This window comes from Lissotriton helveticus, chromosome 10 (assembly GCF_964261635.1).
Source record: "Lissotriton helveticus chromosome 10, aLisHel1.1, whole genome shotgun sequence".
Classification (NCBI taxonomy): Eukaryota; Metazoa; Chordata; class Amphibia; order Caudata; family Salamandridae; genus Lissotriton; species Lissotriton helveticus.
Window position 1 is genome coordinate 406,737,765 of NC_136071.1, and position 144,179 is coordinate 406,881,943.

The window sequence follows — 144,179 nt, forward strand, 5'->3', positions numbered from 1 at the left end:
CTCTGTAATTTATCTTTTAATTTTTTAGCTTCACAAAAATAGTCATCCTTGAACGTACAATTGCGGCGAAGGCGGAGGAACTGCCCAAAGGGCAGTCCATCCTTCAACGCCTGAGGATGATGGCTTGTGTAGCGCAAGAGGGTATTTCTGGCTGTTTTTTTAGTGAATAGCGTTGTGTATAGATGATGTTCGGTGTCTACTTTGATGTTAATATCAAGGAATGGCATCTCATTGGTACTGTGGTCCAATGTGAACTGTAAATTGATGTTTCTAGTGTTTAGCCATAGATGAAATTCAGTAAGTAAGTCAACAGTACCGTGCCAGACCATAAACACATCATCTATATAGCGTAGCCACTTATAGATGTTGGAAATAAATGGATTAGTGGGCTGCCATATAAATTTATCTTCAAAGCAAGCTACATAGATGTTAGCTATGTCCGGGGCAAAAATTGCCCCCATTGCCACACCCTTCTGTTGTTGGTAGAAGGTGTTCTGATAGAGAAAGAAATTCTCACATAAAGGAATTCTGACACATTCCAATATGAAAGATGTTGGGACAGCATGAGGTCTTAATCGTGATTCCAGAAGTGTGTTTAGAATGTCCAATACCTCCATTTGGGGAATGTTTGTATACAAACTCTCTATGTCCATAGAGACTAGTATATCGGTTGTTGGATCAAACTGGAATTTCTCAATTTCATTGATTACAGCCGTCGTATCTCTGATATAGGTGGAACGCTCAATTGCAAAAGGCCTGATAAAATAGTCGGAATATTGAGCAAGAGGCTTTAAAATTGAGTTACACCCCGATACGATCGGACGACCTGGTGGGTTGTGCAAATCTTTATGCACTTTCGGGAGCATATAGATCACAGGAACTGTGGGTGTTTTGTTCACTAGGAATGTCGCCTCTTTTTCATTAAGCCACCCGCCTTCAAGACCTAATTTGCTTAAGGCCATGATTTCAGTGGTAAGCCTTTGGGTTGGATTGCAGGTTAGTTTTTTATAATGACTTACAACAGACAATTGTCTTGACATTTCTGCATCGTATTTGGATTTCTCCCATAGTACAATCCCGCCACCCTTGTCTGCTGGTTTGAATAGGGCTTGTGGTAGATTTTGAAGGTTTTGAAGGGCCTGTTGTTGGTCTTTAGGTAGATTAGATTTATATTTACAGGGATTCTTAAAGAGATGTTCAATCTCAATAAGGATGGCATTTTCAAAGGTGATAACATCCTTACTGACCATTGCATTCGATGGATAGAATGTTGATGGATTTCTCAAGCCTGAGAAGCCATTCTTAGGGTCAGAATCGTGATTCGCAAAGAAGTTTTTCAGACGGACTGTACGAAAAAAACGATACAGTTCGAGTTTCGTTTGAAATAAATCGTTTTTGTATGTGGGAACAAAACTCAGCCCATTGGAGAGAACTGCCACCTCTTTCTCAGAAAGATTGTATGTGGACAAGTTAAAAATGGGTATAGTGAGATCTTCATCTACCATTCGTAATAACGGTTCCGTGTATGTCTGAACCCCGGGGTGTACTGTTTGCGGAACCATCCCCGCTTCTGTTGTTGAGGTCTCCCCGGTGGTCTGGAGCCTCGTGAGTCCTGTCCTAAAAAAGATTGATGGGATGTAGATGGTTGTTGATCGTTCTGGCGGAAATTAGAGTTAAATGATCTTTCACTGCCAGAGTCAGAGCCAGAGCCTGTGTCAGAGAAAGTTGTTCGTTTCGTCTGTTGCTGATTAGGGCCTTGAGAGGTATAAAAATCCTTCCTTAAGTATGGGTAAGTTCTCTCTTTATTATATCTCTTGATGTCACTTTGGAGTTTCTCTGTTTTTTTATTACAGTTGAACTCCTCAAACTCCTTCACAGTTTGTTGGATTTTGTCCAGAAGAAGTTTACTGTTACTTATTGTGCTGTCTTCTGAGATTTTCTTCTCTAAAGACTCTATTTCTTTAGTCAAGATTTTAATTTGACGCAGGGCAGTTTCTATACTAAGGACCATCCACGTCCGTGAGCATCGATTTGCTGAAAAACTAAACCCAATTTTGAATTCTTCGTCGTCTACGAATATGATGGGGATATTTCGTATTTGTAACCCTGCCGGAATGATGTTAGCGTTAAGGCAGTCAGTTAGAAACTTCGCATGCAATTCAGTGCGTACGAGTTTCTTTTTCAATCTTTCAAGCTGATTTAAGTCTGGCTCACACGGTAGATTTGTGGCCGGGCCTTTGTTCCCTAATAAAGAGGGGCCAGAGGCAACCTTGAGAATATATTCATCTGAGTAGACTAATGTTTCAGCCTCAGACATTGATTATAAATAAAAATGTATAAAAACGACCACTGGTTAGAGCGGCTCACAACAGGCTATTGCCTGCGCAAGAGGAATAGAAAAACAGTGAGCAACCCAATAAACCCTTGAGGGCTTGGGTAATTAAATAGAAGGGTAAATATGCCGTCAAGGGAATTTGTTTGAGTAGTATTTAGTAAGTTGAAAACTGACTTGATAGGATTAACCAATATATCCAATGTGAATTTAATTCATCAACATTAATTAAACCAACAAAAAAATATATATAACACGTGAAACATGAAAGACGAACACAAAGGTGTAATGAAAAAGAAATTTATCAAGTTCAATGGTCAGAGCTATAATATACAGGTGAAATTCATTCAGAAATACTTAGGTTTTGTGGGCACAGAAACAAATTAATTGAAAAAAAGACTCAACAAAACCTAAATACACCTATCTAAAATCAATATGAAATAAAACAAGAAATAGATGAGGTGAAAGTCGACGTTTCGGTCTCTTAGATGATACTTGGTGAGACCATCTTCAGGACAGAAGTCATATGTGTACTGTATAAAAGACCAGCGTAATCTGAAAATATAAATATTTACAATTACATATCCATATTTAATATGTACATATTAATAGCACCTTTGTGGACAAACAGTTGACACTAACTAAAGACAAAACTATTACAAACATAAAAGGAATGTGCATGTTCACTGAGATACATTACACAGATGTTATTTCTAAACATTTAGACAAAGCCAACACTTGTGGTTATGTCGAGTAGTTTATAAAGAATCTACATATGACATTTTTACATATGCCTAGGAAAAACTTGCATTCAATCAAAGGTTAACATATATGTAGATCATTATTGGAAATTGCATTTCAGCATTTTTTGGAGGAAGCATTCCAGCACATGTAGTTTATGCATTTGCGCCAGAGACATTATGACAGGAAAGAATTATTGTCTCATTGACGTCTTGCGTTTAAAAACGAAGTCAGTTATACTTTTTCATGTCTATAAGTGGTACATTTCTTCAAAACGATAGAGTGAATCAATGCGGATGCCTTAGATAAGAGGTATTTTGGTTTACCTTAATCAATTAGAGAGCGTCTTGTATTCATAGAATAGCGCCTTTTGCATGGAGGGCGATTGGATCTTTACTGCTCCTAGAGGAACCATACATAGAATCACAAACATGGATATCAGAGTTCTTGGCCGTCATTACGAACTAATTGTCATATTTATTTTAGTTCAGTCTCATGGAGATCTGTGGCCTTTGCTTTCAGAGTGTATATTACCTCTGATTCCTCGGGTCCGTGACCCTCGCTGGGACCTTGGCGCAACTCCTTTCCAAAAAATAAGATTACCAGATCGCCACTACTTGTTTTGAAAATTATATTGAAAATCTATTGGACTGCTCCCTGCATTGTTACGCTAGGTACGTTTTTCTCAAGCTCTGACCCTTTAACTTCAAGCAGCTAAAGGCTACACACTAAAAATGTCCGTATGTTAATAATTCCCTCTAGACTCGAGGTGTCCGCTTTGATTCTCATGACCTGCGGACGAACTCTAATATACATAGTTGCCGGATATACCAAGGAGCTTTCTCCACATAAAAGAATAGGTATGTCGCCGCCTTCAAAATGTTCGAATCTCTGCCAATTAAGCATAAATTTGACATCCTTTCTTAAATTCATAGCGGGCCACAGATCTCCATGAGACTGAACTAAAATAAATATGACAATTAGTTCGTAATGTCGGCCAAGAACTCTGATATCAATGTTTGTGATTCTATGTATGGTTCCTCTAGGAGCGGTAAAGATCCAATCGCCCTCCTTGCAAAAGGCGCTATTCTATGAATACAAGACGTTCTCCAATTGATTAAGGTAAACCAAAATACCTCTTATCTAAGGCATCCGCATTGATTCACTCTATGGTTTTGAAGAAATGTACCACTTATAGACATGAAAAAGTATAACTGACTTCGTTTTTAAACGCAAGACGTCAATGAGACAATAATTCTTTCCTGTCATAATGTCTCTGGCGCAAATGCATGAACTACATGTGCTGGAATGCTTCCTCCAAAAAATGCTGAAATGCAATTTCCAATAATGATCTACATATATGTTAACCTTTGATTGAATGCAAGTTTTTCCTAGGCATATGTAAAAATGTCATATGTAGATTCTTTATAAACTACTCGACATAACCACAAGTGTTGGCTTTGTCTAAATGTTTAGAAATAACATCTGTGTAATGTATCTCAGTGAACATGCACATTCCTTTTATGTTTGTAATAGTTTTGTCTTTAGTTAGTGTCAACTGTTTGTCCACAAAGGTGCTATTAATATGTACATATTAAATATGGATATGTAATTGTAAATATTTATATTTTCAGATTACGCTGGTCTTTTATACAGTACACATATGACTTCTGTCCTGAAGATGGTCTCACCAAGTATCATCTAAGAGACCGAAACGTCGACTTTCACCTCATCTATTTCTTGTTTTATTTCATATTGATTTTAGATAGGTGTATTTAGGTTTTGTTGAGTCTTTTTTTCAATTAATTTGTTTCTGTGCCCACAAAACCTAAGTATTTCTGAATGAATTTCACCTGTATATTATAGCTCTGACCATTGAACTTGATAAATTTCTTTTTCATTACACCTTTGTGTTCGTCTTTCATGTTTCACGTGTTATATATATTTTTTTGTTGGTTTAATTAATGTTGATGAATTAAATTCACATTGGATATATTGGTTAATCCTATCAAGTCAGTTTTCAACTTACTAAATACTACTCAAACAAATTCCCTTGACGGCATATTTACCCTTCTATTTAATTACGCAAGCCCTCATGGGTTTATTGGGTTGCTCACTGTTTTTCTATTCCTCTTGCGCAGGCAATAGCCTGTTGTGAGCCGCTCTAACCAGTGGTCGTTTTTATACATTTGTATTTATAATCAATGTCTGAGGCTGAAACATTAGTCTACTCAGATGAATATATTCTCAAGGTTGCCTCTGGCCCCTCTTTATTAGGGAACAAAGGCCCGGCCACAAATCTACCGTGTGAGCCAGACTTAAATCAGCTTGAAAGATTGAAAAAGAAACTCGTACGCACTGAATTGCATGCGAAGTTTCTAACTGACTGCCTTAACGCTAACATCATTCCGGCAGGGTTACAAATACGAAATATCCCCATCATATTCGTAGACGACGAAGAATTCAAAATTGGGTTTAGTTTTTCAGCAAATCGATGCTCACGGACGTGGATGGTCCTTAGTATAGAAACTGCCCTGCGTCAAATTAAAATCTTGACTAAAGAAATAGAGTCTTTAGAGAAGAAAATCTCAGAAGACAGCACAATAAGTAACAGTAAACTTCTTCTGGACAAAATCCAACAAACTGTGAAGGAGTTTGAGGAGTTCAACTGCAATAAAAAAACAGAGAAACTCCAAAGTGACATCAAGAGATATAATAAAGAGAGAACTTACCCATACTTAAGGAAGGATTTTTATACCTCTCAAGGCCCTAATCAGCAACAGACGAAACGAACAACTTTCTCTGACACAGGCTCTGGCTCTGACTCTGGCAGTGAAAGATCATTTAACTCTAATTTCCGCCAGAACGATCAACAACCATCTACATCCCATCAATCTTTTTTAGGACAGGACTCACGAGGCTCCAGACCACCGGGGAGACCTCAACAACAGAAGCGGGGATGGTTCCGCAAACAGTACACCCCGGGGTTCAGACAAACACGGAACCGTTATTACGAATGGTAGATGAAGATCTCACTATACCCATTTTTAACTTGTCCACATACAATCTTTCTGAGAAAGAGGTGGCAGTTCTCTCCAATGGGCTGAGTTTTGTTCCCACATACAAAAACGATTTATTTCAAACGAAACTCGAACTGTATCGTTTTTTTCGTACAGTCCGTCTGAAAAACTTCTTTGCGAATCACGATTCTGACCCTAAGAATGGCTTCTCAGGCTTGAGAAATCCATCAACATTCTATCCATCGAATGCAATGGTCAGTAAGAATGTTATCACCTTTGAAAATGCCATCCTTATTGAGATTGAACATCTCTTTAAGAATCCCTGTAAATATAAATCTAATCTACCTAAAGACCAACAACAGGCCCTTCAAAACCTTCAAAATCTACCACAAGCCCTATTCAAACCAGCAGACAAGGGTGGCGGGATTGTACTATGGGAGAAATCCAAATACGATGCAGAAATGTCAAGACAATTGTCTGTTGTAAGTCATTATAAAAAACTAACCTGCAATCCAACCCAAAGGCTTACCACTGAAATCATGGCCTTAAGCAAATTAGGTCTTGAAGGCGGGTGGCTTAATGAAAAAGAGGCGACATTCCTAGTGAACAAAACACCCACAGTTCCTGTGATCTATATGCTCCCGAAAGTGCATAAAGATTTGCACAACCCACCAGGTCGTCCGATCGTATCGGGGTGTAACTCAATTTTAAAGCCTCTTGCTCAATATTCCGACTATTTTATCAGGCCTTTTGCAATTGAGCGTTCCACCTATATCAGAGATACGACGGCTGTAATCAATGAAATTGAGAAATTCCAGTTTGATCCAACAACCGATATACTAGTCTCTATGGACATAGAGAGTTTGTATACAAACATTCCCCAAATGGAGGTATTGGACATTCTAAACACACTTCTGGAATCACGATTAAGACCTCATGCTGTCCCAACATCTTTCATATTGGAATGTGTCAGAATTCCTTTATGTGAGAATTTCTTTCTCTATCAGAACACCTTCTACCAACAACAGAAGGGTGTGGCAATGGGGGCAATTTTTGCCCCGGACATAGCTAACATCTAAGTAGCTTGCTTTGAAGATAAATTTATATGGCAGCCCACTAATCCATTTATTTCCAACATCTATAAGTGGCTACGCTATATAGATGATGTGTTTATGGTCTGGCACGGTACTGTTGACTTACTTACTGAATTTCATCTATGGCTAAACACTAGAAACATCAATTTACAGTTCACATTGGACCACAGTACCAATGAGATGCCATTCCTTGATATTAACATCAAAGTAGACACCGAACATCATCTATACACAACGCTATTCACTAAAAAAACAGCCAGAAATACCCTCTTGCGCTACACAAGCCATCATCCTCAGGCGTTGAAGGATGGACTGCCCTTTGGGCAGTTCCTCCGCCTTCGCCGCAATTGTACGTTCAAGGATGACTATTTTTGTGAAGCTAAAAAATTAAAAGATAAATTACAGAGTCGAGGCTATCCATCTAGACTCCTTAGAAAATCAATGAAGAGGGCCTGGTACAATGACCGTGAGGCTCTACTAACCAATAAAGAACGAAAGAGCAAACCAAATATTGTATGTGTATCCACTTTTGGTACTCAGTCCAATGCAATTAAACAAATCATATCTAGACAATGGAAACTATTGCAAGCTATCCCAGAATTTGTGCAAAAACCAATGTTTGCTTTTAAAAGGGGCACAAACCTGCAGGACAGGCTGATTCATGCCTACCAAGACACCTCCCCTGAGAATATGGTTGATAATATGAGACAAATAGTTCCACTAATAGGCCACCACAAATGTAACAACTGTGCAGCCTGTGCGACTACAAAGACTGTAAAAACCTGTAGGATTAACGATATCACGTTTACAGCTAAGACCTTTTCAAATTGCAACACTTCAAACGTCGTGTATTGTATCCAATGCCCATGCCTGTTACACTACTTGGGCAAAACGATTCAACCCATTAAGAAACGTATCCTACAACACCAATCGCGTATCAGGTGTAAAAAAGAGAATGCACCCCTGGTTGAACACTATATCCGACTAGGCCATAAAGAGACTGAGATGGTATGGTGGGTCCTTGAGGTCATCAAACCGAATAAATGCCAAAATAACATTGATAAAGTCCTCTCACTCAGGGAGGGTAAACTGATTTGTCTCACTAACACTGTTAAATCTGGCCTTAATTCGGCGAGTGAATGGCATGCCCTTGCATGCCTAACCTAAATTGCCCCAATAGTATCTGCAGCTCTATTGAGGATGAGTATGATTATATTTGCATAAAATATCTGCTAACCATCTGTCATGTTTATTTAATGTCTGAACAACCCTATTTTTGTTCATATATACATATGTTTATAATTGTGATTCTATTTTTTGTAAATGGACTGAATCAATTGCGAATGGCAGATAAAGTTGTTTTGACTCTGTTTTATAAAAAACCCCTGTCCAAGATGGCGGCCCCATGTTGACGAAACTATGACCCATTTAGGCTTTTACCAACCCGTTGCAAGATGGCGGTACCCTAGTGGATTAAACAAAAAGCCATTTAGGTCCCGTTTAAATAAATGCTCGTTTTGTACACAGTCATGAGTCGTGATTTGGCTCTTGCCTAGAATAAATCTCTTTGTAACATGATTCATTCGACTGCTTCTGCAATTTGACCTATATGGTCGAGATGGGTTATAAATTCCCCTCAAACATGGCGGGTGGACGTTAGTCCGTCTTTGCGTTTCAAATCGGCTTTAAATTGAACGAATCCGGCGGGCTCCTGCTCGTTGCATTCGACTTCCCGTTCTATGACCGCTCTGCATAGAGACGCCAGGTAAGCTGATGAGAGTCTAGTGCTCCGAGGTTATTTTCTCGGGCAGTTAGATCGTTTCAACTGATAACAGATTCCTTTTGTGTTTTTGCTTTCAGAGTGTATATTACCTCTGATTCCTCGGGTCCGTGACCCTCGCTGGGACCTTGGCGCAACTCCTTTCCAAAAAATAAGATTACCAGATCGCCACTACTTGTTTTGAAAATTATATTGAAAATCTATTGGACTGCTCCCTGCATTGTTACGCTAGGTACGTTTTTCTCAAGCTCTGACCCTTTAACTTCAAGCAGCTAAAGGCTACACACTAAAAATGTCCGTATGTTAATAATTCCCTCTAGACTCGAGGTGTCCGCTTTGATTCTCATGACCTGCGGACGAACTCTAATATACATAGTTGCCGGATATTCTGAGGAGCTTTCTCCACATAAAAGAATAGGTATGTCGCCGCCTTCAAAATGTCCGAATCTCTGCCAATTAAGCATAAATTTGACTTCCTTTCTTAAATTCATAGCGGGCCACAGATCTCCATGAGACTGAACTAAAATAAATATGACAATTAGTTCGTAATGACGGCCAAGAACTCTGATATCCATGTTTGTGATTCTATGTATGGTTCCTCTAGGAGCGGTAAAGATCCAATCGCCCTCCTTGCAAAAGGCGCCATTCTATGAATACAAGACGTTCTCCAATTGATTAAGGTAAACCAAAATACCTCTTATCTAAGGCATCCGCATTGATTCACTCTATGGTTTTGAAGAAATGTACCACTTATAGACATGAAAAAGTATAACTGACTTCGTTTTTAAACGCAAGACGTCAATAAGACAATAATTCTTTCCTGTCATAATGTCTCTGGCGCAAATGCATAAACTACATGTGCTGGAATGCTTCCTCCAAAAATGCTGAAATGCAATTTCCAATAATGATCTACATTTATGTTAACCTTTGATTGAATGCAAGTTTTTCCTAGGCATATGTAAAAATGTCATATGTAGATTCTTTATAAACTACTCGACATAACCACAAGTGTTGGCTTTGTCTAAATGTTTAGAAATAACATCTGTGTAATGTATCTCAGTGAACATGCACATTCCTTTTATGTTTGGAATAGTTTTGTCTTTAGTTAGTGTCAACTGTTTGTCCACAAAGGTGCTATTAATATGTACATATTAAATATGGATATGTAATTGTAAATATTTATATTTTCAGATTACGCTGGTCTTTTATACAGTACACATATGACTTCTGTCCTGAAGATGGTCTCACCAAGTATCATCTAAGAGACCGAAACGTTGACTTTCACCTCATCTATTTCTTGTTTTATTTCATATTGATTTTAGATAGGTGTATTTAGGTTTTGTTGAGTCTTTTTTTCAGTTAATTTGTTTCTGTGCCCACAAAACCTAAGTATTTCTGAATGAATTTCACCTGTATATTATAGCTCTGACCATTGAACTTGATAAATTTCTTTTTCATTACACCTTTGTGTTCGTCTTTCATGTTTCACGTGTTATATATATTTTTTTGTTGGTTTAATTAATGTTGATGAATTAAATTCACATTGGATATATTGGTTAATCCTATCAAGTCAGTTTTCAACTTACTAAATACTACTCAAACAAATTCCCTTGACGGCATATTTACCCTTCTATTTAATTACCCAAGCCCTCAAGGGTTTATTGGGTTGCTCACTGTTTTTCTATTACAAATAACAATCTGGCAGCCATATTCTGGACTACCTGAAGTTTTTTAAGCAGATATCCAGGGTACCCAGCAAAGAGAGCATTGGCATAATCCAGACGGGAAAGGATCAGAGCACAGGTGACGGTTTCTCTAGCCGCTTGAGGGAGAAGCGGGAAAAAGGTCAGCAGGGTCTTAAGGAGGCCAAAACAGCAACCAGCCAGTTTCTTAATATGAGCAGAAAAGGAGAGACTCTCATCAAACCATACTCCCAGGTTTTTTGCAGGCTGTCCCGACACAGGGGGGAGCGGGGAGTCAGGGGGTCATAGCTGCTCACGAAAATCAGTGGGGAACCTGCCGAACAATAAGAACTCAGATTTTTGTTCATTGCATTTCAGCTGTGCATCAGCCAGCCATTTAAAGATGGAGACTCGGCACTGTTGGGCTGCTGAGACTGAGCTGGAGGTCTTATCCCAGGTGAACAGCAGCTGTGTGTCATCAGCATAGGCCATCACCTTGGCCCCAAGCTCCTCTGCCAGATATAAAAGAGGCGTAACATAAATGTTAAAAAGGAGCGGGCTAAGGGAAGAGCCCTGAGGAACTCCAGTGGTGACCACTGCTCAACCCGTTCTTCCAGAAAGGACCTAAGCCAGCCCCAAGCCGCTCCACATACCCCAATCTCAGCCAGTCGGGCAAGAAGGAGGGCATGAGGGACCATGTCGAACGCGGCCGAGAGGTCAAGCAAAATTAATGCTGCCCTCCCGCCCGCGTCCAGACACTCCCGAATAGCCTCCACCACCTCCACTAAGACAGTCTCAGTGCTGTGAGAGGAGCGAAAACCTGATTGTGCAGGATGCAGGAGTCTCTCAGTCTCCACATACTCTGTGAGTTGGTTGTTAACAAACAACCTTCTCACAGACCTTAGCAATGGCTGGGAGAAGGGAGATGGGAAGATAGTTCCCTGGAGTAAGGGGATCTAAAGAGGCTTTCTTAAGAAGCGGCAGTATCATCACCTGCTTCCACCTCAGAGGAACCACAGCAGTCTGAAGGGACAAATTGACAATACAGTTAACCTCAGTGTTCAAGCTCTCAGCCACTGACGCCAGGAGCCTGGCCGGGCAGGAGTCGGAAGGGGAGCCCGACTTAATGCCCCTGAGGATTTTAAGAAATTCCAGGGGGACCACTGCTCTAAAAGCTGAAAGAGAGCAGGCAGGGGCGGCAGGTTGGACAGCCAAAAGACCCAAGCAACTGCCATTGCCCGAAGAAAAGGAAGCCTGAATGGCCTGAATTTTCTCTCTAAAACAGCGGGAGAGTGTATTACACCAGGCGAGAGAAGAACGAATGACACTCGCCTGGGCCCGAAGAGACGTAAAATTCTGCACTATGGAGAAAATGTATTTTGCATTGTTTCTAGCTGAATCAATGCGGGCAGCAAAGAATTGCCCTTTAGCCACAGTGATGGCCTCATAGTAAATTTTTTGCATAGCTCTCAATTTCCTCTTAGCTATAGGGCAATATCCGCTCTGGCGCCAGGCACGCTCCAAAACCTTGCAATCATGCTTGGCACTTTTGAGATACAAAAGGGGATGATGGACGGAGCGCCTGAACAAATCAAACACTCACCCCCAGTCAACTGATCTGGGTTTAATCCATCACCATTCTTTAGTTCACTCAGCCACCCCAGTTCAGACATGGCTATATGCAAATCAGTCTGACCCTGTGCCTCATGGGAACAGTGCAGCCCGAACTGCCAAGCCATGTCTTCCCTGGACCGGAAACAAGCATCCTGGGACCGGTTTCAGATTCATAATCCTCATCAGCCAGGCTATCTTGAATCCAGTGGCCAAGTGAACAAGGGACTCACGTCTGAGCATACCCTGCCACACTTAGGGCGAACAAAGCGATACAAAAGGGGATGATGGACGGAGCGCCTGAACAAATCAAACACTCACCCCCAGTCAACTGATCTGGGTTTAATACATCACCATTCTTTAGTTCACTCAGCCACCCCAGTTCAGACATGGGGCACAGGGTCAAGACTGATTTGCATATAGCTGGGTTCAAACTGGAAAGGGATGGTGAGCAAAAAAATGATGCATTTAGGCCCAGATCTTTGTACTGGGGTGAATGTATGACATTGTTCTGCATTCTGTCCATCACCTGTTGTTTTGCATTTGGCACTTTTGAGAGTCGCATTAAACCACGGTTTAGACGGGGAATCTCGGACAGGTGTAAAAGGCCGAGAAGGGGCAGCGGAGGCCGCCGCCTTGGCGACCTACGTGGTGAACCCTGACAGACACTCTTCCAGATCTCCAGACAGAACAGGTCTGGATTGGTCAAGAGCCCGCTTAAATTTCAGAGGATCAATCCTACCAGGAGCAGGATTCTGGTAGGGAAGGGTCCGTGGGGCAGCACTAGATAGCACCCAGGAAAAATGAGATAAAAAATGATCAGACCAAGGCACAGGACAGGGATCTCCTATGAGGAGGGGGAAATTAGAGCAGATATGGTCTAAAAGATGGCCCGCCTGATGGGTAGGAAGACGGACATGCTGGACAAGTTGAGTCAGATGGAAAATATTCAGCAAGTCAGCCGCTTCCCTAGAATCAGGGCAATCCAAGTGAATGTTAAGGTCCCCCAAGATCAAATAATGCGTGAATCCAACCGCCCTAGAGGCAATAGCAACCCCGCAGCTCAGAAGAAATGGTCCCGCAGGGCCAGGAGGTCTATAGATCAAGGAGGCCCCCAGAGTAAAGTGTGCTGAGAAGCGCACACTAAAGTCAAGTACCTCGCAGTTAGCCCAAGCAGAAAAATCCCCTAGACGGAGTTCCCAAATGTCTTTAATGTTATTCCAAGTGGCATGTACCTGTTATTGGTATGACCCTATCCGCTCTGGGTTCGCTTGTTTGTGACTTCTTATGTGGACATGATTTATTATCCTGAATAATTATAAATTGGGAGCTAAAATTGTCTCAGAGGTCATCGATGTTACATTTCAGAGTAGAGAGGATAAGTTTGCCATTGGCAGGGATGTTAGCAATATGAAATTTAAATGCTGGAATGTGCCACATAGCAAGCAGTAGGACTCTTAATGTTGTGGTGTTTGCAAAATAATGTGTTGTAGGTGTATCTAAGGTGTACTTTTGTGTTGTCATCTGGAACTATTTGTTACTGTGTCAGTCGTTCTTAGTCTTTAGTTGTCTCTTTGGATTATTGACCAGCTAATATGCATATATATAGCTACTACATAGCCAAAGAGAAAATAAAGAATTTTCTTATTTACACCCAAAAAAGTGTCAAAACAATAGACACAGGGAGATTAGCGCAGCAGCGTTTGCACTCAATAATCTAGTTAATCTTTTACTCAATTATTCTGTTCGGCATTCAATAGTTTAACCGCGGCGTGCATCGGTTACAGGGGTTCTGCTAGGACCCTTATTCTAGAAGTATAGTGGAATTCTAATTCTCTGGATGAGTGATTAGAGCAGTGCATCAGTGTCCTGGACAGTGTCCAGGAATTCCACTATACTTCTAGAATAAGGGTCCTAGCAGAACCCCTGTAACCGATGCACGCCGCGGTTAAACTATTGAATGCCGAACAGAATAATTGAGTAAAAGATTAACTAGATTATTGAGTGCAAACGCTGCTGCGCTAATCTCCCTGTTTCACGTTCACTGCCTAGCAGACAGCAACTGCACCACTTTGTTCACAGTTTAAATATGGCCACTTTCGATGACATTTTACACTTGACAGAAAATAAAGCACAAACTAAAGTATACTCAGCGGAAGAAGCGACAGACATATATGGTCTCATTAAAGAGGTCAGGAAATTCGATGTCACAGCAGGTCCAGTACAACAACAAATAAAACAACTAGAATACCTCATGAGACGCGAAGTCAACCAACGCCTGCACGCCACCACACTAATCCAATATCACCGAGCCAGCCGCATCCCTAGGGGATTACGCCTGGCTATCAAACCTATGTTGTTCAAGATGAATAAGAAATTCATGGATAAATGGTACGCCATTTTGAACAAGTGTTCACTCGACCTAATCCTTTTAATTGTAGAGGAGTTATCTCAAGTACTAGTAGGGCTAGAGACAGAAATCAAAGATTTACAAAATGTACTCACACAACGCATGGAAAGTGATGTGTGGACAACCACGTTAGAAGAGATCAACAATAGACTAGATGGCTATGCTAAAGACATCCATGAACGTAAGGTATGAAAGTTCCGCCGGGACACTATTGATTATAAGCTGGACGAGGTCTACTCGTGGGCTGAAGTATACGCACAAAAGCGAACTTGGAGTCAACCAGGAAAAACTTCCTCTGAGGAAAGTGTAGTATCCGACACTGACACTCGCACTACGCGTCCACCACCTAAAGTAGGAGTTAGCATAGAAAAAGACCCCCCTACCACCTCGACCACTGCTCAACCGGCTTTTTTGGCGAAAAGCCCAGCCTCAAACGAACCACCTCAAGGGTTAAACACCAAACAAGGAGAGGCGGCAGGTTCAGGAAAACCAAGCAGGAAAAAGAATCGCTAGTAGTCAATATATCGTCCAAACCGCTTACACCACTTCAAACACAGGTGTTAAACAAAGGTTGCTCTTTTGTACCTACCAACCAAGCGAATAGTCTTGAGGCACAAATTGATGTGTTTAAATTCACTAGAAAATTAAGATTAAGACACTTTTTCTCTACTATTGATAGCACTAAATCCACTGAAAAAGAGACAGAATACCAAGAATTTAGACCGAAAAGTACATTTATTTCGCCTATCTCGCACAAGACCATTGACCTATTTGAGACTCTTGTTAAACAAGACATCTCCAAACTACCAAAACAGACAAAATCTACGCCTAACATGAGTTTTGGCGAAAAGTCAGCTCTACGTTCTCTGCAGACTAATCAAACTTTACACTTTACTAAGGCAGATAAAGGTGGAGCTCTGGTTATCATGGATAAAGACAAATACGAAACCAAGGTCACAACTATGATATCTGACACTAACACTTATTTACCTCTACCAAAAGATCCGACCCATGAATTTCAGGCAGTCTTGAACACCATCTTTGATAATGCTCTAGAAATGAAATGGATAAGCCCAAAAACTAAAGAGTACTTGCACACTACTTTTCCACGTAGACCTAGGCTTTATATGGTGCCAAAAATCCATAAATCTTTGCAAAACCCCCCCCTAAGACCAATAGTCTCAGGGTGCGGCTCCATACATGACCCGTTGGGACGTTACCTGGACACGTTTTTACAACCTATTGTTCAAGCAGGAGACACGTACATACAAGATACCACCCACTTTTTGAACATTCTAGGTAACATCAATCTACCCAACAATAAAGAAATTCTATTGTGCACAATCGACGTTGTCGCACTGTACACCTCCATCCCTCACAATGAGGGACTGGAGGCTGTAGAATGGGCACTTCTGAGAGCAGACACTGCGAAAGCAAACCAAGTTTTCTTGATGGAAATTTTACAGTTTTGCTTGTTCCACAGCTACTTTACTTGGAAGGACTGTTATTTCCTCCAATCCAATGGGACCTCCATGGGTTTTTCTGGAGCTCCCAGCTACGCGAACATCTTTATGATGAAATATGAACAAGATCACATCCTCTCTCAGCCCCGATGGAACACTCGATTGCTCACATATAAACGCTATATCGATGATATTTTCATCATGTGGCAGGGAACGAAGCATGAGTTGGAACAAAACATTTCGCAGCTCAACAACATCAATCCCCGGATACAGTTTACTCATCACATTTCCAATGAGCAAATAGCATTTTTGGATGTGCTTGTTAAACTATCAGATTCAAGCATAACCACTTCCATTTACACCAAGCCCACTGACAGGAATAATGCTTTACTGTACCACAGTTTTCACCCTTGGCCTTTGAAAAAACACCTTCCGTACTCTCAGTTTCTTCGCATTAAAAGAATTCATTCAGAGCATAGTGAAGGCCTGCAGATGGTTGAAGTCGCCAGAAACAAATACAGACAGAGAGGTTACCCTGACCCTGTCTTGGACCAAGCTACAAACAGAATTTCGCAAGTGACCCGTGAGTCACTACTTGAGAAGAAACAAATGACTACAACTTCCAGTAGAGAAGTTTTTGTGTCAACATATTCAACTCAATCACGACACGTAAAATCCATCATTCTCAATCGATGGACCCTCATGCAATCAGAACCTGATTTCGCTGGCATGTTCAATGCTCCCCCACTATTTGCATACAAGAGGGCGAGTAATTTAAAGGAGATTCTCAATAAGAAACAACCTAAACCCAAGGCCATACCCAAAGGTTTCAGTAAATGTTTCAATTGCTCTAATTGTAATAATGCAGTCACTGGGAAAACGATGAACCACCCGAGATCGGGCAAAACCATCACCTTTTCACACGCAACAAATTGCAACAGTGACTTTGTTGTTTATTACATTAAATGTCCTTGTGACCTTTATTATGTTGGGAAGACAGAACGCAGTGTGCGTACAAGGATCACAGAGCACAAGAGTCGAATACGTACACAGAATACGACTTCCCCTTTGGCAACACATTGGGTTTCATTGAAACACAACATATCACAATTGAGATTCGGGGTTCTCCAAGCCATTGAACCCAATACTGAACATGATCGCGCTAAGATTCTGTCTCAACGTGAGTCACACTGGATCTGGTATTTACAAACACTGATACCGACAGGGCTTAATGATAAGTTCGAACTGGCATGTTTCATGTGAATGAAAATTGTATTTAATTCAGTCAAACAGATTGTGCACACCTACAGTGGCAGATTTAACTTAAAAGTCCCTGTAACAACTCTGGTACGATTGGTGTTTTTTAAAGTTCCACTTCTCACAAACTGAAACATTCTGTTTAATAGTGTCTCTGAATCTAGATTGTTACGCTATTTTTAGCGAGAATTGTCATTCTGCTGTGACATAGTTACTTTCTTTAATTTCCATCATTTACATTTTGTCCTACCCCGTGCTAACATGGCGCGTTAAACTCACAGTCCCCTATTTTTATGTATGTGTCCCATTGCGTTAAGAATTAGATCTGGTTTGTTATAGAAGAGTGTGCACACTTACAGTGGCAGATTTTAATGAACAGCCCTCACAATTATTGCGCCTGACTTATTTAATGCATTCTGCACAGTATTGCCTCCAATTTCAGTCCCCATTCACATTTTCCCCATTCCAACATGGCGCGCCTAACAGATAGTCCTACACTTATGTTTGCTATTCCACTCGCGTTTATCATCTCCCTCGAGCGAGTCATTTCCGGCTAGTTCCTTACCACACCGGCACTGTTGAGTACTTGCATGAACACACGCGTCTACGAATAACGGTAAGAACACCTTCTCGATTTTGCATTTAGTCGCCTCCGTTTTTATTGACAAATGACAAATAACAGCCCCGCACTCTTTGTTTTCAACAGAGAGACACTCAAGGAAGTCAACGCGGTAATAGTGCATTTCAATCTTTTAACACGGGTGTACATTAACAACCACACCGACTATAACTGTTTGGGTTAATTCATCCCCCGCAGGTTCTCGATTTCGGAAAGGTATCGTCCGACACCCTGAACGTTTCTTGCGCACTAAGAAAGTTTCTTGCGCATGTAAGTTTATTTCACGCATGCCCCTCATAGACTTTTTCACCCGCTGGACATTATTCCCGTTTTTGTTTTTTAAAGGTCACGCATGGCATGATGAAAACACTTAGTATCACTCACGCACACAGAATGCATGGTCTGAAACTGCACGATATAAGTATAGTTTACCACAGGCGAGGCAATCCCTCTCAAGGGTTCAAGCACGGGACATTTTTCCCTGTTGTTCTTCCACACGTCCAAGCATGTGATATTGCGCACTCAGAACGTGATGTTTAATTGTTTATGTTCTCTGGGTTTTTAGTTTGTACATGTAACAAGGTCATGCTCTACCAATCCTGACCCCTCTCTATTGTAACCCTGTATACTCTGCCGCTATGAGAGATTTAATACCATGTTGTATTGTCCTGCAGATTCCCCTGACGAAGGGCACAACACTTTGCCCGAAATGCATTGGGATGCGCTGTATAACAATGCTGCTCAATATTGATGCTTGTGAACTGTCAACAACATCATATAATGTTTTTTCTAGAAAATGTGCAAAGGAACCATAAATTGAATAAAATAAGAATGTTTTGAAATGTCTATTCATGCATGATTACAATGTTTAAAGTTATGAATTTGAGTTGAACAGACTGCAAACTATTTGAACTTTTGATTTACACTCTGGATGAGTGATTAGAGCAGTGCATCAGTGTCCAAAACAATAGACACAGCAATCAACAAACAAAACCTATGAGGTTGTTCTGATGTTTTACCTGATTCACCGAAGCAATAGGCTTACAAGAGGTAGCTCTACATCTTTCCTTACTTTTCTGGGAGAGGCCTTTCTCAATGATTTTTGCTTTTTCGCGCTCTGAAAAAACAAAACATATAGGGCTGGGATATGTTTAAAACTGCATACAGCCTTGAAAGTTGGGAATGTTACATGCACTTTTTTACACTTCCGAGACCACTTGTGCCTAATACATGCCTTTGGTGCCTCGGTGGGCTCTGCGATTGCATTCGCAATTAAAATGTCACACATAAGCAATCTTAAAAACTTGACTGCAATGCCGCAGGTATATGTGCACATTATTTCAAGTGTTGTTGGCTAATGCAGCCGGCTTGCTAGTGTGTGGCATGCAGATAATTCACCAGTCTATTTCTCTTGTCTTTCGCAAGATACTACGTTATATCTTGTGTACTTCTTATGTATACTGTCGGTTGAAGTTTTTATTGAATTGCAGGTTTGGGTTTGTCTTTCAAATTTTCACATTACTGTCCATTAATGTCAATTCTAATTCAAACCCTTCATTGTTATTCTTCAGCCATAGGCAGTTCCTGAGACAATGGATTGCTTCTTGGCATGGTTCTGATTGGTGCCTCAGTTAAATAATCCGCTTTTGACAGTATTGTTACAAATGGCATAGCTTATGTGTTAAGATGGTTTCCCACTTTCTCATTAGCATTCAGAAAGGCAATATAGAGGCATTTCATTTAAATGTTGGAGGTTTCAAATAAAAATATGCCAGATTTTTGGGATGGCAGTGCAAAGTGGTAGGTGGTGGGCTGGGCCGCCGGGGGGCCCCCTCAAGTTTTGTTACACCTGGGACCCGCAGAGTAAAGTCTGGAAAAAGGGTGACTTTGCTGTAAACTATGGCCAGCAGTGGGACGAACTTGCCAATTGAAGAATGAAATCCCTGTCACAAAAGTTGAAGACTCTTGCCTAAAGAGGTTGGGCGGTGCGCCAGGTCTGGCTTTTCCCCCCTGCACTCAGTGTGCACTTTCAATGGAAAAATGTTGGATAGTCCCTTCGGCTGAAGGCGTTTCAGGATTAAGTTCTCGACAAAGAGGTCTACTGTGGTGCCCTTTGGCCCGCTCTGTCACCCCTAAAATGCGGATAATATTGCGCTGCATGCGTCCTTCATAGTCATCGAGTTGCAGTACCATTGCTTCCTGGGTGGTTTGGAGATCAGCGACCTGGCACTTGAGAAGGTCAGTATCTGTTGACAGGTCCTTGATCGTGATTTCAACTTTGTGCATGCGTTCCGCCATTTTCCTCATGTCTGTTCTCATCAACAAGACCTCCGAGGCGATGGGATCAATACGGCCTTCCAGGGAGGTGCGCACCGACGTTTTAGCTGTTAAAATATCCTGTAACGTGGAGTCTGGTTGCTCCCCGCTAGATTTGGGGTTAGATTGCTTCTCATCCTGGCCTTTCTGTCACGCATATTTTTCTGGCTTAGTTTGAAGTGTGCCACGTCTGCTGGTGTTGCTCGTCATGATGTTGCCCGAGGGTGTGGTGTATCTAAGATGGGGGCCGGGCCATACAAGCTACTCGCTGCCGCCTGCTTGTGAGACTAGCCCACAATGGCCCTTCTGTTTCCGCCAGTCAGTACCAGACCCAAGGTTGCCGCAGTTCCAGTGGAGACCCACACCAGCGAGTGAAGGGGGCGGACGTACAGCTAACTCACTAAGGGCAGCTCCTGCTGGTCAAACGTGTGACAATACATCCAATATGAACTGTTATAAGAATGGTGGCCCGAGTTTAGGAGCAATGGGGTCCAACTCCCCTCCTCTTGCAGAGAGTTCATATGTCCACTGCCAAACAGCCAGAGTAGTGGAGTCCGGTCAGATCCGATCATGTCCGTTGCTCCCAACGCCAGTAGTGTCAAGTGGCTCGGGCCTCTTAGGCGTCGCCCAAAACCAAGGTTCTTAATTCAGTGCAGACTAGGGTCTGCCCCACGCTGTTGCATCATTACCCCCCAGCACCGAAGCTCCCAAAATGGCCTCAGGGTCCACACATAGAGCCCAGTTGGATCAATGGTTCTCGAGCTGCTCAGTAGGGCGCACTCGAGTGCACCGCAGCGGCGATGCACAGTGCCTCACTATTGGGGCCTGGAGGGGCCGAGAGAGCAGAGCGCATCACGGCGGTGCTGATCGTCTGGCTCTCTGGGTGTGCCCTGGTGTCTTGGTGAGTCCGGGCTGGTCCGCAGGACAGGAGGGTGCTGCACACGTCTTCATGGCCCACACATATAAGCTCAAGCCAATGGCCTGGGATTTAATGGCAGATATGGGCCTCCAGCGGCCCAAGGGGCACACTGGCAATCAGGCTGGCCTTTGTGGGGCTGGCGGGGGGGCAGCGCACTCACCGGTGAAACCTCTGATTGTGGTGATCGCTGTATGGCCCTTCTGGCACCTGCATGGGCCTTGGATCTTCGATGCAGCCACTTCGTTAATTAGGTGCTTGCCGTCGGAGTGTGATGCGGCACGCCCAACATCGTCCAGCTCCGTGGCACAGCTCTGCTATCGTTCAGCCACTCAGCAGGGGCATAACACAGGCCTTCGCAGCCCACGTGGTACAGGGGGCCCGAAGCTCCAGGCGGCCCCCTCGGCACTCCACTCTGTCCAGAGAGCTCCTAATTGAGCCCGGTGGGGGCCTCTCTACATCCCCTGTAGGGAGGCCCCCTCAGTTTTCGTTATCCCAGTGCTACCCAGGTGCCACAGATCGGAGCAGTCTTTGGTCCAGCAGACAGGCATGGTACCTGGGCCAGGTGAGCTCCTCAGCTAGCAAATTTGGCCGGGGCAAGTCGTGATTTTCAGGATTTACCAGGAGTGGTGCGACAAAGCAAAGCTACAGTGCGGCCATTTCTCTCAGCTGTCGGCCATGCCCCCCTGTTTTCTTCCCTTCTTGATTCACTTCTTACAAAGCCATTTTGTTTTAAACCAGAAAAGGAAATGATTTTCTAAGTAGAGATTTAGCTGAAAAGGGACAGAATATTTGTAAGAACTAGTAGTTTTTCAGAATTGTGGGCCTTCTCCCTGGGCTATGACATCTCATTACAATTGCTTGTGAGAACAGATCTTCCATTTGGGCACGTGCTAATGTAACTGCTCTCATCTGTCTTGAATAAGTGCATGTAAAGAGTATCCTGAAGTCACTGATTACTTCTTTTTTGTGCTGCTTGGCCAGGCCACCTAACCGTCCTATGAAAAACATCAGCTCTACATGGTGACGGTTTGAGAGTGCCTTTAGGGGCTAATTCACCAGTAAAATGGTCTGCTACACAGGTGTAATGTTATTGCTATGTACTTATACACTTGACTAATATTAGCAATACATTAGATAAACAGTTCATTACTTATCCTATCACAAATACAATAATTTTGTATAACTTAATATGAAATACAAAATCAGTGCCAGTTATCCCAGAACACGGGTCATATCTGAAGTATTTTGGAAATGGTTAATCACCCATCTGTCTGGATTCCTTGTTATGACGCTACATCATTGTCAAGTGCTTTGAAGTGACCAAAAGAAAACATTTGGGGGTCAGATGTACGCAGAGCACAAGTCGTAAAAAAAAAATGTGGGGGGACGCTGTCACCAGAAGTGACGTCACGACAGGAAGTGACGTCACGAAAGGTGCCGAGCTCCTCGTCCCAGAGTGGCCAAAGAGTGAAGTCCAGCTGTTTGGCAGGGGGGGATGGCGTCCCCCCTGGTAAAATAAGTGGGGGGACGTCGTCCACCCGCGTGGTACCCCGACTCGAGCCCTGGATGTACGTATGATACACGTTGCGATTCCCAAATAGCTATTCCATCCAAAACACTATTAGGAAATCACTAATACTAATGTACGAAAGTTCACCTTCCACAATTTGTGTAACGGTAAGAGTCGCAGTCGATATTTTGTGCTTTTCTAATAGGTATTAGGAAATCGCAAATAGGAAAAGTCTATTTTTGGGAACAGAATGATTACATCACTACCAGAAAGTGTTCAAATGAATGCTCTATTACTTACCGGTAATCTTCATTACTCAGGGTCCTCGTCCCATTCATAACTATGTGGAGATTACCATCTCCCGACAGAAAAAAATATCAGAAGAATGCTAGGACACTATCCCTGCCCCTCCCACCGGGAGTACCTAAGGGGTACTTACCCAGCATTCCACCTGAACAACCAAGCCCCCAACAGGAAGGCCGGCTGTCAGGGAGGGAGGGCGGGTCGTATGAATGGGACGAGGACAACGGGACCCGGAGTAATGAAGATTACCGGTAAGTAATAGAGCATTACCCCCAGGTCCCTCCTGTCCTCGTCCCATTCATAACTATGTGGAGAATACCAAAGAAGAAAAAGCCGGCCTTCCCAAACCAAACAGAAGCCAACCCAGGAAACCAACCAAAGGCAGCAACCGCAGGAAGCACAAGGCAGCACCAGCAAAACACCAGGCAGAGCCCCCGACAAGAGGGACCCCCACCAAACCAGCATGCACCCAGCAAAACAAAGTGAGCACAGCCAGAAGCCAACACAGGCAAGAGTAAAACAACAACAAGGAGGCCACCCAAAGAGAAAGGCCAAGACCCACCAGGCCAGTAAGCCAGAACCAGGCCAAAGAAGCCAAAACCAGGCACCGAAAACCCCAGCCAACCAGACCCGGGCCCCGGAAAGAAAGAAACATCCAGGGGAAAAGAACGCCAGAGAAACGCAAAGACACAACCAAAGCCAAACCAGGGACAAAGGGCCCAGGAGCCCAACAAGGGCAGGACCTAACCAGAAGAGAAAGGAAGCAAACGACCCGACTCCAGAGCGAACAGAGAAAAAAAACCCGGATCCATACAAAAGAGCAGCAGGCCAGAAGAGAAAGGGACCAGCAGCAGACGACAGACCACCAGCACCCAGACCGAAAGGCGAGACAGAGCCCACGGACAGAGAAAGAGGGAACCAAGGCACTGGGGAACGAAGAACAATCCCCGGAAGCCAAACCACCAGACCGAAATACGAGGAAACAAGGTACCAAAGGGAACCAGCACCCCCAGGAAACCGAAGCAGCAAGAACCAACAAGGTATCCAACCAGGACAAAGAGACCCGGAAAAAAGAGGCACACCACCATGCCAAACCGGAGGAAGAACGGAGCAGGAAGCAACAGCCCGAAGAAGGCACCCCCTGAACACCAGAGAAGGAGCGCAACCGGACAGACAAAGGACCCGGAGAACCCCAAACAAAAGCAAGGGAACTCGGTGGGAGCCAACAACAACCACAGCCAAGCCCAAGCAGAGACAGGCCAGGCAGAGATGATCCCAAACAGCCAAGCAGAAGGCCGGGTCAAAACACAGAGGCCAGCAACCCAGAGGGACCCCACAGAAGCAACAGAAGCCAGGGAGTTAAGCACAAGCAAACCAAATCCCACAGCCCGGCACGACCCAAGAAGGGCAAGCGGCACAGCTGGGAAGCCAAAGCAACCCCCAGGACCAGAAGGACCCGAAGGCCCAAAACCAAACCAGAGGAAGGCAAAAGAGGCGAAGACCCCAGCAGAGCAAAGGGCAGAGAGCAAACAGCCCCAGCAACGCCCAAACCAAACTCAAGACAAGGTAAGACGGGAAACAGGAGGGGGAGGAGCCACAAAGGCAGGAAAACACCACACCCGCCAGGGACCGGAATCCGCAACACAGTCCCATCAGACAGGCCAGGACAGGTGCAAGAGCACAACCAGGCAACCCCGAGCAGGTCGCACTAAACAGGAATCAGCAGCCCAGCCAAGAACAGGAGCCAACAGGGAGGAAGGTGGAAGGACAAGCAGAAGCAACATCAAGACCGCAGACCAGGAGCCACCAAAACGCAGCCCCCTAGAACAACAGGAGCACAGGGAAAGCTGAAGCACCATGACGGCAAAAAGAACCACCAGAAAGGCAGGGACAACAGCCCCCTCCACAGCCAACCAAGCCGGAGAAGAACACCGCAGGCCAGAAGAGACCCAACGGAGGCCAACAGAACCTGAGGAAACATCCAAGCACCAAAGAACGACCACCCAGCAGCACCACCGAGACCAGACCAGACCAGACGAAGCAGGCAGGAAAGGCCCAGCCAGCAGCCAAGGGGCCAAACAGAAGACAACCCAGGGGAAGCCAAAAGCCACCAAGGCACCACAGCCGACGAGGAGACCAGAACACCATGCAGCACGGAGGAACAAAGAGGAAGGAACAGAGCAACCCAAGCACACTTGCAAGGGAAACAGACTCCGAAAGGAGGCCATACAGGGACCACAGAGCTCGCCAAGAACCAGCAGTCCGGGGGCCCGAAAAAGAGGGAACAAACCTCGACCAATGGGAGACCCCACACAGGAGAAAATCCAACCCCAGAGAGGAAAGGGCCCAGGCAAAAAACCCGGAAGCCAGGGCCACAACAACCATGTCCAGGACACAGCCAAGATTCACGCAGAAGTGCAGGAAAAGGCAACATGGAAAGGGACCACGAGAGGCAGAGCAGCAGCAGGAAGACAGAGGCAACAACTGGCCCTGCAGCCAACGGCACACCATCCAGTGGAAGCCACAGGCCCAGCCCTCCAGAAGCACAGGACCCCAGAGCACCAACCCAGAGACACAGGGAAGGTCCAAGCCCAGGCGAGGCCGAGAAAACCCAGACTGGAGGCCGAGCCCCACCAGCAACAAGGCCCCCTCCCCAACAGACAGCCCAAGGCAGCCACGAAGGCAAAGCCAGAGCCGAGAAGACAGAGCCAGGCCCGAAAGACAACAGGAAACACAAGAGCCACCGCGCCCTAGCCAAAAGGCACCAAGGGGGTAGACACAGGACCCGAGAAGAGCTCAACAACAGGCCCAGGCCCCGAGAAGTCCAAAAAAAAGAACACGCGGAAAAGCGCAGCAGCCCAAGGGACAAGAAGCAAAAACACAGTTTGTCCAAGGCAGTCGGAGCAAAGGCACGAGCGCAAGCTCAAGGACGCCAACCACGGGCAAGCACACACAGCAGGGAGCACACAAACACAGCACACCCCAAACTGCAGAAACAAGGAAAAGCAAGGGATACACCCAGAATCCCATGATTCCTAAGGAAGAGCACCGTCACTCACAATAAAGAAGCCCCCGGAAAAACTGTGACCAAAAAGCAGCACAGGAGGCAGAAAAAGACCAGCCACGTGGAAAGTCCCATCCAACAAGGTGCAAAAGAAGAGACACAGCCCCTCGCAGCAAGAAGAGGAGGGTAGAAAATGGGAACAAAGCACAGATGCAGAGCCCATGGTCAACAGGGACGAGACCATCGGGTCCAAACTGCGACAAATCCAGGAGCCCCCGAAGAGGTACGTGCAAAAGGAAAGCACACGGACAACGAGGCGCCGAACAACAGATGTGGAGAAGCACCCACAATGACACACCTCAACAACCTCAGAAGGATGAAAGGCTGAGCGGACCACCGGGATCCGAGCCATGTTACCATAAGGGGAAACAGAGGCCCGCACAGTGGATGCAGAAGCCCACCGAGCGACCAGACCCATACACAACGCGGCGAACAGCAGAAGCGGGAGTGAAAAAGGAGAAACCATGGCAGCACCAGACTCAGCGCCCTCCGAAAAAAAGGGGGACAGCACACAAGCAGGAGACATGCATACACATGACACCGGGCGTGTAGCAAGGACGCCTTCAACCGTCCGTCATCCCACACATGGCACCACGCTCCCCAGTGTCCGTGAAGAATAGCCACCATGCACCCCAGCGTCCATTTCCTGCAAAAGAACAGCAGCAAAGCACAGCAAAGGCAGGAAAACATGTGAAATTACCAACACGGGGGAAACTTCGACATGAATGGCAGGACACAAAAACCAACCCTGCAGCGGTAGTGACACCAGAGGCACAAGCCTGGCAGAGGAGAAGCGCTGAAGCCCATGGCAGGAAGAGCCCGCAGCACCGCACTCCATATACACACCCTGTAGGAGGAAGCAGCCCAGGACACGGCAGTGCAGTGTCAAAAGGTAAGACACGGAGACCTGAGTGACCCCATACAAACGCAAACACAGTAGCGCCACCTTACAGGGTACTGGCAGCGAAGCGCAGCTTACGTAGACCCGCCCATGGTTCATGGGAAGATTTATGCGCACAGTACAGCAGAAACTACAGTGCACCACAGTGAGCGACATTACCGAGACTCGAACCCGGCTCCTCCGGGTCCGAGGCCGAGCACCCCAGCCGCTAGGCCAACTCCTCTCCCAGAAGCAGGGACTTGTGAAGGCCAGCGGAAGAGCCCTTGCCACGCAGAAATGAGGCCCGGGACTCAACCCTGACAGCACATGGAGCCATTCGATGCACAATGCGGCGCAAACCAGAAGCCCAACCTGCCATCGAGCAGGAGAAAAAGAGGAGCAATCCCCGGCATCCCCAGCTCCTCCGACATGCTCCAGCCCATACAATGACCGGGCAGGCTGGGAAGCGGAAAGCAGCGTGCCCGTAAATAAGGCGGAATGCAAGTGCAGGGAGTCAACGAGTCACAATGAAGGACACAAAAACTCCGCTATGCGGGACTCACCCGGAGTGTGGGCCGGCACAGGAACAAGGCCCCCACTCCTACACCCAGCTCCGAACATCCAACGGAACACCAGACGCATCGCATCTTCACCCGGCCAGTCCAAGGAAAGACTCTCCCAGCGACCCGGAAGCAACCGGGAGGCGGCGCACCAGCCGCAAAGGGCCGGCAACCCCGATATCCAGCCAGGAACAGCCCTGCCTCCCAGCAAGCCCGGCAGGCCGGGAGGCAGAGCAACAAAAATCCCTCGCCCACGAAGCCAGGCAGCCGGGCGGGGGGAGAAGAGAAGAAGTGCATGCCGCCCCAGCCCAGCAGGAGCAGCACCAACATCCAAGTCTAATCTGTCGAAAGACAGAAAAAAAGAACAGGTGTAATGCTGGGTAAGCACCCCTTATGTATTCCCGATGGGAGGGGCAGGGATAGTGTCCCAGCATTCTTCTGATCTTTTTTTCTGTCGGGAGATGGTAATCTCCACATAATTATGAATGGGACGAGGACAGGAGGGACCTGGGTGTAATGCCCCTCCTGGTGCGCTGTAACACGGAGGAAGTGGGTGCTGTTGCAGGAGAAGTTACTCTGTTTGCCCTTGTGGGAATCTTTGGCTGCAAACCAGTACACATATGCCGAGAGAAGAGGCAGATAAAGATCTTGCTATTAGAAAGCGCAAGCTCAAGTTTTTTTAGAATAAGCTGGAGGTCCTCACCAAGGAGTGTGTTGCTCTTATTGAGGAGCTGTTTTGTAAGAGCTTTTTCACTGTGCCAGAAGCTACACCCTAATAAATCGGGAATGACATCTTGGAGAAATACTGTTCCCTTGTAGTGATGCACCGTACCATTCCAGAAATCTGGAAAAGATGGTAAGATTGAATTCGGAAGAGAAGGTAGCAAGTAGCTTGGTGGAAGTACGTGGGACAAGGGAAGGACCATCTCAGTAGCCACCATCAACACCCATGGAAATCATGGGAAACGGCCTTTACAACGAAGCCGTTTCCCCGAAATCTGTAACCACGCATGCAGTACAACGCATGCGTGGTTACCACTAATGCCTTTACCACGCATACCTTTACTACGATGTTTGTAGTAAAGGCATATGTGGTAAAGGTAAAAAGAAAAAAAGGGGGGCTTGGGGGGGTCTCCCCCCCAAATAAAACAACTCACCATAAGTCACGTCGGCGTCAGCGTCGTTTGAGAGAAATCGGAAAAAAATGCCGTTTTCTCTTAACGACGTATGACGTCACCACGCAATTATTCGAGGAAAAGTTTATCCGTGGTAAACGAATTCCGTTGTAACGCATGCGTGGTAAAGGCATGCGTTGCAACGGAATTCGTTGTATCATCATATATTCGGAAATCATAATTGAGGCAACAATTCAGTCGGGGAGTGTTGTTGGTGTGCCCATTACCTCAAATCAATCATCTACATTATAAGGTACGATTTCATAAGATTTTTCATTAAATCATGATAGTATAAGAAATACAGATCTTATGTTAATGTATATCAGAAAAGTCATTCCTTTTAATGGTTGTTTTGACTTTTCAAAGCATTATGGGAGTTGTAGTAACAATAATCATTAATTTATCATATGTAGAAAACACATGTAAAATAGTTTGCTCTCAAAAATATTGTCATTAAATTTATCCAATAATGAGAGAAGTGAATTTAGAGTTACAAAGTATCTTTAATTTTTAAGAACAAAATCTGTGTACTAAAGTACATCTATATATGTTTCTCAGTTGTATCACAGCAGATACAGCATGACACAGACCAAGATGGCACGGATGAAAATCCTTGTGAAATTGAGCAATTCACAGACAGAGCAAGTTACAACCAGAAGAAGAGCTACAGTTTCACCACTCCCTCACTTCCCAAATATAGGAGATGAGCCAACCCCAGCCAGGGAAAGCAATGCAACATATTTGTGATACAAACAGATGTGTCGGACATTTTTGCAGCAGCATCATCATGCCACAGCTTTTCGTAATGCTGGTCTCCTTGCTGCAGAAAATGTCTGTTGGGTTAGAGGCCTCTATGCTGTTGGTGCAGTGGCTGCAAGCAAACAATATTAAAAATGTAAATCCCAAAGCTAATGTGTACTAATGTCAAAATATCACAATAGCTCGATGGGCAAGAAACTTTTAGAAAAACAGTGGAGGATGGTCAAACCATAATGAAGAACAACTTTGAGAGACTTACTGAATCTATAGTATGTGTACCATCAACACATCCAATTACATTAGCAAAATGTGCCATATGATAAAATAGCAGTTTGGTATGTCGTAAGTCCTGCTGTCACAATTAGGAAATGCTTCATACATGCAAATTGTGGCTCACAATTTGAAAATCCCAATTTGTGATTCCCTATTTGGAGTTGCAAAACTAGTGATTTCCAAAAGGAAGGAATCGCAATTGGTACATGCAAATTGACTTCTGTACATACTGAACGGGGCTTTTCAATTCACAAACAGCTCAAAATAGTTATTTGAACATTTTGCGACTGCAAAAACTTTTCGTACACCTGGCCCTTAGGGCTTGATGTATGAAAGTGTCTGTTTGTGATTTCCAAATAGGGATTTCGTGGAAATCGATATATGGAAATCACATAATGGTATGTACGAAGTTAAGTATTCCACTATTAGCGACTCTGTCAAATTCACGCTCACAATTAGGACATTTCCGATTTGGAAATTGCAATTTGGAAAAGTCGCATTTTGGATGCAAATTGATGATGTAAGAACCAGGAAGTTTAGAAATCAAGGGGCAGATTTACAAGCCCCTTGCACTACTTTTGTATCAATTTTTCCATGTTACAAATGACGCAAAAGTGACGCAAGGGGCTTGTAAATCTTCCCCTTAGGGTGTGGCCAATACTCAGAAGCCTAGGAAGATGCTTGAAGGAAGGTGTGCTCCTGTGTGATTACTGGCAGTGACATTTACAATTGCCTACAACATGACGTCTAAAGAAGAACGCGATAAGGACCTAGGCTTGGCAGAACTTGACATTTTGGGATAAAGAGCTGGAGCTGTTGACTGAGGAATGTATGGCACATACAAACCAACTGTTTGGCAAATCATCTTTTTCTGTACCTGAGGCCCAAAAAACAAAAATATGTTAGAGCATCTTTGAAAACATGAACTTGCTTGTTGTCACCCTGACAACTATACCAGAAATAAGGAAACACTGGTATGAACAAAGACCCTGTACCGTGAACAAGTCGCATATTCTAATGTGTACAAGAAGCGACAAAACACGTGTTGGCTTGCCTTGAAAATACATCGACACCCGAACTCCGGGATGTCGGATTAAATGAGAAAGAAGAGAAAAGAACAAGACTCATCGCGTTTTTTTGCATCGACTTTGTCTGAATTAGACTGTATTAACTTTACTTGTGCTAGGGTACCTGAAATGTGCTTTGTTCTGTTGGTTTTCCAATCAGAGGTTTTGGGAGTCAGGTGGTTCTTCTCTACCTTTTAGCACCGTCAATAAATAGTATCAGAACACAAGAATAACGATTAGTGTACTGCCCTTCAGCGCCTATTAACCTATCAAAAATACCACCCTTTTTCGCCACAATTAAAATTGTCTGGATCTGGTTATCAACTGCAAACACTGCCCTGATTAAACAATAAACTAACAGCCAAAAGACTGGGATGAAAATGTATAAAAGGCTTGTAAGCTGCAGAGTGAAGCAGCAGCCTCCTCTGTCTTCTCTCTGACTACCTTGGGACTCTGTTCCATAGCCTGGGCTATTGAATAAATCTGGGTTCCTCCTGCAGACAAAGGCTCCTGTGTCTCCTTTTACTAAGTATGGAAGGTATGGAAGACATGGGCGGTTCCCCCGCCGCCGAGACCCAGTAAGTGGGTTTAACCGGTTCTTCATGTCCTCGGGTGTCTGTGTGTCTTCCGGGTCGCTGCCTCCCTCTGGAACCTCTGTCCACTCCTGGGGCACTCCTAGCTGCCCCCACCTGCAGGGTGGCCATGCCGGCCAGCAGCCTGCGCAGCTCCTGCTCCTTGTCCTCCCGCACCGGCTGGCTGCGCCCCAGGTCGCCCCGGAGGGCTTCAAGGTCCGTGTTGAGCCGCAGCCTGATAAAAAGGCTGGATAAAAAGGCTGGTAATAAGCTCCGTGGTCACCCGCTCCCTCTCCATGAAGAGATCACTGCCGCTGTCCCCCTGCTCGTGAAAGGGCCCCTCGCTGTCCGCGGCCTCCGTGGCTCGGAGCTCCCCCTTCCTCCGCTCCTTCCACCGGTGGTTCAGCTCCTCTGGTATCTCCACGTTCATCTGCTCCACGAGCTGCTCCAGGCGGGCCAGCTCCTCCTGCAACCCCAGCACCTCGTCGTACTGCCGGGCAGTCAAATTGCAGTTACCTTTTAGTTCAAAAAGGCTTTACTTAGATGGTGCAGCAGGTGTAGTGACATTGCGGCCCAAAGCTCTAGGAGCCCCTCTAACCGCCAGCTATTGCAATATTTTACTACTAAACAGGCAGTCACAAGTGCTCTACAACATAGCTTAAACACATTAACAAAGCGAATAGCTCTGCAAAAGACTTTTTTAGTATGTGTCTCATGTCTTTTTTCCATTCCACGAGAACATTTGCAGTGTGGAATGAAAGATTAATAAACTCTGCCTATTTGGGAGCTATCGTTTCCATAGCAAGGTCTTACATTTTGACCATATACGGGTCTAAGGGAGATTTGCGTTTTACATTTATAGCAGAACTATGTCCACCTCCACCAATCCGGGGGAACATTTTAATATTTTGTTAGGCAGGATTTACTTGAATTTGCATTAGTTTGATCTTGTTTGCTGAAATAAACTATAAATGGTCCTAGTTTTATCATAGAAATCTGTTACCAAGGAATCACATGATTCTGATGCCGTAGCTATTGAGATGGAACAACAGTTGATATTACGCAGTTTATTTGCAATTATTTTCAAAACCTCAAGGCTTATTATTTGCCTATAGTGTTCTGTTTGGACGCCCTTGTTTCCTTTACTAGATTTGTATATTTAGTGAATGATTCAGCTTAATTTGCTTTTTCAGGGCACATACTCCGGCATTCTTGATCTTAGCAAGTCACTGTACCATGTTGCGGAAGGATATTTTCTAAAAGACCTTTGTACTTTTAAATTGCTGGGTTTCTCAGTACAGCGATTAGATTTTTTTTTCCTGCCAAATCTACATCATCAGTAATAATGGGTACTGCTCCTACAGCTAATTTATGAGGAATGGTTTCTTTTGTCTCTTTTGATAATGCTATAAATGTCATAATTTTATGGCGATGTTTGGGCCTAACTATAGGCACCTTTAGACATAACTCAGCTAGAATTAAATAGTGGTGATTCCTGACCCTCGGAACTGCATTAACAATTTTGAAGGAATCAAAGTGAACAGAAATGTGATCTAAAGAGTACCCAGGCCCTGGTGTAGGTTACTCAATTAACTGAGTTAGCCCTGGTATTGTTACAGAATCGATGACCTCTTTAGCTATGCTTGAGTCATTTTGGCTAGTCTGCGGTAGCAACCATGCCCATACCTAACAGGTGGTGTGGCCGATCCTGCGGCGTGGCCCTGTAATCCACTTGGCAGCCTGACTCTCCCAGGACTCTGTCCCAGATCAATGAGTGGGCACGGACAAGGAAGGCAAGGAGCGAGTGGGCCGCCCTAGGGCATTAGGCACCACTGTGTCTGGATGCTCCCTGCCGCATAGTGTTCTGCAGGGACTCCAGGCTCCGATCCAATCCACACCGATGGTGACCTGTACCCATCCGGCTCCCAAAGTATTTGGGGCCTAGCGTGATTACGATAGGCTGGAAGGCCCAAAGACTAGCAGGAGCTGGTGATATTCTTGTTCACTCCCCATAGTCCTGACGCTGGGACGGACTGCTGCCTAAAGCCTACTGCCCTCAATGTGACCCTGGCCCTGACCCTCCATCAGACTCCTCCCTCTGGCACTTACACTGCCATAAATTGGCATCAGAGACTAACCTCTCAACGGCTTGCGGTAACAGATTATTGCTGGATGTTAAACCCTCCCTTACTAGAGGGCTGGCTCGCCAGTCGCTTGATGGCCGTGCAGGATTTGCATACCGTAATGACTCATATATAAGCCTCACTGACCAACGCCATTCCCCACGCCTCTTGGGGCCCTCGAATTTTGGCAAGTTTTCCTCATAAATTCTGATAGCTAGGATGCTCCTTTGTTTGTGGTGGACTCCATGGGGGTGCTGGTGTACTGGGCGCAAAGCACGCTCTGGCTTAAGCTACCAGGAACATTGCCTCCTAATGTGTTGAGGACCTCCTCCACTCAATGTTGTTCACCTTGCCCTCCTGCAGCTAGTTGGGGTGACATGGCTGCTCATCACAACATTAACAAGCATTTGCAATGCTGTTGAACTGTATTTTAAAATGACCGACATGACTCCATTTTGTGTTGCCATGCTCTCAGCAACCCGGTGAAGAATTGCTTTCCACGTCCCTGTTGAAACTTGGACAACCCTCCCCGCTCTATTGTGGTCGAGCCGATTCCAAGAAGCTGCCTGTGTGCCTCACCCCCCCAGTTGTGCCAGAGACTCAGCCACATCCTGTCCATTGTTGGCAACTCAGCCTGTCACAAGGCTGTGCCCAGTGACCACACCAACTGATAGAGGAAGCACGAGGCTGTGCACTGTGACCACATCAACTGATAGAGGTAGCACAAGGCTGTGCCCCATGACCACACCAGTTGGGCAAGGAAGCACAGGGCTGCGTACATTGTGCAATCAGAGACAGGTGTCACCTGGCCACGATTGCACCACACAAGACTGATGAGGAACTTGTCAGATGAGGAACTTATCTGAATAAGGAACTTGTACTGTGCAAATGGGCATTGCTAGTGCTATAAATATGTGTAGGCTGCGGAGGAAAGTAGCAGTCTCCGTAGAATTGTATTTGTACCATTCTGGGACCCTGTCCTTAGCTCGCGCTAATAAATAACTTACTTTCCTCCACGGCTAGTTGTCCTGGTCTCTTTGGTAATGTATGATTTAAGCAAGAAGAACCCGTAGATTCTAGGTGCCCCCTGTACTGCTGGCTTTGACTCTCCTAGTGGGGAAGGGACTCCAAAAAGCCGGTTCTACAATGCAATAGGTCTCGCATTTATGCGAGTTTACGCTCTTTGCATTGTAAATGACAATGCCTTTTATTTATGTTTTTGAAACTAAAACATAAATAAAAGGCATTGTCATTTACAATGTCAATAGCTCAAACTCAAGTAAATGCGAGACCTATTGCATTGCAAATGCTTGTTTTAGATGTGGTCTTCATTCTTAGCTTTAAAAAAAAATTATGTGAACTCTGTGTGTTGTGCTCAACTTTCTACTGCACGTATACCTTCCTGCTGAATCTATACTGGTGATAGTTTGTCATCTGAGTCTAATTCTGGCTCCATGATGAGCTTGTCAAGACACTTCCTCATGGGTATTTTGTTAAAAATAGCATATGAGGCAATGATATTGCAAAAGGCACTGGGCTGGAGAGTAGCTCCCCACCAGTCTTAAGTAGACATCCAAATTGTGATTTCAGTGTTCTAAAAGTCAGTTCAATTATTGACTGTGCTGTTTTATGAGCCCTCTACCTTTCACTTCTGGTTCTCTGATTCAAGTATGGGGTCAGTATCCAAGGGTGCAAGGCATATGCACTGTCCCCTTAAATAGTATGAGAAGAAGAAATAATTAGATTATTTTACAAACATGCTTTTGACCACTGTATGAACTGAGTTTGTAATCCTCTTTCCAAATAAAGAAACTGCCAAAATCACCCTAAGGAGTACAGTTATGTATTCCACTGTGGTGAAACATAAAGGAGTCAAGTGTTCTGACTAGGAATCGGGATACAAGGTCAGTTATGATGCACGAGGCATCACACACTACCTGAACATTCAGTGAATGGGTGTATTTTCAGTTTCTATACATGAATTTATTTGCAGAGGGGGGGGGGACATACGGCAACATGCGCACCATCAATACAACCAATAACATTGGGTTCTGCGCTACCCAATAAAACATTAGTTTTGTCTGTTGTATATCTTGGGGAGTGTTTGAAAAAAACTAAAAGGTGCAATTTGTCCACCATGACGTCCGAAAAACTATGAAATACCCTAGAAACTGCACTTTGTGACACTCGCCCTGCCACTGCTATACCTACCTGGTAACTACCAGAAGCTAAAAGGTGTAGACAATACAATACCTGCATATGTGTTAGAATTTCATTTCTTCTGACTGGTGTGATTTGTAGCTGAGGATGTAACACAACAATTAGATCAAAAATTACCTCACAGGTCTGTCTAAACTTCTCATAAATCTTTTATTTATGTATTTATTTACTTATTATTTTAATTATTGGCACATTACATACAGTTACATAATTTGTCTGGATTTGTAGACATTTGTACATAATACTTGTGAGAGGAGCATAAACTGACCCAAATACCATGACTCCTTGGGCAGTCCCCCAAGCCAATGTCAACCACAGAAAAAAACGGCACAGTATGAATTCAGGAGTTTCCCCAGCAATGCATAAAAAAGCTCAAAACCAATACTCTTCCCATTCTTGCAGATATAGCAAATAATGAGCAGAGTCAAATTTCTAACACATCCTCACTCTCCCCCTCCGCCTCTACTGTCTCCTTACCCACCAAGTACCTTTGATAGAGGCCCAAAAGCCATTGAGGCGATTTAGCAGGGGAGGAGTAGTTTGCTGTAAATGTCAGATTGTGTGTTGCAAGGGGCGATATAGGGGGGGGGAGTAGTTCGCTGTAAATATTGGATTGTCTGTTGCAATATACCATGTCTGTGTGGCAGCCGTCCAGAGATAGAGACAGGCCCCAAGCCTACAGCATAGCCACCCTGTGTTTCATCAAAAGCAGTCCCACACTCTTATCCACCTCCTTATCAAAACCCAATAGAGCAATTAGTGGATCAGGTTCTAGAGAAAAGCTGGTTAGAGACGCTAATTCTTGAAAAATCCCATTCCCAAAACTCTAGCACACCATGCAGTGTGTATAAATCCAGCATCTTGTTTATGACAACCCTGGCATTCTGCATTGTCACATAACCCTTATTGATGCAGTCTCTCAAGTGTATAGTACACACGGTTGACATATTTGAAGTGCATTGGTTGTTAGCCAGCCCAAGCTAACTTAACCATCAGTAAACGTGAAGTGGCAAAGACCGACTGTGGTAAAATAATTGGAATATTCTGGAACAGGAACAAAAATCTGGGTAGGACGTTCATTTTCATCCAAGCAATACACCCTATTAGGACAATGGTTGCTTAATCCAGCGATCAACATCATCTTCGAGCTTTTGATTCACTTTCCCATAATTATCAAACATAACTATTGCTGGGTCAGTGTGGATTTGTATGCCAAGGTAGAGCACAGAATCTGTTTTCCATTGTTGAGGGAATTCCATTGTAGGGAGAGAGAAGGCGGGAGTCAAAGGGAAAATAATGGATTTATCACAATTTACTCGGTGTCCCGAAAGGCCTCCGAACCGAACCACTTCCCTAAGTGTAGGGGAGAGGTTTCTCTCAGGGTTGCGAACATACAGCAGCGTATCGTCTGCATATGCCGAGATTATAAAATGGTAACCAGGAAAGCTCAGTCCCCTGTAACAATTCTCTTAGGGTGCAGGCCAAGGGCTTGGCAACTAACACATATAATAAAGGCAACAATGGGCAGCCCTGTAAGGTGCCCCTAGTAATCTTAAAGGGTCGGTGACGGAATTACCCATGTGAACCCTGGCCTCAGGAACTGTGTATAACATTGTAACCAAGCGCAGAAACAGTTCACCTACACCCATCCGACGCATAACTGGCCTCATAAATTCCCACTCTACGGAGTCAAAGACCTTTTTGGTTTCCAAAAAGACCGCCAATGCCCTCACCGCCAGGTCAACCTGCTGCATAACATCAAACAATGTGCAAAGGTTATATGTTATGCTATATCCTGGCACAAAGCCTGCCTGCTCAGGGCATACCACTCCTGGTACAATTGGGGCCAGCCTATTTTCAGAATGTTGGCGAAAATTTTGGTATCCACATTTAGCAATGACAAGGGTCTATAGGAGGTTATTAGAGTTATACCCAGCTTTAATATAGTGATGATTAACTCTTCCCTCATTGAGGGTGGCGTCACATCGACCTCAACTATCTTCTCATAAAGAGAGGTTAAGTGTGGTATTAACAGATCTTGGTAGGTCTTGTAGTAGGCCACAGTGAGGCTATTAATACCGGGATCTCCAGCTATACGCATGCTTTTGAGTCCAGAACATATCTCCGAGGGATCAAGGAGGGGGGCCATAAGATGTTCTCTGTGTTCTGCGAAGAGCCTCAACATATGTATGTGTTCCAGGTAATAGGTGATGGCTTTGTTATCTGGGGTTATACAGGAATTATAGAGCTCGGAAATGTATCTGCGGAACCTTTCAGCTATGTATTCTGTATCGTGCTATGGTTGATCTGCCTCATCTAATACTTCCATAATCACCCCCACCTTTCTTCATGGTCACATTAAGGCCGCTAGAAAAACACCTGTGTGTTTACCATTCCCGTAGACCCTACCAGAGGCGTATTTGTGGAGGTGTTTCACTTCACTATCTGCTGTTTCAAAGTATTCTTCCAGCTTCTCCCTAATCCCTTTAAGCAGTTGACTATCACCTGAGCCTTGATGTTCCAGCTCCATCTGAGCAAAGTCCCTTTCAAAATACAGCAACCTATTTCCCAAAGATTTAAGTACCCCCGCATGCTTTGAGATTGCCACCCCTCTTGTGGTAAATAAATAATTTATTACCGGATCTATTTTTCGGAAATAATCAATAAACAGGTAGCTCAATAAATAAGAGTCAAGATTCGAGGTAGCTGGAGTTTACAGGCTTTAATCAGGCATAAAGGACAGGAACAGGACAGCCTGTACGGGAATAGGATGGCAGCTGCCGGGGGCAGGATCTGGGAACGGACAAGGGTAACTTTTAATAACAGTGCACAATATTTATAGTTAAACAAATACATTACATTCAATACAGTAGGCGTAGCAGTAGGCGTGGTTCGTAGCAGTCGCGAAAGATAAGGGCAAAATGATGTAACAAGAAGGCGTGTACAGGCCGTATACATAGACATGTGATGTAAACGTAACAGAATATGTCATAAATGGGGCGGAAACATGGAGGGGGCTACCTGAGCAGCTGGGACCTCTAACCTAGTGGTGCGCGCAAACTGGCAATGACGTGTTACCAGGGAGAACTGGGGCTATGACTTCTGCGCTAGAAGAGGAGACTAAAGTCTGGAGTGTCAGAGCGACATGTACCCAGGCATATCTAGTATCTGGTGTTTAGAGTACATGTTGATAGAATCCAAAAGTTATCAGGGCAAAGGCTAATAGACTCTAAGACTGGTGCATGCATAATTCTACGTGTAATGCGTGTGTGAGGAATATTCTATGAATATTAATACAGTATTTCTCTTACATGGAGACATAGAGGCTAGACCATGACGGAAACTATTGATGCGATTCAGTAGCTTAGGAATGCAGAAAAGGAGGGCTGAACTGATAACTAGAAGCATAACATACTCTTGGCAGACTGGGAGGCAGAGCCAGGCCGGGCCGGGCACTGCGAGGCAGGAAGTAAGCTAAGGGTCAGGGATACAGGTGGGGGCTGTATCGCTCCTCGGAGAGGGTTCAGGAGACAGGAGCTGAATCTGAGTCCGGGCCCTTTTGAGGCCTAGAAACGGGGACAATTCAATGAATTAACGTGCACACTGTAAAATGTGGCAACGTAGGTTTACATAGGCCTGATATTCGTTGCTTTCACGAAGACTGGAAACTGGCATACTAGAGATGGACACAACTGTAATTGCGTCTTTAATCGATCAGGAGGGAATACATGCATATCGATCATGCACATATAACATAAGATGGGGAACACGTAGGAACATATAACATGGCAAAATTTACTTTTCCACATTCCCTCCTTGTGCCCTACGTTTCCATCAGGAAACATCAATATTCATGATACCATCTATCATTTCATATAGCATCATTTGCTCGTCTCGAATTGTCTGGGAACGGGATTTAGGACTAGGAATACAAGAGGTAGCACACATGCCGCAAATCGTAGGGCCACATTGTATACAGAGGCAACAACTGAATATGATCATTACTGCAATACCTAGGAATGACAATACTTTCCATCCCCAGGCAGATATAATACTCCAGAGCCAACCGGACCATGTCCAGGTGCCTGGATTCTGGTGTAACTGATGGGCAATTTTATGAAGTCTGGTTATAGCTGAATAAACAGACGGCGCGTTATTAGGAATGAAAATGCAGCAACTAGATCCGATGACTCTACATGCTCCTCCTCTATCGGCCAGTATGACGTCAAGAACGAGACGATTTTGGAGCACGACAAATCTCATAGCAGATTGCTCTTCGGTTAAGTTACCTAGAGCGGAAGTAGTCTCATTCACTACTGCTTCAAGGGTTCTGGTTAACCTACGGATTAACTTACTATTCTGGACAGGTCCTATAAAGAAGAAGAAACCTTTATTAAAGTCTTGATATTGTTCTAGAGTAGTTTCAGTTTGATCGACAATTGGGGACTCGATCTCCCTTCTATGTCTGACGTGTACTAGATGTGTGTTTCTGTGATAGTCAGATGGGGCTAGAAAAACTGGTGGCAGTAGGAAGGCAATGTAACATGTTCCATCCCAATCGAGGGGCAGACGAACATATGCGGTCTGACCACAAACAAAATAAGAATGACGTGAGGCTTTGAAAATAGATTTCCCACTGTCACTATACTCGACAGTAGTAGTACAATCACTATGTCCTACATGTGCGGAACCATTCTTTCTGACACATAATTCGCCTTTGACTGGTAGTACTGAAATAGTAGGTAAATCTGGAGTAGTATCAGACTGAACATTCAGGACCATAAAATTCGAAGAATAATTACCCAAATCATATACTTCATTTTCTAGATCTAACCCTGTTCTATGGGAGAGACCTTGCTTGTCTGGAAAACATGTACTATTCAGAAGGGACATATCATTGGAGGAGGACGTTAACGTGGACCATGCTCCACACGAACCATTATGTGAAAACGGATAAGGAAAGAGTGGCAGAACTCCCTTCGGTGTCTGGAAAGGGGGGAGTCGACCACACACCCAACAATTAGTGGCATTGCTGGTCTGGTGTGAATAGTGTAACATTCTGATAAATGTATTATTTCTCATAGCAAGACGATAGGATAGCTCGTGAGGAGGCAGATCAATAAATGTGTGCTCTACTGTAGCATTAGAAAACTTGTTTACATGTGAACTTGGAAAACATAAATGTAAAGCATAACTTGTGCAGGTAACCATTAGGCTCACGTATAATAAAAAACTTAGAATAATGATACATCTGATAGAGTTTTGACTAACTCTCTCACTATGGGGGTCTATCTCATACATGTCAGAAACCTGTCTAACCGTTTCACCCGAGAGGGACTTAGACAATTAAACTGGCTGACTTATTTTACTAGACCGGAGTTTCAATTTATACTCCTGTTGCGGAGTTTTCTCTAACTGGGGAACTTTAAGTTCGGAATCAAGTTCAGAGTCTGTTTTTAGGCAGTCTTTAGTAATGGAACAGTCCTTTGCAAAAGATTTTTCACGAAGTCCATGGAATTTTTTGACGTGGGACAGGTGGACCCATCCCTTCCTGCCCTCCAACTTCACGGCAGTCCTTGTAGTTAATAAGACTAGGCGAGGCTCCTTCCAACGGGGCTCCAGCGGACTTGAACGATCAAAATTCCGGACCAACACGAGGCTTCCTGGAATGACTTCATGCGGTTTCACCTCGGTGTTGTCTGGAAATGCGGCGGCAACCTGTGAACGACAAGAGTGTAGGGCAGACATCAAGGAAGCTAGGTAATCTGTCAGCATATTACTGGAAACATCTGTAATACTGCGGGGTCTAGGTGTACCCCACATGTTTAGGGGGCGGCCGAATACGACCTCATATGGGGACAGACCTGATCTGGAATGTGCAACCATCCGCATATAAAATAGGGCAACTGGCAGGGCAACTAGCCAGTCTACACCTTTCTCTTTGCATACTTTGGCAATGCGAATTTTCAGGGTCTGATTATGTCTCTCTACGAGACCGGCTGCTTCAGGATGGCGCACACAATGGAACTTCCACTGGTACCCTAACAGAAGGGAAACATGTTTCATAAGTTCAGATGAGAATGGCTGGCCGTTATCAGAATACACGACCCTAGGGAGTCCATAGCGGGGAAAGAATTCACGAACCAACTGCCTGGCAGTGGTCGCGGCTGTGTAATCTGGAACTGGACATGCTTCTGTCCACCTGGACAAAGCGCATACAACTACGAGGACATACTTGAAACCTCGACATCGCTCCATCTGAATATAATCCATCTGGAGGACTTCAAAAGGGTGGTCAGGAGGTTGGAATCCACCTTGTTCCACCGGGACACTTTTACCTGGATTGAATTGACAACATATCATACAGGTACGGACTTTCTGCTTGGCTGCAGCTCGTAAATGCTTGTTGAACCATAGGTTCTGGATACTGTCTAACATAGCTTTTTCTCCTAGATGTGCTGGACTATGTGCGGTATTGATAATGACTTGAACCATAGAGTCGGGGAGAAACCATGTGGCTTTTCCTTTCGTCACCCATCCTTGATCTGTCTGGACCCCTCCTTGTTCGGACCATTTCTTGATTTCTTCGGGAGTAGCATGTAACTGTATGTCTATGACATCTTGTGTAGGGTCCTTAACTGTCATACAAGTAGTCTGATCTAGAGTGAGTGTCTGTGTCGTGTTAACTGGGATGTCTGGAGTCTGAGCTGTAAGCTTGGCTGTTCGATCTGCTAGATCGTTACCCTGGGAAATGATGTCAGTAACTTTCGTATGTGCTTTGCACTTCATGATAGCAATAGCTGTCGGTAAATGTATTGCATCTAACAGAGCTTGAATGAGGAGACCATGCTGAATCTTGGTTCCATGAGAAGTCATGAAACCTCTCTCCTGCCAGAGCACTCCGAAGTCGTGTACGACTCCGAATGCGTAACGTGAATCTGTATATATGTTTACTTTCAGGTTCTTGGCACGTATGCAGGCTTGGGTCAGAGCAACTAGCTCTGCTGCTTGAGCAGACAGGGTGTCAATACGGTGTGTTTCTATAACTTCAGTGTCAGTAGTCACTGCATACGCGGCTACTAGATCTCCTGTACTAGTTCTCATACATGAACCATCCACATAAAGTGTCAGGTCGGGATTAGGTAATGCAATGTCTGTCAGGTCTTGTCTTGGTTTTGTCATAGTGTTAACAACTTCCACACAGTCATGTGTGGCAGGATTCGAAGTAACTGACGGTAACAGTGTAGCAGGATTTAGAATGTTGCAGCGTCTGATTTCTATGTGTGGCTGGAACAGTGTCAGTTCATAACCTGTTAAACGTGCAATTGTCAAGTGCTGAGTCTGTGTTCGGTTTAAAAGAACTTCCACGGAGTGTGGAACTTGTACTGTCAGGGAATGTCCTAACACTATGGAATCACTTTGTCTGATAGCTAGAGCTGTGGCTGCAACTGACTTGAGGCACGCAGGCAGAGCCTGGGCCACTGGATCTAATGTGCTCGAAAAGTAAGCACAGGGCTTGTATTGTCCTGCTTGATCTTGTGTGAGAACAGATAACGCAGTACCGTCACGTTCTGTGACAAAAAAGTGTAAAAGGCTTACTGTAGTTCGGTGTTGCTAGAACAGGTGCTTGGCATAAGGCTTTCTTTAATTCATTAAAAACAAGTGTATGTTCCTGGGTCCAAGGGAGGACAGTCGATAAGGCTGCCTCCTGTGTCGTTAACTGTATCAGTGGCTTGGCTAGAAATGCATACTGAGGAATCCATTGTCTGCAATAAGAAGTGAGGCCAATAAAAGCTCGTACCTCCTTCTGTGTCTTGGGCTGTGGAAGACTCGCTATTAACTGGATACGGTCTGGTGTCAACTGCCTACCCCACTTGGACAGTAAGTGGCCTAAGTAGATCACTTGCTGGACACAGAATTGTAATTTGGAAGGGGACACCTTGTGCCCCTGCTCGGCCAGGAAATACAGAACCGTAAGTGACGCTCGCTCGCAGTCACGCTCAGAACGGGCTGTGATCAATAGATCATCGACATACTGGAGCAGGGCAGTGTCAGTTGGCATGTGAATATTGTCTAGTTGTCTCTTAAGTGCTTGACTGTAAATACTAGGACTTTCTGTGAAACCTTGAGGAGCTCGTGTGAATTTATAGCTCCTTCCATTTAAACAAAAACCAAAAAGGTACTGGCTGTCTGGATGAATCGGGACACTGAAAAATGCATTCTTGAGGTCGATAACAGTGAAAAATGTAGCTTCAGAATCAATGGCTGTCAATAGGGACGAAATATCTGGGACTACTGGATACTGGGGTATGATACATTTATTAAGCTCTCGAAGGTCAATCACTAATCGATATACTGGAGGTGCATTTGGATCAGTACGTTTCAGGACTGGAATGATAGGAGAATTACATACATTGGAGTCAGTTTCTACAACCACTCCTTGAGCAATAAGCTCGTCAATAATTTTGGATAAGGCTGCTACAGCCTCAGGTGGCAATCTGTACTGTCTGATTCGTGGCAAAACTATACCTTGTTTGAGAGTCACACGATGGGGTGTGATGTGCATACATCCTACATCAGTTGGACCTTGCGCCCATAAATGCTGCGGAACATTCAGTAATCTTGGATCAAAATCACGTAATACATAGTGACCTTTAAAGTCGCGTAAGAACAATCGGACTCCTTCTGGGGAGCAGCAAATTACTGCACCTAATTCTTTCAGTGTTTTAATACCTAACAAATTTTCTGGACATGATTTCGTAAGTAACAAATCAGTAGTTCCGGACAATGGACCAACTTCTAGGGAAACTGGTTTCGAAATTTCATTAACAATAGGCTTTCCTGAAAATCCAAGGGAAACATTTTTAGAGCCTGAGAGCGGAGCCCCTGGAACCTCGTCATGACTGATAGTAGTCCTACTTGCCCCTGTATCAATCAAAAACTTTCTGTCTTTCCCTAATACTTGACTGTGTACATAGGGACCCTCTTGATCTACAGGTATCTCGATGAGAGGCAAGCCTACCTCCCTCTCTAGGCTGTTTCATGAATACTGTTGATACTCTGGATACTCTGTCTGGGCATACTGGTACATCTGCTGTGTAACATGCTGTGTTGCAGCGATGGGCTGCGGTGCTGGAACTGTCTGTTGTGCATTCTGTGGTGACTGAGAAGTCTGTGAAACTTGTTCTTGTCTAGGCGGACGTGATCTTTCTTTAGTCTTACCAGTAGCTATGTTGTGTTTCAGAACTGCACACTCGTTTATAAAATGACCTGGCTGTTTACAATAATTGCATGTCCCTTTAACGGGAGCTGCAGGATGACTGGCTTGATTCGGACCCCTCTTCTGACTGTCTTGTGGAACAGATTGTGCAACTAATACTTTCATTTTCGTGTCTTTCATACGTCTCCTTTCGTGTTCTTGCTCTTCCCTGATTCTATTCTGGTGATAATGGAGCATCTGTAACATTTGGGACGGAGTATTAGCTTGCCAACTACTTTCGACTTTCAAAACTCGATTTTTAACTTGTGGACTTGAATTCTCGACTAGTTTAGTAACAAAAAGATGAGGGTATGACTCGCTACTTGTCTTCAAACCACTGTTAATAATAAAACATTTTTCAAATCTAGAATAAAAATCACTAGTGTCTTCATCCTGTTTCTGTTTACATGCTGAGATTGCATCCCAATCTTCCTTTTTCGTGGCTAGTAACCTTGGCAAAACCTGTATCACTAACTCGGGCAATTCTTTACATTTGGCCCCTAGACCGGTACCTGGTACTCGTGAAGTATCTTCAGCTTCTAGAGCTGTCCAATCTATCTTTTTCTCTCCCACCTCCCATTCTTTTTCCTTGAGTTTTTCATATACCCCTGCGGGCAACAGGACCTTTAACATTTTAATGATATCGGGATATGTGTATTCTCCCATACGGAGCATGTCTTTTAATTCTCGATGGAACCCTGCTGGATCTTTGTTGTGACAGGGAATTAACTTTTTCATCTCTAAGAGTTCCATCTTTGTAATGGGGGTGTAAACAAATACTCGTTCTAGTCCACCACCCGTTCCTCTAACTGGATGTACTTCTCGTAACGGATGCTGTCTATCTATGTAGAATGATTTACTTTCTGGAGGTGAGACATGAACAAAATGCGGATTCAGAAACGTTCGGTATTTGTGGCGTTGTTCTAGAATGACACTAATTAAATCGGTACCTAGACCTTTCCATCTATACTGGAGTAACTCGTTCAGAACATCATGTAACGGACCTGGATCAGAATGCTGTCCCTCATACAGTGTAATGAGGAGCTGGATCATATACATACCCACCAGTCGCTGCTCGGCTGGGGGCAGTTTCAGAAACATTTGTGCCACTATTTCGTCTGGAAAAGTGGTAGAATCAGTAGTCCATCGGACTGCTGATCGGGCTAGTTCTTGTTCATGCATGGTACTAAGTTCACTATAACCGATTCGTGATTTCAGAATGTGATCGGTAGCTTGAAATACTTGTTCAAGAGAACCTTGTTCTGGTGCTGGAGAAGGAAAAACTTTCTTGTGTTCTAGGCGTGAATGTCGGTCAGGAAGTCTAGTTCTACCTACATACGCTATTCTGGTGGGATTCTCGTCGTCTACCTCTTCGGTAGGAGAGTCGTCTTCTTTCTCGCTTACTTGTGCTGCTTTGCGTTTCTCGTGTAACCTTATTATTTCTTTACGAATTTTCTTGTACATACTCTCTATACTACCTAGTGTCTTGTGTCTTCCCTCGGCTATATGATCACTCCACCTTGTCAGGACTTTCATTTCGGTCGGATCTTTATCTGGATAATCTTGTTCCCTTATTAAACAATTAATTAGAAACTTTAAAAGCATGAGCTGAGTCTCAGCTTTCCTTTGAGACATGGCTTCGCCAATACTTTCTGGATCTACTCCTGTACGGATGAAACGATACATTCTGTCTAGATCTTCTTTCATATTCGGTAGGGTGTCCAAATACTCAGTTACCCGTCTTACACGCAATGAATATATGACCATATCATTATCACCTGGGACTGGGTCATAACGGCATTCGGTAAGAGCTCGCTTGATATCTGCAACGGACTGGGGTCTGGGCGTACGCTGTAACGCACGTTCATGTAACTCGAGAAATGGCGGACGTTTGTGTTGCGGCGGGGTACAAGGAGGACTTCCCCCCCCCCGCGGCTCCTAAACTGGAATCGTCGACGGGTATCGTACGGGCTGGCAGAGTGACTGATGTAGCGGGTACTTGTACTGTGGGCTGGACCGGGGGTACTGTAACAGGTGCTGTAACGGGTACCCCGGTGGCTGGAGGAACAGGAATTACATTATTTACAGGAGCTGGCGGAACTGTATTTGCATATTCTGGGACTGTGTCGTCCAAATAGGACGAGAGAAAAATATCAGCTGCGGTCGGTTTGTGACGTAGCTTAATCGGAACTAATGGTGGCGGAAAATTACATGGTGCTTCCGGGGTTGCTTTCGGCAAGCCCTCGGCAAGAAGAGGATACATACCCTTCATAAGGGCATTTCTCTGTCTGTCTGACTGTTCGGCTTTAACTCGTTCACCTATTTCGATTAATTCCCTTTCTTGGGCTCTTTCTGAGGACTCCCTACTTAATTCTGTCTTTCTGATTTCTTTTTCGGTTCTTTTATGGGATTCTTTGCGCCATAACTCGATGGCATCTTTCTGGGACTGTCTGGCTTTCTTTTTCCATAATGCTTCTTCTACTCGCATGATGCACTCGGCATCCCACATACCTGATACGGGCCATCTATATTTCTCTTCTAATTCCTTGGTGTACTCCACCCATAAGTCTAGATATAATATGGCACTTATGCCATGCTTATGATACATGAAATGACCTGGACTGTCCCTAGGCGGGACAGGAACTGCTTCCTCTAGCAGACCTTTTCTAGTTCTTAACTGACGTAATTTCGAGAACAAAGGCATAATTTAGGCTGGAGTCTGGACACAATACAATACACGATAAACACAATAATAACTAAGAAAACAAATCACTCATACCACGACATGGAAAACACATGAAATAACATTTAAAATAACAGTTCGGACAGAATACATGAATGTTCTCGAGAACAGAACTTACTGGAACAGAAACTTACTAGAATGACTAGGTGTACTGCTAAAACAGTACGAAACTTACCGGTCCCATAAAGAGACACGTCAGGACCCGCGTCCACCTAGGTGAACACTTCGTGCTGGATTTGCGTACCCAAACCCACGGACCAGAGACAAATTAATTGACCCTGTCTAGATACTACCCCAGCAACGGTACTCACCGGGCAGCAAGAACGGAAGGCCTCAGACTGGACTGGACTGCTACGACGACGGACAGACGAACTTCGGACTTCAGTTACAGGTGGGCCTCCGGATACCTCGGACCTTGGACTCTCGGCTTGGGCTCTGGTCGGGACTCGCCGCGTTCCTCCACCGCCTCGTCTGGATGCTGGACCGCAACCTCCGTCTCCTCCGTGGGCCTGAGGGATACTTGAAGCAGAAATATCTGCACGTGCACGGTATGGTTCCGTCACGGCTGCAGAGGATCAGGGGGCCTGCGTGGCTTCTCCGGCGCGTGGGGAAAGGGCAAGTCCCTGTTCGGGCGCCATTATGTGGTAAATAAATAATTTATTACCGGATCTATTTTTCAGAAATAATCAATAAACAGGTAGCTCAATAAATAAGAGTCAAGATTCGAGGTAGCTGGAGTTTACAGGCTTTAATCAGGCATAAAGGACAGGAACAGGACAGCCTGTACGGGAATAGGATGGCAGCTGCCGGGGGCAGGATCTGGGAACGGACAAGGGTAACTTTTAATAACAGTGCACAATATTTATAGTTAAACAAATACATTACATTCAATACAGTAGGCGTAGCAGTAGGCGTGGTTCGTAGCAGTCGCGAAAGATAAGGGCAAAATGATGTAACAAGAAGGCGTGTACAGGGCGTATACATAGACATGTGATGTAAACGTAACAGAATATGTCATAAATGGGGCGGAAACATGGAGGGGGCTACCTGAGCAGCTGGGACCTCTAACCTAGTGGTGCGCGCAAACTGGCAATGACGTGTTACCAGGGAGGACTGGGGCTATGACTTCTGCGCTAGAAGAGGAGACTAAAGTCTGGAGTGTCAGAGCGACATGTACCCAGGCATATCTAGTATCTGGTGTTTAGAGTACATGTTGATAGAATCCAAAAGTTATCAGGGCAAAGGCTAATAGACTCTAAGACTGGTGCATGCATAATTCTACGTGTAATGCGTGTGTGAGGAATATTCTATGAATATTAATACAGTATTTCTCTTACATGGAGACATAGAGGCTAGACCATGACGGAAACTATTGATGCGATTCAGTAGCTTAGGAATGCAGAAAAGGAGGGCTGAACTGATAACTAGAAGCATAACATACTCTTGGCAGACTGGGAGGCAGAGCCAGGCCGGGCCGGGCACTGCGAGGCAGGAAGTAAGCTAAGGGTCAGGGATACAGGTGGGGGCTGTATCGCTCCTCGGAGAGGGTTCAGGAGACAGGAGCTGAATCTGAGTCCGGGCCCTTTTGAGGCCTAGAAACGGGGACAATTCAATGAATTAACGTGCACACTGTAAAATGTGGCAACGTAGGTTTACATAGGCCTGATATTCGTTGCTTTCACGAAGACTGGAAACTGGCATACTAGAGATGGACACAACTGTAATTGCGTCTTTAATCGATCAGGAGGGAATACATGCATATCGATCATGCACATATAACATAAGATGGGGAACACGTAGGCACATATAACATGGCAAAATTTACTTTTCCACATTCTAATGTAAACTTTAAAGGTTTAGACAGTGACATAGCTAGCAACTGTGCCTACATTATAATGATAAAACTCCTCTACAGCTTGTGCCACTTCTGCCTTAAAGACTGAATCAAATGAGTGTGGAGGAAATCACCAAGTGAATGCGGCAAACTTTCTGATATGGAGAATCAAATCCAAAACCACAGGTGAGTGATCGAAATAGGTTCTCGGAAGAGGGTCACAATTGATAAAACAAGAAGCCAAGCTTTAAGACACCAACCAGAAATCAATAGTATGTGTGCCACTAAGTAGTGTGTGAATCCTGCCCCTTCTGAATAGTGGTGCCTCCATAAATCAACGAGGCCTGAGTGATGGTCATGTTCACAATCGCCCTAGCGGCAGCAGAGGGGCAACGAGGAGGGCTCCTCAAGCAATCTTGGACAGGATCCAAGACGCAGTTGAAATCACCACCCCATATTTGTGGAATGCCACCCCACTGAAGCAATCATGCACTGAGTGAGTGATCAAAGTGTGGGTCATCATAGTTGGGTTTCTAGACCCCAATAGGCAGTATTGCCATCCCATCCTTATTGCAGCAGGCAATTACGAACCTGCCATCCTGGTCGACGCAGATTTCCTGCAATTTAATACCAGCTCTATTACTAACCCAAATAATCACTCCACTGGCATGAGAGGTAAAGCCCACTGAGCAGAACGACCTCTGAAGCCTGTGTTGTGTTAACAGCCCGCTGTATGAGGGCAAATGCGTCTTTTGTACAATAGTGATATCCACACTGTGTCTTTTTCCATATTTGCCACAAACATTCCAAGCAAGAAGCCTAATGCCAGGGGATACAGGTTGATTCATGTTATTATGTTCTATGTCATCTATCCCTCCTTGTACTATATGGCCACCAATCACAACTTGCTAGCCAATGCTCCAGGGGATTTTCCAATAAAGACAAAAAAAACAGTAACCCTATAATAAAACCCACCCACTCCATGCTCACCTCAACTCAGCATAACAGATTTACATCACAAGCAGGCCCACCCCAACCAAAGCCCTAAAAAAAAAAACAAGAATAGAATTCTACATTTTGAGGAGTGCACATGAGGGTGGATGTTACCGGCTAAACGTCACCTTGTTTATCCCAGCCATATAATTACCCCATATTGTGTTAATCGTATCCCCATTGCCTACAGCAAGGAATGATAGGAGAATACATTTGAATGTCACACCGTCCTGGCAATGGGAAATGTAAGAAAGCCTATAGGTAATGTATCGCTATACTCCAAGAAGAAACAGGCCATATATCCTCCCAGTTTGCAAGAATTCCACTCCTAGAAGTGTTACCAAACCTAGTGCGGGAACAGTCTTACTAGGACTGCGAGTTCCATTAATAAGGTCTAGCTGACACCACCAAACCATTTGGCATTTCCAGGAAATCTAGGGCCATATGTACAAGTCCCTATCGCCACGACAACTTCACTTTTTCCGACGTTGTGGTGGCGATAAGGTCATAGCCGTATTTACAAGGCAGCGTTAAGACACTTAACGTGGCTTAACCCTGCCTTGTAAATAAGGCCCCCTTTCACGCTATGGTAGGTGTGAAAGGGGTGGGCAGTGGGTGTTGTGATGGGCGTTCCATGGCAACACCCATTGATTTTGACGCTGCCCCCTATATACAAGGGCAGCGTATATAGGAGGCAGCTCCAAAATTAAGACCAGGGAAAACCTGGTCTTAACTTGGCGAAATGAGGAGAAATGCATTATTTCTCCTTGTTTTTTCTTTTTGCATGTGTGCTGCCTTGTGCAGCACACATTGAAAAAGCAAACTGCCATGGATTATTTGTGTACAGGAAGGTTCCCCTTCCTGTACATAACAATCTGTAAAATAAATTATGCCATTTTGTGACTTTCATTTGTGCTGCATTAAGCAGCACACGTAAAAGTGACAAAATGGCATTTTAGGATTGTATACGTGTAGGAAGGGAAACCTTCCTACACATACACATTTCTACACATACTTCCTACGAAAAAAACAGAACCTCGACCCCAAAGACCCGAACTAATACAGACCTATTTCCCACCTCCCTTTACCTGCAAAAATGATTGAGAAAGCCTTGAATGTACAACTCAGCCGATTCCTACAGACGAATAATATTCTGGATCCCACGCAATTTGGATTCAGAGCTGAACACAGCACTGAGTTGGCTCTGATAAAGTCCACAAGGAGGTCAGACAGACCATGGACCAAGGAGGTGCCGAGATCTTGATCATGTTAGATCTCTCGGCGGCCTTCAATACGGTCTGTCATAAGATTTTGATGAACTGGTTATCAGAAAATGAGGTTCAAGGCCTGGCCTGGAACCTCCTTAAATCCTTCCTCACTGATAGATCGTAATCAGAGTACCTGGACAAGGCTAGGTCTAAACCCTTCTCCCTGCCTTGTGGGGTGCCTCAGGCGTCGTCCTGAGCCCAACACTTTTTAATGTATGTGTACCTCCGCTAAGAGTACTGATAAGAACATTCGGGTTCCCACTGACATCTTATGCAGTTGACACTCAAATAGTACTGTCTCTTCAACGTGGCCATGAATCTGAAACCGGAAGGAAATGTCATGACTGCATAAAAGCCATCTCGGTTTGGATGGCGTCCAACTGCCTGAGACCTAATTCTGTAAAAACAGAAGTTATCATTTTCGTTAACAACATGAACATCTGGACACCGGACTGGTGGCTGAAAGAACTGGGAACACTTCTTGAACCAGCAGAGAAGGTGAAGAACCTGGGGGTGATTGTGGACAAGAAACTTACATTTGGAGACCAGATTAGTGGGGTTGTCTCCTCATGTTTCTTTTTCTTCAGAATTCTGAGGAAAATAAAGTTTCTTCTTTCTGGTGACAGCCTGAGGACTGTGGTTACAGCACTTATTTTGGCACGCTTGGACTATTGTAATAGTCTCTACCTAAATATCCAAAAGAGACTTAAGAACAAACTCCAAGTAGTGCAGAACGCAGCTGCCAGGCTACTGACAGGCACATCTAGGTTTGTTTTAGTCAAGAGGGAACTGGCTCCCATTGAAACACCGGGCTCGATTTAAAGCCCTTTGCACAGTGTTCAAGGCATTAAATGGACATGGCCCTGACTACCTGAAACAACAGTTTCAATGGTATGTCCCTTGAAGAACTTTACGCTCTCTGGCAGCAAAACAAGTGATTGTTTCTTCACTCAAAAAAGCTTGCTGGGGTTGCAGAAGCTTCACTACCTCCACTGCCAAGGCTTGGAACAGCCTACCATGTCACCTTAGAAATGCAACTGAGCTCCTCTCCTTCAGACGAGGGCTGAAAACATGGTTTTTCACATTATTGCTGTCTCACTCTATGGGAACCAATTAGGCAGTGCTCAGCGCCAGGACAACTTAGGGTACAAGTCGCACTTTAGAAATTTTAATAACATAACATAACAATCCTCCCCTGCACACACACACCCTTGCACCACAATAAGTGTAGCACCAGTGCAGGGGGAAGCACAAGGCTGATCATATCCTTGTAAATATGGTGCAGCCTTGCATTTCTGAAGTGGCGGAGTGAGGCGTTAAACCATAATGGCTAATGCCTCAATCCGCCATTTCCTCGTACATATGCCCCGTAGTGCTTAGTGCATGAGAAGGTGTCAGGGTATATGCTTTCCTTAATGCTGTCAGATAGCATATCCCACACAGGGCCCCCACTGCATACCTCAGCCTCATATAGCCCCCACACCACAGCCAGGGAAGCCACAGAACATCAAATCTCTGAGTTTGGTGAGTCATCATCCACAACGGAGACTGTCTTGAAGGATCCCCTAGGGAAGCCAGTACCATTTTTCCGTTTAAGGAACTGGAGGACTTGTTTCGGGTCAGTAAAGAAAAGTGTCTTTCCCTCAGATAGAATCCGCAACTTTACAGGATATGTCATGCTATATTCCAGATTCCTTTTGCAAAGTTTTCTCTTTGCTTGGATAAGTTGATGGTGAGCCTCTTGCACCTGCTGTGTAAAATCAGGGTAGAGGGACAACTCCATACTATTGTATCTCAGAGTTTTCAACTCTTTTGCCTTCCGATCTCTGTAGTTCAGTAGATGTGCTATAATTGGGCTCTGGTTGGCCCCTGAGATTGGCCTGGGTGTGAGAGTGTGATTAGCACATTTAACAACGAAAATATCTGAAAAGGTTTCTCTGCCCAACAACTCTATCAGTAGTCCTTCAACATATTGTTCCATATTATCAATGTTTGTTGATTCTACCACACTTACAATCCTCACATTGTTTCGCCTTCAGCAGGCCTCCAAGTCTTCGGGCTTGGAGTGGAGCGAATGTAGCGTTTTGTCCATTTTGGTGTGATCGGATGCTTCTACAATAATGATATCCTCGGCATCAGCTGCTCTATTTTCCAGTGTCCAGCCTCTCCATGTGTTTATCTAACCTTTCAGTCATTCTGTCCATTCTATAGGAGAGAGCATCAATTTTTCTATCTATCTTTGTCAAGCTGTGCTGCATCGCTGCCAGTATCTGTTTCAGGTCCAGGTCCATAGAAGGATCATTGCACTCCGAGTCGAACTCTGTGACCAGGGCATCAGCCTCCTTGTGTCTTGGTGTTTTGCGTGGCTCAAACTGAAGTTTTGGCTTTGACCTGTGAAGAACCGGATTAACCCACTTACTGGGTCTCAGCGGCGGGGGAACCGCCCAAGCCTTCCATACCCTTCATACGTAGTAAAAGGAGACACAGGAGCCTTTGTTTGCAGGAGGAACCCAGATTTATTCAAATAGCCCGGGTAATGGAACAGAGTCCCAAGCTCGTCAGAAACAAGACAGAGGATGCTGTAGCTTACAAGCCTTTTATACTTTTTCATTCTGATCTTTTGGCTGTTAGTTCATTGTTCAATCAGGGCAGTGTTTGCAGTTGATAACCAGATCCAGACGATGTTTGTAGATGGTGACCTGGTCAAGGCTTGGTACACAAATCATTGTTCACTCAGTTTGATCAAAGCTCGGTCTTTCAGGTCATTGTTCACTCAGCTTGATCAAAGCCCGGTCTTTCAGGTCATTATTTAATCACCCTGATCAAGGCCCAGTAGTCAGACCATTGTCCAGATAACCTAATCACGGTGTCAAGGATGTTTACCAGGCTGGGAGCAGGAGATGGAAAACAAATCATTTACACAGGGTGTGAGTGTCTCGTGGCTTTCTGGTGAACTGCAAAGAACGGGGGGTTGGGTGTGCGACAGTTCCTGGGCAGAAATGCAGGCTGCAAGATGGTTGTTGTCGTGTTAGTTAGATTTTCCTCAGGCATCAGTAGAAACGACCAGGTGGGTAGTGTGGAAGTGTTTGACACGAGATAGCAATGAAAAAGCAATGGAGTCCCGGTACAAATGATGCCGATCAGAAGAACACTTTTCCTCAGACCGTCCTTTTGGCATTGAGTGGCAAATACTTTAAGAAATGTCAATGTTCATAAGGCCATCGGTTTCTTGTTGGAGCATCATCATCATATTGGTGTTGTGAATGTTGGAGGGTGGAGGCTTGATGGTCTGGACACACATTGTACAGAGCACTGGCAGACACTGAAAGCACAAACAGCAGGAAACCAGGACAGTTACTCCCAAGGCAAGGAAGATGAGGATCCTCTACCCCCACTGGGAAAGGAGGCCCCAGGTCCAACCTGTGAGGGACCAGTTGCCTTCATCCAGATGAATTTCAGAAGAAAGGCGATGCAGATGTTGGATGGCATTGTACACTATAGGTGCGTTGTCTGGGATGTACACGCAGCAGCTGGAGCCGATCAATTTACACACACCACCACGATCAGCAAGGATGACATCTAGGACCATTCTGTTCTGGAGCGTTATGAGGCGGTCCGCCTGCAGTTCTGCAGTGATGTTGGAGAGGGCACCAGCTGTTACTGTGATGGTGGCTTCAAGGACCCTGGTCAGTACTCGTACAGCCCGACTGTTGGCCATGGGGCCCCAGAAAGTAAAGAAACCTTTAAAGAAGTCCCCGGTTTCCTGGCCTGCAGTATCCTCGGCTGATATGACGCCCTACGTGAGCAGCGCAGAACGCCCTTCATTGACAGGTGGTAACCTCCATGTGCGGAATGAGTTGGTGGAAGGAAGAAGGCCAGATAGCAGGTACCAGACCAGTTACGGGGGAGCCAAGTGTAGGCGGCAGTGCCACAGATGAAATAGGTGTTGGGGGATGCCACCAGCTTCAGAGGAGATGTAGAGTTTAAAGTTTTTGTGATATCACACGTACTGGTACCAACTTTCTTAGTCCCTAGGCCATGAATGCAGACACGGCCTTGCACATTTATGACATTCACAGTCTTGTTCATCAGGCAGTATCCTTCTTGTGCGGAATCTGGAAAATGTTCATCGATTAGTTGAGTTGAATACTACCATCTCACCGAGTTCATCTCGGGATAGTAGCGCTGTGGATGAGCTGGTCGGGCAAAAAGGAGCATTGCCATGGCCAAATCTGTTCCGCCAGAAGTCATCCCGAAATGTTCCAAGGGCAGAATTGGCAGTACCATTTACAGTGTAGGCCTCCTGCATCAACATCCACCATGCAAGACAAGACCCAGAGATGGAAATGGGGTAGGGAAAGAATGGGACAGGGTGTATCATGGAATGCGGCATCAGTCCATAAACCCAGCAGTTGGAAGTGTTCATGTTCAGCTGGTGATGATGCAACATTTGGATGAAGGTGTTATTGAAGAATTCTTCACAGTGGTGTAATTCGTGGGCTGGTAGCGTGAAATACTGGTGTTCTGCATGAGTCGGGGTAGGAGTTGTTGAACTAACAGGGTGGTAGATCAGTAACAGCCAACCAAGGATAGACAAGATGAGTGAGACAAACAGTGTTACCACGGTGGCCATGAAGCATTTACTATGTCGGAGACTAACATATTGTTTCTGGATTCTGGTGTTTTGGACAGCAGCCATTGTGCTAAGCCAGGGACCTCTAGTAGCTGTCTGTGATTGGTGGTTGCTTCACTGAGCGCAGGTGCCAAGGGCCCTATGGAGTACCTTAGTCTGACACACCAGCACTACTCTCAGCCGGGGAAGATCATAGCCCTACAGCCTTTAGGCACTTGGCGAAGTCAAGGGCAAGCCTTCCCTCGGGGGCGCAAGTTATATCGGTCGGAAGTAGGGACAGTATGGTCGGGAAACAATTGTTCTTGGTGTTGAGCAGAGCTAAGGGAGGGTTCCATCCTTCCTTTCAGAATGCTGTCACTCTCTGCTTCCGTAGATGTAGAATGCAGTCTGGCATCTCTGAATGGGACAAACGTCGGGACTGTTTCTGTTTCTGAGTGCCCATGGGGCATATTACCAAGGGCCTCATCGCCGCTTTAGCGGAATTTTTTCCCGCTAAAGCGGCGATAATTTTATCGCCCTATTACCTAGGTGTCGCTAACACCAGTTAGCGACAGCTAGTAGGAGATAGCGATCATCTAGGGGCCCACTTTGCATGTCAGCGATAGTTATCACTAATGACATGCAAAGTGGCCGTGCCAATATGTTAGCAACTGGAAACAGTCGCTAACATCGCTATCTCCTATTACCTACTTTTGGAAATAATCGCGCTCAGCGCGATTATCTCCAAAAGCTAACGCCTGCCCAGAGCAGTTCTTAGCCATGTTATCTAATGGTAGGTGGATAACATGGCTAAGAGCATTTGCTCGGTAATGCATAAATATCGCTGACTTTACAGCGATATTCATGCATTTCGGCCGATTTTCATTGCTTAGGAGATAAACCTTGATAATTGCAAGGTTTCTACGCGATAAAAATAGGCGAAGCACGGCGATAAAATTATTGCCTCTAACCAAGCTTAGCGATAATTTTGGCTTATTCTTGGTAATATGCCCCCATGTCCTTCCCTCACCCACTGATCATAGGGGAGTGGCATGGGCACATGCCTGCAGTGCGACAAATGCACCCAATTCTTCCGACCTTCTACTTTCACGGCAGTGCGGGTGGCCAGCAACACCTGACGGAGCTGTGTCCAGCGGGGCTCGAGGCTCTTAGTCCGTTGAAAGTTCCGGTTCAGGACCCAGTCATAAGGTTGGATAATGTGTCCTGGGCCCTCGCTTTTGTCAGGTATGGCCTCATGCACCTGGTGATAAACAGTACAAAAGGTATTAGTCAGACTGTACAGATAATCAGTTAATACAGGGTATTCAACATCAGACAGTTTCTTAGGCCGCGGGACACCCCATACATTGGCAGGCCTCCCGAAAACAATATCATGGGGGGATAGCCCTATCCTTGTGCGGGCCGTTGTTCTTGTGGACAGTAGGTATTAAGGGCAGAGCATCAACCCAAGTGACACCTGTCTCCTCTGCTATTTTGGCCATTTTCGTTGCCATTGTACACCTCCACTAGACCTGCTGACTGGGGGTGGTTAGCTGCATGAACTTTTTGTTTTATACCCAATGCTGTACAGACATATTCCATAATTTGAGCCATAAAGTGTGTCCCGTTGTCACTCCAGACCAAGCGGGGCAAACTGAATCATGGGAGATACTCTTTTAATAGCACTTTGGCGGTAGTGATAGCCGTGCAGTTTTTGACGAGGTAGGCCTCCACCCATCGGCTGAAGGTACACACTACCACTAGGACATATTTCAAATTGTTACATCGGTCCATCTGGATGTAATCCATTTGGAGGACTTCAAAAGGGAAGGTAAGAGGAGAGATTCCTCCCTTAGGAGTAACTGTGCCTTTTCCTGCGTTATACATTAGGCAAATCATGCATGTTTTAACCAGCGTTTCAGCATATGCTGGTATCTTAGAGTTGTACCATGTAGGTTCCAACAGTTTACATATCCCTTTTACACTAATGTGACCAGGCCATGGGCCATTGTAACTACTGGTAGCACGTGACTGTCAGGTAACATCCATTGTCTTTCCATAGTCGTATGCACCCAACAACCATCAATTCCCTCCTTTGCTAATTGCTCCTTTCACACCCTTAGTTCCTCAAGAGTAGTATGGGACTGAATATCAATCACACTCTGTACTGTGTTTTCAACCATGCCCTCGTCTGCCATCCATCTAGCGGTACCTCCTACATACATTCCTTCCCTTTTTCTAAGAGCTGTTTGTCTGGCCGTCTGTCCAGCCAGGGCATTGCCTTTCCCAACATGATCTATCACTTTCTTATGGGCCTTACATTTTATAATGGCCACCTTTCTGGGGAGTGTCAGGGAGACTAACAATTGGTGAATTAGGGGGCCATGTTGAATCTTGGTCCCATGAGAAGTGAGGAAATTCTTTTCTTTCCATAACCTCCCGAAGTTGTGGGCCACCCCAAAGGAATATTGGCTGTCAGTATAAATATTTACCGTCATCCCTTTGCTTAACTCACAAGCTCTAGTGAGGGCCACTAATTCTGCTGCTTGAGCAGAGCACTGCGGAATCTGAGCTGTTTCTACTACTCGCTCTAATGTCGTGAGGGCGTAGGCGGCTGAGGTGTTACCATCTGGCCCTCTGAGACAAGATCCGTCCATCAAAGTGTACCTTCTGGTTCTGCTATCGGGGTGTCCTGTAAGTCAACCCATCCCTTCGTCTCCTCCTCTGTCCTTAATATGCAGTTATGTGGGTCTAAGCGGGCATCCTGAGTATCCAGTGGGAGTAATGTGGCGGGGTTTAGTACAGTGCAACTTTTGATGTTAATGTGGCTGGAAAAGAGTGTCAGTTCATATCCTGTGAGTAGTGCGCTAGTGAGGTGCTGTGTCTTGGTGTTATTAAGGAGGGTATCTACAGAATGGGAGACCATCAGAGTCAGTGAGGAGTTCATGACGATACCCGCACTCTGACGGACCATGAGAGCTACCGCAGCGGTTGCCCGTAGGCATCCTGGGATAGCCCTTGCAACAGGATCTAAGGTGGCTGAAAAATAGGCACAAGGCCGATGGTGACCTCCAAACATCTGGGTCAAGACAGCGCATGCACAGCCGTCTGTCTCATGTACAAAAAGAAAAAATTGTTTGTTATAAACAGGAGTACCGAGGACTGGAGCAGTACACAGAGCCTTTTTTAAATCTTGGAAGGCCTGTGCATGCTCTCTAGTCCATGGAAAGGAACTGTCTGATATGTCTTTAGTGGTGAGGGCAAGAAGAAGTTTGACCATGGCCGAAAAATTGGAAATCCACTGTCCACAGTATGAGGTTAGGCCTATGGAGGCTCACATCAGCTTTTGTGTTCATGGGGCCATCATAGCATTGATAATGGCTACACGATCAGCGGTGAGCTGCCTTCCCTCCTTCGAGAGGAGATGACCTAAATAGGTCACCTTCTCTTGACAAAACTGAAGCTTTTTCAAAGAGACTTTGTGATTATGGAGGGCAGGGTGGCATAACAAACAGAGAGTAGCTTCTTTACATGCTGGGGCAGAATTTGCAGCAATGAGGTCATCTACATATTGTAATAGTGTGGAATTATCAGGGAGTTCCAAAGAATCTAGTTGACTTTTTAGGGCTTGACTATAGATACTGGGGCTCTTGGTGAAACCTTGAGGGGTGCAGCAGAATCTAAAGCTCCGCCCACCAAGGGAGAAACCAAAATAATGTCTGCTGTCAGGATGTATAGGAATGCTGAATAAAGCATTCTTCAGGTCTATGACAGAGAAGTGTGTTGCATCAGAAGGGACCATCGTTAAGAGGGCTGTAATGTCGGGGACAACAGGATATTGGGATATTGTTATTTTGTGAAGGGCTCTCAGGTCAATCACGAATCGGTATATTTTAGGGGAGAGAGCATTTCCATTTGTCTTTTTAAGAACGGGAATAATGGGACTTTTACAGATATTGCCAGGTGTTTCCTCCATTACGCCCTTGTCCATTAATTCAGATATTATTGTTAAAAGGGCCATTTCTCCTTCCGCGGGCAGTCGATACTGCCGGAGGCGGGGGAGAAGTGCACCTGGCTGGATGCGTACCACGTGAGGGGATATGTTGAGACACTTTACATCAGTGTCTGATGATGCCCAGAGGGAGGATGGTAAAGACTGCAACTCTGGTGGGAGGGGACCGGACAGGTACATATAGGAAGCTGCGGTGGGAGAAATTGTTAGGGATACACCTTGGGGACTACATGATATGGTCACATACAGAGCTTTCAGTAAATCCATGCGTAACAAGTTTTAACGGTACAAAAGGGGGGGTGATGGACGGAGCATCTAAACCAATCAAACACTCACACCCAGTCAAAAGATCTGGGTTTAATCCATCACCGTTCTTTACCCACTCTGCCACCCCAGTTCAGACATGGCTATATGCAAATCAGTCTGACCCTGTGCCTCATGGGAACAGTCCAGCCCGAACTGCCATGCCATGCCTTCCCTAGACCGGAAACAAGCTTCCGAGGACCGGTTTCTGGCATTACAGCCGTCTTCAGCCCGGCTTGCTTGAATCCAGTGGCAAAGTGAGCAAGGGACTCACGTCTGAGCATACCCTGCCACACTTATGGCGGCCAAAAGCGGTACAAAAGGGGGCGGTGATGGACGGAGCATCTGAACCAATCAAACACTCACACCCAGTTAAAAGATCTGGGTTTAATCCATCACCGTTCTTTAGCCCACTCTGCCACCCCAGTTCAGACCTGGCTATATGCAAATCAGTCTGACCCTGTGCCTCATGGGAACAGTCCAGCCCGAACAAGTTTTCACTGTAACCTGTAGTAAGGACCAAGGGAGCGTCAACATGTGCAAGGCCAATATCGAGAGGAAGGGGTTCAGAGACAGAGCTGGTCACAGGTGTTCCTGCAAAACCCACGGAGACATTCATATTGTCAGAAAGGGGTGCCTCCGGGACTGACAGACGTGCAATAGAAGACCTGGTGGCCCCACCCAGTATCCCAAAAAAAATTATGATCATTCCTCACAACTGACATTTGAACATATGGGCCCCTTTGATCCACTGGAATTTGCACTCTGGTAATACACCTTTCCTGGCTGTCCTATGCTTGGTAGGACCCTGTCTCATCAACTTCATCATAATCATCATTTTAATAAGTGAGTGTTGCTTCGTACCCATCAAACCTATTGGCCGGGCGCTGCCAGATGGGAGCATCATCCCTGGGCCTGCGTTCTTTATCCTGTGGATGGGGCGGGCCATGGTCCCTAGTCGGCCTCCCCTCCCTGGGAGTGCGAGGCCTAGTCTTCCCTAAACGGATGTTTTCAGCTAACACAGGACACTCATCTATCCAATGGCCGTACCCCTTACAATAAGCACACTGATCTGTTTGGAGGGCTCCCGTACGTTGAGGGCTGGAAGGGATAGACTAGCGAGCCCTCGGAGGGGGTTGGGGTTGAGGTCTAAAATTCCCACGGGCATCGGGACCTCGGGGAGGGTAAGCCTGCTGCAGAAGTGCCTTAGTCTTAAGATCCCTAAACTTCTTACTTTCCTTGTCTCTATCTTCATTCTCCCTATTCTTGTGTTATTGTGCCATAGCCAAGATACCAGTCATAGTTTGGGCAGACCACGTACTTTCAACTTTCTTAAGCCTGGTGGAGATCTCAGGAAGTAAGTTGCTGGCAAACTTATCGATAAATACTGCGCCAGAACCTGGGGTCCGGGGATCCAAACCACTATGTGCCTTGTATTCTGTCTCAAAACAGGTAAAGAAGTCAGCCACATTCTCATCTTTTCGCTGCCTACAGGCATTTATTTTATCCCAGTTAATGACAGTTTCCGGCAAAAGTGTTTTCATAAACTTTAATATTTTACCGGGCAAAGTCAGGATGGCAGCTTCTGGCTTAGTCCCTCCTACCCTTGCTTCTTCCATAGCCTCTAGGTCAGCCCATTTACCTCCCAACACTACTTCATGGTCAGTATGTCGAATTTTGTCCCAAATTTCAGTGGGGACAATTGTACCAAAAAGTAAATCTGGATCTTCAAGAACAAGAGTGCCTGCAGATATATTCTGACCTAATTCTCTGTAAAAGGCAACCGGATTCTTCCGGGAATCTAGTAATTGTCCTTTTAACTGCATTACTTCTGACCTTTTCCAAGGAACATGAACCCAAAGCCTGCGCCAATGTGCCTCAACAGCCCCTCAGCCATTATTTTGGGCATTGGTAAGTGCGTTAACAAAGACAGGGGCCGCCTCTCTCATTGGCATAGCTGTTTCTAGAGGGGTGTTGGGAAAAGCGGGCATATCACGGTAAGCCATTAAAGCAGACATAGTGCCAAACATCCCCTCTCCCTGAACATAGCCTCTTTTTATTTGCGACCTAAGGTCCATTAATCCGGTGGGTATCTGCATAAGCGCATTCTCAAATCTTTGCATGACCAGGGTATACATGTATTCATCCCAGGTGGTTTGTTCCATAATCGTCCACTGGGAAAAGGTGGACCATATTTCTTTAAAGGCATAAATATTACCGTTACTTATCCAACATTCACACTGTTGCCTCTGTAGGTCATTTTCTCGAAGGGACAAAAAGCTGACTGCAGAGCGCAAGGAGGCCAGTCCGGGGGAATTCAACAATTTATATAAATCCAGCTTAACTGTAGACCACGGAGAAGTAGGAAAAGGGCGTGTAGGGGTAAAGCCGCAGGGGTTGTGTGGATGGAGACTTGTTGTCATTCCCGCAGCAAGGACAGGGTTAGCGGGCGTGGTCGGTGTCATAGGAAAAATCGAAAGTGTTGGTGTGACAGGGAGAACAGTAAGAGGGGCAGTGGGGGCAGGAGTGGGCTATGGCGGGGGGACATACGGAGTGTGAGGCGTCAGGGCAGGGTACATTGGAGCATATACAGGATGGTTTTCTAGCAAGGTAACAAGCAAGGAATCACCTTCTTCACCCCCTTCCCCTTTCCTTTCTCCTCATGAGCTGGATAACACTTTTGTACCCGAGCCCCATGCTCCCTATCGACTATTTCTACCGATTTTGTCATTTGATTTTGTAAATTTTCTCTGGCGTGGTCGGCCATTGACATACGTTCCAGTTTTCTTTCTTGAACCTTCTACTTTCTAGCTCTCTGCTCTATCTCTTTCCTCCAAAATCGGACAGATTCAAACATAGACGGGCGCATTTTTCTTTTCATTAATTGTTCCTCTAAGTTGGCGAGAACTTGGGAATTAAAGGAGCCATAAAGTGGCCACCGTAATTCCGCGTTACTTTGTTTCGTATATTTTACCCCGAATGAGGAAAACATTATGGCAGAAGGGCCATGTTTAACATACATCGTGTGGCATGGGGTCCCTTCTGGAGGAAGCGGACAAGTTGCCTCCAGCTGGGAGTCCTGCGTACACATACAACAACATAATCTCTTGAACGTACTACTGACTTGCATGCTTGAAAACAGATAACAGACACCAGCGGGTTTTAAAAATCACCTCTCTTGCTTGGCTTTTGTAAAAGTCAATAACAGCAGAATCATACGGAACAGACACCCGCGGGTTTTAAAAAACTCACCTCGCTTGCTTGGCTTTTGCAGAAGTCAATAACAGAATCATACAGACTTGGTGGGTGATCAGTCCACCCTACCTTACAGGGGTATTTCTCTTCTGCAGTCGTAGAGCTGTGTCCTGCTCCAGAAATTATTTGCTAGGGGACTCCAGCGAGAACGCGGTCATGTGGCCCAGACCGGGTGGGGAGGAACAGCGGGTGAGTCGTTCTGCCTACCGGATTGCAAGAATCCCTTGTGTAGCGTACCTCCGTTGGAGTCTTTCCGTGCACCTCCTCAAATCCACCGGGCCTGACATTCGTGCTCATGGAGTACCAGTTCGGGCGCCATTTGAAGAACAAGATTAACCCACTTACTGGGTCTCGGTGGCGGGGGAACCGGGCGACTTTCATACCCTTCATACGTAGTTAAAGGAGACACAGGAGCCTTTGTCTGCAGGAGGACCCCAGATTTATTCAAAAAGCCCGGGCTATGGAACAGAGTCCCAAGCTCGTCAGAAACAAAACAGAGGAGGCTGCTGCTTTACTCCGCAGCTTACAAGCCTTTTATACTGTTTCATTCTGATCTTTTGGCTGTTAGTTCACAGGGGAGTGTTTGCAGTTGATAACCAGATCCAGACGATGTTTGTAGATGGTGACCTGGTCAAGGCTGGTACACAAATCATTGTTCACTCAGTTTGATCAAAGCTCGGTCTTTAAGGTCATTGTCCACTCAGCTTGATCAAAGCCCGGTCTTTCAGGTCATTGTTTAATCGCCCTGATCAAGGCCCAGCAGTCAGACCATTGTCCAGATAACCTGATCACGGTGTCAAGGATGTTTACCAGGCTGGGAGCAGGAGATGGGAAATAAATCATTTACACAGGGTGTGAGTGTGTCATGGCTTTCTGGTGAACTGCAAAGAACAGGGGGGGTTGGGTGTGCGACGGTCCCTGGGCAGAAATGCAGGCTGCAAGATGATTGTTGTCGTGTTAGTTAGATTTTCCTCAGGCATCAGCAGAACAACCAGGTGGGTCGTGTGGAAGTGTTTGACACGAGATGGCAATGAAAAAGCAATGGAATCCCGGTACAAATGATGCCGATCAGAAGAACACTTTTCCTCACCTGTCAGTTTAACCAATGTAGACACTTCCACAGCTACTGTATTGTAGTTCGACAACCGGCTTCGAGCCACCTCCACACCAGACCTTCCCCTGTGCACTTATTTCACTGTGTGTGGGCCAATCTGAATGGCAATCTATTGGGATGTGCCTCACGATCAGCACCCTTTCTTGCGTAGACCCAAAGGGACCCTGTCCAATAAATCGCATAGTATGTCACAGCAGCAGTGTGGGAGCAAATACCCGCAGTCCAATCCACAATAGTTTGTCTACCATGACTTATAGCAAATTGGAAATCCTTTGTACACAGTGCTAGCAAATTGCTATTTGGTAAAACCAATTTGCATTTTCAAAATGTGAAATATGTGATTTCAACATAATGGAAAATGCGAATTGTACGAATGAGCACACCTTTTTGCATTTAAAACTGACCTGAAATAGCAATTTGCACCATTAGGAGATGCAAAATAGCTTTGTCCAAATGGCCCTTAGTGCTTTGCAAAGTTCATTAATAAACAAATAGTTGCAATTAAACTATTTTTGTATGCCGAAATTAAATGTACATTGATATGTATGGAATAGTAAATATAACCAAGCTGACAGTGGAGTAGGTGTCGGACTCAGTCACAGCGCCTCCCTATTTTTTGCACCTCCCTCAGGTCTTTGGAGAACAAGGAGAGGCAGCAGAATGTAGACGAGACCACCATTAATCATTCAAACGTCAAACTTGGGTCTCTCGAGTAGTGGACTCAAGCAAAGCGAGTGCTTTCCCTGGGTGAAATCACAATGGTAGTGTACCACTTTGGTTTGCCACTGTTGTCTAGTTACTGCAGTGAATAACTAGATTTCCATCCGGGTATTCATGATAAAGGCTTATTTGAAAGCAGTATAGCACAGTAGAATAGGTGTTTGATCTTTGTGCTGTTTCTCTCTAAACTGTAAGTTTTATCATGGAACAAATTCATTTATATATGTGCATTCGCATCAGGTGTAGTTTCATTAATTTAAATAGCTGCTTGACTGTGAAAAGACATTCAGTGCAACAGCCAAAATAGGTTGCATTGGCTGCAGAATCACCTGGGGTGGGTGACGAAGATTCTCCTCTAAAGAGGTTGGGGGAGAAAATGGATGAGGAACTATCGAACAGGTAGGATGACACTACTTTCTTCTCAGTATCTAATGATATGTATTTTTTTTTTATTCCACAGCTCATCAGTCATGAAGGTGACATACAGGTGCCCCGAGTGTGAGCAGGTCTTCTCCAGAAAGGGGAATCTTAACCGCCACGAGAAGAGCCATGAGGGGCCAAGACTGATTGTGTGCCTTTTGTGCCGCAAGAGATTTTCCCGAAAAAAACACCTGATAACTCACTACCAGGTTCTCCACCCAAAAAGCAAGCACTTCCAGTGCAGCATCTGTGCCAAACACTTTGCTACCAGGGAACTTCTCGTGAGGCATCAGGGCACCCACTAGTTACGACATATCAAATCCTGTACAGCCAGAGAAGATCAATCTATCAAGTGTTCCACATCAAATCCTGTAGAGCCTCAGAAGATCAGACTATCAGGTGATCAATGTGCACAGGAATACCGTGAACACCAACGGAGGCCATTAAAGTCCTACGTTAATTTAACTCACTTTTTTTGCAGCTGAAATCTGTGTGTTTATATTATTTGATCATTTGATTAGAAATATAAACTGTTTACTGTATTTACATGTGTATATATGACCAACATTTTTATATATAGTTTATATTTGGATATGTAGCGGCATAATACCTTACAGACAGACATGTGCTTAATAGTATTTAACATATAAGTATCCACTTTTAGCTATGGGTTAACAGTGCAGCTGTCTCCATGACCTATTGCTTCCAATATATATAGAGAATGCTTTGGGTCAGCCCTCTTCAACCATCAGCATATTTGGATCAGCCTTAGCCTTGAGACATTGTCAATTCCATCTTAGATTAGCCAAGCCAAGAGGAGTATTTCTTTCCCACAGTCATGCTGTTAACTGTTTGGTGTATCATTCGAACTCCTGAAATGCAATGGGTACGCACTGACTTCTAAAAACTACTCAACCATCACACTTTTTACCACATTACATGTTTTATCTCATACATGCATTGATATATATGTTTTTACTGAATCACTTATAACAACAAGAGAGGAAGTGTTTAGCAAAACACTCCTAACTCCCCTCAGAATAAATCAAACAATCAACAGAGGAGTGTTCTCACAAAAGATATTTTATTTCGGAAGAGCAAGCATGTAGTTAATCAACACAGTCAAAATATTATCTGTGAAGGAAACCAATTTAGGTTTTTCATAAGGCCGTCACTCATCAACCTGGTTGGTGACATGCTTCATCATCGGGCCCCACCAGGAGTGGCCGAATGCCACCCTAGTGTGCTGCAACGCCAGTTTACTGCGGAGCTGGTTTGTGATGGTGAAATGTGATTATAGTGAATTTAAAAACATCCAAATTGTGTCAACATTTTTTTTTATTAGTTTTGCCAATTGGATACAGATAAAAACAAGGTGTAGGATGACGACTAAATTAAAAGTTCTAATTCATCCCAGAAGAGTGGTCAGCATGTTTCTGCCATTAATGAGAGGTTACTCCGGCTTTCGTCTGGACAAAAAATGTAGTGAAGACCCTCGGCGGTGTGGGCACTCTAAGGTCCGCCCTAACCTGAGGGTACTAGTGTGAAAACAACAAAAAAATTGAAGATTCCGTCAACACTAACGCTCAGCACCCGTATGGAACCTGCGTCAACCCTATCGGGGTCCAGTACCGATAGGGTTGACGCAGGTTCCATACGGGTGCTGAGCGTTGTGGGCGGTGTGCAGAGTCGCTTTCACCCCCCTCCCGCGACCCATGGTGCTTTGACAGATTGCACCACTTAATAAACTCGGTTCCTCTTTAGTGTTGACGGAATCTTCGATTTTATTTTTAGGTCCAGAGAGTGTAACAGTAGGGAAAGCGTTGGATAGTGAAGGGATAAAAAATACTATTCCCACTCCAGAGAGTGCAACAGTAGGGAAAGCGTTGGATAGCATACGGGTAAAAATTACTATTCCAACTCCAGAGAGTGCAACAGTAGGGAAAGCATTGGATAGCGTAGGGGTAAAAATTACTATTCCCACTCCAGAGAGTGCAACAGCAGGGAAAATGTTGGATAGTGTAGGGATAAAAATTACTATTCCCACTCCAGAGAGTGCAACTGTAGGAAAAATGTTGGATAGTATAGGAATAAAAATTACTATTCCAACTCCAGAGAGTGAAACACTAGGGAAAGAGTTGAATAGCGTACGGGTAAAAATTACTATTCCAACTCCAGAGAGTGCAACAGTAGGGAAAGCTTTGGATAGCGTAGGGGTAAAATTTAGTATTCTAACTCCAGAGAGTGGAACAGTAGGGAAAGTGTTGGATAGCGTAGAAGTTAAATATAACATACTTATAAATAATCTTTGTAATTTAAAATAATGAATAATTTAATTTTTAGATAACTCTAAATTATTTACAAATACCCATTATAATAACTATAAGTGAATAATTAATTAACAATAAATTAATAATAAATACAAATAAATAATAATTAATAAATATTAATTACCAAATAATAAATAGTAAACAAAATAACATATTTTTCATAACAAAAACACATTAATTATTAAAAATTGATTAACAATTCAAAAAAATTGAACAATACAATAATTTTGTATACCAAAAATTAATATTTATTAAATATTAATTAACAATTAATAATTACTTTTTTATTATACAAATTAAACATATCAATAAATAATATATAATATGTAATGACCAATTCATGATTAAACAACAATAAATTAATTTTCATAACCCAAAAATTATAATATAAAATATTTACCAATTCATAATTAATGTCCAATAAATTAATTATCAATACCCAACAATACATTTAATAATTACTAAATTAGATTTCAATTACTTCCAACACTATTCCCCTATATTCGCACAACACAATCCAATAATTAAATAATAAACTTAACATAATTATCAATTAATCAATTAATACAAGTTAATTACCAATTAATAAAAAATAATTACCAATTAAAAAAAATAATTACCAATTAATAATTAATAAAAAATAAAATCATTATCAATACCAATAAATACAAATAAATAATTACTTAATTACAATTAAATTACTTCCCACCCAATTCACCTATAAACTCACAACCTGCTACAGAACTTAAACGCAAATATGAATTAAAACTAATTTATAATTCATAAAAATTAATCACTAATTTACTATAAATAAATTACTTCCCACCATATTCCTCTATAAACCCACAACCCACTCCAGTACTAATACACACAATTGACTTAAAAAAACATTATTAACATATAAAAATAGTACACATATAATTTAAAACCAGTAGAATACTTAACAAAAAACATATAACACAAACATATTAAATACATAATAAAATACATAACAATAATACAAATATCGATATAAGTAACCTTGAGATTAGTAACATTGATATATTTGATATCGATATTACTAACTTTAATATTACTTACATCGATATAAAAAAAATTGATAATACATACCTTAGGGTCGATATTCTGTCCAACGATATTCTTGACCTCGATATTCTTAACCTTCGATATTACAAACTCGATATTTCTGTAGGTCAATATTTAGAATTCGATATTTAGACTGTGCACTGTTTTTACTGCAGCAGGTATTTCTAAAGAAAAAAGCGCCTTTGCTGAATGAAGTGCGAGCTAGTCTCTAACATGGCCTCCCAATTACTTTTTGTTCATCATATATTATGACAATATTGGAGTCAGGTTGTCGTGTATTTCTATAGGTCCTGAATCGATCCCCCTATTCCTGACCCTATTCTGGTTAAACTACCTAGCTAGTTAACTAACAGTCAGCCCATGAGGCAAGAAATCCCCCATGATGCAGATACCGTTATCTGACGCAGTCACACTACGGCACAGGAACGTGTTATCTGATTAGGTCATAACGCTTGAGATCTAATTAGACAAGCGACATTCCTCCAGCCCCTGATAAGGCATACGACGTTCTCATAACAAATCAAACCTATGACAACCTGGAAAATCCGTGCGGCCATTGTTTTGATTTCACAGAGAACTTTTGCAAAAGAATGTGCTAACGAGCAAGTCGTATGACATCTTTATTGACGTACCTATGTCCGTCCTTACGTCAATCTCGGCACCTTTAAGGTATAAATATTGCCGACCTTGCCCTATGCAAACACACGCGTGGTGACAAGACGGAGCAGCCATACTTGCCGAAGCCGAGAGCAGAAGCAGACCCCGCAGGCAGCAGCCCCGCCTTCCTGACGCGCTGAGAGACGCGCTGCTATCTCAAGCCGAGAGACCCAGCACCGGCGCTTCTGGGCAGCCCTCGCAGGCAGCCTGGAATATCGAGAGCAGAGAAAGAGATACCATTCCTCATTCATCCTAACTTCCAGGTACAGAACTGAATAACCCCTCACAGAGAATTCTTTAGTTATTCACTTGGCAAAAACAAACTTAACTTAAACTGTAACTTTCTATTCCCGCCCACGCATTAGACTTAGGTCAGGTACACGGGGTAGGCGTATTTAGAAACACCAGTTGAGTACGTTTAGTCAAATGTATATGTGTATGTAAATATATTTTAATCATTTTAAACATCGTATGGCTCAGAAACCATATCAATGTTTTTACAGTATTATTTTATACTATTGCTTCTAATGTATGCACTTTACTTAACTATAAGTATCGCAATAATATCGATCCATTTCTCTTGTACGAGAAAAGAGACTGATCAATAAATAACACCTTTTATTGAACACGCCCGTCTCTTCCTTTTCTCTACATTCTGATGAGACTAAGAATGCACGTACTGACTGAGTAAAATAATTGCCTTGTGCTCACACGACTCTTGAGATTGACTCTTGATTAGGGGAGAGCAAAGTTGTCATGTTCTATGGTTGTCAGAAACTAAATCCCTTCTTGTCTAATCAGGGGAGTTAATCCTTCCTTGAACATTCGAGAAAGTTTCTAGCGAACTCTGAGCTTAGCTGGCAAACCCAAAAATTAAGTCTAGTATCGACAGTAGTAGACCTAGTTAACGTCTGGCCTAGGCCTTTACTGCTGTAGGTACTATTCCAATGCGCAGAGCCTATTGGGAAAATAGGAGCTACACTACATGGCGCCCAACGCGTTTGGAAAGGGCGATAAAACTAACGTAAGACATTTAGAGTAACTCAGTCGTGCTTTCTCACTCAGACCCCTTTTCCCAAATACTCCAAAGACGTCTGGAGTGGGTGAAAGGTTATTATATCCTCCAAAACCTCGCAGGAGGGAACTCCTATGTATGGTTTTTGGTCTAGTCAACGTTGAAGGATAAAACAGTTCCAGAATATTGTGCATCTAATCTCTGTTTCCATAAGAAACCTGATCTGCAAATAAAAATAATACCATCCTGTCAGTAAAATGGGAGACAGTGATGGAGAAAGAGAGGCAATTAGATTAGCTACTGAAATAGCAGATGCTGATGCTACCATGCAAGCAGCATACGCGGATATAATACTCATTCCGGTCATTAAAAGGAGATCTATAACCTTAAAACTTATAGAAAATGGACTGACACCTAGAGGTGGCACAGTCATATTCGTAATTGAGGCACACGAATATCGGCAGACAGAGGTATACTATACATGGATACATTTTCCAGCAGCAAATGCTGTAACAAAGTACTTCCACTATTACAAAGTAGAGGAACCTCCTGAAACGTACACTCCTTTCGAGGAGGTGGAAGTACCACTCAAATTCCAAGAGCATTTGCTCTTATTTGATGGCGCCCTAATACATAACAATCACATTACAAGGCTCGGTCCTTTAGGAAGACCAGGAGCAACGTGGCCGGTCTTAGCCGGATACACACCACATCCAGACATCGAAAGAATGCCTGCAGCAGAGCTGTTAATACAGCTAAAACAACTACTAAAAATTCACAGACAATTAGTTCAGTATGTAATGCGGACTTCAACAATTCAGCCAGCGATTAAACTTCCACAGCTGACCCCTCACCAGGGGAACACAAATAAAATTACACCACAGAACATCCAATCCTGCCTAGGTAAAGTTCCAGCTAAACGGGAACAGATACCATTCTGGTTGGCACAGAAAATTACCCAAATAGAGGCGGTGTTTCCCGACACCACCCCGCTGGAAAAACACAGGATTCTGACTATATGTCTCCCAATGGGAATCGCACCACACATTGAGGACTGTGACACTTGGGGTACAGTCTTTGCTTCCATCTATACAAAAACGCACGGTGTTCCATCCATTTCGGTAATACCAGATGTGCTTAAACAAATTCAAGATGAATACGGTCCAGAACCTGCTTTAACTCTTGGTATGAAATTACTGAAAGACTTCAAGCAGGTCTCGGCTATATTACTAGCCAACATAAAGGGTGAAGCAGCAAACGTGGCGATCCGCCAGAGGTTAAAAGAGACAGATATAGCAGACCAACCAGCTGAAATTGCCAGAATCATAGAAAAATCCTATGAAGAACTAGGCAGAGATAGTCTAGGTGGAATACCAGTAAAACCGCAACTGACTACAAGTCCAGAAAAAATGTTTTTTAATAATAATACTAATTCACCAAAAAAGAACTGGGATGGGAACAAACAATCCAATCCTAAAGAAAAGAAATTCCAGTCCAGAGGAAGGTCTCCTAGGCGAAGAGAGAAATCTCCAAACCCGAGACAAAGGTCACCCCAGAGTGAACCCTCTGGGAATAGATATAACCTTAGAAATAGGGATAATATTAAAAAACCTGATAGATATCAAGACATTGATACACGTCCCTCTCAATCTTTTCAGAATTCCTCGCAGAAATCGGAAAGAAGAGGACGATCAGAAGAGCACGCCAAGTCCAAAGACAAGGAACCTGCTCAACTGAAAAAGAAATCACAATTTCCAAAAAAGAAGGTAGCCAGTATCAAGGTAGTTAACAATGCCGAGAATACTGAGGACACAACTGAAAAACGGAGAGTGGGCTCAGACAATGCTAGACAGCGCAGCAGAGGTGAGCATAGCTCGCAAAGTCCGTATGAATCATCTGGAGACAGTGGACACGAATGAATACCTTCAAGTGGAAACTGCAGATACCAGAGTTAGCAAGCCCCACAAAATATACGAGATAACATTACGTATAGAGGGAGATAAGACTAGGAAAATAAGGGGACTATTTTGGGATAACCTATCCAAGGGCTATGACATCCTTCTAGCTGAAAAAGACTGGCCACCAGAGTTTGTCAGGGAGTGCCCTCATGGCGAAGAAGTAATTATGCCTGCCTTCTCGAATCAAATACCGATTCATAAAAAATACACACTTGCTAGAAAGTGGGCAGTGGCCTTAGCACCTGCTTTATACAAAAATCATGTAGGATGGGATGAGGACTCTCCTCCTCACAAAATCCAGCTAAAATCACAACCAACTGCACAAAGGCAGTACCCAATTAAGCAAGAAGCTAAAAAACAAGTAAATGAAATACTAGATCAGCTAGAATACCAGGGGGTGATTGAAACTTGCACCTCACAAATGAACAATCCTTTGTTTCCGGTCTCCAAACCAGACAATTCATACCGTCTAGTTTTGGATTACCGACACCTTAACACATGTTGCAAAACTTTTGCAGTGCAAAACTCACACAGTGCTGCACTAATGAATAACATAGTGCGCAAAAAATACAAAACAACCTTGGACATCTCCAATGGATTCTTTTGTCAAAACATAGCACCAGAGAGCAGATATTTAACAGCTTTCTCAGTAAATGGCACTCAAAAACAATTCTGTCGGTTAGCCCAGGGGTACAAGAACAGCCCGGGGGTATTCTCAGCAAGAGTAACAGAATTACTACAACTATATGATGATGAAGCATTATCTTATGTCGATGACATTTACTTAACAGATGATGACTTGGAGACTCACTTGAAAAGAGTGAACACCATAATACTTGGTTTCGCTGCAGAGGGTTACAAATTCAACTTCAAAAAGTCCAGAATTGCCCATCTGACAGTCCTATTCTTAGGATATGAGTTATCAAGTGAAGGCAAAAGCCTGGCAGACAATTTCCTAGAGAAATGTGCCGTAATCCAAGCTCCTAAAACACTAAAAAACCTACAGTCAATTCTAGGCTTCCTAAATTTCGGAAGAACATACATTGCAAATTACGCAGAAAGGGTCAAGCCCCTTTATGATCTAATTAAACCAGACTTTAAAAGATCCAGTTGGACTCAAACACACACAGAAATTTTGAGATCCTTACAAACAGACATGCTAATTAAGACAAAATTAGAAACCCGTGATAATACACGCAACCTTGTGATCCGAGTCATCCCAGGGAGATGCGGATTCACATACCTGACCTCTAATGAGGGAGAAAAGGTACCAATTGCATTCAAATCACACTTGTACACTAAGGCTGAAATGAAATTTAGCCCAACGGAAAAAATTCTTACAGCAACACAGACAGCTATAGCAAAAGAACGAGCCCTGGCACAAGGTAAACGAATAATAATCGTGACACCAATACCAGCCTTAGAGGCGGTAACAAAGGCAAGCATTCCAAATGCTAAAGCACTCCATCCAAGATGGATACAATGGGCTAACTCTCTTGCTGCAACAGACGTGATGTACGAATTTGATCCTTATTTAAAAACACAAGAATTTCTCCAATATGAATTTGAATGTCCTCCGCCAACCGAAATTCTGCCTCTAGATGACTACGGCTGTATAATATATACAGACGGATCAGCACAACCCGCAGTAGGGGGTAAACAAGCTTACAGTGCTGCGTGCGCGATTGTTAAAGGTCGTTGGCACGAAGGGAAATTTAAACCAACCCTCACTAAAACACAATCCCTAGGAGATTGTACAGCTCAGCGAGCTGAATTACTAGCATTCAAGATGGCGCTTGAAAATACCGATCGAGAATTCCCCACGCTCATAGTGTGCGATTCGTATTATTGCGTTCAATCTTATAATGAATACTTGCAGATCTGGCTTCAGAATGGTTTCAAGGATGCGAAAGGTGGCACAATCAAGCATAAAATGCTCTGGGAACAAGTAGCTCTTTTACAAAAAGAACTACCAAAGACTCACGTGATACATACACTGAGTCATCAACGTGATGGCGTTCACGTTGCAGGGAATTCATTGACTGATGAGGCCGCGAAGGCAGCTGTGCAAACGGCTTCCGTAGCTGCCGTCACCCGGTCAAAAACAAAAATAGACAGCGAAATATTACAAGCTGTCAGCGCTTCAGAAAAGGATTTGATAGAACCACTCCCTAAAGGCTTTCCAGTAAAATACTCATACATAACTGATACAAACAATGTTCCTTTTGCTCGAATCCCTGGAGTGGGGGATAGGGCAATTCCAAACATGGAACATAGGTTAGGACTGATAATAGCGGCACACGAAGGGCTTGCTTCTACCCATGCTGGCGTCTCAGCCACTGTATCATTATTAAAACAGAGATACTGGTGGCCACAAATGAGAAGACAAACAAGGAACTATGTTCTAGCATGTGAAATATGTCAAAAAATGAAAGTATCAACTGTGAGACGTCCAGCACAGACGCCCCTTCTAATCTCGGATAAACCATTAGCCTGTGTTTATCTAGACCACTGCGGTCCCTTACAAAGGGATGGTAACTATAAATATATATTGGTCGCAGTGGACTCATGCACGAGATTCATATGGATGTGGCCCCAGCGAACGGCTGACGCCAGAACTGTTATAAAAGATTTGCGAGTCTTTATCGGCACATACGCAATTGGCATTCTGCATTCGGACAATGGTCCTGCTTTTAGCTCTCGGGCTTATAAGGAGGCCATGGTCAGCATGGGCGTGCAATTGCGGTACTCTTGTCCATTTCACCCTGAGGGGAACGGAATTGTTGAAAGAAAAAACCGTGACATAAAGCAATCTATAACGGCAAAGGTATTAGGTTCGGGAGCTGGGTGGGTCAAACATCTAATAAGTGTCCAACGTAGTCTAAATAACTTGCCAAGAAATTCTCTGAAGGGATTCAGTCCGTACGAATTATTATTCGGAACTAGGATGTTGATCTCTGACCTTGATAGTCAGACTTCAGTGGTAATAGAAAAAACCTTTGATGTCAAAGACCGTTTGGCTATTTTGCAGGACTTAAACAAAACAAGAAAAGACCTGAGCAACATACAGTTGAAACAACAGCCAACAACCACTGAAGAATCACCACCTGTCCCAGCAAGACCTGTCTGGATTCCAAAAGTCGGGGATCTAGTCAGGGAGAAGATCGCGGTAAAGAAGGAATTTTGGCCTTCTTACAGAAAAGCAGTTCCTGTCTTGTCTGTCAACGGGACAAGATCAGTTGTACTACCGCCACTTGCTGGAAAAAAGGAGAACCGAGTTGTATCCATCGACCTGGTAAAACCACAACATGTGGCCGATAACAAACAGTAGGCCAAGTGGACTCCCAATAAGTAGCAGAACACCAAGGTTTGCTACCAGTACAGAGGTCCTAACAAAGAGGCTCATCACATTCGAAACGCCTAAAAAAGAACAACAAGGACTATGCAACAATGCAATAGAACTCAGACCTCTGAAAACCCAAATAAAGACATTTAGCAGAGACACACCAATCTACAATGAAGTTCCAAGTGAAAATGCAAGAAACAAAAATCCTGAACCAATTGGAACAATTGACAGAACTGCATCTGGTTACTTCATCAACTTCGATGATTCCTCTGAAGGTTTCAGCGAACAAAAGACACAGCCATCATCAAAATCCTTTAAAGACAAAGCTAAGGAACTTTTGAAACAACTGAAAGAAACATATCTGGTTACTCCATGGATTGAATTTTGGGTGGGTTTTGGTGCATTTATCCTCATACTTTGGCTCATCATGGTATTTACCTTGGGACGCTTCATTGAGGGAAAATATGCTAAAATGGACACAGCAAGTCAGAACATCAACTTGGTCCTCAAACCACACACATCTTCACACGTCGAGAAACGAGAACTTTCTTCAGAACTTTCTTCAGCCAACTTCACAGCAATTCCAATACCTGGTGGGGTAGCCTGGGACAACACTGACTATGAAATGTATGGTCCGGTCGAGATCCTGAAATATCCACACCAAATCAAGATCTCCTTGAGTGACTTTGCAAAACCAAACTCATTTGCTGATGATTGGGACTTTGAAAGTATAAACAATATGATGTCTGACTTAGTAATGTCTGCTAAATTTACAAAACATGATTATTTGCAAGGTTCTACAAATTATGATAGTATGTATTGCTATAACCATTATGGTAACCATTTCTTGCATAAATCTGCACAACCTAGAAATGTTTTAAATTATAATCAATGGGAACATTGTGCTACACCTCCAAAAGGGAGCTCTAGAACCGTTTATGACAAATATTCATATTTTTCAGGTTTTAACATAACTAATGCTGAAACATTTTATTACAAATTGTCAAACAAGACAGGGATGAAAACCATGATAACCAACACAAAATTGATATATTCAGATTCATTCTTTGAAAAAATGAATACATTTGGATTTGATTATTGGGACAAAAATGTTGATTTGAAAAGTGTTTGGGGTACAAAAGAATGGCAAGTACAGGGTATAAAAGCTTTATTTAGAGCCTGCATGATCCCAGAACAAATGATATTTTTAAATGACACTGTTCAACAAACCACCTGTCTTGGCTTAGCCAAAATCAAAGATTTAAATAACCTGTCTATTCCAAAGCCAACAATGTTTAGCAATAACTCTGATACAGATGAAGGAATAGACATAAACCATATACTTAACCAAAACAGAACACATCCTGATTGGAAACAATGGTTGATCTGGCCCACAGATACAAATAACTGTCAAGATAGATTCCTGAATAAAACACAGGGTTTCAAAATGACCAGGCCAGACCCTAGATATCCCCAAAGACATCACCCAGGGATAATAACAACCTACAGTGTGGGCAAATTATGCCTTCAATGGCTACAAACTTCCACACTGCCTGAAATTAAGCAACACCTAACTTTACTTACTGATGGTGCTGACTTGCGTGATTTCATACTGGGACCACGCAAACAGCGTCAAAAGCGTTTCATAGCAGCCTCTGTATATGCAGCATACAATGAGGCCTGGAAGGTTACTCAAATTGAAACAGCAGAGAGAATACGTGAAATTGATCGTATTAATTTGGAAAAATCACTTTCTGTAGTGGACAATGGGTTAATGACTCTGTCCTCCAGAATTTTTTCATTGGACAGCATTGTGTCTTCAGCAATCGATATATTATCGCAAGACTTACTGTTATTACAACATGGTCAGTCACAATTGCGCTCTATTGTACAGCTTGGCTGGACGTTACAAAATCTGCGTTCAGGCTATGTGCCTTGGCGTTTAATCAACACAACGTCACTATTCCAAATCTTTAACCTTACTGATAGACAAATCGGTATGGCGCAGAAGGGTGCTGATTATACAATCTTGAGCATTGAAAAACTAGAAAGATTACCAATGACAATGTCAGAACGACCTGTCAGTGAATGGATAATCCACGGAATCATAAATATTCCAATCTCAACCTTCAGGTTTCAATACTGCCAAAAATATATACAGGCTGGCATGTACGAGAAATTGGGAAAGGGGTACCTTAAAACAACTTGGAACCTGCCCTATTCACATGCATGTGTCAGTAACAAAGGACAGAAAGTGTTTCTTAGTGGCAACAATTGTGCTATGTCACTAAGCGGCACGCTTCTGTGTAACGGTATTAGTTTGCACGGAGCCTGTGAAGGGAATTCATACAACCTTTCATGTCACCAGCAAGGCGCACCTGCAACTGAAATAGAACCATTCTTTCAAAGACTCTATAATGGGAGTTACATTCTTATTGTAGACCGCAGATGTTGTAGTCTTATGCCCGGGACTCCTTATCTCGTCACCACGACGGCGAAGGTCAAGTGCTGTGGACGTTCTTTGTTCCCCAGCTCCTTACCAGACAGGGAGGCAAGGGCATGGCCCGGTTTGAAAATTACTTCTATTCGAATAGACACTTTAAGCAGAATGAAAACAGTGCTTCTTCAGACGCCTACAAGGCTCACGTCATCTAAAGAAACGTATGATCTACAAGTCGCAAGGACGACTGCAGAGATACATACATTATTATCAACTAATTCCCCCGTACATTTCACGGAAATCCTGAGCGAAATCTTAAATATTTCTGATACCACTGGGGTCTCAAAGGTATTTAAGACAGTATTTTCGATGGCATTAACACCATTCAAAGCCATACTGGGTATTTTTCCAGATTTCGTCCATTCGATTTTTGGCGGACTTCCCCTGATCCTGGGACTAATTGCAGGAATCCTATTCCTAGTCCTTATTTTTCGTTATGGCAACCCATGTCACAGATCAAACTCTCGCGACAATGGAAGATACGATCCTAGCCATTGGATACCGGGACCGGATATCAAAAATCCTGGGACTCTCCCGGCTTAGAGACCTAAACATGACTTGGTTTCTATCATTTCGACCAATGTGGCAAAGGTGTGTTTTACCTGTACTAAGGTGTCTGCTATGCGGAGAAGAATGCGTGTTAGACACCTGTCTGACGCTACAATCGGATGCGCCGGTGGATGCAGATACACTGTTGGTTCCTACCAAGGTTCACGCACTGTGCTGCCCTCAAAGGCTGCCAATTCTGATGACGGCATTCCTGGAATCTTCACCACTACGATTGAAGAGTAGTGAAGTTCAAGATGAAAGCAGCATCGAACAGGTACGACCTTCTGTCAGCAATGCAAATCAGAATGTCAATGGAGACAATCATGCGCATGAATGCATGGTTACCCCTATTTCCGACTTAGTGGAACTTTCCCATGAAGCTGTTGACAGTTTTTTCGAAAGCCTGAATGATATGATGTTCTCACCGGAACAGAAATAGAGACTTTTGAGTAAACTCGCACACGGCGTTCCCTGAATTCGGCCTTCAGCTTTAAAAATAAAGTCACATGAACAATTACAATCCAGTTCACGGACAGCAACTTTTTTCAGCAAGCCCTTAAAATATTTTTCTATATATTTTTTCCCCGGGACATTGATCTTCTGCATAAAGTAAGAAACTATTCCTAGAGAACTAAGATTTCTATTTTAGATACTTTATATAGACTTTAGCTGCCCGCTGGTATGTTCACAAATATTTTATTATGTGATGAAATGGTCTCGACCTTCCTTTCTGTATAGCTATATTAAGAGCCATTTCATGTGTATTTCTCATATACCAAAAAGCAATAATGCATTACAATGCGTGTTTACTTTTGCATTTAATTCATAGCTTAAGTGCATACAATATATATGACTGCAATTTTTCAGTATATTTGAAAATTTCGAAATGCATTTATGTATTTTGGGGTGGTAAGGTATACACTATACTCTATAGTATGTTGTACTATGTTATACTATGTATAGATTAGTAGATATGACCATAGTTAGCGTGGAGTGGGTGTCGTGTATTTCTATAGGTCCTGAATCGATCCCCCTATTCCTGACCCTATTCTGGTTAAACTACCTAGCTAGTTAACTAACAGTCAGCCCATGAGGCAAGAAATCCCCCATGATGCAGATACCGTTATCTGACGCAGTCACACTACGGCACAGGAACGTGTTATCTGATTAGGTCATAACGCTTGAGATCTAATTAGACAAGCGACATTCCTCCAGCCCCTGATAAGGCATACGACGTTCTCATAACAAATCAAACCTATGACAACCTGGAAAATCCGTGCGGCCATTGTTTTGATTTCACAGAGAACTTTTGCAAAAGAATGTGCTAACGAGCAAGTCGTATGACATCTTTATTGACGTACCTATGTCCATCCTTACGTCAATCTCGGCACCTTTAAGGTATAAATATTGCCGACCTTGCCCTATGCAAACACACGCGTGGTGACAAGACGGAGCAGCCATACTTGCCGAAGCCGAGAGCAGAAGCAGACCCCGCAGGCAGCAGCCCCGCCTTCCTGACGCGCTGAGAGACGCGCTGCTATCTCAAGCCGAGAGACCCAGCACCGGCGCTTCTGGGCAGCCCTCGCAGGCAGCCTGGAATATCGAGAGCAGAGAAAGAGATACCATTCCTCATTCATCCTAACTTCCAGGTACAGAACTGAATAACCCCTCACAGAGAATTCTTTAGTTATTCACTTGGCAAAAACAAACTTAACTTAAACTGTAACTTTCTATTCCCGCCCACGCATTAGACTTAGGTCAGGTACACGGGGTAGGCGTATTTAGAAACACCAGTTGAGTACGTTTAGTCAAATGTATATGTGTATGTAAATATATTTTAATCATTTTAAACATCGTATGGCTCAGAAACCATATCAATGTTTTTACAGTATTATTTTATACTATTGCTTCTAATGTATGCACTTTACTTAACTATAAGTATCGCAATAATATCGATCCATTTCTCTTGTACGAGAAAAGAGACTGATCAATAAATAACACCTTTTATTGAACACGCCCGTCTCTTCCTTTTCTCTACATTCTGATGAGACTAAGAATGCACGTACTGACTGAGTAAAATAATTGCCTTGTGCTCACACGACTCTTGAGATTGACTCTTGATTAGGGGAGAGCAAAGTTGTCATGTTCTATGGTTGTCAGAAACTAAATCCCTTCTTGTCTAATCAGGGGAGTTAATCCTTCCTTGAACATTCGAGAAAGTTTCTAGCGAACTCTGAGCTTAGCTGGCAAACCCAAAAATTAAGTCTAGTATCGACAGTAGTAGACCTAGTTAACGTCTGGCCTAGGCCTTTACTGCTGTAGGTACTATTCCAATGCGCAGAGCCTATTGGGAAAATAGGAGCTACACTACAAGGTTGCCTGATCTGATGCTCCCAAAAACAATTAGGATATGTGTGCAAGATGTGCAAATGTAATATCTGAGAACTTGTTGAGAACTACTAATACCACATCCAATAATACCAAACCACTCAACACACCCAATGAATGCATGGACTAATGCGTATTTGTAGTGTGTGGCAGCTACCTAAAAAGCGTCCAGCTTTGAGGGAAACCGCTCCAATACTTTGCAGCTACAAGGGGGCTCCCGCTCATCTAGATCACTTAAACCAGGGCATAATGAAAAGTATGGCATTGGAGGAGCTCAACTGTTTTAGGGGCATATGAACAAATCAAGCTTAAGAGATGTTTTGGACTTTTATTGTTAAAGGCAGGAAAATAATAATTTGAAGATGATTCTATTGTGGATGGACAGCCAGTAAAGGTCACTGACATGTGAGGCAAAACAATGGTATTTCGGTATGTTCAAGGTAAGTCTAGCAGCAACATTCTGTACGGTATGTCACTGAATAAGGTACGTAGGGAAGTTCCAAATAAAGAGAGTTTCCATAGCCTAATCTGGAGGTGATCAAGGTATGGACCACAAATCTGTGAGTTGAAGAAGGCACAAAGTTCAGTTTCCTTAAGGCCTTTAGTAGATGAAGATTGTGGCAGCGGCAGAAAAATCTGAGATTTGAGTGACAATCCTTAATCAAATTTAATACCTCTGTTAGTCATATTTTCAATTTATTTGAGGACAAATTGACATCCCCTAGCTTGCACTACTGCAACCACTTTCCTCTGTAATCGCTGCTCTGTATGAGAGCCAATATTTTGCAGCAGAGCCTCATCCCCGCTGTAAGGGGTTCGCATCCAGGTAGGGAAGGGTAGGTATTGGCAATGAGCGTCAGGATGATAAAGTATTGTCTACTGGGCTCAGGGAGCGGCTGTAGTTAGTGGCCATGTAGGAGCCAGGCAAGCTCTGCTCCCCCAACTTCTCATAAATTGTTTCTTCAGTCTGTTCAAACAGGGTGATCCTCAACCTTATTATCCTCTTCTGTCTCCTTGTCCTTTTTTGCCTACCAGTCGAAATAGTCATCCTCCTCTCCAAGACATACAGAGCTACCATTCTGAAAAAACTAGATGCATTTTAGGTGACTTTTTATAGTTTGCATCTGATTACCACCTGAAACCCATAGATGGTATTTGCCTTTCATAACTGGCCATTTTACACAAATCTAGCACCAAAAAGAGTAAAGTGCACTCCAACTCCACGCCACAACCCTCTGCTAGTGATGTGGCCCTGGTTGCAGAGGATACCAGCATGAAGGAACCAGTCACTCACAACTTTCTGGAGCAGCTGTTTGGCACTCTGCGGGACGACTTTGCAGCCCTGCAGAAGAATGTTTCCACAAACATCAGGACCATCAAAACTGACCTTTCTGAGCTGGGGGACTGGGCGGGCAAGACCGAGGAGCTGTGCTACCACCTAGAAGATTTGTGAAACAGGTCAAGGCGCTCCAACACTCGTATCAATGGGGTTCCTCTTCAGACGCATGCAGGGAGATTGGGGGACTTTGTGTTGCGGCTCTTCCTAAATGTGGCTCCTGCGTTAGGAGATAAAGACATACCGCACTCACAGGGCTAGGATCCCTGGCCCGGACAGCCACAGGACATTCCTACCTGTCTCCACTCCTACAAGCAGAAATGTTATGTTATGTTATTTAAATTTATAGGGCGCACAGCTACCCCAAGGGGTTTCCCAGTTTCAGCCTAGTAGGTGAAAAAAAGGGAGCAAGAACATTACAAAATAAACAGCCATGTTTTCAAACATCTGCCAAATCTCCCATAAGCGGTGTCCTTTTGTAATGAAATGAGGAGAGAGTTCCAAAGGGACGGTCCTAAGTAAGTGAAGGACAGACCACGCATTCGCATGAGTTTAATTCTGGGGACAAAAAAATTAGACTGTACAGAAGAGTGCAGAGGACGTGAGAGTATATAGGAATGGGCTAAAGATTGCAGATATTGTGGAGTCAAACCAGTATTGATATAGCTCAGGGCTTTGAATTTGATATGTTTCTCCACCTTTAGCCAATGAAGATCACGAAGAAAGCCAGAGATAGGTGCAGTTTTAGGAACATGGCAAAGCAGCCTGGCAGCCGCATTTTGCACCACCTGCAGTCTTTGAATCACAGCTTTGTTAGAACCCAAATACAGGACATTGCCGTATTCTAGCCTAGATGTGACAAGGGCCTAGACTACTGTTCTCTGAGTGGAGAGGGGTAGCATCCAAAGAATTTTCTTTAACCATTTAAGAATAGTAAAACAAGTTGAAGTCACCTTTGTGACTTGTTGTTTCATCGAAAAATGGTCTTCGATGATAATGCCCAGGTTACGAACATAAGGAACAGGCCGAGGTAAGGCACCAATTTCAGGGGGCCAATGTTGGGGACCCCAGAGATCTTGTTGCTTCCCTAAGATCATAACTTCAGTTTTTTTCTCCAATAAGTTTGAGTAAATTATTTAGCATCCAAGAAGCAATTTTCCTCAAACCAGACTGAAGAGCCGATGATTCAGATTCCTTTGATGGAGAAAAGGAAAAGATTGTCTGCGTGTCATCAGCATCAGAAAATAGCGACAACCCAGGCTATTCGGCAACATCTGCCATCGGGCAAAAAAAAACATTTAGCAACAAAGGGCTCAACACAGAGCCTTGTGGTACTCCATAAGGGGAATTATGGGATTTAGCGCTGGCCGTGGAAGTGAAAACCTGAAACGTATGGTTAGTAAGAAAGTAGTTGAGCCATTGAAGAGCTAAGTCCTCAAGACCCAAGGATTGCAAAGCTCTCAACAAAACAGTGTGAGACACCATATCAAATGCAGCAATCAGGTCCAATAAAATTAGGGCCAACGTGTCACCAAGGTCCAGTCCTTGTTGCAGCATTTCGGTGACTCCTAGCAGAGTAGGTTCAGTGGAGAACCCAGTTCTAAAGCCCGATTGAGAAATGTGAAGGAAGTTCCTGGAACTCGACAAATGAGGGCAACTGGGAGTTCACATGTTTTTCAAGAAGTTTGGAGAAAACCGGGAGCAGGTAAATAGGGTGAAAATTGGATGGCTTAGTTTGATCAGCATTGGCCTTCTTTAAGAGAGGGAGTACCATGGCATGTTTCCGTTCTGGAGGGACCAGGCCCTCCTGTAATGAGGCGTTGAGGAGATCCATAATTAGTGCACATATAGGAGACTCCAGCTGTTTCAATACTGAGATGGGAAGTAGGTCACAAGGGGAGCCAGATTTAATGCTTGCCAGAAGCTGGTTGAAAGAGCTTGCTTCCAATAGAAACCAAGCTTCCAGTTTGTTGATGGATTTAGTATTCCTATGAGTCTCCAACATCGTGGCACTAGTTGCATTAGGGGTGGTATCGGTTGGGTGTAGAGTGTTTAACAGATTGGCACTGGACAGTGCAGAATATATTTTTTCGACTTTGCTCACAAAGTAGAGAGCAAGATCCTCACATTGTGTTTCATTCGGAACAAGATGGGTAGTCTGACTTTCTGACCTAGTTCTTTAACAACCTTGAACAGGGTCTTGGAGCATGTCTGAGCTTGAGGTATTTTAATAGCAACATACTCAGCTGAAGCTGTTTTGCAAAGAGTATGGTAATCCCTTATGGCCTTTTTATAGGCCAATTTAACATCAGGCAGATTGTGTTTTCTCCATTGTCTTTCTAGTGTTTTACATCTAGCTTTTTCATTCTTGAGCCTCTCAGGAAATCAGGGGGCTCTTTTCAATGCTTGGCTGTAAATAATAGGACTCTCCGTATCCCCTGGGGAACTCTACAGAATCTACACAATCAATTATTCAAAGTGAAACCGAACAAATATCGGCTCTCAGGATGAATAGGAATTGAAAAGAAAGCGTTCTTTAAATCAACCACGGAAAGGTTGGTTGCTGTTGGAGGAACCATGGTAAGGAGCGTCGTAATATCAGAAACCACTGGGTATTGTGGTACTACAACCTTGTTAACCTCTCGGAAATCAATGATGAACCTGTAAATCTTAGTATCAGTGTCTTTCTTCAAGATATGCAGAATAGGACTATTGCAAACATTGTAAGGGACTTCTTCCACAACTCCAACTTCAATTAGATAATGAACGATACATACAAGGGCTTCTTCACCTTCTCAAGAAATTTTATTTTGAGGCAATCGTGGCAACAAAGCACCCTCCTTGACACTAATATGCACTGGTGGAATAACCATTTGCCCTACATCAGTGTCCGAAGTGGCCCACAAAGTACTAGGGAGGTAAGCCAATGCAATATCCTCTCTAATAAGACAGGTTTTCACAATCACTGGATAGTTATCATTCAAAATAACACACACACCTTCTGGGGAACAAAGTATTGTTGCCCTAAAATACTTAAGCATATCAAGACCCGCAATATTGTCCGGTAGGTTAGGGGAAAGCAGAAATGGACATGGAGCAGTAAATTTATCAACATGGAATGCAAGTGGTTGTGACAGTGGGCTAAGGGAAGGTGTCCCATCGAAACCTATCGATGTAATGGTTAAGCCAGACAGGGAAGCCCTTGGAACCAATTGTTTAGACAAGGCGCTATGAGTAGCTCCACTATCAACCAGAAACCGATCAGGAGAAACCAAAACATGTGCGTGGACATAGGGACCCTTCTGATCTACTGGGACTTCAACTGATTCCTTACCTCATCCTAGGCAGTCCTATGCATAAGCGGAGCCCTGCAAATCCGGATTCAAATAGTCAGATATTTGGTATTGATTCCACCTATCAAATGTACTTGAAGGAGTCTGAGGATGCCCACCAGCCTCAAATCTAGCACGATCATCCATACCTCCCCTACGTCCTGGGATCCCTGGGCGGCCTCTCATTTGTCCCCAACCATGCTGATACTGTAAAGGACGCCGATTGGGACCTTCATAAGCCCATTGCCCAGTCTCCCTGCAATAAGCGCACTGATCAGTAGACAAATTAACTCGCGAAAAAGGGGGTACACTAGGGCGGTACATTGCACGGCCGCCTCGACCACTATTATCATAACAGAGACCATACACCTGTGGAATCATAACCTTTGTTTTCAGCTCCTTGTTTTTCTTATCCTCATTACCCTTAGCTTCTAATTCCTGCCGTTCATAATACTGAGCCATAGTCAAAAGAGAGACAGGGGAAGACGTAGTCAATGAACTTTCGCTGCCCTTTAGGCGACCAGCTATTCCTGGCAACATGTTCGCGACAAATTTGTCGACAAACAGATGCCTGCCTGTGTCATCTATCAATGACTGGCCACTAAAGTTGTGGAATGCCTCCTCAAAACGTGTAAAGAAATCGGAGACCGATTTATCTGCCTTTTGCTTACAGGATGCTAAAACAGTCCAATCTATCTTTTTAGGAGGAATGAGAGTTTCCAATTTAACTACAATGACTTTTGGAAGATCTCAAATCAATTGGTGCGGTTTCTGCGCAATTTCCCTTTCCACATCAATCCCTTCCAGCTCCCTCCAGACATCCCCAAAAGTTGCATGATCATCGACTCTAGAAATAGTTCTCCATATATCAGGGGGTAAAATAAGCCCAAAAAACATGTCAATATTAGCTAAAGTCATGATACAGGAACTAATAGCTCCTTCAACTTCCTCATAAAAAGCAGCTGGGTTTTGCGTGGATCGGGCAAAGCAGCTTTAAGAGCCATGACATCTGCTCGACTCCATGTAGTATAAACCCAGTTATAAATAAAGTAACCCTTCACATCAATTGAATCTTTTTCATCACTAGTCCCCCCACCATTAGGAGGAACATACAAAGAAGCGGCTTCACGCATGGGTTTCGCATGAACTAAAACATTCTTATCTGTCCTTGAAGCATCAGACTGCATCATGGAAGTCCGAAGTGTTTGTGCAGTTGCAGCAGCTACCTTTTGATCTTCTCGCAAGCGGAGTGTCTTAGCACACAGTTTAACCAAATTTCTAATTAAGTCAGCCACCTGAGAGGAGGGAAAAAGACCATCACACAACTGCTTACAATGTGTTGCTATATCAGCTGGCTCTAACTCTGTGGATTGCTTTCTAAAACGTTCAATTACATATATGGCAAATACTTCTGCAAAATATACTTGTTCCCTGTCTTGCTATTTTTCTACATCCCGCAAAATTTCGGGAGCGGAAAGAGTAAGTTCTAATTTCAGCCGCACGCTCAGCGGTCAACATAGAGCGAGTCTCTCGCGCAGATTCAGATTCTAACTTCTCCTGATCCGCAGAAGGATCATCACCATCAGAGTCAGCGGTAGCAGAAGGAAATAAGGATATGGAGGTGGAGGACGATCCAACAGAATTGAATCATCCTGTGGTTTATTAAGGACATATTGGTCACTTACCTGCAAATGGCGCACTTTACTTTAAAAAACAAAGTGAGCGATGTATGTGCTGGATAGATTGGTCAGCTATGTCTCACTGTGTGTGGTCAACATGTTTCTGCCTATATGATGCTAATGGCTAGGCATTCTTCAGGACCAAACTGTGGACCCCGGCGGTATGAGCGCGCTAAGGCTCACTCTAACAAGAGGTCCAGAGTGTGAATAAACAGTAAAAAATGTTTGTAACCTGCTGTTACTGAGGGATCCTTCTTAATTGTAGGAACCCAACATTTATCTGAAATGAAGAACAGACACAAACAAACACACAAAAAAGAAGCGATTGTTTAGAATGTAGTAACAGTGCGATGGTTGTTCCAGTTTCATCATGCACTCGTGCTCTTCTCGAAGTGCACTGTAACCTTACCGATAGGAGCTACGGTGTACTATAGTGAGATAAGAATGTGCACATATTTTTCACATTATCGCTAGTTGTGGTGGATAGGTCCACTCGTAAGGTGAAGGTACCTCGTTTATAGCGCTATTTCACCTGCACGCCTACTTGGGAGTTAACGGTATCAGTGCGTCAGTGTAAAAAACGCTATCATTACTCTGAGAATCACGCCGGTGCGGTTTTGGCGGGTGGAAGAAACAACAAAATAGGAAAACCTCTTACATGTGGAGTGACCATTAATCACACCATGGGTCTCGAGAGGGGGCGGTGGCTTCTTTTTTGTGTGTTTGTTTGTCTCTGTTCTTCATTTCAGATACATGTTGGGTTCCTACATTTAAGAAGGATCCCTCAGTAACAGCAGGTTACAAACATTTTTTCCTGTTTTTTCACACTCTGGACCTCTTGGTGAGGGTGAGCCTTAGCATGCTCACAACGCCGAGGTCCACTTTTTGGTCCTGAAGAATGCCTAGCCATTAGCATCATATAGGCAGAAACATGTTGACCACATACAGTGAGACATAGCTGACCAATACATCCAAAACATACATCGCTCACTTTGTTTTAACAACCAAGACACTTTTAAACTCACTTTACAATCTCTTGCACTTGTCACTCAGACAACACTAAGCACACCGGGGAGGTACTCGACCTTCCTGGTGGGGCCCGATGATGAAGCATGTCACCAACCAGGTTGGTGAGTGAGTGCTTTCTAAAGAATCAAGTTTGATTCTTCATGCTTACTCTTCTCCTAAGAAGGCACACTTTTTTGTTGTTTTGACTATTCGATTTGGGGGACAAAGAGTACTCCTTAGATTCCCTCTCTCTCTTGTTGTTCATTAGCATTAGGCAGCACACAGCTGTGAGAGTCGTGTGGAGGTCTGATATCTTCAGACCCCCCTTCTTATTTCTTAAATTCTGGTTTTTCAACACTCACACATAATGGAAAACTTGGGTCTCTCCTATTCATACTCAGAGGTGGACGCCATTCTAGCAAGCCCCTCCATGTTTTACTGATCCTACAATCTCACAAGCAATCACACACACTAGTGAATTGGAAAAGCTGTCAGAGGCAAAAACAGAACAGAATCAGGACAATCCTACACAGGACAATCCTTACTGAGTATCTTCGCACAAACACAGCACCAAGATGGCTCCTGGTAACAAATGCAACACGCATCTTCCTGGAGGATGCAATATTCAAAAAAGAATGGGCAATAATAGCTTGGCATTGCACACACAATTGGCTAGTGCTAATCATAAAGACAGCCATGAGACTATCAGAAGCCCTGATGGTTGAAATCCAACAGACAGAAAATAACTTTAAAATAACACTGACAGGATTTAAGAAAAAACTAGATGAGATAAATAAAGACATTACCGAATATAAAGACGGCTTGACTCAATCCAAAGTGACAAAATTCTAGAAGGATGTGAAATGATTTGCCTTCAACAGAATCTATCCCTACGCCGACCCTGCTTTCACCCTCCCCAAAAAACAACGCCAACTCAGACTTCTCTAACGATAGTGCATCCACTACCAGTGGGTCCAGTAATGGGAGTTTTAAACAAAGACAAAGGGGTGGGACTAGGGGCACAACCAGACAGAACTATCCACAACCTATGTGGCCACACTTCCCAACACCAGGGCCTGGCATGCACCCTATGCATGTCCAACAACCACCTTTCCCAGTAATGGGCTGGAACCGGCCTATGTGCTAGCTCCGCCATTCCATCAGAACTCCTATAGCCCTCCTTTTTTAGAGAGAGGCCGCAGAGGCAGGAGGAGAGGACAAAACCAAGTCTGGTGGGAGCAAGAGGATCGAGTGGGCAACCACACATGCAGCAAATACCAGGACCAACTGGCAGGCATGAGTGCCAGAAGAGTTTAATCACCAATCTCTCCGATGTAACCCTGTCCTCTTTTGAGAAACAGGTCTTAGAAAAGGGCCTTGGGTTTGTTTCCACTGCACGTTTAGACAAGTTTAAACCACATTGTGAGCTAGCGGAATTTTTTAGAAAGCTCAAATCGAAAGCTTACTTGAGGGTAAAGAAGCCAGCAAACCCCATCTTTCACCCAGTTAATACAGGGCTTAGGTTAAAATCATCTTTCACCCCTCCCCCATATGGGGTACCCACCGAAATCATAGCCTTTGAACAGGCGGTCTTTCACGAAATTGAGACATTTGAAGAGTGGAACACATTAAAAAATCTGTACAATTGAGTACCAAGCTCTCCAGGGTTTACAATCAAACACTGCGATTACTATCAAACCAGCAGATAAGGGTGGAGGGGTGGTTATTCAGAATACAGGGGATTACGAGCGAGAACGCCAACGCCTCATGGATGACAGAAAAAATGACACTGCCCTTACTACCGACCCCTCTCCCGAATTGAAGACACAAATCAAGAACATGGTCAAAGAGGTTAGAGGAAAACAGCCACATTACTCAAAACGAGGCTGCCTTCTTGACAGAGGGATAAAGCGTTATACCATACTTTTATATGTTGCCAAAAACGCATAAAAATAGGACACCCCCTCCTGGATGCCCCATTGTCTTGGGGATCGGCTCTCTACTCGAGCCGCTGTCACATTTCTGCAACTTCTTTCTCAAATCACTCATACAACAGATGTCAACGTACCTCAAAGACACCAAAAATCTTCTACACCTGCTGAAAGAAGTGACCATTGATAAGGCATTAACCACACTAGTGACCTTCGACATAGAGTGTCTATACACTAGCAATCCCCAGGACGATACCATCAGGGTCCTGGGTGAGGCACTGGATAAGATGACTTGGGAATATCAGACTCCAAAGGAGTTCATTTTGGAGTGTGCCTCTTTGTCACTCAAACGCAACTTCTTTGAATACACAGGCAACCTGTTCCACCAATCAACTGGAACTTCAATGAGCAGTACTTTTGCCCCCAGTGTGGCAGGTCGGTACGTCCCTGATTTCGAACGCAGATTCATCCTACCTGCCGACAACCCATATACCTCTTCCATAGTATTTTGTAAGAGGTATATTGATGACGTCCTAATGATATGGAAAGGACCTGCAAATGTTCTCAATGATTTCCTTCTCTGGATCAATACCCTTGACCAGAACCTTGAATTTAACCACACTTGCAACCAACAGGAGGTGGTATTCCTGGATGTGGTCATCACGAAATCAGAGGGGGGCCTCACTACCAAGAGGCATTATAAACCAACAGCGAAAAACAATCTGCTTGAATTTTCAAGCTTGCATCCTAGGCCCCTACGGGAAAATCTGCCATACTAACAATATTTTCTTTTAAGAAGAAATTGCAGTAAATTGGATGACTTTTGCAACCAATCAGCTGATCTTACATCCAGACGGAAAAATCTAGGCTACCCTGAAAGAATTCTCAACAAGAGCTACAACAGAACCCGCACCCAACCGAGGGTGGCTCTCTTAGAAGATAACCCCAGAGAGACCAAGGGAATCCCCCTTACCTGTGTAACAACATATAGTACTGCATCCACCACAGTTAAGAAAGCAATAAACAAACACTGGAGAATAATCACATGGGAAAACCCGTCTTTTCATTCAGAAAGGGACGTAGCCTTAGAGACTCCCTGGTTCACACATGACCGAGAAGTTGCGAACCCACGGACATTCCAACCATAACTGAAGCATGGGGTCTGCCAAGAGTAGTGGGTCATTTTCCCTGCGCTAACTGCAGCATTTGCCACTTAACCACACACACAAAGGTTCTTAACCTAGAACCAGGTAAATCATGGACACAACGCACCCACACTAACTGCAACTCCACGAATGTGGTCTATCTGATCACCTGCCCTTGTGGGTTGCGTTATGTGGGTATGACGACACGGAAAGTGAAGCAATGCGTGTGCAAACACAGAAGCAACATCAGGTGTAGGAGAATCACAACAAAATTAAGTGAGCCTACATACAACAGAATCACACCACAAATGACTACCATAGAACAGGCGAACACAGGTAGAAACATACAGCATTCTTTGTTCGAGAAAGAACAGAGGTGGGTCCACACTTTGGTCTTGAAGAATGCCTAGCCATTAGCATCATATAGGCAGAAACATGTTGACCACACACAGTGACCAATCTATCCAACACATACATCGCTCACTTTGTTTTTACCTGTGCCTGGTTGGCCAATGAATAAAATAATTTTTGGACACAACCAAGACACTTTCAAACTCACTTCACAATCACTTGCACTTATCACTCAGACAATACTAACCTGCTCCACTGTAATCCTGGCGTTGAAGCACACCGGGGAGGTACTCGACCTTCCTGATGGGACCCGGGTTGGTGAGTGAGGTCTTTCTAAAGAATCAAGTTTGATTCTTCATACTTGCTCTTCTCCAAATTACAATTAGTGACATAGTGCACTTCACCTATCGCTTTTTAAAAAAAAGACATCCTACTACTTTAAAAAAAGAAGCTATCAGTTCGCCTGCAATCTGCTCTTAATATAATGCGTATCTTTCCAGTGCACAAAATTGAATACAAAGTATGCTGTTGTGCACAGCGCCAATGGCAACACGGCAGCTATAATCACTTAGAATTCCTAGTTGCAAAATGTCCCATGCGGGGCCGGGTGCTCGACATTAACTACAGTCTGTGCTCCTATGTTAAGCGTGAGCATAAACCAGGCAACTGCATTCATTCAGATTTACAGGTACAAGAAATTACCCCACCATGAATACCTATGGCGGTTCCTAAAAAATACATGTATGTAGACGCGCACTCGCATCATGACAATGTCTTACGGGCCATTTCGATCTCACCCATAAGTCAATACTTAGCTTACAAGTAAAGGTGAGCGGCCGTTACTGCCGCTCTCGCCTCACTCCAAAATCTGGGGCCGCTGTAACTCTTACCTTATTAGACACGATCCAGACGAAAATCGGGACAGACAACCTCTGCAGTCGATACAGTCTCTCAACATTACCGCCATACCTTGCGTTTAAATAAAACTACTCTAATCATGTGACCACAACCGATCACAAGGAACAGCTGGGTCGACCGCCCATAAGCTTAGAAAACGTCGTAACTGTGGCGGCCATCTTGGTCAATCTCTTCGTATAACCCAAATTCCCTTAAAACAACCCTTTCCTCATGTCAGAGTGCATTTTAAAACATCATAATGGCAATGTTCATCAGAGTTTCCTTCAAAAGCCTATAAGGGGACCTTAATTATGATTATGAAGAAATCGGAAGTAATCAAAAGATATCCCCAGAATCAAAAACCCAGAAGAAATCGTCTTTACATGCAACTAAAGTGGCCATTTTGGCATTTCTAGATTCATAATAATGCAGCCACATATTTTTATTAAATATCCAACCACATTGTTTCTTTGTGCATCGGGAATTAAAAAATAGGATTACATTTCACTAATGAGGCGGTCCCATTCTTCTTTAGAATTCAGGCTATTCTGGAGCGTGTTAAACAGTGATATAAAGCACTGTTCTCTGGCTTTGCATTTCATTTCAAAATTGCCCCCGCGTGCTCCCATCTGAATTTTCTAAAGAATTAACCACTCTGTTTCTAATTCATTGTATCCCATTTCTAAAAGATTTCCTACTAAAGGGGTGTTTATTCTCTTTGTTTTAATTGCTGAGCGATGTTCTTATAGTCTAGTGCGTAACTCCATACTCGTTTCGCCCACATAGCCCTTGCCATACGGGCATTGCAGAAAATAGACTATATTCTTGCTCCTGCAATTGTTTAGAGTCCTCGAGTTCACTTGGCAGCCATTATGTTTCATGCATTTTGCCTCAATGCATGATGCACAAACATTGCACGTACCACATTTGACATTGCCAATAGCTGGCCTTCTATCTAACGTGCTCTGTGTGCTAGTGCTACCTTAACTGTCACGATAGGCATGTACCAATACACTTTTCAAATTTCAATTCTTTTTAAAGGCAAAAATTGGTCTGTTCAACTTTCTTATCTTCTTCGTTGTTCACAATAAGCCGGTTACTATTGATAACATTTTTAATCAGATTGCTAATATGGGAAAAAAACTTACAAGAACCACTTCATCATTTTCTTTCTTTTTGGGTTCCGTCTTATTTATCATAGCCTCTCATTATAGAATCATGCAAATTTACACAAATGAGAGATTAATTTTTAGGGTCGCCTATGTCTTTGAACTTCCTTTTTAGAATCCCTGTATGTTTATGGAAATCATTTATGTCAGAGCAGTTCCTCCTTAGGTGGAAAAATTGACTGAACGGGATATTGACTCTTTGGGACTTGGGGTGAAAGCTTGAATAGTGCAACGGGTGTTCTTTGCCATGGGTTTTGTGTAAAGTTCAACCGTCAGGACACCATCGTTTTCCTTAATGGAAATGTCTAGGAAGTCCACTTTTGACCTACTGTATTGGAACGTAAATTTAAGGTTTGGGTCTCCCATGTTCAACCAAGATAAAAACTCTTTTAGCTGATCTTCTTCACCATCCCAAATAAAGAAAATATCCTCAATGTAGCGGTACCAGCCTGCTACATTCTCATAGAAGGGTGCAAGTTTGTTAAAGATATGTTGGTTTTCGAACTCCCCTACATAGAGGCATGCTAGATTTGGAGCGCATGTATCCCCCATGCTGGTCCCTTTCAATTGTTTAAAAAGTTGTTCTTAGAATAAAAAGATATTATTCATCAGAACCATCCTGGCACACTCCACCAAAAAGTCCTTATTCACTCCATCTAGTTCTGCATTATTGATAGCCCCATGGACGACCTCAACAGTAGCTTCTTGTGGAATGTTTGTGTAAAGAGACTCAATGTCCAGGATGACTAGACACTGAGTCTCTCCACAAAACGCCTTACATTTTTTTTTGTAAACTTTGTTTATTAGAGTTTTTGCAACAAGAGAGAACAAGACAGAACATACAATGCGACATTACAGCGGCTGGGGTATGTGGTCCACATATCAGTATCAGAGTAGGGGCAGGAATCATAGCACAGTTAATTACATCGAAGTGGCCAGTGCATCAGCAATGCGGCAACAGGCAGATTGTTTACCATGAGCAGGGGTAGTTCAGTGGCAATCAGACATAGGAAATAAACAGGAGGGCAACATACACTACATCAATGGGTCGACAAACATATGGAAATATACATGAGCAAAATCAGCAAGTCAGTAGGTAAGCGACAGGACTACAATGCAACATATGCATCCGAAAGGCAGCACAATAGTCATATTAGCATAGGCAATGCATAACGATTGGGTGTATGAGGTATGTTACGCCAGATTATCATCACCATCTCCAGTGGGGTCCCCCGTGAGCTCTCCATCACGAGCCGTCTGGGCTTGAAGATAGACTACCAGGGGCTGCCAAATGTCTCGCGGCCTGCTGGATACGGGGAGCAGGTCAGCGAATGTCGCGTGTTGATCCTGACTGTGTGTCATATCAGCAAGCCATTCTTTGAATTTGGGAGCTCTGCCATGCCCCCATCTGCATGCTACGCGCCTCTTTGCTAGGAGGAGCGCGATGGCTACAAACTTTCTGTATTGTGAGGGAATGTGCGGGGTGTGTCCCAACAGCATGAGCAGCGGTTCAGGTTGTATGGATGACCCAATCATGGATGCTAGAGCAGCATGTACTTGTTGCCAATAGGTCTGTATGGGGGGGGCATTCCCAAGCAAGGTGCAAGAAATCAGCATGTTCTGCGCGGCAGCGGTCGCAGCGGTCTGTATCAGCTAAGCGAAATTTATATTTTTTCACGGGGGTATAGTACAAGCGCTGTAAGTATTTGTAATGAATTATTTTGAGCCTACTGCTTGCCGATATACGAGCCGTAAGAGTACAGCAGTATATCCATTGGTCCTCAGTTATGTCAAGAGCTAGTTCATTAGCCCAGCGCGTCCTCGCTGAGGTCACCGGCAGCGGGCATTCCGCTCGTATATGACGGTACATTCCCAAGACCAAATGCGATCCATCACGCAAATTCAGCAGGAATTGAAGCGGAGGCGAAATGGCAGGCGCCGCCGGGTAGTCGGGAAGTAGGGCGCGCATGCCCTGGCGGAGTCGTAGATAGTAAAATATCTCGAGCGGGGTACGGGCATGCTCTTTGAAGAATGCATCAGCGGATTTAAAATGACCCGCGGTGAACCTTAAGTTTGAGGACCACATAAATAAAGTCACTGGGGTCTGCTTTGCTACCTTAAAAACTCTGCGCAGGTTCTTTCCCGTGTTACCAAAAGAAGCCAAAGAGACTGTTATTCGGGCTTTAATACTCTCTAGGTTGGATTACGCTAACGGACTGTTTTCTGGTTTGCCGGCTTACCTGATCTACCGTCTTCAGGTTATTCAGAATGCCGCTGCCAGACTTTTGTTTAATGTCCCAAGGCGTTCCAGTGCTCGTCCCCTTCTCCATGCTCTTCACTGGCTTCCAGTTGCCCACAGGATTCTGTTTAAAATTCTAGTACTGGCATATCGAGCTATCCACCAAACTGGCCCTGTCTACCTTAGAAAAAGGTTCTACCTGTATGTCCCTAACCGCCCTCTGCGATCGGCCAATCTGTGTCAAATGTCTGTTCCCAAATTCAAATACTGCAGACTCGGCGGCCAATCAATCTCAGTGAGAGCAGCAAAATCCTGGAACACTCTTCCTCTTTCCTTAAAAACTGCTTCGACTCTTAGTGCTTTCAAGAAAGGCCTTAAAACTTACCTCTTCAATATCACTGTCTAATACTCCCCTTTTTTAGTAATTCCAGTCATTTGTTCTCTCCCACACTGCTCGGCCTTCAACGCGCCAGGATACTATTTTTTTAGTAATAGAGCGCGATATAAAAGCCTTAATAATAATAATAATAATAATATTTCCTCGCCTGCCAGTGTTTGCTCCTAAACCTAGTCTCTCTGTTTGCTTCCTCTTCATAGTGTGTAAGCTTATCCTTGAACTCAGCATGTGCAGCAGTGTTATCGCCCTCCACCATTCGCGCCTCCAATGCCCTTAGCTCATCCTCAAGCTTCCGGATCGTGCGCTGTATGTCACGCAATACCCCAAAGCTCTTAGACATGCAATGGCCCCTGATAGTGACTTTGAATGCCTCCCAAATAGTTTCTACAGATGCAACAGAGCCCTTGTTCCGTGGGAAGAAGGCAGTAATCTCATCCTCCAATTCAACTCGGAAGACCTCATCTAGCAAGGCTGTCGGTTGCAGGCGCCAACGTGATCTAGGGCAATCCCAGCCGGGAAGCAACAAAGACAGCAGAACCGGGCTGGGATCCGAATAAGTTCTTGGGAGGTGTGTCACTGCATTCACCCCAGGCAGCGTTTCACGGGTCAGAAAAAAATAATCTAGTCGCGCCCAGGTACCAGTCTGTGACGTGAAGTGTGTGCCCTCCTTACCGCTAGGGTGCAGCTGTCGCCAGGCATCTAGTAGGTTGCCCTCCGAGAGCACACCCACTAACGCCTCCCTTGATCTGGGTTTGTAAAGTGTTGCCCCATCGGCCCTATCCAAGTGAGGCGCTAACGCTATGTTGAAATCACCCCCCCAGATGACATGGCGGGATCCCACATCTAAAATCTTACCCCACAGTGTGGTAAAGAAACAAGGCATGTCAACATTAGGGGCATAGCAGTTAACCAACGTGACTGTGTCGCGGCCCAGCCGCCCCCAGAGTAGTACGTAGCGGCCATCCTTATCCGCCATCTCTCCACATACCTGGAAGGGAACATTGCGTTTAACCAGGAGGACAACTCCTCTGGCATAGGAGGAGTATGACGAGAATGACCGAGTAGCAGCCCATTTACAGCCAAAGGTAGGGCGCTCTTGTGGAGCCAAATGTGTTTCCTGCAACATAGCGATCTGTACCTGTTGGCGATCTAAATATGCAACAACATTTCCACATTTTTTAGCATCGTTGAGCCCTCGGACGTTCCATGACAAGCATTTCAAAGGTACAGTAGCCCCAGAGCTAGCCATTATCCGGACAGGGCCTAACTAAAACATTGTGCCACCACAGATTCCAGTATTGCAGCATCACATGTATAAGATCACAGTACACCGGTACCAACCAGCCAAATGTCGTCTTCAACAAACCAACCATCCCCAAAACAAGTCCCACCCCCCACCCACTACTGCATCCCAATCATGACAGCAGCCAGTCAGTCCCTTACCCACCCACCGCCCATTACCCAGATATTCCCAAAACTCGACTAGAACAGCGGGGAACTCCCGTAGGGGGAACATCAGCAAAGGCGCACAGCCACCCCCTTTCCCCATCGCCTCACAATCGAGACCATCCATGGTTGAGGCAGGAATAGTGGGGGTGGTTCCTACATATCTTGGACCGTCTGGGGTCTCAGTCACATTCAGCTCTCGGTAAATACATCATCGCCACCTGAAGCAACGGTCATAAGTTAATGATAGTAAGGCAGTCCCAAAACAGATACTTGCGGGGAGGGCAGAGCCAGTCAACCTTCATCGACCACTGGGGGCACATCCTCCTCGAGTTCCTCACGAACCTCTCGCCGATCCCTCTGTGCTCTACGATGTTGTTTTAGGTAGTCCTCAGCTTTACTCGGATCCGTGAAGAAGCGTTGTTTACCCTGGTGTGTCACCCTCAGCCTGGCTGGGTAAAGCAGAGCATAGTCTATCTGGGCCTCCCTCAATTTTTTCTTGACAGCCAAGAACTTCCGCCGTTCCTCCTGCACAATGGGGGTAAAATCGGGATAGAGAGAAAAAGCAACTCCATCGTAGTGTAGGGTACGTTTGGTTCTGGCAACTCGTAAGGCGACATCCCGGTCACGGTAATTCAATAGTTGGGCAATGATAGGCCGTGGCGGCAACCCAGGCTGCAGCACAGGAGCCAGGGATCTATGTGCTCTCTCCACAATGAACTGTGACGAGAAGGCATCCTCCCCTATGGACGCCCGGAGGAGTGACTCGATGTACAGTTCCATTCTTCCAGTGGCTGTGGACTCCGGAATACCCGTGACGCGGATGTTGTTGCATCGGCTACGGGCTTCCAAGTCCTCGTTCTTGGCCGCTATGACCCTAAGCAGGTTGTCCATACGAGCAATTTGGGAGGTGTGGGTGGCAGTGAGGTCATCGTTGTCCGATATGCGTTGTTCCGTCGCAGTTATTCTCTCCTCATGCTGGTCAACCTTGTGAACCAGCGCGTCCAGCCTGGAGGATATGCTGTCCACCTTCTCCACCACAGTGGCAAATCCTTGGCGCATTTCTTGGAAAAGGGCCTGCAGATCAGGCGCTTTCGTGGGGGAGGGAGCAGCAGTAGGGCCCGCGCCGCTGGGCCCAGGGTCCACCCCGTTCGTCTTCGTACCCTTCTTGGCGCTCTCAAAGCTAAGCGTCGCTTGACGGTGCTCCGGGCGCACCATCGTGCCCCTGCGCCGCACGTGAGCCACCGAAATGGGATCTGACAGGGCAGAGATGGGTCCCTACGTGATCAAGCAGGATAGTGAGTCTCACTGCCCGTGGTCCATGCAGCAGACAGAGCAAAGGAGCGAGGAGGAGACGTCAGACCCCGGGAGTCACATGTAGTCGCAGCTGGCCGGAGGGGTTAGGGCCGCCAGGAGTATGGTGCGGCGGGGGGGCAGGGAACTGCAATATCTATAGTGCCTACTTGCTTCTTACAGGCTGGACGGCCGCAGATCAGTCTATGCACTTCCGGGGCCCCCAGCCGAGTGCGAGTACAGTGCAGCAAGCCTTCAGTTCAACCTGAGCAATGTGGAAGGGCAGGCCAGTCCGCTGTGAGGGCCGGGCCACAGCGAATCGCAGCAGGGATAAGTCAGCTCGCCTACCGGGGAGCGCCGGCACCACCACCTCAAAGGCGCCCGCAAGCGCCAACGAAGTCCGCTATGTACTAACTTCGTTAGTTGGGTAATGCCCCAATTGTAGCCAGTTACTCACTGCGCAAGTTTGGTTATCACGTAGATGGAGGCAGCTCAGCAGGGGCAAGTCTTCTCAGCGTCGTTTCGACTGGCGACCGCCATTAACGGGTGCTCTAGCCCGCCAAATAGCACCAGTGCCGCGTCCCCCTCAGCCAGTGCCCTCAGCCAGGCAGCACGTAGGGAGGAAGGCGTGCGCTGTCCTGCGAGGGTAACCGCCGCAGTTGAAGATAGCTCAGCCCAGCCCAGCCCGTCTGGCAGAGCGCGGCGGGTCCCTGCGACGAGCCCCCGGCCAGGGGCCCTCCGCCTCGTGGTCCGCACCGGGCTCGCGTGAGCGCCGGAGGCCGACTCCCCCACCTCTGCGGGGCCCGAGAGTGCACCGGTGAAAGTCCCAAAGCAAATATCTTGGCTGGGGTGGCTCCCAGCAGTCCCAAAGTTGGGCCGAGTGTAGAGGAGGCTGATGGACGTCGGTTCCGCCGATGCACGGAAGGGCAGCCCTCCGGACGGTCAGGATTAGTGCAGGATCAAGGTCGTAGGAGACGGGAGCCACTTAGTTAAGCGGCCATTCCGTTTGCGCGCTAAGCCACGCCCCCACAAAACGCCTTACATTTAAGCATAGAGATTATATGTGTTGAGTCTCTCACATAGGATTTTAAACTCATCACTAGTGGACGCAAAAAATGATCCAGATATTTGCTAAAGGGCTCTGTGAGAGAATCTATACTACTCACTATTAGCCGCATCAGTTGATTTTCACTGTTCTTGTGTACCTTTAGAAGGCCATACAGGGCAGGGATTCTAGGTTGGTTATTGCAAAAAAATATGAATTCCTGCTCACAAATCCAGTTTTTTAGGTCTCGCCTATTATATCCCATTAGAAATATATAGGCGAGATTATTGTAAGCAGTTCAAAAACTCTACCAAACTGCGGATCGCATACAGTTCCTGTGAGGCAGGTGTGTGAGGCAGGCGCGTGCACATTAAACACCATCTGCCTCTGCATCAGACTTCAAAGGAAGCCGTTTGCACACCACCATTTGTCTGAGCCTCGGCATCAGACTTCAAAGGAATCCGCTCCAAAGCCGCTCCCCCGCCCCCCATCAGACTTCAAAGGAATGCGCTTCCGCCTCCCCCCACAGCAATGCCGACAATGTTTACAGTAGCCTTGCTCCTCAAATGCTGTTGCTGTGTTGCCATCTCTCTAGGGACACTCAGCCTGGAAATACTCGACTTGCTAGCTGCAATTCTACATCCGCTATGCTTTGCCTCTAGACACGTTGATCCCTCGCAAACTGTGCTGACTTTGCTCCCTGATTCTGAAATTGACCAACGCAGTCATGACACAGTCTCTTCTCTCTGTCTTATGATGTCTGCCCTGCCACCATTTACATCGGACTCTCACCCTCACCCTCACATCTCCTCACCCTCACACACCCTCACACCCTCTCACCCTCACACACCCTCACACACCCTCACACACCCTCACTCACCATCACTCAGCCTCACCCACCCTCACTCACCCTCACACCCTCGCCCCCCTCACCCTCACAACCCTCTCACCCTCACTCACCCTCACCCCCTCTCACCTCCACTCCCTCACACACACCCTCACCCTCTCACCCACACACGCCCTCACTCACCCTCACACACCCTCACTCACCCTCACACCCTCACCCACCCTCACACACCCTCACTCACCCTCACCCACCCTCACACACCCTCACTCACCATCACTCACCCTAGCCCACCCACACCCCCTTCACCCCCCTCACCCTCACCCCCTCCCCTCACAACCCTCTCACCCTCACTCACCCATACCCCCTCACACCCTCTCACCCTCACACACCCTCACACACCCTCACTCACCCTCACCCACCCTCACATACCCTCACACACCCTCACTCACCCTCACCTACCCTCAATCACCCTCACTCACCCTCACACCCTCCCCCCTCCCCCCACTCACCCTCACTACCCTCACCCTCACTCACCCTCACCCTCTCACACCCCGACCCCTCACACCCCCTCACCCTCACACCCCTTCAACCTCACACACCCCCTCACCTCACACACCCCCTCACTCACCCTCTCACCCAACCTCTCACCCTTACACACCCTTTTACCCTCTCACCCACCCTCACCCTCACCGACCCTCACCCTCATACCCCCTCACCCTCACACCCCTCACACTCACACACCCTGTCACCCTCACACCCCCTCACCCTCACACCCCCTCACCCTCACCCCCTCACACCCCCACACACCCTGACCCCCATACCCCCTCACCCTCACACCATCACCCTCACACCCCCCTCACAACCCCTCACTCTCGAACCCGCTAACCCTCACACCCCCTCACCTCACACACCCTCACCCTCACAACCCTCACCCATCCTCACACACCCTCACACACCCTCTCACCCTCACAGCCCCTCACCCCTCCCCCTCTCCCTCACCCCTCACCCCTCCCCCTCACAACACTCTCACCCTCACTCACCCTCACCCCCTCACACCCTCTCACCCTCCCTCATACACCCTCACACAACCTCACTCACCCTCACCCCCTCACCCACCCTCATACACCCTCACTCACCATCACTCACCCTCACCCACCCTCACCCCCTTCACCCCCTCACCCTCACCCCCTCACCTCACAACCCTCTCACCCTCACTCACCCATACCAACTCATACCCTCTCACCCTCACACACCCTCACACACCCTCACTCACTCTCACCCACCCTCACACACCCTCACACACCCTCACTCACCATCACCTACCCTCAATCACCCTCACTCACCATCACACCCTCCCCCCTCCCCCACTCACCCTCACTACCCTCACCCTCACTCCCCCTCTCCCCCTCACACCCCCACCCCTCACACCCCCTCACCCTCACACACCCTCACCCTCACACACCCTCACCCTCACACACCCCCTCACCCTCACAAATCCATCACCCTCACATACCCCTTCACCCTCACTCACCCTCTTACCCATCCTTACCCACCCTCTCACCCACCCTCTCACCCTCACACATCCTTTCACCCTCTCACCCTCACCCTCACCCACCCTCACCCTCTCACCCTCTCACCCTCACATACCCCTTCACACACCCTCACCCTCACACACCCCTCACCCTCACACACACCCTCACCCTCACTCACCCTCTCACCCACCTTCACCCACCCTCTCACCCAACCTCTCACCCTCACATACCCTTTTACCCTCTTACCCACCCTCACCCACCCTCACACCCCCTCACCCTCATACCCCCTCACCCTCACACCCCCTCACACCCTCACACTCACACACCCCTTCAACCTCACACACCCCCTCACCTCACACACCCCCTCACTCACCCTCTCACCCAACCTCTCACCCTTACACACCCTTTTACCCTCTCACCCACCCTCACCCTCACCGACCCTCACCCTCATACCCCCTCACCCTCACACCCCTCACACTCACACACCCTGTCACCCTCACACACCCTCACCCTCACACCCCCTCACCCTCACCCCCTCACACCCCCACACACCCTGACCCCCATACCCCCTCACCCTCACACCATCACCCTCACACCCCCCTCACAACCCCTCACTCTCGAACCCGCTAACCCTCACACCCCTTCACCCTCACCCTCACACACCCTCACCCTCACAACCCTCACCCTCACTCATCCTCACACACCCTCACACACCCTCTCACCCTCACAGCCCCTCACCCCTCCCCCTCTCCCTCACCCCTCCCCCTCACAACACTCTCACCCTCACTCACCCTCACCCCCTCACACCCTCTCACCCTCCCTCATACACCCTCACACAACCTCACTCACCCTCACCCCCTCACCCACCCTCATACACCCTCACTCACCATCACTCACCCTAGCCCACCCACACCCCCTTCACCCCCCTCACCCTCACCCCCTCCCCTCACAACCCTCTCACCCTCACTCACCCATACCCCCTCACACCCTCTCACCCTCACACACCCTCACACACCCTCACTCACCCTCACCCACCCTCACATACCCTCACACACCCTCACTCACCCTCACCTACCCTCAATCACCCTCACTCACCCTCACACCCTCCCCCCTCCCCCCACTCACCCTCACTACCCTCACCCTCACTCACCCTCACCCTCTCACACCCCGACCCCTCACACCCCCTCACCCTCACACCCCTTCAACCTCACACACCCCCTCACCTCACACACCCCCTCATTCACCCTCTCACCCAACCTCTCACCCTTACACACCCTTTTACCCTCTCACCCACCCTCACCCTCACCGACCCTCACCCTCATACCCCCTCACCCTCACACCCCTCACACTCACACACCCTGTCACCCTCACACCCCCTCACCCTCACACCCCCTCACCCTCACCCCCTCACACCCCCACACACCCTGACCCCCATACCCCCTCACCCTCACACCATCACCCTCACACCCCCCTCACAACCCCTCACTCTCGAACCCGCTAACCCTCACACCCCCTCACCTCACACACCCTCACCCTCACAACCCTCACCCTCACTCATCCTCACACACCCTCACACACCCTCTCACCCTCACAGCCCCTCACCCCTCCCCCTCTCCCTCACCCCTCCCCCTCACAACACTCTCACCCTCACTCACCCTCACCCCCTCACACCCTCTCACCCTCCCTCATACACCCTCACACAACCTCACTCACCCTCACCCCCTCACCCACCCTCATACACCCTCCCTCACCATCACTCACCCTCACCCACCCTCACCCCCTTCACCCCCTCACCCTCACCCCCTCACCTCACAACCCTCTCACCCTCACTCACCCATACCAACTCACACCCTCTCACCCTCACACACCCTCACACACCCTCACTCACTCTCACCCACCCTCACACACCCTCACACACCCTCACTCACCATCACCTACCCTCAATCACCCTCACTCACCATCACACCCTCCCCCCTCCCCCACTCACCCTCACTACCCTCACCCTCACTCCCCCTCTCCCCCTCACACCCCCACCCCTCACACCCCCTCACCCTCACACACCCTCACCCTCACACACCCTCACCCTCACACACCCCCTCACCCTCACAAATCCATCACCCTCACATACCCCTTCACCCTCACTCACCCTCTTACCCATCCTTACCCACCCTCTCACCCACCCTCTCACCCTCACACATCCTTTCACCCTCTCACCCTCACCCTCACCCACCCTCACCCTCTCACCCTCACCCTCACATACCCCTTCACACACCCTCACCCTCACACACCCCTCACCCTCACACACACCCTCACCCTCACTCACCCTCTCACCCACCTTCACCCACCCTCTCACCCAACCTCTCACCCTCACATACCCTTTTACCCTCTTACCCACCCTCACCCACCCTCACACCCCCTCACCCTCATACCCCCTCACCCTCACACCCCCTCACACCCTCACACTCACACACCCCTTCAACCTCACACACCCCCTCACCTCACACACCCCCTCACTCACCCTCTCACCCAACCTCTCACCCTTACACACCCTTTTACCCTCTCACCCACCCTCACCCTCACCGACCCTCACCCTCATACCCCCTCACCCTCACACCCCTCACACTCACACACCCTGTCACCCTCACACACCCTCACCCTCACACCCCCTCACCCTCACCCCCTCACACCCCCACACACCCTGACCCCCATACCCCCTTACCCTCACACCATCACCCTCACACCCCCCTCACAACCCCTCACTCTCGAACCCGCTAACCCTCACACCCCCTCACCCTCACCCTCACACACCCTCACCCTCACAACCCTCACCCTCACTCATCCTCACACACCCTCACACACCCTCTCACCCTCACAGCCCCTCACCCCTCCCCCTCTCCCTCACCCCTCCCCCTCACAACACTCTCACCCTCACTCACCCTCACCCCCTCACACCCTCTCACCCTCCCTCATACACCCTCACACAACCTCACTCACCCTCACCCCCTCACCCACCCTCATACACCCTCACTCACCATCACTCACCCTCACCCACCCTCACCCCTTCACCCCCTCACCCTCACCCCCTCACCTCACAACCCTCTCACCCTCACTCACCCATACCAACTCACACCCTCTCACCCTCACACACCCTCACACACCCTCACTCACTCTCACCCACCCTCACACACCCTCACACACCCTCACTCACCATCACCTACCCTCAATCACCCTCACTCACCATCACACCCTCCCCCCTCCCCCACTCACCCTCACTACCCTCACCCTCACTCCCCCTCTCCCCCTCACACCCCCACCCCTCACACCCCCTCACCCTCACACACCCTCACCCTCACACACCCTCACCCTCACACACCCCCTCACCCTCACAAATCCATCACCCTCACATACCCCTTCACCCTCACTCACCCTCTTACCCATCCTTACCCACCCTCTCACCCACCCTCTCACCCTCACACATCCTTTCACCCTCTCACCCTCACCCTCACCCACCCTCACCCTCACACCCCCTCACCCTCACACCCCCTCACCCCTCACACTCCCTCACCCTTACATCCCCTCACCCCATCGCACCCCACACCCCCTCAGACCCCCACACCCCCTCACTCTCACACCCTCACCCTCACATACCCCTTCACACACCCTCACCCTCACACACCCCTCACCCTCACACACACCCTCACCCTCACTCACCCTCTCACCCACCTTCACCCACCCTCTCACCCAACCTCTCACCCTCACATACCCTTTTACCCTCTTACCCACCCTCACCCACCCTCACACCCCCTCACCCTCATACCCCCTCACCCTCACACCCCCTCACACCCTCACACTCACACACCCCTCACCCTCACACCCCCTCACCCTCAACCCCTCATACCCCCACACACCCTCAGACCCCCACACCCAATCACCCTCACACCGTCACCCTCACACCCCCCTCACACCCCCTCACTCTCAAACCCCCTCACCCTCAAACCCCCTCACCCTCAGCCTAACACCCCCTCACATACCCTCACCCTCACACACCCTTACCCTCACTCACCCTCACACCTCCTCTCACCCTCACAACCCTCTCACCCTCACACCCCCTCACCCCCTTCACCCCCCTCGCCCGCTCACCATCACAACACTCTCACCCTCACAACACTTTCACCCTCACTCACCCTCACCCCCTCACACCCTCTCACCCTCACACACCCTCACTCACCCTCACTCACTCTCACCCACCCTCACACACCCTCACACCCTCACACACCCTCACTCACCCTCACCACCCACAGGGACACTATCCACATCACGACCAGCACAGACGACATCCTGACCACCGCCGAACACCTACACTTCCAGATCCACACCGACCCGAAGACCACCCTCAGAGGCACCCTAATCTACCGACCCCCGGGACCACGCACACGATTCAGCGAGGACATCGCCGACTTCGTCAGCCCACATGCCCTCCCCTCCGCTGACTACATCCTCCTGGGGGACATCAACTTCCACCTGGAGAACAACAACGACCGCAACACCACCACCCTGCTCGACAACCTCGCCAACCTCGGACTCAAGCAGCTGGTGACCACCCCCACCCACCTCGCCGGACACACACTCGACGCCGTCTTCTCATCCAGCAAAGACATCACCTTCAGCCACGCCACTGGACTCCACTGGACGGACCACAGCTGCGTCCACTTCACCTTCAGGAGAACGACGATCCACCACCACCAGCAACAGGTTGCCCGCAGAAGCTGGAGCAAGATCACAGCCGACCAGCTCGCCGCTTCCCTGAGCCAGCACCCTCCCGCCAGCTCAGCAAACCCCAGCCAGGCCGCCGACAACCTCACGGAGTGGATCAGCAACTGCGCGGACGAACTCGCCCCCCTGAGGACCCCGCCCAGCAGACCCGGCAGCAGAAAAGCCCCATGGTTCACCGACGAACTCAAGAGCTCCAAGAAGAACTGCCGAGCTATCGAGAAAACCTGGCGCAGAGACCCAACACCGGACAACATGACTGCCCTCAAGCTCGCCACCCGAAAACACCACCAACTGATCCGCGCCACCAAGAAAACTGCATTCAAGGACCGGCTGGACAACAACGCACACAACAGCAAGGAACTCTTCAACATCGTGAAAGAGCTCTCCAACCCCAACGCCGGAAACAACGACATCACCCCATCGCAAGAACTCTGCAACTCCCTCGCCTCCTACTTCCACAACAAGATCGCGGACATACACAACAGCTTCAACACCCAACCGACGAACGCCACGTCCGACACGACCGAACCAACGCCCCCCACCACCACCCTCCGCGCCTGGACCCCGATCAGCACCGAAGACACCGTCCGCATGATGAACTCCATCCACTCCGGATCACCGACCGACCCCTGCCCTCACCACGTCTTCAACAAAGCCGACGCTGTCATCGCACCCCACCTACGGGACATCATCAACACCTCCTTCACCACCGCCACCTTCCCGGAGAGCTGGAAGCACGCCAAACTCAGCGCTCTACTCAAGAAACCAACAGCGGACCCCACCGAACTCAAGAATTACCGCCCCATCTCGCTGCTCCCGTTTCCGGCCAAAGTCATCGAGAAGACCGTCAACAAGCAACTGGCCGCATTCCTCGAGACAAACGGATCCCTCGACCCCTCACAGTCTGGCTTCCGAGCCAATCACAGCACCGAGACCGCTCTCATCGCTGCCACCGATGACATCCGAACCCTGATGGACAACGGAGAAACAGCGGCCCTCATCGTCCTAGACCTCTCCGCGGCCTTCGACACCGTCTGCCACCGCACCCTAGTGCAGCGCCTCTACAACGTCGGAATCCAGGAGAAGGCACTGGAATGGATCATCTCCTTCCTCGACGGAAGGACCCAGAGAGTCCGCCTACCACCGCACAAATCAAAGGCCACCGAAGTCATCTGCGGCGTACCCCAAGGATCCTCGCTGAGCCCAACCCTCTTCAACGTCTACATGAGCCCCCTCGCGGCCATCGCACGCCAACACAACCTGAACATCATCTCCTACGCCGACGACACCGAGCTGATCCTCTCCCTGACCAACGACCCCGCCGCCGCCAGAGCCAACCTTCACGAAGGAATGAAAGAGGTAGCCGAGTGGATGTCGACCAGCCGCCTGAAGCTGAACTCGGACAAGACGGAAGTCCTCATCCTGGGATCCTCGCCCTCCGCCTGGGACGACTCCTGGTGGCCCCCCGCCCTGGGAACCGCACCCAAACCGACAGACCACGCACGCAACCTGGGCTTCATCCTGGACTCCTCCCTCTCCATGACCAGGCAAGTCAACGCCGTCTCCTCGTCGTGCTTCAACATCCTGCGCATGCTACGGAAGATCTTCCGGTGGATCCCCACCGAGACCAGGAAGACTGTCACCCAGGCACTCGTCACCAGCCGACTGGACTACGGCAACGCCCTCTACGCCGGAACCACCGCCAAGCTCCAGAAGAGACTCCAACGGATCCAGAACGCCTCAGCCAGACTCATCCTCGACGTCCCACGACACAGCCATATCTCCGGACACCTAAGAGACCTGCACTGGCTCCCGGTCAACAAGAGAATCACCTTCCGTCTCCTCACCCACGCACACAAAGCCCTCCACGATCAAGGCCCGAGCTACCTCAACACCCGCATCAACTTCTACGATCCCAAACGACACCTCCGATCAGCCAGTCACGCCCTCGTCGCCGTCCCCCGCATCCGAAGAACGACAACAGGAGGAAGGTCCTTCTCCTACCTGAGACAAGACCTGGAACTCCCTCCCGACCGACCTGCGCCTGACCCAAGACCACCTCGCCTTCAGGAAGAAGCTCAAGACCTGGCTGTTCGGGCAGTAGCAGCACCCCCCTCCCCCTAGCGCCTTGAGACCCTCCGGGTAAGTAGAGCGCTCTATAAATGTCTATGATTGATTGATTGATTGAATCACCCTTACTCACCCTCACACCCTCACCCCTCTCACCCCGCTCACCCTCACAACCCTCACCCTCACTCGCCCTCACACCCCCACCCCTCACACCCCCTCACCCTCACACACCCTCACCCTCATACACCCCCTCACCCTCACACATCCATCACCCTCACATACCCCCTCATCCTCACTCACCCTCTCACCCACCCTCACCCACCCTCTCACCCTCACACACCCTTTCACTCTCTCACCCACCCTCACCCACCCTCACCCTCACACCCCCTCACCCTCACACACCCTTACCCTCACACCCCCTCACACTCTCACACTCACACCTCTCAACCTTACATCCCCTCACCCTCACCCCCTCACACCCCCACACACCCTCAGACCCCCACAACCCCTCACCCTGACACCCTCACCCTCACACACCCCCTCACTCTCACAACCCCTCACCCTCATTCCCCCTCACCCTCACACCCCCTCACACAACCTCACCCTCACACATGTTCACCCTCACTCACCCTCTCACCCTCACACACCCTCTCACCTTTCCACACCCTCTTACCCTCACACCCGCTCACACCCCCTCACCCTCACAACCCCACACCCTCACACACCCTCACTCACCCTCACACCCTCACACACCCTCTCACCCTCACACACCCTCTCACCCTCACATCCTCTCACCCCCTCACCCTCATACCCCCTCACCTCACACTGCTGCCCGACACACACTGCTACATGCCTTACACTGCTGCAGTCCTCACACGCCTCAACACTGCTGGATGCTGCACACTGCTGCATTACTCACACTGCTGCATGCCACATACTGCTGCACGCCACACACTGCTGCATACCTCACACTGCTGCACGCCTCACACTGCTGCACGCCTCACACTGCTGCACACTGCTGCATTACTCACACTGCTGTATGCTGCACACTGCTGCATGCCACACTGCTGCATGCCACACTGTTGCACGCCACACTGCTGCACACCTCACTCTGCTGCATTACTCACACTTCTGCACGCTGCACACTGCTGCATTACTCACACTGCTGCATAATGCACACTGCTGCACACCTCACACTACTGCAGCCTCACACTGCTGCATGCCTCACACTGCTGAACACCTCACACTGCTGCATGCTGCACACTGCTGCACGACACACTGCTGCATGCCACGCAGTGCTGCACGCCTCACACTGCTGCACGCCTCACACTGCTGCATGACTCACACTGCTGCACTCCTCACAATGCTGCATGATGCACACTGCTGCACGCCTCACACTGCTGCATGCCACACACTGCTGCATGCTGCACACTGCTGCATGCTGCACACTGCCGCATGACTCACACTGCAGCACGCCTCACACTGCAGCACGCCTCACACTGCTGCACGCCTCAAAATGCTGCACGCATCACACTGCTGCACGCTGCACACTGCTGCATTACTCACACTGCTGCACGCTGCACACTGCTGCACGGCACAATGCTGCACGCCTCACGCTGCTGCACACTTCACACTGCTGCACGCCACACACTGCTGCATGCCAAACACTGCTGCACACCTCACACTGCTGCACACCTCACACTGCTGCACACCTTGCACTGCTGCACACCTCACACAGCTGCATGCCTCACACTGCTGCACCCCTCACACTGCTGCACACCACACACTGATGCACACCGCACACTGCTGCACGCCTCACACTGCTGCATGCCACACACTGCTGCATGCAGCACACTGCTGCACGTCGCACACTGCTGCATGCTGCACACTGCTGCACGACTCACACTGCTGCATGCCTCACACTGCTGCACGCCTCACACTTCTGCACGCTGCACACTGCTGAATTAATCACAATGCTGCACGCTGCACACTGCTGCACGACACACTGCTGCACGCCTCACACTGCTGCACGGCTCACACTGCTGCACCCCACACACTGCTGCATGCCACACACTGCTGCACACCTCACACTGCTGTACACCTCACACTGCTGCACACCCCGCACTGCTGCACGCCTCACACAGCTACACGACTCACACTGCTGCATGCCTCACACTGCTGCACACCTCACACTTCTGCATGCCTCAGAATGCTGCATGCATCACACTGCTACACGCATCACACTGCTGCACACTGCTGCATTACTCACACTGCTACACGCTGCACACTGCTGCACGACACACTGCTGCACGCCTCACACTGATGCACGCCTCACACTGCTGCACCCCACACACTGCTGCATGCCACACACTGCTGCACACCTCACACTGCTGCACACCTCACACTGCTGCACACCTCACACTGCTGCACGCCACACACTGCTGCACGCCTCACACTGTTGCACGCCGCACACTGCTGCACGCCGCACACTGCTGCATGCGGCACACTGCTGCATTACTCACACTGCTGCATGCTGCACACTACCGCACAATTCACACTGCTGCACACCACACAATGCTGCATGCCACACACTGCTGCATGCCACACACTGCTGCACGCCTCACACTGCTGCACGCTGCACATTGCTGCATTACTCACACTGCTGCACACCACACACTGCTGCACGCCTCACACTGCAGCACGCCACACACTGCTGCATGCCTCACACTGCTGCATGCCTTACACTGCTGAACCCCACACACTGCTGCATGCCTAACACTGCTGCACGCCTCACACTGCTGCACGCTGCAAATAGCTACACGCTGCACACTGATGCATTATGCACACTGCCGCACGCCACACACTGCTGCATGCCTCACACTGCTGCACGCTTCACACTGCTGCACACTGCTGCATTACTCACACTCCTGTGTGCTGCACACTGCTGCATTACTCACACTGCTGCATGCTGCACACTACTGCACACCTCACACTGCTGCACGACGCATACTGCTGCACGACGCACACTGCTGAACGACACACTGCTGCATGCCTCCCACTGCTGCACGCCACACACTGCTGCACACCTTACACTGCTGCATGCCTCACACTGCTGCACGCCTCACACTGCTGCATGTCTCACACTGCTGCATGCTGCACACAGCTGCACGCTTCACACTGCTGCATGCTGCACACTGCTGCATGCCTCAGACTGCTGCATGCCACACACTGCTGCACGCCGCACACTGCTGCATGCTGCACACTGCTGCATGCCTCACACTGCTGCACGCCTCACACTGCTGCACTCCTCACACTGCTGCACCCAACACACTGTTGCATGCCACACATTGCTGCACACCTCATACTGCTGAGGTTCCGTGACGATTTTACCCGTGTTTGTAACATTGTCGCAAATGCATAATTTTGGTATCAGTGAACCGCAAATGATCCATTTTATATATCCTGGTGTTTTCGCTATGCTACGAGCAAGAGCACTCCTGTTACAAACACATTTCTGTTCCACCCGTGGCATCCATCTTAGAACAAGGAAGCCATTTTGTATTCCTTGCCCTCACATAGTCAATGGACACGCTATGACCTCTTTTCATTTAAGGACACGTAGGCCTTAGCCGGCAATTCACCTTGCTAGTGACACGTGCACCTTAGGCCAGCAACGCTGTGGCAGCATGACTCGGCAAGAGCTGCCTCCTCAGCCTGAGGCCAGTCCTGCTATACTGGTTCTCGTGTTCGTTGGCCTGATCATGATTAGACGGCCGAAGCTGGTAGCCGTGCCCATTTACGACCCACAAACATCTCTTATCCTACTCTTCTATCTTCTGCACCTGGCTCTGCTCCTTTCCTTCTGGGCCTTTATTAGGGGGAGGTAACGAAATTTACGATGAGGCGGTCCGGGTCTTGAATGGAAAGTTGACATGGGATTATGATGGAATAGTGGGAACCCCTCGTTCGTAATGTTTTGACATCAGATATTGTTGACGATTCCTGTGCAACGCCAAATATTTATTGTTTAAGATACAAAGGTTTTGGAATGTGCTAACATGTAAAGAAATTTGCCTGAAGCCCAATATTCAGTATATAAGGAACAACCCTCTTTGTACAAATTGAACAGGCTCCTAGATACTGCCCATGTGTAGTTTCTGTGACTTCTGTGTCCCTGCAGTAATAAACCTTTGGTCTTTGACGCCACCATCGAGAAGCCCGTGTTTCTGTTTGTTTGTGCACCGAGACAGGGTGAACTCCGGGGTCTTCGGGTGTTTTCCCTGACACCTCTGGACGGAACCAAAAAGTCCAGAACTCCAATTGGCGCCCAACGTGGGGCGACGTCATTCGGTACCGGTCCAAAAGCCTGAAGAGTTCGAGAAGCTTCGTGTGAAGATTTCAGAGGGAGGCGCCCCACTTCATCGATCCCGGCATATCGCAAAAGTGGCCCGACGTTCTCTTCCACGAGGGTTCCCGTTCAGACGGCTGCAGTGGTTCGTTGCCTTGACCGTCGCCCTGTCTTGGACCCGAGGTGCAGTCCTTAGTACGGCGAGACGTGACGGGTTTCTCCTTGGTGACGTCTTCAGTGCCTCAGTTAAGTATTAAGTGGTTGATAGTTGGTTACTTCGTAAGGGTTGCTCCTGTTTGGATAATCCTTTTAGTTTTTGGTTTGGTTCGGTTTCATAAGATTGTCGCTGGTTATTCTGGTTACGATAATCATTCAGTTCAGTTCGGGTATCGATACGTTTGTCAGTTCTGGTAGGCCTAAGTTCTTGGTTCAAGTGCGCACCTTTCTTTAATTTGTGTTTCGTCTGTTTTGTGTTCCGGGTTATAAAATGGTAAGTCGGAAAAATTGTATGTTGTCTTGTTTTAGTTGCAACAGTGATTCCCAGTTGGAGGACTCGTGTTCGGTTCCTCCGATTGGAACTCCCCTTTATGATCTATATTGCAAATTTGGTGTGGGCCCTATCTCTTATAACGAGATATGGATCCACTACACTAAGAAAGATGGTGTCCTTAGTTGGCCACTGCATGGTAGTTTCGAACCTCAAGTTCTTGATAATTTAGAAACGAAATTGTTCAAGAAAAAAGCCCGGCCGGCAATGTTTGATTCTTTCCGTTATTGGCGAAAAGAATCTAAACAGAGAGAAATTAAAAAGTTGAAAAAAGAACAGAAAGAGCAAGAGTTGACTTTAGAACAGTCTGCTAAGCAGCTGCAACTCAACGAGTCTGAGAAAGCGATGGAGGTGGCCAATAGAGAGCATAATTTAGCAATAGACAAGTGCTATCCTACTTTGCCATCGAGTACAGCTAAGATAGTAGAGGACCCTGAGAAGGATCCCCTGTTATCTTACTTGTTACGATCACCCCCACCGTATGCACAGGGTGCTACGGCTCCACCTATACCGAATGTTCAATTACCGGTTGCTGGACAACCTGGTGTTCCCGCTCCTCTGAATCAAGTTCCTGTACCTCCTGTGATCACTATTAATGTTCCTTCGGCACCCCCTCTTTCAGGGTTGCCGGCTTCTTTACCTATGCCTGTATCGCTCACACCTGCTAGTTCACAAGCTGTTTTGCCCGCTACTCCTACTGTTCCTGATCTATCTGTTCCAACTGCTACTCTATTTACTGCTTCTGCTAATATTATGACTCCACTTTCTGTTCGTCGAAGAATCACTGATTCTGTCTCTAACATTCTATCTCCCTTCTATAAAACTCTGATTAAGACTCCTACCTCTGACTCTGTGCAGAGACGTAGTCAGCTTCCCAGTACTGAAGAAAGAGGGATATTAGATTCCACTGCTCTTAGATGGATTTCGAAAGTTGGAAGATATAATGTACAAGATGTATTAGATACATTTATGCAATGGACTGAACTGACACAACGATATGTGTTCGATGAAATGTGTTTCCTTCTACGTGAGGAATTGGAAGAGGATGACCCTGAATCAAATCTAGAAGAATTAATTAATGTTCAGAAAGAGTTTGCTGCAGGTATGATAGTTGGACAAAATATAAAAGAAGCGATGGAACTGGTTTTAAGTTATAGGAATGACCCATCCCTTCGTTCTCCGAGGGAGTCAGAGAAACGTAGTACGAAACAAAATCGTCAATATCCAATGAGAGAGGTTCCACCAATTTGGCGTGAAGCTGTGCAAGCTAATGTAAACCTTGGTATTGCAGCCGCTCCGGCCCAATTCCAGAGAGTATGGATACATATTCCATGGAAGCGAGCTGAAGTATTAGCAGTGAAACAGGCCTTGCCAGATCCGCGTAAAAATCCTGCAGGGTACTACAAAGAGTTGGCTCAAACAGTTGACGCTTGTGTATTAAATCTAGCTGACATAGATCTGCTATTTGGTGATGTAGTACCGCAACCAATTTGGGCTAAAATTCGTAAAGAGAATCATCCAGTTGCCCTAGGTGGTGATTGGGCAGCTATAATTGCAGCGGATGGTCAACAAATAGGTGGTTCTAAACCTGAACCCTTAATTGCTAATTTGCCCGGTAGAATAATCGACTTAATGAAGACCCTAATGCCAGCATTACGCGTTAACTGGGACAAATTGTCCGCGTGCAAACAAAAGAAAGACGAAAGCGTCTCCGACTTTTTCACAAGATTCGAGGAGACTTTCGTGGATCACAGTGGTCAGGATATGAGCACAGAAGGAGGCCAGAGATTATTTGTTGATAAATTTGTGCACAATCTGTTGCCAGAACTTAGTGGTAAATTAAAGAATTCTGAAAGTGCGTGGGCTGTCTCTACGACTGCGCAAATACTTGCTACTGCCCAGTACTATGAAAATAGGGACAAAGAGGAGAAAGAAAAATCAGATAAAAAGACGAAAGAGTTAAAAACTAAAGTTCTTTTACAGCAAGGATATCCGCCTCGCACCAATCAGACCAATACACAGCAAGGGTCAAATCAAAGAACGGAGTATAATTCTCAGAGGCCACAGTACCAATGGAATCAGTGTGCTTATTGCAAAATGGAAGGCCATTATAAGACTGAGTGTCCGGTACGGGCACAAAATAATGCTGCGGCAGCTCAAAGAGGTCGTGGTGGTTATATGCAAAACTCTAGAGGTCGAGGAAGAGGCGCTATGCCTCCACAGACAAGTGATCGCCCTTCTAATTATTTCGACCAACGAAATGGACAATCTGCCCAACAGAATAGGTCTCAACAGTATCATGTTGAAGATTACTATGAAGCTAGTGAGGAAGGTCAGCCAAGGGAGTACTAGGACAGCCATGGACAAAGAGAGGGAGTAGTATCAGTTCCAGTAGATCAGAGTGGGCCTTATGTCGCAGTAGCAACATCAGGTATAGTCGAACCGTTTCTGTTGGATACTGGTGCAGCAAAAAGTTCTATCATACATGCGAAACTCCCTGGCGCACCTTTGTCTGGCTCAACAAACGTTTCAGTAGGTTTTTCAGGCGCCCCTGTGCACAACCCTGTTTCTGGTCCTTTGTCTATTTCTGTTGGACCCCGACAATTGAAAGCACCCCTGATTTTGACGACAGGTTGTAATGAAAATCTGCTTGGTTTAGACTTGTTAAAACGCCTATATGCGACATTGTACTGTTCTCCAGAAGGAGTACAGCTTACGTTGGGTAAAAGAATCATCTCTCCAATGTATTTGTCGATGGATGCACTTCCACCAGAGCTGCGTTCACTCCCTGATACTCTTTGGGCGACTGGTCCTAATGATGTAGGTCTTTTAGAAATTCCACCATATGTAGTAACTTTGAAGGCGAATGTAAAATTTCCACGAATTCCACAATACAGAATATCTAGTGAAGGTGAGCGTGCGCTCCTACTGATAGTACAAGATCTGATCAAGAAAGGCGTTATAGAAGAAACTAGAGGTAATGTCTGCAATAGTCCTGTACTGCCCATTCTGAAACGAACTGACCCAACAAAACCTCCAGTATATAGATTTGTAATTGATCTTAGAGAGGTTAATAAAATTGTGATTCCACAGTTTCCTGTGGTTCCAGACATTACTGCATTGTTAACGTTGATTCCTGCTACAGCAGCATGGTTTTCAGTTATCGACTTGAAAAATGCCTTTTTCAGCATTCCGATAGCCGAGGAAAGCAGAGATATCTTCGGTTTCTCTCTAGGAGGACGAAGCTTCAGGTTTAAACGCGCTCCACAAGGTTATTGTGAAAGCCCATCCATCTACAGTCAAGCATTAAAAAGCCAGTTAGACTCATTTGTACTTCCTCCTGGTTCTGCTTTAATACAATATGTCGATGATCTTCTAGTGGCTGCCGATGACAAGGAAACTTGCAAAACAGCTACAATTTCCTTATTGCATCACTTGTCAAATTTGAATCACAAGGTGTCACCTTCAAAAATGCAATACTGTTGCCAAGAAGTGACCTACCTAGGTCATCTCTTGTCAAAGGAGGGAAGGAAGTTGACCCCAGAGAGAATACAAGCAATTACACAGATGAATGTTCCTAGCACGCAGAGAGAAGTACGTGCCTTTTTAGGTATTACCTCATATTGTAGGCAGTGGATCCCATTTTTTTCTCTTTTGGCAAAACCGTTGGTAGCTTTGACTGGGAAAAATGTTCCGAGTCCAGTGCCATGGTCTGCCGAATGCCAGGAGAGTTTTTCTGAGTTACGAAATGCACTGTGTTCAGCTCCTGTATTGGGTACACCCGATTACAGTAAACCATTCACGCTCTATGTCCATGAGAGAGAAGGTTGCGCGTTGAGTGTTTTGACACAGAAATTTGGTGATAAACAACGCCCTTGTGCGTATTTTTCATCAACATTAGATCCAGTAGCTAGAGCGTTGCCTAGTTGCTTGAGAGCTACAGCCGCAGCTGCAGCCTCCATTCGACAATCTGCTGGTTTAGTAATGAACAACATGCTAGTAGTTATGGTTCCTCATGCTGTAGATACACTCATGAACCGAACCAAGACGCAGCACCTTACCAGTGCTAGATTATCAGGTTACGAATTGACATTGTTAGCGAGTCATATTCAGATCAAAAGATGCAATGTATTGAATCCAGCAACATTGTTGCCGACTAGCCAAGAGTCGAGTGATTCCGAACCACACGACTGTTGTTTTAAAACTGAGGAAGAAACAAAAGGACGAATTGATTTAAAAGACACTCCATTATCAGATCCAGATGGCACGTTGTATGTTGACGGGTCTTGCTTCAAATTGGAGAATGGTGATGTGACTGCTGCCTATGCAGTAACGACTTTGAGTACGATTGTGGAGACTGCGAGAGTGAGTCAGAATTCTGCCCAGGCTGCAGAATTGATCGCGCTGACAAGAGCGTGCGTTTTAGCTAAGGGAAAGAGAGTGAATGTGTTCACAGATAGTCAGTACGCGTTCGGCGTGGCCCATAGTTTTGGCCGTTTGTGGAAAGAGAGAGGTTTCATTACGTCCCATGGGACTAAGATTCAGCATGGCCAGCTAGTTAATGACTTGTTGGAATCTCTAACCTTGCCGACTGAAGTTGCGATTGTGAAATGCAGTGCTCATAAAGCAATCACGGATGATGTTGGTCGTGGGAATGCTTTTGCTGATGAGACTGCAAAACAGACAGCTAGAAATATGATGAGTAGAATGTATGTTGCAACGTCTGCAAGATGGATTTCTGAGTCTGGAATGTGTGAGGACACAGTGGAAAGCGTGAAAGAAATTCAGAAAGAGGCGACTGAGGAGGAAAAGCGTGCATGGAAAGAGAGCACGGGTAAATTGGACTCGAGTGGGTGTTGGATTGACTTGTCGGAACAACAGCGTTGGATGTTGCCTGATGCGTATGTGCTTGCAGTAGTAACGATGGCACATGGAGCAGCGCACATCAGTTCTAAAGGGATTTGTAAGATGTTGGCTCCAGTTTGGAAGAATGATGGGATTAGTAAGTGTGCAGAGAGAGTGGTGAGAAATTGTATGGTATGCTTGATGCATAATCCTGGCAAGGGAATCCCCACACCTGCAGGTCACTTCGCTCCTCCTTCCTGCCCCTTTGAAGTGATCCAGCTAGACTTCATTCACATGGATCGTTGTAATAATCTGAAATACGTCCTAGTGGTAGTTTGTGCGTTCTCCAGATGGATCGAAGCATACCCACTGAAGGACAATACTGCTTTGTCCACTGCCAAAATCCTTCTTAAAGAGTACTTCCCCAGATTCGGAATGCCACGGATTGTATGGTCAGATAACGGAAGTGAGTTCGTAGGGAAAGTTATGCAGAGTGTGTGTGCCGGCCTAGGGATTAGACAAAAGTTCCACAGTGCGAATCATCCCCAGTCCGCGGGTTTAGTTGAGGGTTACAATGGCACCCTTAAACTGAAACTTGCTAAGATACAAGCATCCACGGGTTTGCCCTGGCCAGATGCACTGCCTTTGGCTTTGTTATCAACAAGAGCAACTGTACATTCTAGAGTAGGGCTTAGTCCATATGAAATAATTTTTGGTCGTCCTGCAAATGTTTGGGGGGTACCTAGACCGAAAGAATTTAAGCAGCTGGAATACCCAATGTTAATTGATTATCTTTTCGACTTGACTGCTAAATTGAGCCTTATTCACCAACAGGTTTTCGATGCATTGCCAAAGCCACCGGAGAGTCCAGGTCATCAGCTGAAACCTGGGGATCAAGTAGTCATTAGAAATTTTGCAAGAACGAAAAATCTTCAGCCCAGATTCGTTGGCCCTTTCCAAGTCCTATTGGCGACGAGAACTGCTATTCGAGTGGCCGGAAGGAAGAATTGGATCCATACGACACATGTCAAACGTGTGCCTCTGCCACTTCCTTACGACAACTGGGTAAAGAAAGGAATCGGTGCCTCTGAAACAGAACAAGTCCCCAGGTTCATACCTTTCAGTGATGCAGAACTGATCACAGATACATCAAACTCTGACTCTCCTCCTGAAACTGCTCTTTTGAACCCTGAACATTTGCCATCTGCGAACGTGAACATTGTAACGTCAGCTGAGAATACATTGTTTCCAGATCAGACAGTTCCTGCAAAACTGAGATACAACTTGCGACCTCGCAATATGGACAAATAAAGCAGGCAACTGCCAATTTTCACATTTGAATTTTCTGATACATTGCCTCCAGCCAGGAAGTTTACTATTATTTTTGTTGTTTTAAAATTTTGCCTTGCCGTCTGGGTAGCCGTAGGGTCGTGGCTGTGTGCCTAGTTGAATCTGCGGGGGTCAGACATAAGGTCGATCTTTCTGTTAGTTCTGGGAACTCCCAGGACTGATAGAGGCATTTTCATCTACGTACACATCATCAGTGGTCACGAGCGGATTGTAGAAGATGGAGCTTCCTGAGCTGCAACGAAAGAATGTAATTTATGTGCGCAGAAATAGACTGTACAGAATACTTCACAGCAAATGCTTTCTAATGCAATGTGCAGTTACATTTTTAATTGTTTTAATAATGTTGGTGGGTGGAATCATCTTTGGTGTACATTTGATTTTTATGCCGGTAACTACAGTACCTCCCCTTGATCCTACTACTTCTACGGTTTCTTCTATGCATTCTTTTCACTCGTTTCCTGAACACGAACAAGCTCGACGCTCTGAATTTATTAACAATACATTTGTACAGCTCTTGCATCAACACCAACTGGTAGTTAATACTACAGACTGCTGGGTGTATGGCTTGATACCTCACACTATGGATAAAGGCATTCCCTATCTAGTCTTGCCTTTCAGCTATAATGGATCATTTCAGGCCTTTCAGACCATTTTTTCATATGCCCTTGAGACCTATCCTCCGCGTCCACCACGGTCCACTAAATACAACTCAGCCAACAAAGCTTTAGTCCAGGGGATTATTGACATGATTAAAGACGTCAATAATACTCCATCATACCCTAGAGATGAATTACGGGTGTATTTGAGTTGGAACTCTACAGAGTATCGCCTTAGTTTGGGAGAAAGCAAGCGTAAAAGCTCCACTTCAGTCTGGGTCGTGCCTCACCGAGGTCAGGTCTGTTTGCAAGGAAATGGGAGAAATCTGAGAGCTCAGCTAGGGAGGAGTGAGTGCGTTGAGACTTACGTATTTCCGTCTAACTCCTCCCCTGCCTTCCTTACTGCTAGGGGTACTTACTTCATCTGTCAAGACAGAGCGTATACATGGCTGCCTGCTGACTTCTCAGGTTCATGTTATATTGCTCGATTGTTACCTCCGACATACACTGCTTCCTCTGATTATCACAAGACCAGAGTAGCAAGGGGTGTCTTCAGCAAGGAAGATACCGCTGGTCAGGAAGCTGGAGACTTCTTCAAAGGTTTCCTTCCGTTTTGGGGGCCTATGGCCAATAGTAGAAATCTACGTCAACTAACACGGGTAGTTGAATCTACTATTACAGAAACTGCTGGTGCCCTTAGTAACTTAACAGCTGAGCTTCAGGCGGATCGTCTCATGACGTTGCAGAACCGTATGGTTCTAGACGTAATACTTGCAGATCGAGGTGGGGTATGCAGAATGATCCAATCGAGCTGCTGTGTTTTTATTCCCAATAATGCTCCAACCGTCTATGAAGCGATCTCTAAGCTACACAAGATTTCCGACTCTATACACGTAGACAAGGGAAACTGGTCCTTCATGGAGTGGTTTTGGACTCTGGTATCAGCGTGGGGATGGAAGGTTCTGATGGTCATTGGTGTCATCCTAGTATTTCTGTTCTCATGCTGCCTTATTATCCAATGTGGTCCCGCTTTGTGTAGTCTCTGTGCTGCAACCTGTTTCAGAAGACCACCTGCATTAGGAGAAAAGGCACGAGACAGGATGATGATGCAACAACATGTCACTGACATAATGAGCATAGAGTTAGATTCTGACATAGAGTGAGTAATTGCCTATGTAAGGGCAAAAGGAGGGGCTGAGGTTCCGTGACGATTTTACCCGTGTTTGTAACATTGTCGCAAATGCATAATTTTGGTATCAGTGAACCGCAAATGATCCATTTTATATATCCTGGTGTTTTCGCTATGCTACGAGCAAGAGCACTCCTGTTACAAACACATTTCTGTTCCACCCGTGGCATCCATCTTAGAACAAGGAAGCCATTTTGTATTCCTTGCCCTCACATAGTCAATGGACACGCTATGACCTCTTTTCATTTAAGGACACGTAGGCCTTAGCCGGCAATTCACCTTGCTAGTGACACGTGCACCTTAGGCCAGCAACGCTGTGGCAGCATGACTCGGCAAGAGCTGCCTCCTCAGCCTGAGGCCAGTCCTGCTATACTGGTTCTCGTGTTCGTTGGCCTGATCATGATTAGACGGCCGAAGCTGGTAGCCGTGCCCATTTACGACCCACAAACATCTCTTATCCTACTCTTCTATCTTCTGCACCTGGCTCTGCTCCTTTCCTTCTGGGCCTTTATTAGGGGGAGGTAACGAAATTTACGATGAGGCGGTCCGGGTCTTGAATGGAAAGTTGACATGGGATTATGATGGAATAGTGGGAACCCCTCGTTCGTAATGTTTTGACATCAGATATTGTTGACGATTCCTGTGCAACGCCAAATATTTATTGTTTAAGATACAAAGGTTTTGGAATGTGCTAACATGTAAAGAAATTTGCCTGAAGCCCAATATTCAGTATATAAGGAACAACCCTCTTTGTACAAATTGAACAGGCTCCTAGATACTGCCCATGTGTAGTTTCTGTGACTTCTGTGTCCCTGCAGTAATAAACCTTTGGTCTTTGACGCCACCATCGAGAAGCCCGTGTTTCTGTTTGTTTGTGCACCGAGACAGGTTGAACTCCGGGGTCTTCGGGTGTTTTCCCTGACACCTCTGGACGGAACCAAAAAGTCCAGAACTCCACTGCTGCACACCTCACACTGCTGCACACCTCGCACTGCTGCATGCCTCACACAGCTACATGTTAGAAGGGGCAATCTCCGAGGGCCAGGTTATGCTCACCCGGTCACCCCAAGACCCACCTCTCCTACAGATCTTGCCGAGTCTTATTGTGAGGTCCTCACCGGGGAGGACTTCGAGCCTAGGATCGTACACACGGAGCTCACACCACACCTGCGAACAGACACCACGCCGTTGGATTTTAGTAATAAGTTCTTTATATAAGTGATAAAAGGAGGAAGCACTCTTAGGTACACAGTGATCGAAGGACCACAAGGTCTTGGAGGGTGCGGAAAGGGGGGAGCGGGACAGTCTTTTAGTCTCTGGATCGGTACGAGGCGTATCCAGCGCACAGTTCTCAATACTCGAGCCGGGGGATACGGAAGATGGTGGTCGCACTGGCTGCTTCACTCACGTCGAGTCGGCTCGGTCGTGATGGGGGTTTTGATGGTCCGGCCGGACCAGAGTACTCCTCGAGCCGCGACGAGGTCAGCAGGGCTCGATCTGGAGAAGTTCGGGGGGAGCCGCGACAGCAACAGCAGGGCTCCGGTGGTTATAGTTCAGCTTGAGCCGCGACAGCGGCAGCAGGGCTCCGGTGGTTATAGTTCAGCTTGAGCCGCGACAGCGTCAGCAGGGCTCCGATGGTTACAGTTCAGCTTGAGCCGCGACAGCGTCAGCAGGGCTCCGATGGTTACAGTTCAGCTTGAGCCGCGACAGTGTCAGCAGGGCTCCGATGGTTACAGTTCAGCTTGAGCCGCGACAGCGTCAGCAGGGCTCCGATGGTTACAGATGAGTTCTTCTCAGCGCCGGCCGTGATCAGATCAGCAGGCTTCCGGTCCAAGATACAACTGCCCGCTAGTTGTCGGGCGGGCCCAGATATAGTCCAGGGGCTCTTTGATGTCCGGACCCTCGCAGGCGGAGGTCTCAAGCCCTGGGGGCTGGTCGTTGGCGAGGTCCGGCGGTTGGCTCTTTGATCCTTTGAGAAATGGGTCCGGGAATTCCCAGACGCCCAGCAGGTCTGGAGCCAGCACTCAGGGAGGCCAAGGTGCGATCGGAACTGGCCCACAGGGGAGGGCCAAAGGTGTGACAGATACCAGTCTCTCAGGGGAGGCCAGAGGTGCCATCAAAACTGCCTGGCTTATCACACTCGGGGAGCCCTTTACCCCCCAGCCGGGACTGGCGCGCCTTTGGAGTCTGGGTTTCGCTGGGGCCGGGGTCATGCTAGGCCCAGGGAGACAGGGATCTCGGGAAGGGAAAATGGCTGCTGGGCCTTGTGGGGCATGCAAGGTTAGACGCTCGGAGCCGGGAGCGGGACGGGGACAGGCGGGCCTGGTCGTGGGTTACGGGGGGCTCGGGCTTATCGGGGGTGAGACGACCAGGCTTCAGGGTGCAGGCTACTCTTACGGGGATGCGGCGCAGGGGGCCCAGAGTGCCGGCCTACGCTCGCAGGGGGTGGCGCGACAGGCGCGTACCACGCCATGAGGCCGGGTCCAACACTACACGACTCACACTGCTGCATGTCTCACACTGCTGCACGCCTCACACTTCTGCACACCTCAGAATGCTGCATGCATCACACTGCTGCACGCATCACACCACTGAACGCTGCAGACTGCTGCATTACTCACACTGCTGCACGCTGCACCCTGCTGCACGACACACTGTTGCACGCCTCACACTGCTGCACGCCTCACACTGCTGCCCCCACACACTGCTGCATGCCACACACTGCTGCACACCTCACACTGCTGCACACCTCACACCTCACACTGCTGCACACCTCACACTGCTGCACGCCTCACACAGCTACACGCCTCACACTGCTTCATGCCACACACTTCTGCACGCCACACACTGCTGCATGCCACACACTGCTGCACGCCTCACACTGTTGCACGACGCACACTGCTGCACGCTGCACACTGCTGCATGCGGCACACTAATGCATTACTCACACTGCTGCCTGCTACACACTACCGCATGACTCACGCTGCTGCACACCACACACTGCTGCACGCCACACACTGCTGCACGCCACACACTGCTGCACGCCTCACACTGCTGAACACCTCACACTGCTGTACGCTGCACATTGCTGCATTACTCACACTGCTGCATGCCACACACTGCTGCACGCCTCACACTGCTGCACGCTGCACATTGCTGCATTACTCACACTGCTGCACGCCACACACTGCTGCATGCCTCACGCTGCTGCATGCCACACACTGCTGCACACCTCACACTGCTGCATGCCTCACACTGCTGAACGCCACACACTGCTGCACGCCTAACACTGCTGCATGCCTCACACTGCTGCACGCTGCACACAGCTACACGCTACACACTGATGCATTACTCACACTGCTGCATGCTGCACACTGCCGCACACCACACACTGCTGCATGCCTCACACTGCTGCACGCTTCACACTGCTGCACGCTGCACACTGCTGCATTACTCACACTCCTGCATGCTGCACACTGCTGCATTACTCACACTGCTGCATGCTGCACACTGCTGCACGCCTCACACTGCTGCATGCCTCACACTGCTGCACGACGCACACTGCTGAACGACACACTGCTGCATGCCTCACACTGCTGCATGCCTCACACTGCTGCAGGCCTCACACTGCTGCATGCCACACACTGCTGCACGCCTCACACTGCTGCATGCTGCACACAGCTGAATGCTTCACACTGCTGCATACTGCACACTGCTGCACACCTCACACTGCTGCATGCCTCACACTGCTGCACGCCTCACCCTGCTGCACGCCTCACACTGCTGCACACCTCACAATGCTGCATGCCTCACAATGCTGCACTGTTGGACTTGGCCCTTCTGGCAGGTTCACCCCTGAACGTTTTGCCTTTTCGTGTTACCTAATTATAATGATTTCTGGTCTTTGCACACTTTAGCACTGTGGCACAGTGTAAAGTGCGTGCGCTCTGAGTGCGTGTGTGAGATTGGCCTGCCCTCCCATAGGAATGCATGGGGAATGTGTGTGTCCCTGGTAGTTCCTGAGGCGTGGGGAGTGCAGGTGCAAGTTTGGTATGTGCGGACTCGTGTGATTAAATGCTGCGCAATGATGTATGAGGCGTGATTGTGTCTAGTGTGGAAGTGCCACTTCTAGAATTTGGCATGGTTGTGTAATTTGTGTCTGGTGTGTGATTGGCTGGAGCTGGCTGGTGAGCCAGGCTCCAGGAGTCAGGATGGGTCTGCCCCGGTGGTGAGTGTTGAGATTAGCATGCTGATGCGAGGGGGGAGTGCACCTGGGACATTAATAGGGCTGGGCTTTCCCCACACAATGCTGGCTCCATCCCCTGTGGTGCGTCTAATGATCCTAGCATGGCCAGTGAATAATGAGAGGGGCTGAGCCCATCAAAAGTGCTCCCAAACCAGCAGTGCCTGGTTTTGCCCCCACCCTGCACCTTTAGACAAAGGGATTTTTGTGTATAAAAAGAGGGTGTGACCTCTTGTAAAATAATATTGTCTTGCTACTTGAATCCTGCCAGGGGCGTGCTGTTGCTTGGGTCCAGGGGAAGGCTTGCCTCCCTGGGCCCTGCCCAGCCCCTGGATGCCTGCTGGACTGTGTTGCTGGGACCCCTTTGCTCTGGGAGACCTCCCTTGGGGGCTTAATGGTCTCTGCCCCCCTAGCGCCTGGGAAACACTTTATTTTAAATTGCCCTGTTGCTGAGGGATCCTACCCCTTCTTGTTGCAGGTTATTATTGGCAGCGCGATGCTGCCCGCTTTCCTGAGGAGATTCCCCTGGGGTGGGGATCCCCCGAAATGGTTGCCCTCTTGTTTAATTATTTCCCGTCACGGGTGCCACCCCGTTTATTTAATTATTTAGGCTCAGGTGCCACCCTACGCCTTCATTTTTACTTATATTTTAATTCGGGGGTGCCTACCCCTCTTGCCCCCGAAAGAAATCACCGCCACAGCCCTGCTCCGTGAAACCGCAAGTCAGGCACCTTTGGCCGAGACCGGGGCGGGGCCTGAAATCCGGCAGGAAGTCCCACCCGCCCGCCCCTAGCCGGAGGAAAAAGCAGCTGGTCTCTCGCAGCCCGGCGCGTTGAGAGGACGGGGCTATCATGAGGTGATAGAGCCCCGCAATGACCGCCGCCGGTGTCTGGAGAGGGGGGGTGCGAGGCACATTGCCGGCGCCTGCCCCTCCCTGCGCGTTAGAGAGAAGTGCTGTTGCCGGTCAGCGGGGCTCCCGAGTGGAAGAGAGAGCCCCGCAGATGCAGACACAGGCGGAGGAAGAGCCTCCCCCCAACCAGAGCCGGTGAGTGGGGCTCCATGGGGGCGGCGGCTCTCGAGTTAAAGTAGGCGTGGGGGACAGAGTCAGAGCGGCCCCCGCTGCACAGTGGGCCGCTCCCACGTGGCTTAGTGTTGCTTAGGGGGGCTAGAGGAGTCCGGGGGCATTTTCTTTAGTGACCCAGCCTGATGCCATGCATTAGGTATTTACTGAGCCCAGATGGCTCCAACGAGGCCCCCAGTCACTTCTAGAGTCCCCATGAGGGACATGAGGACACATTTAATTCAGAGCCCGGTTTGGCTCCCCCCTATGTCTTTCAAGATCCTAGATGACCCCAGTAGTTGGCCCTAAGTGTTTAAAGGGTCCCGGAGGGGTCATGTTTGTGCCCACACCCTCTCCTCACAGTTCCTGAGCCTAGAGGGCTCCAATGTTTTGGTGCAATGTCCTGGAGGGCTAGTGAGAGCCACTGTCGCAGTTTTGTCCTCAGCTGCCCAGCACTTTGTGGGCAGCTGCTCCATTTAGGTTTTGCTTTCAAGTGACATGACTTTGGACTAGGAGTGAGACGCACTCCTTCATCCCTACCTTGGCCTTCCCCAGCTGCGCAGCACCTAGTGCCAGCTGCAGCTTTTTAGGCCCTGCTCTTGTCCCTCAGCTGCCCAGCAAGTAGTGGGCAGCTGCTATGTTTAGGTTTTTGGCGCAGTGGCGCAACCCGGACTTTGATGTAAGTTCTGTGCTAAATGTGATTTCTGCGCAATTGTTCTTATCTGCACCTCTGAATGTGTTTTTATGCTTCATGTGCTTTTCCCTACACCGCTGAATGTATGTTTATGCATCATGTGTTTTCTTCCCTACACCTCTGAATGTTGTGATGCATCATGTGTAATGTGTTCATGCTTATACCCCTAAATGTATTGTGATACTTAGGTGGTTGTTCTCCCTAGTACAGGTGTTGCTAGTGAGGTCCTGGTTCCCTGCGTGATACATTCCTAAGGTGGTTAGGGTTGCGTAGGTGGTATTTACCTGTTACCAGTAGTTACTGGTTGTGTGCTCTATTTTCTATTTTTTGCTTAAGTGATTATTATTCTATGTACCAAGTGCTTATTCCTGACAGTGGTCCACGTGGCCCTGTCCTGTGTACATATAATCCCTTGTAAATCTTGCCCGTGCCAGTTGGCACAATGTACATTCTGTGATTCTGATTCTGATGTGTTTTGATAATACAAAGGCTATTTTTATATAACCTTGTGTGGAGTTCCTTTTGTGGGGGGCCTTGGATGTTTTTGCTGATGGGTGCGTGCGCAAACACTTAACTTACATAGCCTCCGAGTTTAGCCTTCCTGCTCGTGGCACGTTGCCTAGAGGGTGAGCAGGGGTTATCTTTGGCGTGTAACTCCCTTGCCCTGATGTAGAATGGTGGTTTCTGCCTGACTTTGGCGCAAGCCTCAGCCAGCTGGAAATCCCATTCCTAACATTATTTTCTTTATTTATTTATCTAAACTTATAATGCACACAGCTACCCGCAGTGGGTTTCCCGGCACTTAGGGATAGACTGAAGAAGAGCAACTTGTATGCTGATTATACTAAGGAGAGGCTACAAATTACTGTTGAAAGAGCCAAGTTTTAAGTCCCTTGCGGAAGCGAAAAAGATTTGTTTCAGTCTTTAGGGTCACGGGAAGAGTATTCCAAAATTTGGGGCCCAGATGGGCAAAGGAGCGGCCTCCCATTTTAGCTAGCCTAAATCTGGGAACGCAAAAATCACCATTCCCTGATGATCTCAGAGTTCGGTTAGGCTTATAAGCCTGGATAAGGCCCTGAAGGTATTTGGGAGCTGAGCCGTGCTTAATTTTAAAAACATGACAGAGAGCTTTAAATTTAATTCTGTTTGGAATTTTTAGCCAGTGAAGGTCGCAAAGTGCTAGAGAGGCAGATGTTCTCCTGGGGACGTTGCGGAGCAATCTAGCGGCAGCGTTCTGAACAACCTGAAGTTTTTTTATGGTTGTCAGATCGGCTCCAAGATATAGAATGTTGCCGTAGTCCAGGCGGGAAACAACCAACGCCTGGACAACCGTTCTTTGAGTCGAAGGGGACAGCATCCACAGGATTTTTTGAAGCCATCTCTGGGTGGCGAAACAAATAGAGGCCACTTTCACAGCCTGCTGTCTCATAGTGAGGTTCTCATCAATGAGAAACCCGAGATTGCGTACTACAGGTGTAGGCTGCGGGGTAGGTCCCATGTCCTTGGGCCAATGGTGGGGGCCCCAGAGGTCCTTGTCTCTGCCTAGTATCACAACCTTGGTCTTATCGCCGTTAAGTTTCAGGAAATTACTCTCCATCCACTTAGAGACACAAATCAAACCTTTCTTCAAAGCAGAGGTGTCGTTACTTTTTTCATTGGAAAGGGAAAAAATGATTTGTGTATCATTGGCGTAAGAGTATAAACTAAGGCCGGCTTTCTTCACAATAGTAGCCAAAGGTCTTATATAGATATTAAATAATAAGGGGCTGAGTATCGACCCTTGGGGAACGCCATGATCCGATGGACAAATTATGGAGGAGGCAGATGCAGAGAAAACCTGAAAAGTACGGTCTCTTAGAAAGGAGGCTATCCAGGCTAGAGCCGCACCCTCTACACCCAGGGACCGAAGAGTCGCAAGAAGAATAGAATGCGACACAGTGTCGAACGCCGCGCTCAGATCGAGAAGAATGAGGGCGGATGTTTCTCCGCGGTCGACACTGTGTCGCAGACTCTCGGTAACTCCTAAGAGTGTAGTTTTGGTAGAATGGTGCGCTCTAAAGCCTGACTGAGATGGATGCAGAAAACCCGAGCTCTCCACAAGATTAGTTAATTGTGTGTTTATATGCCTTTCCAAAATTTTTGAAAGGATGGGCAGCAATGAAATAGGTCTGATATTCGACAAGTTGGCAACATCGGCTCCAGCCTTTTTTAGCAAGGGGATGATCATTGCATGCTTCCACTCCTGTGGGACATGTGACTCTAATAGTGAGGCGTTAAGGAGGTGCATTAACACACAACGAGGGCCAGGTTCAAGCAGTTTTAAAATTTTGGCCGGTATCGGATCCCGTGGGGAGCCGGATTTAATGCTATTCAGGCAAGAAAAAAAGGAGGGATCATCAAAGGGTGACCAATTTGTGAGTTTAGCCATTACCAAGGGTGAATGACCAGAAGTCAGAACTGGCTCAATCAAAGGTGTATCATAAGATGTGGAGGTGTTTAAGGAATCGTAGATACGCTCTACTTTGGATATAAAAAAATTTGCAATAGAGTTGCATTGGATCTCGTCTAAGGCAGGGGAGGCTGGTACCACATCTTCTCCTGTTAATTTTTTCACAACAGAAAATAAGGTGCCTGGACAGTTTTGGGCATTAATAACTGTGTTGGAAACATAGGCGGCTCTAGCCATTTTGCATTGATGATGATAGTCTCTAAGGGCTTCCTTATAGGCCACTTTACGAGACGCGGAATAGGAGCGTCTCCATTTCCTTTCCAAGACCTTACAGTGGGATTTCATGCCCTTTAGGTCTTCAGAAAACCAGGGTGCAGGAGGACGGTGGGATGTGAAATTCTTAGGTGTTAGAGGGAGCACATCATCAATGGCAGAAGTCAGCCATTTGGATACTGCAGTATTTAACACAGGTATAGACGTATCGGTGTTAGGAAGTGTGTCCATCAAGCGAGTATTAAAATTAATTATATCAAGTTTGTTCCACCGGCGTATAAGCACGTCCTTACTGCCATTGTCTCGAGTCGGGATTTTAGTCAGAGATAGAGCAAAATGTACGACATAGTGATCTACCCAATCCCTGACATGGTCAGGTTGCCTGTAGATTTTATTCTTCACAGGCAGACTGTCACCAGTGTCCACCTCATGGGAGCACCAGTTACTTTGACTGGGTGTAAGAGAAAACATATGTCTATGAGCCTGCAACACTTGTTTGCAGTCCCATTACTGCTGGTCAGAGAGGCTGCCTGCCAAGGCTACTCCATCCACTGAACCATCATCAGGGTTTGGGGATAACAAGTCTGGGAGAGGGTCACTCTCTTCCTTCTGTTCCCCATCTGTAGCCATGAGTAAACCCATGTCTGCCCTGTCCACATATGGTTTCAATCTGTTTACATGGAGCACCCTGTGGGGGCTCCTAGGGGTGCCAAGGTCCACCAAGTAGGTAACCTCTCCCTTTTTCTCAAGTATGGTGTGGGGTCCAGACCATTTGTCTTGGAGAGCTGCTGGGGCCACTGGTTCCAACACCCACACCTTCTGCCCTGGCTGGTACTCAGTCAGAACAGCCTTTTGGTCATGCCAAGCTTTCTGTAATTCTTGGCTGGCCTCCAGGTTTTTGGTTGCTTTCTCCATGTACTCAGCCATCCTGGAGCGGAGACCAAGTACATAGTCCACAATATCAAGCTTAGACTTTTTGAGAGGTAACTCCCATCCTTCCTTCACAAGACACAATGGACCCCTCACAGTGTGGCCAAACAAAAGTTCAAAAGGGCTGTAGCCATCCCCCTTCTGTGAGACCTCTCTGTAAGCAAAGAGTAAGCAGGGTAAAAGGATGTCCCATCTTCGCCTAAGCTTTTCAGGTAACCCTTTTATCATTCTCTTTATGGTCTTGTTGAACCTTTCAACAAGCCCATTGCACTGTGGATGATAGGGTTTGGTGAATTTATAGTTCACTCCACACTCTTTCCACATTGCTTTCAAATATCCAGACATGAAGTTGGTACTTCTGTCTGCAAGGACTTCCTTTGGAAAGCCCACTCTGGAGAAAACTCCAAGCAGAGCTCTTGCCACAACAGGAGCTGTTGTGGTCCTTAGGGGAATTGCCTCTGGGTACCTGGTGGCATGATCCACTGTCACCAGGATAAACCTGTGGCGAGATGCTGTTTGGGGATCCATTGGTCCAACAATGTCTATCCCAACTCTCTCAAAAGGAACCCCCACCACAGGTAGTGGTATTAAGGGGCCTTTGTGGTGCAACCTGATTTTCCACTGGCTTGGCAGGTGTCACAGGAGCAACAAAACTCATTGGTGTTCTCTGACATGTGAGGCCAGTGAAAGTGTGGGACAAGTCTTTCCCAAGTCTTGTTCTGGCCTAAGTGTCCTGCTAGGGGAATTTCGTGGGCCAAGGTAAGAAGGAAGCCCCTAAATTGCAGAGGTATAATTAACCTCCTGGTAGCACCAGGCTTGGGGTCTCTAGCCTCTGAATAAAGGAGCCCATCATCCCAATACACTCTATGGGTACCTTGAGCATTCCCAGCAGCCTCAGCAGCAGCTTGCTGTCTGAGGGGTTCAAGAGAAGGGCAAGTTAACTGAGCCTGCCCCAGATCTGCCCTTGAGGGTCCCCCTGTCCCCAGAAACTCAACCTGATCAGGTTCAAGCTCTTCTGAGAGTCTCTTCTTGGATCACAGAATCATTCTCCTGAAAGGGCTGATCCACAACCTGGGGCAAGTGGGAAGGCACTGCCTTAACCCTCTTGCTCTTTCTCTTGGATTGTGGTTGGTCTATTGTTTCAAGATCCACCACAGGTTCAGGAAGGCACTTCTTGGCCTGGAACCTGGTTACAGCAAGGACATGTGCTGAAATCCCTAGCATCTCTGCACGAGTCCTGTACTCCACTTCTGACCATAAAGAATTCTCTAGATCATTGCCCAAAAGACAGTCTACTGGGAGGTCTGCACTCACAACAACTTTCTTGAGGCCAGTTACCCCTCCCCAGGAGAAGTTAACAACAGCCACACTATGTGTAGTAGTGGTATTGCTAGCATTGGTCACTAGGTAGTTCTCACCTAGTACAACTTGTTCAGGGTCCACAAAGTTAGGTGTCACCATAGTGACACTGGCACATGTGTCCCTGTAGGCCTGAGCCAGTTTCTCATTGATTAAAGGCGTCTGCCTGTATTTGCCCAAAGTATTAGGACTTATTGTGGTGGACATAGCCATGTCCACATCACAGATCAGAATTGCCTGAGTTGGAACTCTGACTAGGCCAGACTCAATCTCAGTCCCCAGGGTTAACCCCACTAATCACTTGGGTTGTGCACTACCACTGCTAACTGTACTAGGGGGTGCAGGTGTCTTAGGGACTGCAGTGGTAGGTACTGGATTTTTCTTATTGCACTCAGTTCCCAAGTGGGAAGTGGAATTACAGTTATTGCACCAAGGTTTCTTTGGGCCATCATTCTTCTTCTTCTTGTTTCCATTTTGGGAACCACCCTCCTTATTAGAATTTTTTTGGGGACATGAAGAAGAATTCTTGTCTTTTTCTTTCTTATCTCCACCCTTCTGGTCCGCCTTCTTTTGATCACCTCCATGGTTCTGGGGTTTCTGCTTAACCCTTGTTCTGACCCATTTTTCTGCCTTCTTACCCAATTCTTGGGGAGAGGTCATATCTGAGTCAATAAGCTGTTTATGCAATAGCTGGTTCTGACAGTTATTAAGGATCTGTTCTCTCATTATTAGATTGTACAATCCTGTATAGTCTGAGACTTTACTTCGCAGCAACCAGCCCTCCAGAGCCTTAGTGACACAATCAACAAAGTCAGTCCAGTTCTGAGTCTGTGCTTTTGGGGTATCTCTGAACAACAACCTGTATTGCTCAGTGGTTAGGCCAAACCCATCAATTAAAGCACTCTTCGGGGCAGAGTAGTTTTTAGCATCCTCAGGTCTAACAGTGAGGAGCTTGTCCCTCCCTTTCTCAGAAAAGGAGTACAATAAGATTGCTGCCCACTGTTCTTGAGGAACCTGCTGTACCATGCAGGCTCTCTCCAGAGCAATTATACACTTGTGGATGTCATCCCCTGCCTTGTAGGGGGGCACAATCTTTGTCTGGTTTTTATTGTCATAGGTCCTGTCTTTCTCTCTAGGAATATTGCTGCCACCAGTGGGTATCTCCCCACTAAATTTTTGTTACCTTGCTAAAGCAAGTTTAGCTTGGGCCAGGGCTATCTCCTCCCTCTCTATCTAAAGTCTAACAGCTTTCATCCTGGCCTGATGCTCTTTTCTCTGGGGGGAAGTCATTCCCCTTTGAGACTCTCTTGAGGCACTAGAAAGGTGGGAATCCCTATAGGGGAATCTATCCCTTCTATTGCCTGGGAGTATTCTGTTATTGGGTCTGGGGAAGTGGTTCCCTTCTCCATTCCCATGTAGGACCAAGTTAGCTTGGTTAAGCTCCCTAACTGGTACCTGGTTATCCCCTTGATCATGATCTGAATCCTCATCATCTGCTACCACCTCATCCTCTGGGGTGATGGTGAGGTCAATCTCTGGGGGATTTATCCCATCTCCTAAGTTCCCTGTAGGAACTTCTGTACCCTTAGCCAGATTATCTGCCTCTAAGATACCTATCAAGATTGAGATAGTGGGGTTGTGACCCCTTTTCAGCCTCCTGGAATTGCATAAGCCAGTCAAGTCCTTGACGCTGAGATTTGCATATTTGGAAGGTGCCTTGGTAGGGTCACCCCTCACAGGTAGAGAGCTGGAAGCTTCACCTGTGCCAGACATGCTGCTAGTGAGGTGTAAGTGATGCACTTACCTACACTAAGTGTTTTCCTACTGTACCTTGCTAGTGAGTTGTAGTCAGGGTGTGCTACTCCCTTTTATCTACAACTACTAAGTTCAGTAGAACTTAAGTATGTTAAGCTTTGTTTATATGTACCTATGGTACTTCATGTGATCTTTCAATTTGATAAAAAGATTGCTATGGTAAAACAACAGCAAGCTCAAATCCCAACCGCTGCACACCAATATGAGAAGTTGGCCTGATGTATGATGTCTCCAATTCTGGGGGCACCTTGTATCAGTCCAAACAATCCCTTATGGTGGTGGTTGTAAGTCAACCTTAAAAGACAAGCTATCCTAATGGTAGTATGGACTAAGCAGCCTTCAGGCTAAACTCAAGAGGGCATGTGAAGCCAGCTGTTTTACTATATGCAATCCTGTAATATCAAATGAAAGGACACCACACAAGTTATATATTATAAAAAATATATGTATTTATTACTAGAATAATCCTCTATACTCGTTATGAGTATAGAAGCACAAGCGTTTAAACAAAAGCACACTTAAACATTCAAAAGTTGCACAATTATGGATAGGGCCGGTGGCCACTCAAACCATATATCAAAAAAGTGGTATAAGTATCACCTTTTGAACTGTGGTAAGGCCTAGGACCTTGGGAATCGCTGGGACTACACTGGACTAACAGCAGTTAGGATGGGAGTAGCCCGCGGGAATCGGGTGCAGCGCTAAAAGCACACGCATGCACCAATGCAAAGTCAATGGTGTGTAAAAGTTATCGAGTTACAGTTTTGGAAGTCTTACGACTGGAATAGAATTACCACACTTTAAACTTAGACACTAGAGGTGTATACCACTACAGGAGCACCGGTGTTAGATCGTTACCTCCCCCACAGGAAGCGGGTGCATTGGTGTCAAAGTGTGTCGGGTTTCATCGTGGAGCTCTATGGAGCCTGGAGATGAAGTTGCTGCAGGCGGCCAGGAGAGAAGAATCCGGTTGGATCCAAGGGTGGATCGAAGATGTAGAGTACCTGAAAGCAGAGGGGACAGAGTCTGGGTCACTCAGCAGTGACCAGGATGGAACCAGGTAGGAACCAGGCAATGTTGGGCGCAATCAGGTGATTGTTGAGGAGCTTGTCTCTGCTGCCACGTGGACTCTGGGGCATCGAGGGCATCCAGGAGTGGATCACGAGCTGTCCCACAAAGGTTTTCGCTGTCGGCGGTGTCGGCTTCCGGATCGGAGTAAACAAGCCTTGGCAAGTGCAACCCTCGCAGGATTTGAAGATCGCTTCTTGTTCGGACCAGCAAGGTCAGATAGATTGCTCCTTTTCAGGAGAGCGAGGGCCACTCTGGAGCAACCAGACTCATAGTGTAAAGTTGAAGGTTCATCGGTACTGGGGCCACTAGCCAATGGGCAAGCGACCGGACCAATGCGTCAAGCAGAAAAATGCAAAAGGGCCCCACGCAGCACTCAATGAGTGTGGAGGGGAGAGCTTTGGTGTAAAAACTGCTCAGGGCTGAGGCTTCTCAAACCCTAATGCACAGCTTCGAGGGTGCCTCGGGAGCTGCACGGTCTGCACTTTGTAGTTTTTCCAAGATGGCCGGCTCCACGCTGCACATCACCTCACTGGGACTGTGTTTCGGACTGTTAGAAGTCAGGGGAGCTGGGTCTCGTTGATCTCTGTTGCTCGAGTTTTGGTGGGAACTGCAACAAAGCACAGGGTGGTCACTCCTTGACCACAAGGGAGATTCTTCAGTCTTCTACGTCGAGTAGGATGTCGAAGGGTCCAGAGTTTTGTTTCATAAGTTTCAGTCAGGATAATCTGATGTGCACTAGCACAGCTCCTACCTTTATTCCAAATCAAGGGGCTGGATTACCTGCTAGGCCCCTCCTATGGGTGGGACCCAGGAAGGGGGTGGTTACATCCCTTTCCCTTTGTCCAGTTTCGCGCCAGGACTGTGGCTTGAGTGCCCCAGAACGGTTTGACTGGATTTTGCATGGGACACCTTGTGTGCCCCAGGCAGTGGCTAGTTACATTCAGCCCTCCCTACTCCAATCCACTATCTCCTGTCTGGGGAGGTGTAGCACCTCCCTGTGACAGGAAACTCTTTGTCCAAGCCTCCCCTGCCAGGTTTCGGTCAGCAGCAGGAGGCCAGACTTGTGTTGGGGCAGCAGCATCCATTTTGTGATGCTGAGGCTCTGGTTAGGATTAACCGCGTTTTAAGTAAAGTAACATGTCTTCTCCCTCTAGAAGGGTGGAATGCTACCCCCGTCACCAGGACTGGTGAGAGGGTAGTATTCCAAAGTGTATGACACTTTACACGACATGTTTTGATAAAGCCAAACCAAAGTTAGCAATAACCGCGAGGATTATAATGCACTTAAGAGTATATGGTATGGCAGTATCCCTGGAACAGCTATAAGGAAATGGTTCTGAAAGCCGCAGACAGGCTCAGCTCATGCCACAGCACCATCTCACATAAAACCAAGCACTCTGCCTCCAGGACTGTTAAGGCCTGCCATAGGAGTGACTTATAGGTATGTATGTGTCTAGATATAGAGTCGGCTGACCGGCAGTAGTTTTGAGAAAGAGACCAGGACTCCAAGTGGAGCAAGGTCCACAAGAGGTGAGCGAACTACCATGCCCTCAATTGTTCATACACTAGTCCACTGACCAACCCCTGATATATATCCATTATATATTCAACAGGCTGTCCTACATGTATACAGTCCTGATGAAGACCTGCCCTTGATGCGCTAAATCATTGCATCGTTCCCCAGGGTCGAAACGTCGACGCAATCCTTCCTTACATGAACCAACTACTCAACGTCTCCTAGGAACCAAGATCAAATTGTTGTGTCTATCAGATTATTGTATATGTAGTTGTCTTTGTCAATGAGTATATGAGTTTACAATTTTACCTGTTGTTTTAATTGTGTATCAAGTTTTGACCAAGGCTTATGTGTCAATTATGTTTTAAGTGTGTTTTAGGGACAGCATCTGTAGTTTTTTGTGTTTCAAATTTAAAATATGAAAGTGTTTGAGTAAACTATTCGCTTTCCTTTTTATCTTGTTGTCAGTGTACTTAATTGTTTTGAAGAAAATACTGCTATCTTTGTATCCTGATTAGGGACAAAGTACTAAATCTCCGACAGAACCATTATTATTCAATCACTACCCGCCCAGGTTCTGAGGGTTATAGGGTCACCCCATTACACGTAATGGTCTACTAGCGCAAGTGCATACTTGCGAGGGTTCTCTATATCATTCATTGTTTCTAATAAAACATATAGAATATGTCAGAAAAAGAAACATTATCATATACTGAGGAGTATATTAAAAGACTAATAGCAGAACAAGCAGAATTTGACTTCCTGGGCTCAGGAGTCATTCCGATAGATACTACTTTAAATGACAAACCTGTAAGGCTTGAGAGGCTTGAGAAGAAACTAATACGAACACGCCTCCATGGGCATATTCTAACAAAGTATTTACAGGAGAACATTATACCTAAAGGCCTACAGGTTCGGAATGAATCGGGAATTTTTATAGAGATACCAACATTCCGTGAAGGCTTTAGCTTTGTGGCGAACAACTGCAGTAGACACTGGATGGTGTTAGGTGTCGAAACTGCCCTGGAGTATGTCAAGAAACTGACTCAGGAGGTAGCAGAACTAAAGAAAGAGATTGCTGAAGACAAGTCCTTGAAAAACGCAAAGGAGGCCTTGGAGAAAGCAGAAAAGGCTACAGCTGAGTTTAATACAATTACCTTACATAAAAAATTGGATAAGTTGTCTAAAGACATTAAATTATATGATAAGAAGGCTACTTATCCATATGTGAGTGACGACTACTATATCCAGGACGCACAAGGGTATTATACACATCGAAATAAACAATCTAACAGGAAATACACCACCTTCTCTAACTCTTCGTTTGGGAGTGGACAGGACAGTGATTCAGAGGGAGCAAGTACCAGAACTGATACAAGAGGAAATCAACAACCCTCTCCTCATCAACCACCAAGAGGATACCCGACAGGTGGACAACCCAGAGTCCAACAGTATCAGGACCCCTATGGACAACAGCACAATTTTTTAGGGGATCCCACGTGGTGTTGTGTGTTTATCTAGGTACCTGTATCGATACTCCTATTTCTGACCATTGTCCGGTTATAATTCACTAATATCCATACAACGGCACAGAAACCCGTTTCATAAATTAGTCATAGCGCATGCTGTCACATTAAGCAAGCACTATTCCTCCAGCCCCCTAGAAAGCACAACGAGTTCTTAAACAAATCCAAGCCTCGAGCAAACCTGGGAAATCCCCGCCTGCTATGTTTTGATTTAGTCCAAGAACTCCTGTAAAGCACTGCAAGAACACTCAGTTCTTAGTCACATCTTATTGACGTCTTATGTCCATCCTTATGTCAAACCCAGCACCTCTCAGGTATAAATATACCAACGCTGCCCTAAGCAAGGACACGGTGGTGATGAACCTGGAGCAGTGACTACTTGCCGGAGAGCCCAGCTGATGCAGGAGCCCACGGACGCTGCCCCTCCCCTTTTGACGCGCTGAGGAAGACGCTGTCTTTTCTCTTGCCGAGAAATCCAGCCTCCAGTGTTTCCGGTCCACCTTCGCGGGTGACTGGGATACCGAGTCCTGAGAAAGAGATACCAGACTTCCAGCCTTCTACATCCCAGGTACTGAACTGACTAAACCCTTATAGAGAATTCTTGAGTCAGATTCTTGGCAAAACAAACGTAACTTAAACTGCTACTTACTCCCTCCCATGTATTAGGCTTAGGTCAGGTACACCGGGGTAGGCGTAGTTAGAAACACCAGTTGAGTACGATTAGTCAATGTATATATATATGTATATCTTTTATCTATTTTAAAGTATCATATGGCTAATAAACCATATCAATGCTTTTACAGTATTATTTTATAATCCTGCTTTTACTGCATGCACTTTACTTAACTATAAGTATTGCAATCGTAGCGAATCATTTCTCTTGTATGAGAAAAGAGACTGATCAATAAATAACACCTTTTATTGAACACGCCCGTCTCTTCCTTTTCTCTACAATCTGGTGAAACTAAGTACGCACGTATTGACTGAGTAAAATGGCTGTCTTTTGTTTTCACACGACTCTGGAGATATACTCTTGATCAGGGAGAGCAAAGTTGTCATGTTCTATGGTTGTCAGAAACTAAATCCCTTCTTGTCTATCCAGGGAGGTTAAACTCCTCCTAGCTTATTCGAGAAAGTTTCTAGTGAACTCTGAGCTAGCTGGCAAACATTAAACTTTAAGTCTAATATCGTCAGTAGAAGACCTAGCTAACCTCTGTCCTACATCTATACTATTGAAGATATTATTGCAATGCGCAGAGCCTATTGGGAATATAGGAACTACACTACATGGCGCCCAACGGTTTGGTAAGGCGATAAATCTAACGCAAGACATTAGAGTAACTCAGTCGTGCTTTTTCACACAGACCCTTTCTCCCGTAAATACTCCAAAGACGTCTGGAGTGGGTAAAAGGTTAAAATCCGCCATGAACTTAGTAGAAAGAGATTTCTATGTATAGTTTTTGGTTTATTCAACGTTGAAGGATACAGTGTTCCAAAATATTGTGCACCTAATCTTTGTTTCCCTGGAAACCTGATCTGCAACAAAAAAAAACTTCCTGTCAGTAAAATGTCAGACAGCGAAGGAGAAAGGGAGTCAGCTAGAATAGCAGCTCAACTCCTAGCAGACGACACAAGTCTCCTACAGCAAGACCCGGGTGCAATACTCATCCCGGTCAGCATAAGAAAAACTATAACTCTTAAGCTAATAGAAAATGGACTGACATCGAGAGGTGGTACAGTCATATTCGTAATCGAGGCAAATGAATATCGGCAGACAGAGGTATTCTATTCATGGATAAACTTTCCAGCAGCAAACGCTGTAACACATGAGTTCCACTATTACAAAATAGAGGAACCACCGGATGAGTACACTCCTTTCGAGGAGGTGGAAATACCATTAAAATACCAAGAGCACCTGCTCTAGTTTAAAGGCGCCCTAAAACATAATGATCACATCACCAGGCTCGGTCCACTAGGTAGACCAGGAGCAACGTGGCCGGTTCTAGCCAGCTACACATCACATGCTGACATTAATAGAATGTCAAGCGAAGAACTCTTAGTTAAAATAAAAGAATTAACACAGGCATACAGAGAATTGGTTCAATATGCAACTGAAGATATAACTTTCCTCCAGAAGTTGAAAGAAACAGATATAGCAGAACAACCATTTGAACTTGCCAGAATCATAGAAAAATCCCATGAACAACTAGGAAGAGATAGTTTGGGTGGGAAACCAGTGAAACCCCAACTAACTGAAAATCCTGAAAAAGTATTTATTAAAAATAATCTAAACACTCCAAAAAAGAGCTGGGATGGAAATAAACAATCCACTCCCAAAGAAAAAAGATTCCAGTCCAGAGGAAGGTCTCCTCGACGGAGAGAAAGATTTCCGGACCAAGGACACAAGTCTCCCCAAAGGGAGCCCTCTGAGAAAAAATACAACCTTAGAAATAGGGATAATTTGAAGAAACCTGATAGATATCAAGATATTGATACACGTCCATCTCGATCTTCTCAGACTTCCTCGCAGAAATCGGAAAGAAGAGGACGGTCAGAACGAGGGGAAGAGCACTTCAAGTCCAAAGACAAGGAACCTGCTCATCAAAGTAAAAAATTACAATTTCCAAAGAAGAAGGTAGCCAGTATTAAAGTAATCAAACATGCCAAGGATACTGAGGACACAGCTGAAGAACGGAGAGTGGGCTCAGACAATGCTAGACAGCGCAGCAGAAGTGAGCATAGCTCGCAAGATCCTGATAAATCACCTGGAGACAGTGGACACGATTGAATACATTCAAGTGGAAACTGCAGACACCAGAGTTAGCAAACCTCATAAAATATACGAAATAACATTACGTATAGAGGGAGATAAGACTAGGAAAATAAGGGGTCTATTTTGGGATAACCTCTCCAAAGGCTATGACATCCTTTTAGCTGAAAAAGACTGGCCACCGGAGTTTGTCAGGGAGTGCCCTCATGGCGAAGAAATGATTATGCCTGCCTTCTCAAATCACATTCCAATACATAAAAAATATACACTTGCAAGAAAGTGGGCAGTAGCCCAAGCTCCTGCATTATATAAAAATCATGTGGGATGGGATGAGGACTCACATCCTCACAAAATCCAGTTAAAATCTCAACCAACTGCACAAAGGCAGTACCCAATTAAGCAAGAAGCTAAAAAACAGGTCAGGGAGATCTTAGATCAACTTGAATACCAGGGGGTGATTGAAACATGCACCTCACAAATGAATAATCCTTTGTTTCCTGTCTCCAAGCCAGATAATTCATATCGTCTAGTTTTGGATTACAGACACCTTAACTCATGTTGTAAAACTTTTGCAGTACAAAACTCACACAGTGCAGCACTAATGAATAGCATAGTGCGCAAAAAATACAAAACAACATTAGACATCTCTAATGGATTCTTTTGTCAAAATATAGTACCTGAAAGCAGATATTTGACCGCTTTCTCAATAAATGGCTCGCAGAAAATTTCTGTCGTTTACCACAGGGGTTCAAGAATAGCCCAGGATTATTCTCAGCAAGAGTAACAGAGTTACTACAAATATATGATGATGAGGAATTATCTTATGTCGATGACATCTATCTAACAGATGATGACTTGGATACTCACTTGAAAAGAGTGAACACCATAATACTTGGGTTCGCAGCAGAGAGTTACAAATTCAACTTCAAAAAGTCAAGAATTGCCCATCTAACTGTCCTGTTTTTAGGATATGAATTATCAAGTGAAGGCAAAAGC